General features: G+C 51.4%; 5 protein-coding genes and 1 non-coding gene across 8 annotated transcripts in view; all 6 read right to left on the bottom strand.

The window, feature by feature from the left end:
- Positions 1 to 346: 346 nt before the first annotated feature.
- CELF5 (CUGBP Elav-like family member 5) lies at positions 347 to 42,297 on the bottom strand. Its single transcript, XM_087816634.1, is given in 14 exon segments — positions 347 to 2,757; positions 3,558 to 3,725; positions 5,889 to 6,032; positions 8,688 to 8,800; positions 8,802 to 8,856; positions 9,227 to 9,289; positions 10,767 to 10,913; positions 10,998 to 11,139; positions 11,798 to 11,944; positions 13,857 to 13,936; positions 14,930 to 15,058; positions 16,753 to 16,804; positions 27,323 to 27,405; positions 41,996 to 42,297. Coding segments are annotated over 13 exon segments (1,542 nt in total). The 5' UTR covers positions 42,255 to 42,297; the 3' UTR covers positions 347 to 2,757; positions 3,558 to 3,597.
- Positions 42,298 to 50,808: 8,511 nt separating this feature from the next.
- NCLN (nicalin) lies at positions 50,809 to 69,847 on the bottom strand. 3 transcript variants are annotated; one of them, XM_016197817.2, is made up of 15 exons: positions 69,551 to 69,847; positions 64,729 to 64,919; positions 63,698 to 63,842; positions 61,751 to 61,845; positions 60,048 to 60,128; positions 58,001 to 58,104; positions 56,771 to 56,859; positions 56,545 to 56,684; positions 55,921 to 56,099; positions 54,266 to 54,353; positions 54,144 to 54,182; positions 53,900 to 54,063; positions 52,913 to 52,966; positions 52,708 to 52,786; positions 50,809 to 52,557 (listed from the first exon to the last, which is right to left on the bottom strand). In XM_016197817.2, exons 1-15 carry the CDS (start codon positions 69,732 to 69,734, stop codon positions 52,498 to 52,500), a joined length of 1,692 nt encoding a protein of 563 aa, XP_016053303.1. In that variant the 5' UTR covers positions 69,735 to 69,847; the 3' UTR covers positions 50,809 to 52,497. The 3 variants fall into 3 exon arrangements, with proteins under 3 accessions (XP_016053303.1, XP_016053304.1, XP_016053305.1); XM_016197818.2 differs by having other exon boundaries at positions 53,900 to 54,060; XM_016197819.2 differs by lacking the exon at positions 52,913 to 52,966.
- Positions 69,848 to 75,738: 5,891 nt separating this feature from the next.
- On the bottom strand, positions 75,739 to 76,896 carry S1PR4 (sphingosine-1-phosphate receptor 4). The gene has a single exon (XM_016197962.2). The coding sequence runs from the start codon at positions 76,894 to 76,896 to the stop codon at positions 75,739 to 75,741; it is 1,158 nt and encodes a 385-aa protein (XP_016053448.2).
- A 7,352-nt stretch (positions 76,897 to 84,248) lies between these two features.
- Positions 84,249 to 104,051, bottom strand: GNA15 (G protein subunit alpha 15). Its single transcript, XM_016222181.2, has 7 exons — positions 103,907 to 104,051; positions 96,171 to 96,355; positions 92,299 to 92,453; positions 91,470 to 91,598; positions 89,061 to 89,190; positions 87,788 to 87,941; positions 84,249 to 84,705 (listed from the first exon to the last, which is right to left on the bottom strand). The coding sequence occupies exons 1-7, from the start codon at positions 104,049 to 104,051 to the stop codon at positions 84,479 to 84,481; spliced, it is 1,125 nt and encodes a 374-aa protein (XP_016077667.1). The 3' UTR covers positions 84,249 to 84,478.
- A 3,716-nt stretch (positions 104,052 to 107,767) lies between these two features.
- On the bottom strand, positions 107,768 to 107,892 carry LOC148093320 (small nucleolar RNA SNORA40). Its single transcript, XR_015714484.1, has one exon. It is a non-coding gene; the product is annotated as a small nucleolar RNA SNORA40 (small nucleolar RNA).
- A 6,107-nt stretch (positions 107,893 to 113,999) lies between these two features.
- Positions 114,000 to 121,896, bottom strand: part of GNA11 (G protein subunit alpha 11) — a 23,231-nt gene continuing 15,334 nt past the window's right edge. The window contains exons 4-7 of the mRNA XM_016222187.2: positions 121,684 to 121,812; positions 118,586 to 118,715; positions 118,277 to 118,430; positions 114,000 to 116,784 (exon numbers count right to left, since the gene is read on the bottom strand). Of these exons, the coding sequence (XP_016077673.2) occupies positions 116,594 to 116,784; positions 118,277 to 118,430; positions 118,586 to 118,715; positions 121,684 to 121,812 (604 nt within the window). The 3' untranslated portion in view covers positions 114,000 to 116,593. The remainder of the gene's footprint in view (positions 116,785 to 118,276; positions 118,431 to 118,585; positions 118,716 to 121,683; positions 121,813 to 121,896) is intronic.

Raw genomic sequence — 121,896 nt, 5'->3', positions numbered from 1 at the left:
CTGGGCTGCCTCCGTGAGGTCAGAGACCAAAGCCATCTGTCAGTGCTGCATCTGTGGTGGCCAGCAGAGAGACAGATGTAGGTGTTTAAGAAACATCTGTGGACTGACTGACTGAGGGAATCAACAAAGGCACCTGCTCTTCCTGAGAATGAACACTCCATTTCTGCAAATTCTGGAGTGGATTTGGTGAAATCTTGGCTACAGGAACTGCAGATTTGCTTCTCAGTATATCTCCTCCTGCATCTCCCAACTCTAAATCTGAATTTCTCTAGCCCAGGAATTCAATGGGGCCAGATGCACTTGGTCTTTATTGACTCGAAAGGGCAAATAAGGGAGGACTCAGTCCTTTAGCAAGTAAAACTTTTATTAAATAAACTTTCAGTTTTTCCAGACTAGAGAGGCGTTTTGGACATAAAGATGATGCTTGCAGCTTCTCACCTGAAACACGCCACAGTGACAAGGACCTCTCCAGCCACAAAATTCATCAACCCAGAGTTTCTTCTAAGTCCTTCTCTTGTCTTTCTTGTGTGTGTGTGTGTGGTGTGTGGCAGTTTGTTTCCAAAAGTTGGTTTGCAAGTTGAAACTTCATGAAATTACTAGTAGCAGAAATAAAGTACATTGTACAAATCATGTAGGTCTTCGGTGTGGAGTATAAAAATGGTATTTACAGCCAGTAAACATGGACCAGGACACACGCCACTGCACGCCAGGCCTGGGGGGAGCTAGGTGGGCGCCGGAGACACAGACGAGGCCCCCTCTCGGCCCCTGAGCACACGCTTGCACACGCAGACGCACGGGACACAGGCACACTAGAGAATGTCTTGGAACAATTATCAAACTCTGGAATATCGAAACAAGTTGGTCAGATTTTTTTTTTCTTTTTTTTTTACTGTGTTTTTTTTTTTGTTTTTTTTGTTGTTTTTTTTTTTCTGGGTTGGCCAACACATTTTGGTAGAAACAAAAGGGAATGCTGTTTTCCAAAATTATTTTTCTTGAGCTTATTAAGTTCTCTGGCGCCTCGTTTGGCAATAGGCCCTGCTGGACGACCAAGCGAACTTGACTCTGTGCTTCAAGTGGGTTTTCTCGGTTTGGGTAGGTATACAGAGGCACCCCACAGGATCTCCCTCCCAGCCCCAGCTAGGAAACAAAAATCCATTGTTGTTTGATTTTCCCCCCATTTCTTCTTCACTTTTCTTCTTTGTACCTGCTCAGAAAGATCAAAATTAAATTAAAAAAAAAATTCTTTGAAGAGGTATCTTCGGCAAAGGGGTGCTTGGCCAGTGCAGGTTGGGCTTGTCCAACGAGCGTGGCGATCTTGGTTATGAGATCGTGAATTCCAGGCTGGTGATCCGAAGGCAGGGAGGACAGGCTGCCTGCCCTTGGGAGGGGGCAAGAGGAGAGGGGGCTCCCACCCACCCCATTTACCCCCGACGGAAAGCTAAGGGCTATTGGTCACATGAGTAAGGCTATGACTGGGGAGAAAGTGCTGGGGGAGGCTAGGGGGCTCTTTTGTGCTGGGGAAGGCAGGATTCTGAGACGAGGGAGGTTAGGGGGTCCCGGAAGCTGCAGCTAGGACCAGGGACACTCAAGCCGGCTGAGCCCATAGGCCCAAGAGAATCGTCGGTGGCAGCGGCCAAAAGTCCTGGAGGTATATCGGTTGGCTGATGACTCCCAGTGCTTCTCTGGCACCCTGGTCTGACAATACAGCCGGGAGGTGAGGAGACACTGGGCTGCCCGGCCAGCCTCAGCCCTTCTTATGTCCCTGCTGAGTGACCAGCTTAGGGTCACCTTCTCTTGGGTGGAAGGAAGTCAGAAAAGTTTGGTCCCATGATCTATACTCAAAAAATATATATACTGTCTATAGCTCTATATATATATGCATATATATATATAGGAAAAGTTGTGATTTAGTTTGGGGAAGCCACCAAGGTTGTGGGGGGTGGGGAGAGAAGAAATCTCCCAGGAGGAAGTGGTGAACTCCTCAGCCCCCAACTCAGGAGCTCCCCCGCCCCCTGCCCTCTTCGGTAGCGGTTCACATTTTGGGAAGGGGGCTAAGGGGAAACAGGAGAGGAGAGGAAGGGCTGGTGTCCAAACTCGGTTGTAATTTACGGAAAAGTCCTGGATCAGTTGGAAGCGGGGAAACCCTCCTGGGGTGGAAGGCCCCTCACCTGGCGGAGAAGGGAGGGGCGTTAGGGAGCTCTGAGCCAGGGCACAAAGGCAGATGACCTCACCTCCCATCCACCCCCTTGCCCTAGCCAGGTTGGGGTCTGCGACCCCAAGGCTCCTAATCTTCTCAGAAAGAGTCCATTTTGGAGTTTGGAGGCTGACAAACCTGGCTTGGAACAGATTCAGGGTCACCCAGTCTGTGTCCTTATCTGGCAACTGGGGACAGATATTCCTGTTTGTGTCTCCTCTCCTCTGCTGCCTGACACTGAAGCTCTTCCGGGAAGGCAGTTTCTCCCCCCACCCTCCAGCCCACCCCCAAGTTTCTGTTCATTGGCAGCTGTGTCCCCAAATGCTGGAAACAGTGCCTAGCATATAGTAGGTGCTCAGGAAGGCTGTGCTATCCTGGTGTGTTAAAAGTGTATGGATCGCCTGTGAGCTGTTTTTCAAACATGGCAGGTTTCCAAATGTGAGTTCCAAGATGCAGGACTCTGTGACTGCACACCCTTAAATCTGTGGATGCTGACCTAACAGGGCCTGAATACAGTCCCCTAACTGAGCACCTACTTTGTGCCAGACCCCAGGCGAGGCTCTCTGATGACGACGGCAATGGTGATTAAAAAAGAAAAAAAAAAATGAATTATTGAGAACTTTACAGGTAGTGGGTCCTGGGCTCAACAGGGAAAACACCGTGTTCCCTGTGTGAGTCCTCCCCACTGCCTCTGGGGGAGATGATTTTTATGAGCCCGTTTCACAGATGAGGCTCATGGAAACTTGAGGTCAGTAGCTAGTTTCCTCACTAGTCCCTTAGGCTCACTTATTCATTCCCCAAAGAAGGTGATTAGTTGATAAAGTTGTTTGCTCTGATGGCAAAATACACTCTTGGGGATTTGTCTGTTTGGAGGGACATTTTTTTCTCGCGTGCTGGTAGGTGGGGCAAAATCCCACTTTCCCATCAACCCATTGGGTATGAGTTATACCAAATAAGAGGAGCTGAGAGAGGGGCCCAGCTGGAAGAGTCTTAGAACAGGAGAGAAGGCCCTCCCCAGAACATTCCCCACTCTACCCAACCTGGCCCCTCAGACAAATTTCTATTCATCCTCCAAAGCCTTCTCCAGGAAGGACTCCGGAACCACCCTCGGTGAGCACTGGTTTCCCTGCTTCGCCAACACAATCCTACCCTCAGGTCCACAATAGGGATTGGGAGTGTCTTCATCCAGCTCGGTCCCTACCAATCCAACCTGAGGGCTCCCGAAGTCTCCTGCAGCAACCTCACCCCCCACGCCACGCCCCACCCCCACCCCCTGGCCCGGAGAGGGTTTGGAGAAGAGGGAGGGGCACGGCCAACACTGAGCTGGGGGGGTTGGAGTGGGTGGGGCCGCCTGGCGGCTCACCTGGGCCAAGCCCACAGCCTAGGGGCGGCTGTGGGCGTGGTCAGTAGGGGTGTCCCGGATCTTTGGGCCGCTTCAGCTGCACTTTCAGCCTCTTCATGCCGATCTGAAAGCCATTCATGGCTTGGATGGCGGTTTGTGCGCTGGCCGGGTTGTCAAAGCTCACGAAGCCTGCAGAGACCGGGGTGGACCCGCGATGGTGGGCAACGTGGGCGTCTTCCATTCGGCTTCCCGGCTCGCGGGGGTCCTAGGGGCGGGGTGTGCGCTCGCAGGGGCAGACAGCCCGCGGAGGTGCAAGGGCTTGCCAGAGGACACACAGCAGCTCTGGCCTGGTTCTGACACCCCTGGACTTGCATGCCTCTGGGGATGGGGCACTCATTCTCTACCTGGGGTTTGCTTTGCTGAGATTTCCCTTGTGGAGTTGGGGACAGGTGGAACCTCTGGGGGTCTGGGGAGGGGCACGTTCTCCCTCCCACCGGAATGCCTGCCTCCTTCTGGGCCCTGATGCTAACTAATCCTTTGCCTACTCTGAGACCTCTATTCATCTGGGATCTTGTCTGTCCATCTGACTATCTTTGTGTGTGCATGTCTTTGTCTCTTCTGTCTTTTTCCATCTCTCCTTCCTTCTCTCTCTGTCTCTATCTCTATCTCTGTCTTTCTGTCTCTGCCAGACTCTCTGCTCCTAGTCTCCCCCAAGACTCTCAGAAATACTTAAGCCTCCCCCTCCTTAAACTGCCCCCAGCCAAAACTCCCTCCACCTGCCACCTGAAGGCCACCTGGCCCTACTCCTGCCCCTTACCTCTCTGTCCTCACAGACTTCACAGACCATGTCGAGGCCACAGAGGCCAGGGGCCCTCCAGGGAGAAGGGACCACACAAGCATTTGGAGATGGGGCCACCGGAGCTCTATGTGAGAGGCCAAGTGGGAGGTCAGGCAGAGAGACAGTGGAGTCAAGGTTGAAGGGGTCCAGGGGGAGCCACAGGGGAATCTAGAGCTGGGGGGTTAATGTCATATTTATCTCCTCTAATGCCCCCCAATTATATAGATGAGCAAACTGAGGCTCAGAGAATGCATATGACCCCCCTGATTGTTGTAAGATTGAATAGGTTTTCCTCTAGAAATTTCCTCTTCCTCCTGGAAGCAGGTTACATAAGAGGGGGCCTGGGCACTAGTGGGAGTCCCATACTTGCTGGGTGACTTCAAGTGTGTCACCTGACCATTCTGTTCCTCTCTTTCTTCCCTCAGCAAAAAAGGGACAATTCTTCCCCTTTATGGCTGGATATGGAGTACATACAGAAGGCACTTAAACAGTCAAGTTAGCTCTTAGAAGAGGACAGGGTGGGGTTAACAGTCCAGATTTTGTAGTTAAACAGACTGGTTCTAATCTAGGTTCTGCCTCTTTGCAACTGTGTGACTTTGAACAAGTGTCAGTGTCTCTTTGAGCCCTAATTTTCTGTTTCTGGGGACAAAGAAGTCCTCCCGAAAGTTCAAGACCCTTCATGACTTGCCCCTGTCCCCCACCTGCCCTTACCTCCTCCTCTCTCCCCATCACTCACTCTGTTCCATCCACACAGGCCTTCTCACTGTTCCTCCAACACACATAGTCCAGCCCCAGGCCTTTGCACATGTTGTTCCCCCTTCCTAGAACACTCTTCCTACAGATTTCCCCATGCTGGGCTCATCACTAGTCAGTTCTATTTTTCTTCATACCGATTATAATTCCCTGGCCTATATCCTATTTTTCCTTGTTTCCATCTCCTCCCCCTAAACCTGTGCTTTCCAATTCGGTAGCCACTGGCTCCAGTGGTTATTTAAATTTAAATTAATTAAAATTAAATAAAATTTAAAATTTAGTCCTTTGGTCACACTGGCCACATTTCAAGTGCTTGGTAGCCACATGGGGCTGATGGCTCAGAGAGGTCAGATGTAGAACATTGCCATCATCAGAGAAAGTTCTACTGGACAGTACAGGAAGACTGTGAGCTTTCTGAGGGCAGGGGTTTGTAGGCTTCCTTCACCGCTATATGCCCAGTGCCAAGCAGAGCCTGGTACACAACAGGGACATAATATATGTATTTCTTGAATGAATGAATGAATGAATGAATGAATGAGACTTAGAAAGAATGTATAGCAAGTGCCTAGCACATAGTAGGTGCTTATTAAGTGCTCACTCTGATTATGAATGTGATTTTTTTTTTAAAAATGTGATTCTTTTGGACCAGGCCTGTCTCATGACTGACCAACCCCTCCCACCTCATCCCCCATCTTCTGTTCCAGGGTGAAGGGAGTGAGACAGGCTGGCCAGCAGGAAGAGGTGCCCTCCAAGGTACTCACCAAAACATTTGCTCTGGTTGGTGGCCCGATCCATAAACACCTTGGAGGAGATGATATTGCCGAAGGGCAGGAACATCTGTGTCAGCTCCGTGTCTCCAAACTCCTGGGGGAGGTGGTAGATAAACAGGTTACAGCCTTCGGGACCTGCAGGTGGGGGAGAGAAAGACATAAAGCCCCCAAGGAGAGGAGGTGGACCCCCCCCTGGGGGAGGGGCGGGTCTGGACCCACGTCTGGTACCTCTAGTGGTCAGGAAGAAGGGGTCTGGAAATGGGGGGGAAGGGAGGAAAGTCACCCTGAACTCTGGTCTATAATCCCACACTCGGATACTCCAAACCTCTGATAATCCTCAGGCCCCAGATAATTTATAAAATTCAGATGATCCCTACTCCTCCACCTAAACCAAGATAAATCCAAGAAACTCCAAAATCCAGGAAAATCCCTAAACCTCAAACTCCAGATTATTTACAAAAGTCAGGTTAACTAGGTGTAGGTATGTGGAAACTGTAATCTATCTTTGCAACTATTCTGTAAGTCTAAAACTGGTTCTAAAATAAAATGTTTTTTTAAAAAGTCCGATGATTGCCCTGGCCAGTGGGGCTCAGTTGGTTGGAGTGTCATTCTGTGCACCGGAAGGTCTCAGGTTCGATTTCTGGTCAGCGCACATACCTAGGTTGTGGGTTCGATCCCTGGTCAGGGCTCTTATTGGGGTGCATGCGGGAGGCAACCAGTCGATGTATCTCTCTCACATCGATGTCTCTCTCTCTCCCCCTCCTTCTCTCTCTAAAATCAATTTTTAAAAATAGTAATAAAAGTCTGATGATCATAGAATAAAACAAGACAAATATCCTCTGGTCCCCAAACCCAAATATCCAGATATATTTTCCAAAAGCTATGGATAATCCTCTTAACTTTGGATAATTTTCAAAACTCAGGTGATGCAAAAATAAAATCAAGTAAAATAAAAAGAGAATTCTCTAGTCCTGAACCCCAGTTATCCTTAAAACACGAATAATTTTTAAATGGTAGACTATATCAACCCAAACTATTTTTTTTTTTAAGCATGGCTAACCCTCAAAATCATCCCTTCCCCATATAATCCCAGTGCATGGTTTATATACAAACTATAATTAATACCATTTAAAAACCTGATTGTCTTAGATGGTTTGCCTCAGTGGTTAGAGCATTGGCCTGTGGACTGAAGGGCCCCGGGTTCAATTCCAGCCAAGGGCATGTACCTCCGTTGCAGGCTCAATCCCCAGTCCTGGTTGGGGCAAGTGGGGAATGCAACCAATCAATGTCTCTCTCATATTGCCGTTTCTCTCTCTCCCCCAACCTCCACTCTCTCTGAAAAGCAATGGAAAAAATATCCTTGGGTGAGGATTAAAAAAAAAACCTGATTGACTTGGGGTGGTGAAAACACAGTACAATATACAGATGATGTATTATAGAATTGTTCACCCGAAACCTATATAATTTTTTTTAATCCTCACCTGAGGATATCTTCCCATTGCTTTTTCAGAGAGAGTGGAAGAGAGAGAGAGAAACATCGATGTGAGGACATATCAATTGGTTACCTCCTCCATGCGCCCTGAATGGGCTGGGTACATGCCCTTGGCCGGACTCGAACCCAGGACCCTTCAGTCTGCAGGTCAACATTCTAACCACTAAGCCAAACCGGCTAGGGCTGAAACCTATATAATTTTATTAGCCAATGTCACCCCAATAAATTTAATAAAAAGTAAAATAAAATAAATCAAAAAATAAAAACCTGATTATCTGAGGCCATGAACAGTTCCCAAACCTTCTCCCATGCTCCCCAAAACAAAGGTAATGGTCAAATCACCGAGAATTGCTCCCACCTTGCAATGAATATTCCCCACCTCAGAAAATACAAAATCCAAGATCACACAATCACACCCACTCCCTTACCTTTCTGATTAGGACCACAGTTCTGCTATAATGCTTGTTTTTAAAATGCGTGTTCCAACGTGATTGATATGTCACGGAACAATTTTGAGCATAACACAAATCCTGTTTTTGCTTATGGGCTATCTCGTCTCCAGGAAACACTAGGTGAATGCAGAAAACCTGGACCCAGATGAACCAAGCCTCATGAGAAAAAAAAAATTCGTGCTCACACACGAATTTTCCGAGCTTCCCTTGCCGTGGAGGGCGACCTGGGGCTTTTCTGGTTGGTCACTTCTCCCCAGCCCCTCCCCCCACTTCCAATAGCTGGATTAAAGTCCTAAGGGACTCCCCTGTGGTGAGCGCCCACTGCTTACTTCCCGATAACGCCTCTTGGCACAGTCGCCTGTGTTACAGGTGAGGATACTGAGGAATAGGGTAGCCAGGTGCCTTCCTTTTGTCACAAATCAGAAGGGAGTGGATCTGAATTCCAGTTGTCCTACTCCAGAATCTAACTCTTGCATCCCTCGACTTTCCTGGGGAAGCCTCAGTTTACCTGAAATACATCATCACCTCATCCCCAACCTCGAAATGAGTTTCCTCTCCAAAAACTCGAAGGATCATTCCGTTTTGGAGAGGGCACCTCTATGCCTACGGGAGCGAGCGAGCACGGTTCTCACTTTCTGGAGGAGAAAACTGAGGCTCAGAGGGGGGGGTTCAGTTGCCCCCCAAACACCCAGGGATTGCGTCAGGACTTGCACCCAGGCCAGTCCGTCTCCTGGGCAAGTTCTTAGCCGCGCGGTTCCCAGAGGCGTGGCCCGGGGTGGATCCTGTAGGTGACGGGATCGGTCAGAGGGCAGGGCTGGCGCCCACGGGAGGTCGCGGCCCCCTCACCTTCTCGCTGCTGCTGCTGCTGCAGGAGCGGCGGCGGCTGCGGGACGCTGTGCGCGATGGGAGTGATGGCCGCAGTAGGGTACATGGCTGTGGAGACCCGGAGCGGAAGCGGAGTGAGGCCGGTGGGCGCCCGGCGTCGGCGGGGCGGGACTTATTCTAGGGGCGGGGCCTAGGATGAGGGCGGGGCTAGTGCCAGGCCTTGCGGAGGAGAGGCGTGGCCACAACGAAGAGAAGGCCTAAAGGTGGGGCCACGGCAACAGGAAAGAGGGGAGGGGCCAGGACCTGAGAGGCGGGGACAGGAGCTAAGGGAGGGGCTAAGGCGGGCCTTAGGAAGAGTCAGAGGTGGGGTGGGGCCTTGGTAGGGGCCGGGCAGGACTTGAGGGACGAGACCGGACGCGAAAGACCCGGGCAGCGCCGAGAGCTGGGAAGCCAGGTTAAAGACAGACCTTGGGGCCGAGCCCTGGGGGCGGGGTTTCTTGTGGGGCGGGGTTTCTTGTGGGGCGGGGCCAACCGCGGGCCGGGCCGAGCTGCCTCCCTACCTGTGTACTGCTGGACTCCGGAGAAGGCGGGATGAAGGGTCTCGGCCATGGTCGGGCTCTGGGCTGCGGGCAGACAAAGGGACTAAGCGGGGCGGGGGCAGCATAAGACTTCTATCCACCCGCAATTCTTAAGAGCCGGAAAGAGAGCAACAGGCGTCCGCCCTCGCTTCACCTCTGCGTAAATGGTTTACAGGTATGATTCCAATTTTACAGGTGGGAAAACTGAGGCTCAAAGATCTGAAGTAACGGGCACAGATAGGAAATGGCAGAAGCCAAACTGGAATCCAGGTTTCTTGGACTCCAGAGAGTTTGAAACATCCCATCTCTGTATCCCCATCAGGACCCCCTCGTTCCTTTTATTCTCTAGATTCTCCAGGACTCCAGGCCTCTGCTCCAGACCACCGCTCACCCCCGTCCCTTCCCCTCTCTTGCTGCCTACACCTCATTCATCAGTCACTTCATGGACCCCCCTATGTGGCTGTGACCTTTCTACTGCCCTGAGTGAAGGAGGTAAGTGAGGGGAGAGTTTGTCCATGTCACCAAAGCTGGTGAATCAAGAAAATTTAGCCAAAAGATTCTGCTCGAATGGACAGAGAGAGGTTGCTCGAGGACAGAATGGTGTGGAGGGATGTGATTGTAAAAGAGTTGCATGAACGAATTACTTTGTAGAGCTGGAACAGTTCTGTATCTTGAATGTGGTGGTGATTACATGAATCTATACCTGTGATAAAATGGTGTAGAGTCACACACACACAAGTGCATGTAAAAAGCAATGAAATCTGAATATGCTCTCCCACTCCAGTTGAGTTCATTGTACACACCAATGTCAGTTTCCTGGTTTTGACAATGTCCTATAATTATCTATGATGGTAGCATCAGGGGAAGCCGGGCGAGGAGTACACAGGACTTCTCTGTATTATTTTGGCAACTCCTCGTTAGCCTCAACCATTTCAAAATAAAAATAAAAATAAATCCTCCTCATTGGTGGAAGCACAGATGATTTACTTAACCTCAGCAAGGTGTTGGAAGATGTTTGCCTTGAAATCATGGTATAGTAGGGAAAGGTGCAGAGCCCAGCCCAAATCAGCCCATGGTCAATACTGAGTGAATGAATGAATGAATAAGTGAATGAATGAATATGGGTACTGATATCTTCCCAAACAGTAATGTTTAATAATTAAGATTGATGGTGCCATTCTTAGTACTAGGTGATGTGTTAAGCATTTTGCATAATGATTTCATTGTCAATGCAACCTCATGAGATGACTGATATTATCTGCCCTGTTCCATAGATGAGCAAACTGAAACTCAGAGACTTAAAGGAATCACCCAGGGCCTCCAAACCTGAATATGAACCCAGAAATGTCTGGGTACAAAGTTCCTATGTTTAACCTTTTTCTCTGTGCACACAAGCTGAGATTCCCTTTGTTCTGTCCTTCTGTTCCATGGGACACCAAGGCACAAGAAATTATGCTTGTCCTAGAGACACCGTCCCTGACCCCTAATGCTCTCCTAGGCCCTGAGGAATCACTCAAGTTACCTGGGTAGGGCATGAGGCCATTGGCATATACGGTCTCTAGGGCAGGGTGCCCACCAGGGAAGGGCACAACACCTGCAAAGCTGTTGGTGATGGGAGCCATGAGGCCGGGCACGGCGGCAGTGCTGAGCAGTGGGGGTGAGTGCAGTCCTGCAGAGCAGAAAAACATCATGAGGAGCCTGGGTCTAGCCCTGGCCCTGCCCACCCATCCTTGGGCCTCTGGAGGACTCTCACCAGAGGCAGGGGCGATGGGTGTGGCAGGCAGCCCATTAAGGCTGACGGCGCCAATCTGCTGAATGTGGCAAGGTGAGAAGGCCACGCCAGGGCTCAGGTAGCTGCCTGACGTGGACAGGACCGTTGTCTGCTGCTGCATGAGCTGGTGGTAGAGAGGGAGTCAATATGCACAATCAGGGTGTCACCTGCCCTGAGATCATAGCTCCCAGGGAGAGGCCTGGTCCTCCAGTAACTAGGGGGGTCAGGCTGGATATCTTGACTCAGGCCAGGGTCAGAGATCAGTCAGGAACTGGGGGTCAGCCTGGGATCAAAGCTTACTCTAGGATCAGGGCTCAGCATAGGGTTAGGGCTCAGTCTAGGTGCAGAGCTCATAGGAATCAGGGCTCGTCCAGGGATCTGGGTTCAGTCAAGGGATCAGTCAACATTTAACTCAGCCAGGGTTGGGACTCAGTTTGGAGTTAGCCTGGATTTAGAGGCTCAGCCTGGGTTTGGTCTCAGTTTGGGGTTGAGGCTTGGCCTGAATTATTTGGGGGCTGAGCATGGGGTCATGTTAGTCCAGAGTTGGGGTTCACCTTGGACCCAGGGCTCAGTTTATGGCTGGGGGCTCAGCTAGGGTTGGGGCTCAGGAATCAGCCTGGATTTGTGGGCTCAGCAATGGCCAGGATAGAACCCTAGGTCAGAGAGACTGGGTAGGAGACAGAAAGATAGGCAGAGAGGTCAAACCCCTCTAGACTTAGATCGAGAGAGAGACTGAGTCAGATCCTAGAAGTGGTCCTGAAAGCGCCGCTGAGGTCACTCACAGCCTGGGCGTAGGCACTGTAGGGGCTGAAGGGCAGGGTGAGGGATGGTGTCAGGATGCCCAGCTGGCCCACCATCTGCTGCATGCGCCGTAGTGTTCGCTCCTTGTCTGTGTCGGCAAACTTGACCACCAGGCTGGAGGAGGCACCCTACAGGAGCAGCCGCAAGCAGGAAAAGAAAAAAGGAGGGAGGTAACCAGGAATCTGGGGACCCCAGAACCACACCAGCTCTGGCCCTTGGGTGAGGGGTGTAGATGGCAATAGCTGTTGGCCCTGTCCATAGCCCCAGCTGCAGACTTTGGGCTCCACAGTGAGACTACCTGAAGATCAGAGTCCTGGGTCTCGCACTTGATGGTGCAACCACCCCTGCACACAGGTGGGACATCTGGGCCCAGGGGGCAGTGTCTGAGGTACAGTGAAGGACTCTGACTCTCAGGCACACTCTCAAAAACAGGAGGAGCCTTGGCCTGTGTGGCTCAGTTGGTTGGGCATTGTCTCCTGCACCAAAGGTTGCCGGTTTGATCCTGGTCCAGGCACATACCAGGGTTGCAGGCTCCCTGGTAGAGGATGTGCAGGAGGCAGCCAATGTTTTGCTCTCATATCAATGTTTCTCTCTCTCTAAAAATAAATTTAAAATCTTAAAAAAAAACACACACAAAAAAAAACACCCAGGAGGAGAATCCAACTACTAGAAAGGAACACTGGTGGCTTGGGTGGAGGATCCTATAATTGTCACCCACACCTGAGAACAGGTGAGAATCCAATCACCAAAGAGAAATGGGGCACAGATGGATAACTCTGCAAATGGCATCTTGCACCTGAGAACATGTGAGATTCCAACCACCAGAGAGGTTGACATGCCCCCTTTAATGGAGAGCTCACTCCCTGCTATGCCTGCCAACCTCATCACTGGACAGCTCTGAGTAGGAGGAAGCCTGACCTTTGTGATGAGCTAAATCATTTCTGTCCAGTGAGTAAAACTGATGCCTGCTCTTCTGAGACTGCCCTGCACTTCACACCCATTTTCAAGAACTGAGAGAGTTAGTTCTCCAAGGCTGTCTTTCCCATGCACCTTTAGACATTTGCATACAGTGAAAGTGGTCCCTAGAGCCTCCTTCCTGGGGGGCAGGGCCACTCCCAGTGCCTTGGTGGTCCTTCCCAGCCTCACACCACTGCTGACCCACAAGTTCCCAGCTCCAGTCTTGCCTCTGCCCACCCCCTACTCTGGCCCCAAAGAGACATTTCCAACTAACCTGGCCCCTTCCCTTCCTTGTTGAACCCCTCTGTGGCTCCCCATGGCCATAGGAAGAATCTGTGCCCCTCAGCCTTGAACTGCAGGCCCCTCCAGCCCATCCTCTCCAGCTCCTCTGGGGCTGCCCATTCCGATCCTGCCTTTGATCTTGTCACTCCCCATACCCGCATGTCCCTCTGCGAGCCTCAACAACTCCCAGCAACCTTCAGGTCTCACCCCTCCTATATACTCACACACATACACTCACCATGCAGGTTCACAGTCATGCACAGCACTCATACACACTTACCATGCATGCTCACACATACTTGCACACATGCATTTACATACCCATGCACAAAATCACACAAGTACACACATAAGTATATACAGTCACTCTGCACACATAATCACATGCCCTCACCCACACATACTCACACGCATGCACTCATCCACACACATATTCACACACTTACCCTCACACACACACCTACAGAGGCACATGCATGCACTTGTTCCCCCCACATCACCCAGGCATACTCATGCACTCACACAGACATGCATGAGAGAGTGCATGCTCTCTCAGATTCACATGCTCTCTCAGACACACTCACATGCAGTACATCCTTGCACACACACATACATTCACACATACACATTCACACATTCATGATCACACACACATACACCCACTCACACCCATCAGAGACTGCCCCTTTTTCCACCTGTGCCCTCTGTGAAGAAGAGCCAGGATGGCTGGGATGGTAGAAACAGAACATCCTTGCCCCTTTCCCATGCCCACCACCATGGCCCAGGGCAGCTCCTACTCACCGGCATGGTCTGGCTGCCATGCAGAGCATGGATTGCCGCCTGAGCCTCCGTGTGGGAGGAGAACTTCACGAAGGCACAGCCTGCTCCAAGAGAAGAACAGGTGAGAGGCAACAAGGTCTTTCTAGGAAGGCAGAGGCCACTGGAGAGGGAGCTGAGAGCCCTGGATGGCCAGTCAGCATCAGACACATGCAGCCAGAAAGTCAGACACCTGGACAACAGAGCCAGCCAGCCATTTGCTCAGACAGAAAGCTGGACAATGAAGGATGAGACAGTAAGAGAAGCACATGGCCAGCCACAGACAGTTGGCCACCCATTCAATCAGAAAGCCAGCCAGCCAAATAGCTGTTTGTCAAACTCACAATCAAGTGATGAGGACAGGCTTAGAAAACACCATCAGCCACCAACACTAGGAAATCCAGAGTTGTAATCAGATGAGCAGAATTAAAGTGACAAACCATGAGACACAGATGCAGAGAGATACGGTCCTGTGTGCACTCAGGCAGAGATGTACTCAGACCTAGATGGATAGGCTCACGTGACCAGAGTTGGAGAAATGGGGATAAAGTCACCAACCAAGGGCAGACCCAGCCAGTCAGTCACACGGGCAGAATCAGGTGGACAGACAGACAGAGACCACCAGACACATGAAGACCCAGAAAGAAACAATCATTTGGATACCCAGGCAGAAAGAGTCAGAGACAGATGCAGGAGGAGTGACACTCAGCCCCAGTCACATACAGTCCCGTGGGCAGACAGGAAAACAAGTTTTTGGAGGTCATTAAACAGTCATTTCTAGAAGGTACAGCCCTATAGGAACGGTGGAGTGGGTAGGATCAGGCAGAAATACCGTCCACAGGACGCAGGCAAATCCGGGTGCAAACAGTCCCACGGCAGTCGTGGAGGCGGCGTCTCCGGGGGACTCGGGCGGGTAGGTGGGCACCGTCCCCGCCCAGCCTCGGGCCGGGCGACCAGTCTGGCTCCGCGCGCCGGGCCGGGGGTCCAACCCGGGCCCCGCCCTGCTCCCCACGTTCACAGCCCCGGCCCCAGAGCCTGCCCAGCCCCTGGCCTGTCACCTTTGCTGCTGCCATCAGGCCCCCGGAGCACCGTGCACTCGTCTATGACCCCGAAGGGCTGGAACAGCCGCAGCACGTCCTCCTCCGACTGCTGCTTGTTCAGCATCCCCACAAACAGCTTCCGGTCCCCTGTGGGCGGAGACACCACCTCAGCCGAGTCCCGGCGGGACAGCCTCCGGGAATTCCTCCCCTGGCCGCCGGCCCCGCGCGCGCAGGGTCACAGCCGGCCGCTCTCCCTGCCGCGGGTCCCCAGCCTCCCGCGCTCCCGCGCGGGCTCATCGCCAAGCCTTGGCTCACTCAGCCCCCCCCCCCCAATGCCCTTCAGTCCCCCCAGGCGTCTGCTCAGGGAGCTCACACATAGTACCGGGGTTAGGAACTGCCTGGCCTGGCCCAGGTCCCTGTCGGTCTGTCTGTCTTCTACCATCTAGATTTTCCAGGGAGGGGTGAGCGCTAGTGGCCTCTGCATCCTCCTGGTGCCCAGCAGAGCTCCCTGCCCAACCCTGCCAGGGCTCAGAAGGGGCTAGGCAATCAGTGTTTGTTGAATGAGTGAAGAGGGCATGTCTGTGCACAGGACCAAGTGCCTGGGCAGCCTGGAGTGGGTGCCTGGCTGGATGCCTGGCTGGGGCCTGCCCAAGTCTAAGGCCAGGGGTCAGTGTGGGCCAGCCTCTCCTGTGTGAGGCGCCAGAGCCCTGCCCCCTGGGGTAATAGCGCTGCTCCCCTATGATCAGGAACAACCTGGCAGCGTCCTCTCCCAGAGAAGGTGAGCTGGGTTACTATGGAGACCAGTTTTCTGGCAGCTGTCACTCATGGGGGTGGGAGGCAGGGAGAAACACAGAAGCAGAGAGATTGAGAATCAGGGAGAGAAAGACAGATGAGAGTGAAACAGAGACAGGCAAAGAGGGATACAGAGAGCAGCAGAGAGAGAACCAGAGACAGGAAAGAAAAAGATGAGAGAGAAACAGATATGGAGGGAGAGGGTGGAAAGAGAGCGGATGGAGATGGAGACATGCAGACCCCACCTCTGATCTCTGACCCACACTGGCAGCCAGGTCGGAGAGCATGAAAACAGGCTCCCAGCCCATATGGGCTTGACCAGGCTCTTATCCATATGCAGGGTTCCTACCAGCCTTGTCCCACACACCACCCCGAGGGCTGGCTGTTCTCCCTCAGCCCCCAATCCACCTGAGATGGGGCAGGAGGACAAAAATCTCCAAGATGTTTTGTAACCTATGGGGACAGCCAAGCATCCCCCTCCATGGACATACCCCCACCACACAGTCCCGCCCCATGCAGACACCAGGCCCCAGCCTGCATGCCCACATGCCCAGCCTGTTACAGTCAAGCACACATACTTGAACATACACGCCCGCGCACAGGCTGGGTGTGCAGCCATGCACTCACCGCCACTGCACCAGCGGCAGAAACATGCATGCATATGTGCACATACTTGCACGTGTCTGCACACAAGTGTGCCCGAGTATGCATGCTTACATACACAGACATGCACACTTGTCCAGACATGCAAACGTGCACACACACACACCAGAAATCAATCCATAGCTCTTCAGGGACCCTATCTCCTCTGCGTCAGAAGATCCCCATTACTGCTCCCTGAGAGGAATGGGGTAGGTATTTCAAGTTCCAGAGGAAAGTAGCTGCACCTGGCCTGTGGCTATGTGCTTGGGAAGAGGGGACAGAGGCCCCTGCTATCCTGTCTCTACCCCATTAGGTGTGTAAGCAAGCAGATGACTGCTGCAGCCTTTTGTGAAGGGGTCTCATTCCTCCACCAACCCCCAGCCTGGAGGTCACAGAGAGATGACAACTACCTCCACGACTTTCGCTGTCCGCAGGCTTCACCTGGATTGGCCTCGCCATCTGTGGAAAGAGGGGTATGGGGGAGGTCAAGGTCAGCAGCTGGAGTAGCATGTGTAGGGACTTTGCCTGAGCTCTGCCAGGCAACCCTGCCCACCTCTCCAGCCTCAGCATCCCACCAACCACCAGGCAGCAACTAACACTCCACTCAAACCAAACAACACATGGTCCCACCTACAGGGCCTTGATCATGCTGTCTGAAAAACTTTTACTTAGCCTCTAAAACCCAGTAACAATATCCCTTCTTCCAGGAAGCTTCCTTGCCTCCCCAAGTGCCAGAGACTGTTTACAAAAATGGCCCAACTCCTCCAGTCCCTGTATGTGATGATACTTTGTGGTTCCTCTCATCAAGAACTAAAGTCACCTGGCCGGGTGTGGCTCAGCAGTTGAGCATTGACCTAGGATCCAAGCGATTGGGCTTTGATTCCTGATCAGGGCACATGCCCGGGCTGCGGCCTCGATCCCCAGTTGGGGGCATGCAGGAGGCAGCCGATCAATGAGGACTCTCTCATCATTGATGTTTCTATCTCTCTCTCCCCCTCTCCTTTCCTCTCTCTGAAATCAATAAAGATATAAAAAAATAAAAATAAATAAAATTAGATTTTAAAAAAAGAACTAAAGTCTATTTTCCTTTTGAATCTGGACTTGGCCATGTGACTTGCTCTGACCAATAGAATGAAGTGGAAGTGAAGTTGTGGGGGTTCTAACTTTGGCTTCAAGAGGACTTGCAGCTTCCACTCATGAGACCCTGAGCATACCAGGTCATGCCAGGTCATGCCCAGGAAAACTATTGGAGTATGGTAGACCTTATGCACAGAGAGGCCTCACTAACACACAGCACATAGGAGTGAGGTCGTTCTGGCCTAGCTTGCCCCAGTCAAGCCCCAACTGACTGCAGCTGCATGAATGACCCCTGGAGCAAGGCTGGGATTACCAACTCACAGAATCATGAACAAATAAAATGGTTGGGGTGGTCTGTTACTCAGAAGTAGCTGACTAATACACCAAGGCTGCTGCTTTTAGTCAGCTCCCAGAGCTTCAGGTGGGAGGACTGTCAAACCTGAGTGGACCAGCCTAAAATCTGGACTCATGTTCTGGACACTTCTATCCCACACCCCTGGCACTGAAAATTATGTTCAATAAAAGAAATCCTCCCCTAGCCCTTACCCCCAAACTTACCCAGCCATGAGTATGATATGAGCTAATGTGAACATTTGACAGCAGACTTGAGGGATATAGGATGAGGAGGCATTTGCTTCTCCACTGATCCTAGGACAGAATCTTCCTCCCAACTTGGTATCTCTGGTGAACTCCTACTTGTTCGTCAAATCCCAACTCAAAAGCCCCCAAGTGGGCAATCCTTTCACCCCTCAAGTTCCCTCCTCCCTCTGCCTCAGGGCAGGACATGTCTCTGTATTGCTCTTCTTCCTCCAGACTGAGGACCACAGCATCACCCCACACAGGGCAGGATACATGGGAGATTCAGAGGAGCCTCCTGAACTGAGCTGACCAGAAGAAAGGGGCTGACATCCACCAAACAGAAAGGCACCTCATCTCTCCCCAATAGGCCTGGGGGCAGTGAGTGCTGGTCCTAGGTCAGACAATCTTGGAGTAGATCCCCACCCATCCAGAGAAGGTGCTTGATAAATGTCAGTTTTCTGATCATAGTGCAGCTACCCAGCAAGCTCAAGAGAGAGACATGGTTTTCACCCCATTTTATAGATGTCAAAATCAAGGCCCAGAGAAAAGTTATTTACTATATCCACCAAGGTCATGGTAGATGAGTTGAGGCACTAAGGAGCCCTAGAGGTCAAATGTAGAGGTGTTTCCACCCACTCCCATGAGTAGAGACCCCTCACCAACTTTGAAACCCCCATGTCTCCTCCCCTCTGAATTATTTCCCCTTCTCTCAGACTCTGTCCCAGCTCTGAACCCCCTCTTTGAGCCTCTCCTTTATTCAGCACCCCCTTTCCCTGAGTCCCCTCCCATGGTAGACTCCCCTCCTCCTCTCTAGTTTCCCTCACCTTTCTAAGTCCCTTCCTTCTCTCTGCTCCCCCTCCCCTATCTGAGCCTCTCCCACTTCAGATCCCTTCCCCCTATCTGAGTGTGTTCCCAGGCACATATGGGCGCAGCTGCCTCAATCTGAACTCAACCTTGGGAGCTCCAGAACCAGGGAGGCCTCAGCCTCCCCAATCCAGCATCCCCAATTCCGGTAGTTCAACAGTTCTGCCACCCAGCCACACCCTCAGAGGAAAGGGGGACCCATGTCTCCCTTCCCCCACCACACACACACACACACACACACACACACACACCAACCTGGGTACCACACCCTGCTAGCTGGAGGCAGGAGGGGAGATTATTTCAACCAGATGGGACCAGATTCTGGGCTGGGGGCAGACTGAGGTGATGAAAGGAAGTGGGGGAAAAGGGGGCACCTGAGCATCAGCCTCCTGCTCCCCCACCCCTCCCACCTCACCTCCACTGGCCCTCATCTCTTCCCCCTCCCAGCACCTTGGGCAGATGAGGATGGGGTTGCCAAGGCAACACTGATTCACCACATGGAAGCTGGCAATTGTTGTTACCATGGAAACCGCCTCTTAGGGGCGAGCCTAGCTCCTGCCTTGCACAAAAGAGATATTTAAATATAATCTTCTGGAGATGGATGAGCCAAGAGAGGGAAGTAGGGAGGGGGCCACAGGGAGGGAACCTGCCCCCACCATAGCACCCTCACCACATTCCCGTGGCCTGGGTACCTGCTCACCCTCTGCACCTTTGGATGCTGCAGAGTCTGGGACCTTTCACCTCCTACTGGGAGGCTCCTTCCCCTTCCTGGGTCAGGTTGGCAGGGGGAGGAGGCCCTGGTCTGGTCCCAGAAGCCAGGTGTGCAGCCCCCTCCTCTCCGGCCTCCCACTTGGAAGCTGAGGCTTGGAGGCCCAGCTGTCCACACCCCACAGGCCCGCACCCCGCCTCACCCACCAGCCTAGAGACTCACACCAGGCTGGCACCCAGCAGGCTGTGGCCTGCAGCACCGGCCCTGGGCGCACAGGGGCGCATACACAGCAGGAAGCCGAGGCCCGATGCCCCACTTCCTGAGCCCCACGCCCAGGCAATCCACCAGCCCCTGGCCAGGCCCTGTGTGCCCAGCAGAGCCCGGAGGAGGCGTGCCAGGAGGGAACGGGGTCTCCTCATACCCCCACCTCCCCAGCCCACCCCCTTCCAGCTCCCTCTCTCCATCTGTCCCACCAAGGTCTCTGCTGAGCGCCCTCTCTCCCTCCCCCACCTCTGGCTCCCCAGTGTTGCATCTCTTCCTTCTGCCCTCTCCCTCCCTCTTTTCATTTATTCAACAACATTCCCAGTGTGCTGAGTAATTTTGAATCCCAGGGAGGATCCCACTTGTCTGGTGGAGGGGAAGAGAGGCAGATACAGACACTCCTACACTCATAGGGTCAGGGTTTGAGCAGAGGGCAGAATCAAGGGCTGGGAGAGCCTAGAGCAAAGAACAGCCAAAGAGCCAAAGGCTATGCGGGGGCTGCACTGAAGATGGGAAATCCGCGGTGGGTTTTGAAGTGAATAGGAGTTTGAGGGGAGAAATTTCTCACGTGGGAGCAATATGTACATCCACTGACATTAATCTCCAAACAACTTTATGAGATGGAAACATTTCCATTTTATAAATGGGCAAATCCGAAAGGGAAAGAAGAACATCAGACTCAGAGGCCCACCCTAGCCGGTTGCTCAGTGGTTAGAGCATCAGCCCTCAGCCGGAAGGGTCCGGGTTCCATTCTGACCGAGGCACTTACCTCGGTTGCAGGCTCCAGCCTGGGTTGGGGCTTGTGAGGGAGGCAACCGACGGCTATGTCTCTCTTATCTCTATCTCTCTCTCTCTCCCTCTCTTCCTCCTTCCACTCTCTCTGAAAAGCAATGGAAAAATATCCTCCAGTGAGGATTAAAAAAAAGAATCAGAGGCCCAATCTCCTGCCAATTTCCTCAGTGTCCTCTGAGGACCCAGCTATCCCTCTAGTCAAGGTCCTGTGGGCTGGGGCTCTGGGAGCGTCTGTGTCTTTGGGGTAGGCACACATGAAGTGGCTGGGGTCCAGTCCTTGCTCTGTCCCCCAACCTTTGCTGGGTGACTTCAACCAAGCCATACACCATTGGGAAAACAGGGTCCCTTAAGTATGACCTATGTATATTACAGATGGGGAAACTGAGGCCACTGGGGGCAGGGACTGCAGGAGGAGTCTCTAGTAGTCAGGCTGGGGCCTTAAAGAGTCTCCTGGGTTTGCAAAGTTGTGCCTTTAGAAGACATGGGGACCCCAGGGGAAGCCCCAACTGGGTTGTTTCCGGGGGTGAGGGGTGTGAAGAGGAGGGAAGCAAGGCGGACCCCTGCTGGGCTGCCCAGGTCACCATCCCAGCCTCCTCCTCTCCCACCTGGGCCCAGATCAAGTGCCTCTCCTGGTCTAGATGCTGCCTTGGCTCCCTAATGCCCTTGGGGTAGCTCTTCCACTTGGCATTTGAGCCACCTTTGCTGCTCAGCCCCAGGCTTCCCTCCTATGCCCCTGGGACGCTGCTGTTGCACTAACTTGGCTGGAGTACACCCCTCTGCACACCATCCTCACCTTGAAAAGACCCCTCAAATTCCACTTCCTCTGAAACCTTCCCCTCACTGTCTGTCTGCTTTGGTTGCTTTGCCTAGACCTTGCTTTGATCACAGCACAACTCCTAACACACACACACACACAGTCCCTCTTTTGGGTGAGCTCTTCGGGGCAGGGGTTGAGGGGCTCTGTGTTTTCTAACCCGAGAAGACCCAGCACAGAGTCCACAGAGAACAACTGAAATGGAATGAAGCAAGACCTATGGTTTTCACAGAAAGTGAAACCCAAGTCTTATCCCCATGGGCACAGAGCAAGCTGGAAATGTGCTGGGCACAGTGTTCAGCAGGGAGGTAACCCAAGAGTTTGTGCCAGGCTCTGTCTACACCAGCTCCCTTTCATGGGAAGCAAACAGGCTTGGAAAGACACTACTGACCATGAGTCCTGATGCTTGACTTGCCGGGATGGTCCTCTCATTCAGCATAGATTGACCAAGTTCCCATTGTGTGCTTAGAACCTGGCATGCGTCACCTCACAGAATTCTCAAAACACTCCCATTTCACAGGTAAGTAAACTGAGGCCCAGGAAGGTCAAATCATTAGATGATTCAGCACTTTGGGGCCCCTCGCTCATTTGCAGGTTTGGTTTGACACTGAGCCAAGTCATGGGGTGTGAGCGTGGGTCCTGCAAGGGGGCCACCTCAGAGACCCCTATGTGCACAGAAGGGGTTTTCAGAAAGGGTCTATGGGGGACCCACAGCCGAACAGACAAAGGCATCCCTTTCAGGGGTGCTCAGATAAGCAGTAGGGTGGCTGCCAGATCTGGGTGTCCCTTGCCCCCAAGACTTTCATGATGAAAAAGGTGGTGTTGCCTTAAACAGTCCAAGAGACAGCAGCTGGCTGCACTGGCCTCCACTGCCCCCGCCCCCCATGGGACCCATTCCAACTTCCAGGAACCACCAGCAGAGATCCTCTGCTGGGATCTAAGGCACTTGCCCAGCCTGGATTCAGGGTCCTGGGTCCTTTCAGGCTCTAGTCTGGGATCCTGTTGTATTCAATTTAGGATCCTATGCCAGAACGCTGAGATTTGACTAACCTGTTTCCACCACGGACCCCGCCAGCACACTTGAGGGGGGAACTGGAAAGGAGGGTCATTCTCACTTCAGAAAGAAGTATTAGGGGAGGGGAGCTCGGTTGAGCCATGGTGGAGGCACAGGGAAAGCAAATGACCTGAGCCGTTCCTTTCGTGGTTTATCCAGAGATTAAAAGAAGTCTCCACTCCACACTGCCTTCCCCAACACACACACACACACACACACACACACACACACACACACACACACACACACGGGTTTGGGGGGGAGGGGTGCAGGGGACAGGAGAGATGGTGGCTGTCTTGATCTCTAGAGTGACTCAGCTCTGGTCCCTAACTCCCTGGCTGGTGTGCAAGCATGCACAGGCACAAGAGCTGGCAGGGTTGGTTTTTCCAGCACGAGGTGAGCCTCATGCAGCTCCAGCTTTTGGTGGAGACACCTGGCGGGGGGGCTCAGACTTCAGTGCTCAGATGCAGCTGACAGGTGAGGGGGGCCTTCTGCCCCAGCAATCCCCCTCCACCCGTGTAATCTGCAAATGAGCCCCCAGATCTGGTTCTGAAAGGCTGGTCCCATATCTGTGGGTGTCCTGGGGGAGGGTGGCTTACCCGGAAAGTCAAGCCCTTCACTAATCAGAAGCCAAAGGTACACACACTGAGGGATCAGAACTCCTGGGCATGTGCCCAGTGGGAACGTGGCGCGTGCACACCAGAACCAACACACGGAAATGGATCTGCTCGGAACAGCAAAAACTGGAAACAACCCAAATGCCAGCAACAGGGGGACGGACAAATCGTGCAGTCACGCCGTGGCGCTGCGCGGCGGCAGAAAAGCTCCGGCTACAGACGCGTGCCACCTGCCTCTTCCCAGCATCACACTAAGTGTGGGGGGAAATGCGGATGGGAAGGCCTACATATGATATGATTCCACTGACATTGGGTTAAGAGGAAAACAGGCAAAAGCCACCTACTATTTTAGAAAGGTGTAAGTGCTGAGGCCATGGAGAAAGGCAGGGGTTGGGTACCATAAAAGTCAGAATAGTGACTCCTCTCAGAAGAGAGGCTTGGCTTGGGGACATGGGATGGGGATTTTCAGGGTGCCAACTGTGTAGTAATAATGGGAGTGTTTGCTTTATGATTATTTGTGTTGCGTGCACTTTTCTCTAAGCGTGTGGTATTTTGCAAACTTTAAGAAATAATTTTTTAAAATCAGGCTATACTCCCAGAGGATGCTGCCCAGGCCTGGGGGGGGGGGGTGTCCCCAGGGGTCCCTGCATCCCCAGGGTCCAGATCTGAGCCACCTTCCCCTTATTTATCAAACATCAGCCTTTACCTCCAGGAGGGAAGGGACCAGCTTGCAGGAAACTGAATCAGACAAGCCAGAGGTTCAAGGCCTGTGGAGTGGGACGGATATAGCTGCAGCCCTCACCCTGCTAGGTGACCTTGCATGAGTCCCTTCTCTTACCCACAGTCTCCCCCTCTGTCAAACAGGGCTGGCAGCAGCTCCAGCTCCCCTGGTGGACATGGCATTTAGATGAGGGGCCTCAGCAGTGCTGGGCAATGGTGATAATGCACACCCCAGGCCCAGTGTGGAGGCTGGGGAAACTGAGACCCTGAGAGGAGAGGGTATTGCCTGAGACTCCTCACAACCCAACTATGAGCTGGTATCAAAGAGAGACCTTGAACCTTGCAGTCTAGACATATGATGATACTGTATCATGTTCCTGGGTCTAGAACATTCTAGGTCTGTGCTATCCAATATAATAGCTGACCCCTGGTCTAGAATATTCTAGGACTGCACTATTCAATATGATGGCTGGCTCCTAGTCTAGAATGTTCTAGGTCTGCACTCTCCAATACAGTAGCTGGCTCCAGTCTAGAACACTCTAGATCTGTACTAACACAGTAGCCAACCCCTGATATAGAACATTCTAGATTTGAGCTGTCCAATGTGGTAACCACTAACCACATGTAGCCACTTAAGTTTAAATTTACATTTATTAAAATTAAATAATATTAAAAATATAGTTCCTGAGTCATACTTGCCACATTTTAAAGGCTCAATAGCCATATGGACCTAGTGGCCACCATACCGGACAGCACAAACAGGACACGTCCATCACTGGAGAAAGTTCTATTGGACAGCAATGGTCTACAATGGGGTTTGGCAAATTACAGCCTTATTCTGACCCTTCTATCTGTTTTTGTAAATAAAGTTTTATTAGCACACAGCCACACCTGTTCGTTTACATGTTGTCTGAGGCTTTTATGTGGCCATATGCCAGGCAAAGCAAAAAAAAAGGTCCTCTTTACATAAAAAGTTTGCTGACACTAGGCTTAGAATATTTTATTTATTTATTTTATATATGTTTTCAAAGAGAGGGAGAGAGAGAGAGAAACATCAATGATGACAGAGTCATTGACCGGCTGCCTCCTGCACGCCCCCCACCGGGGATCAAGCCCACAACCCGGGCACGTGCCCTGACCCAGGATTGAACCGGGACCTCCTGGTTCATAGGCCGGTGCTCCACTGCTGAGCCATGCTGCTGGGCTGAGCTTAGAACATTTTAGAACTATACTGGGCTGTATAACAGCCACCAGCCACATGTGGCTACGGAGCCCTTGAAATGTGGCTTGTGTGACCAGAGAATGGGATTTTAAAGTTTGCCTAATTATAATTAATAAACTATATTGAATGCCTGTGGAAATAATAAGATTTTAGAGATATTGGGTAAAAATAAAATACAGCATTAAAATTCATTTCGCTGTTTCTTTGCCCTTTTTCAGTGGTGCTACTAGAAACTGTAAATGGCGTGTGTGCCTCACACCCTTTTCTATCAGCACTGCTCGCCTGCTCCTGTTCCCCTCCCCAGGGTTCACCCGCCTGGGCACCGTCAGTTCTTTGTTGTGGGGGGCCACCCTGTGCCCTGCAGAATCCCTGGCCTCTACCATCTTCCAGTCTTGACAATGACAAATGTCCTCAGACATCGCCCAGCATTCCCTGGGAGCAGAATCACCCTGGGTTGAAAACTCCTCCTAACCTAATGTAAACTTTTCCATTAGACAACAGAGGCTCTCGTGTATTCTCAACAACACACCAGGCACATTCCTGCCTCCGAGTCTTGGTACACTCCGTCCTCACGCCGCCCCCATCTTTATCTCCATCTGCCACAGTCTTCCCCATCTCTCAAGGCTCAGCTCAAAAGCTCCCTCCTCCAAGGAGCCACCCTGTTTGCTCCCTAAGTCTGTCATGCAGGTCAGCTGGTGACGCTGCTCCAGGTCGCCCTTACATCTGGCGATTTATTGTGTGGTAACCCTCTGTAGTGGGTTGAATGGTGGCCCCCCTAAAATATGTCCAAGTCCTAACCTCCAAAACCTGTGAATGAAATGGGACCTTATTTGGAAAAGGGGTCTTTATGAATGGAATTAAGTGACAGATCTGGAGATGAAGTCATCCTGGATTCAGGGTGAGCTCTAAATCTAATGACAGGCATCCTTAAAAGAGAAAGGCAGAGGGATATTGGAGAGATATGGACACAGAGAAGACCATATGACAACAGAGATGGGAATTATTGGGGTGATGAATGTACCAAGCCAAGGAACTTCTGGCAGCCACCAGAAGCTGAGAGAGTCACAGAAAGGATCCTCCCAGAAGGAGTGCAGCCCTGCTGCCACCTTGATTTCTGATTTCTGGCCTACAGAACTGTGAGACAATATATTTCTGTTGCTTTAAGCCCCCTGGTTTGTGGTGCTTTGTAAGCAGCCCCAGGACTCCAGTAGTTGGAAGAAGTGTTTTGAAAATTGAAATCAAACCAGGTCATTCCTCTGCTAGCCACCCTCCCATTGCCACAGCCACCCTTGTAACAAAATCCAAACTCCTCATGTGGTCCTGCCCCTTTCCTCTTCTCCATCTGCCTCCCCCCTCACACTCCCATGCTTTCACTGCTGACCTTCTCGCTGCTCCTCAGATGCATCAGGTTTGGTCCAGCCTCAGGGCCTTTGTACTGGCTGTGTCCTCTACCAGGGATGCCCTTCCTGCAGAGAGTGCATGGCTCCCTCCCTCACCTTCATCAGGCCATCAGCTTGTCTCCTCAGAGAAACCTTCCCTAGCCATCTGGTTTATCTATAACCTGCTGGGCAGGAACACCTCAGACTTCCTGTTCCCAGCCTTGATGGCTACAGATGTCCCAAGCAGCCCCCAAATTCTTTTGATGCTGAGGGTCCCTGAGAATTCCAGAGGGAAGGGCAAGGCCCACCCCCAGAGCCATGAATCTCACTGTGGTTCCTTCACTTTCCATCAGGAGGTGCTGCCTGGAGACCAGGGGTCACTTGACTCAGAGGACCCCTCTCCTTCACTGGGGAAAGGGACCTTCTGCCACCTAAAGAGGACAGGGTTGACAAGAGAGACCTGGCAGGAACAGAGCCTGGGCTGGCCTCCCCTAGGGATGGAAATACCTCCCAAGCAACACCTGCATCAAGGGCTGTAAATCTATTTGCTTTGATGTTCCTCTAACACACCAGGCACAGGCCTGCCTCAGGGCCTTTTCACATGCTGCTCGTCTTCTGGTCTCAGGACAATGACACTCACATCCTTGACCAGGTGCCACCTGCATAACTATGCACAACCACTCTGGTGTGACACTTAGGGCCCAATATGCAGTAGGCACTCAATAAACGCTCACTCTGGTCATCATTTCTGTCCCTCTGAGCCTTATACCTCTTTCTGAGTCCAGAGACACACGGGCTTCACAGCTGATCCCAAGAAGGGCTTCGGCCTTCCCTGGGCTGAGAGCAGCCCTGCCATCCTCCCCCCTCCCCAGATAGCATCCCGACTCACCCCGGGCAAGGTCTTCTGTTCGTGCAGAGCAGTCTGAGCTTTGATGGCAGAGTCCCTGGCACAGTAAGTGAGAAAGGCACAGCCTGGAGGGGAGAGAATGGGGGTGTTAAGAGAAAAGGATGCTGTACAGCCATGTTCATAGCATCATTCGCAACAGCCAACAGGTGGAAACAACCCAAGTGTCCATGGACAGATGAATGGACAAAGAGTGTGTTCCATCCACACAGTGGAATATTATTCAGTCTTTAAAAAAAGGAAATTCTAACACCTGCTATGGCATGGATGAACCTTGAGGATGTTTTGCTCAGCGAAATAAGCCAGACACAAAAGGACAAATGTATAATTCCACCCAGAGAAGTCAGATCCACAGGGACAGACAGTAGAATGGTGGGTGTCAGGAGCTGTTTAATGGGGACAGAGTTTCGGTTTGGGAAGATGAGAAAGTCCTGGAGATGGATGGTGGTGATAGTTGTACAACAATGTGAATGCCACTGACCTATACACACTTAAAAATGATTAAGATGGTAAATTTAACACTATGTGTGTTTTACTACTGTAAAAAAAAATTGGGAGAAAGGAGGAAAAATGGTTAAAATGGTAGATTTTTATATTATGTGTGTTTTACAACAGTTAAAATAATAAAATAATAAAAGAGAGGGCCCTGAAGCCACCTTTGGCTGGGGGGAGGGCAGCAGCAGCGGTTCAGCCTCCAGCCCCCTTCGCCCCTCACGCCCGTCGCTTCCCAGAGGGGACCGGAAGGGAAGACGCAGCGCCCGCTGTTGGTTCAGTCCGCGGCCGACCGAGGTGAAGAGACTCTCAGAACTGCGGGCCGGCAACGGGGGGGCGGGGCCGGGGCGGGGCCGCTCGCGGGGGGGGGCAGCTCCAGGAGCCGGAAGAGGTCCCAGCACAAGCACGAGGCGCGGTGGGCTCTGCCACTGACTCGCTGTGTGGCCTTGGCTGGGGCACTGCCGGGCTTTGCCTCAGTTTCCCGCATCAGAAATAAGGGTCCGAGAGCGCCGAAAGACGGACCAACCGAGAGGCGTCCCGGAGCCGGGCGTGCGGCTCGGGGCCAATCAGGAGAGGCAGGGGGCGGGGCTGGCCCGACAGGGGTCCAAAGCCGCGGTGCGATTGGGCCGCGTCCGGGGGTTGGGGCGGGGGGTGCGTGAGAGTTGAAAGTCACAGAGGCAAGAACCATTGAGACAGGGACGCGAGGAGTAAGAAACTCCCAGAGACAGACCGATGAGATCAAAGGGATTTTGAAAAATGTTTGCAGGAGGCGGCGTGGGAGTTGCAGGCAGGTGTCAGGACCCCCGGGATGGACACGGAGGTCTGAGCCCCGCACTGGGCTTTGCCTCTCTTACTTCTGTGGTCCTTATTTTCACTGCCTGTGAAATGGGACCATCACTGGCTTCTCTGACACTGTTGGGCCCTGGGTCCACCATCCCCAGCTCCTCCCACTCATGGCCCCTGTCTCTGCCTCCCCCTTCACTCCTGACCTCCTGTGCAGAGCTCTTGGGAACAGCTCTGCGGTGCCCACTTCTGCCCCAGGCAGGAGCTAACGACAGCTGCGTCCCCACAGTGGCTACTCCCACCAGCTGGGACGGGTAATGGGGAGGGGTGTCTGCGCCGGGCCTGGGAGGTCTCCTGGTACCCTGGGAAGGGGGGGCACCAGAAAGAGCTGAAGACGGTTTCTAGCATTTTAAAATAACATTTGTAAAATGTGAAATGGTGCAGCCACTGTGGGGAACAGTTTGGCAGTTCCTCAGAAAAGTTAAACTTAGAATTACCATATGATCCAGCAACTCCACTTCTGGGTAGATACCCAAAAGAAACGAAAGCAGGGACTCTAAGAGATATTTGCACACCCGTGCTCACAGCAGCATGATTCACAACAGCCAAATATCCACCAACAAATGAACGGGTAAACGAAATGTGGAATATATGTACAATGAAATATTATTCAGCCTTAGAAAAGAAAGAAATTCTGACCCATTGCTACAACATGATGAACCTGGGGACATTATGGTCAGTGAAATAAGCCAGACACAAAAGGACTGTCTGATTTCACTTTATGAGGTTCCTAAAGGAGTCAGACCCATAGAGACAGAAAGTAGACGGTGGGCGCCAGGGGCTGGGGGAGGAAGATGAAAAGTTAGTGCTTAGTAGGGATAGAGTTTCAGTTTTGCAAGATGAAAAAGAGTTCTGCAGATGGTGGGGGTGGGTGCACAACAACGCGAATGTGCTTAATGTCACTGAACTGTATACTGAAAATGGTAAATTTTGCCGCAATAAAAAATTGTAACTGACATATATTACAAAACTCCTCCCCTCAAAAAGTGCAGTGCATGTAAGTGTACAACGTAAGAAATGATTATAAAGTCATGTGACCATTGCACAGATCCAGGAACAGAACACGGCAGCCACCAGAACATGGCAGTCCCATGTTCCTCCCACTTTACGACAGCCTTCCATCCCCCAGAAGTGACCTCTACCCTGGCACCTGCGATAACCAGGTCATTGCTGTCATTAAGGTTTCCCACACTGCGTGCATCACTAACCAACGTAGTTGAGTGTTTCCCTGTGTTGAACTTATGTAAATGGAATCCTAGCGTATGTCCACTTTTGTGTCTGGTTTCTTCCACTCAACAGTGGGTGTTGTGTGTCTCAGGGATTCATTCCTTTTTGTTTCTGTGCAATATTTTATCCTAAGAATATACTACAAATGGGGTATATTTGGGGCTATCATGAATAAGGCTGCTATGAAACATTCTCGCATATGTATTTTGATGCACAAAGGCATATCCAGGAATGGGATTGCTGGTTATAAGGTTGGTATATGTTTAGCTTTAATTGGTTCTTTCAAGCAGTTTTCCAAAGTGGGTTGCACTGGTTTCTACTCCCACCAATGGGGTCTGAGAATCTTAGTGCTTCTTTCCCACCAACTCGGTTTTTCCAGCCTTTTCAATGTTAGTCATTATGGTGGGTTTGCCATTATATTTCATTAGATTTTAATGCACATTCCTGGAGTTATTAATGAAGCCGGACACCTTGTTGTTTTGTAGAAGTTCTTTACATATTATGTGTTTATCCGTTTTTGTTTATGTATGATGCAAACATCTTCTCCCAATCCATGATCTATCTTTCTACTCTTTTTTCTTTGTGTGTGTTTCTATTTTCTGAATTTAATCCCCAAAGGTCTTCAGGGAGATGAGAGGTGTTAAAATAAATTTCTCCCTAAGACCTGAGAGAAATTAGGCATGGCTGGCAAGAAATCGGGCTGCAGGAAGATGTAAACTAGGGGCAGAACCCTTCCTCCTTGGATCCTTTCTTGCCTGTGGAGCCCTGCCTGCAGGACATGGAGTCTTCTGGCCCCGGGAGGGTAAGGAGGGACCCGGGAGCAACCTTCGACACCATCAGCCTCCGCGTCTGTAAGTTTTGCTGTGCGAGGAACAACCAAATCGCGAGCCGCTGTCCCTGGTGCTGAAACGATTCCCAGTTCTCTGCCGGTCTCTTCTGAGACTCATAGTTTTTCCTAGTTGGTGAAAATGTATGATGTTTACCCGGTTCAGGATAAATAGAGCCTTGGATTTCAATTCATGGATAGGGTTGGATTGTTTTCCCCTCCCCCCAATTCATATGTTGCTGTCCTAAATTCCAGGACCTCAGAATGTGACCTTATTCGGAAATAGAGTCATTGCAGATGTAATTAGTTAAGATGAGGTCATAGGAATTAGGATGAGCCCTAATACAATAGAACTGGTGCCCTCATAAGAGGGAGGAAATCTGGACACAGAGACATGCACACAGGGAGAAGGCCATGTGAACACAAAGGCAGAAATTTGGGTGATGTATCATCAAGCCAAGGAACAGTAAGGACTGCCACCAGCACCAAAAGCTGGGAGAGGGGCCTGGATTGGATTCTCCCCCAAGTCTCAGAAGGAACCAACTCAACCAACACCTTGATCTCAGACTTCCAACCTCCAGAACTGGACCCTCTGAGGGAAACCTCAGCCCATCCAATGCCCACACTGGGTGAGCTTCTCACCCTGATTCCAGCTCTGGCAACCCCCACCCCACACACCAGCCCCCTTGATGACATGGAAGCTTGGGCTGGGTGTCAAGCAGCCTCTACCCCAACTGGTTGAACCCTGAGGGATTAACTGATGGGTGGGGCAGGTAGAGAGGGCAATCCCACCTGAAGAACTGGCAGACAGAATGCTTAGCACTTGACAATCCGATGGTTCCCTTTACACCCACCTCAATTTTCAAAACTAGGACTAGGGCTGATTTTGTGGGGGTCAGTGTACACAGATCTCTCAAGACCCAAGGGCAGAGTGATACCAATGGGGGAATCCTTGGGGAGCAATATATTTCCTCCATGTATGAAAGTTTCCTAATAACTAGATCTGCCTCATCACAGCTCTCTTTTTAAGGAGAGGACTCCCCATCCCTGAAGGTAAGCAAGCAGTAGCTCCACAAGGAGAAAACTTCTTTTGCAAGGAATCCTTAGGGTCCCTCTTCATGCCAAGATCCTCTGCTCTCTTCTCTGAGATCTGGTATTTTGGGATTTCACGTTGCAATTGTAATAATAACAATAATCAATGTCCACTGAGCACCAGACATCTTATGGGGGCATGTCACTCATATCAACCCTTTGAATCCTCATACTAGCCAAAGATAATGGTACTACTGTTTCTATTATTATCTCCATTTTACAGATGGGGAAACTGAGATACCAGCCACTGAGTCATCTGCCCAATGTCACAGAGTGACAGGGGCCAGAGGCTTCCGAGTTTCAGAAAATCCCAGCACACTGGGGACTACTTAAGTGGCGGAAGCTTGTTACACTGATCAAATGGCCTAAAAGTGTTTTAAAATGAAAAGAAAAAGATGTTTTATTTTTCTTACTATTTAGAACCCTTATTCTCATGCATAAGTCTGGGATTTCTGTCACTTCCTAGGCAGCTTGGTAGGTCTGGAGACGGACCCTGGTTGGCCATGTCCCTGGCTGCACCCTGACCCCAGCCACACCCATGCTCAGCCTCTCACTGACCATCTTTGAACACCACATTTCCTTGGTCCACACACCCAAACCCTCATCTTTGGCTCATTTCTCCTCAACCTTGGGTCCCAACTGAGTCGTCCTCTCCTCTGGGAAGCCTCCCCACCCCCAACCCATGTTGGGTGAGGGACTTCATGGGCTTCCTCTGTGCCTGTGTGTCCCCCATCACATCTCTGCTCACCCTGCTGTAACTGCCTAGTACTGTTATTCACCCCCAAAGGACTGTGGGCACCCTGAGGGTGGGGACAGGGTATGTCCCAGTCACTGACATGTCCCCAGTGTCCAGAGTTGGGCCCAGCACACAGTGTGTGCCTCATAAGAAATTGGCCACTGATAGATAACAGCTTCCACTCCATGCCAGCCCCTTCATCTTCCACCGGGGCCAGGGCAGTTTCTGCACTGGGCTCCCAGCTTCTATCCTGGACCCCAGCAGAGGGTGACTGAGCACCTGAGTCAGGTTCTTTCCCTTCCCTGCCCACAGTCCTCCAGGGCTCCCATCTCCTTCAGGGTAAAAACCCAAGTCCTCCCTGAAGCCCACGTGAACCTGCACAACCTCCCCCCGTCCGCCCTCCACCCTCACCTCCTCCCTCGCTCCCTCACTTACTCCGCTCCAGCTACACGGGCCTCCTCATGCTTATTGGCTGAATAAATTAATTTGGTTTCCAAACTGATCTGCTAATATCAAGACCACTTTCCTGAGGGCAGTGACATTTGATCCATTTTTATTTCTCACTTTCTGTCCACCAGTCAATATTTTCTGAGCACCTACTATGTGCCAGCTCTGCTGGGGAAACAGAAGCAGGAAAGACAACCTTGTTCATCTTCTCTTTGGTCCCCAACATGTCCTTCTCTCCCCAGCCAGGACCCCAACCATAACTGATTGTGTGAACGCCCATTCCAAATCCCTTTGATCCCAAACCCCATGCACACTGGTACCCTTCATTCCTGGTCAACTTCAGCTCTGTGAGCTAGTGGCTAATCTCGGCTCAATACCTTTCTGCTGTGTGATCTTGGGCCAGCTACTTAAGCTCTCTGAGCCCCTACTTTCTCACCCATAAAATAGGAGTCGTAATACTATCTATTAAGGATCTTGGAGACCCTTCCTTCTGCTGTGGGATCACTCCCCACGGCCCACCTGCCCCTGGCCACCCTCTCCACCTCCTCCTCCCTCCTCTCAGCCTGAGACTGTCACCCACTTCACTGAGGACAATGGGGCTGATGGTCCCCCTCTCCACACTTATAAACTTATCAGTTCTTGGGCTCAGGGGTCATTCTCCTGGATCCCTCCACTGGGCGCACCATTTCCTAGCTGACCTTTTTCCTCCCTGGCTGCTATTCCCCAGCCTCCTCTGCCGCCTTCTCCTCTGCTCCAGCCTTCCCTGTCGGGGTTTCTCAGGTCTCTTCTGGACCCTCCTCCCCTGATATCCTGCCCACAGCATCTTGACTCCTGAGGGTGGGGACAGGGCATGTCCCAGTCACTGACATGTCCCCAGTTCCCAGCATTGGGCCCAGCACACAGTGTGCGCTCAGTAAGAATTTGGCCACTGCTAACAGCCTCCATCCTGTTCCAGCCCCAGGGTTTTAGTCACCATTGCTGCACCAGTGATTCACCCATCATTGCATCCACCCATCCACCTGTCCATCCACCTATCCATCCATCCTCTATCCATTCATTCACCTGTCCATCCATCCATCCATCCATCCATCCATCCATCCATCCATCCATCCATCCATCCACTCTCCACTTATCCATTCCCCCTAGAGCAGGGTCCCTCCCCGTGGCACTGCTGACAGAGGCTGGATCACTCTGTGGGGCCGTCCTGGGCACTGTGGAGTGTCGAGCAGCATCCCTGGCCCCACCCACTCATTGCCAGGAGCACCCTCAGTTGTAACAATCACAGATGTCTCCAGACATCACTCAGTGAGCCCTGGGAGAGTGATCACCCCGGGTGACACCCACTTCACAAGAACCTCCCCTCTTCCTCATCTCCCACCCTTCCCCACCAGGAGCTGATAATTTAACATCTTAAATATGTCTCCAGCAATCCCTTCCTTTCCAAGCCCACAGCCCAGGCCCAGCTCAGGCCTCACCCTCTCCGACCTGGACCATGGCTTGGCCACCTCTCTGACCTTTGGCTCTCATTCTGCCCCATCCTTCCTCCCCACAGCCACCAAAGGAGTATCCCCGCACTCAGCTGTGAACCATGTCCCTCCCTAGCTCCAAACCCTATCATAGCCCCCCAGTGCCCGCAGGTCAAAGCCAAGATTGTCAGCTTTTACAGCTCTTCCCAACCTAATCACTGCTGTCTTCCTTCTGACCTCTTCTTTCAACATTTCCCTCCACTGCCCTTAAATTCAATACTCTTAAATTTCCCAGACACCTGTGTAGCCCCCTTCATGCCTCCACGTGCCTGACTCTGAAATTCTAACCCCTCCTAAATATCCAGCCATGTTCTAGGACTCTCTGTGCCTCAATTTTCCCATCTAGTAAATGGAAGACCCAGAGTCCACATTCTCTAGATTCTGAAGAATGATCTCCCTGAGGGACCCTGTCCTTTCCCTGTCACCTCCTCAGAGAGGCCATCTTTGGCCACCCAAAGTAAGCTGTCACCCCCTAACACATATCTGGTTTTATTTTCTTCATAGCAATTAATTCTTATCTAAATCTTATTTATGTGTTTATTAGTTTATTGTCAATCCCTCCTCCCCGCTGGATTTCTTGGTGTCCCCAGAGCCTAGCTCAGTACCTGGCACTCACAGAGACTGGATAAACGCTTGTTGTCTATCTGATTGCCTAACTATGTATTGACGGCAACAATATGCAAGACATTACTCAGAATAATTACATTAATCACATTATATAAGTGAATTCTAACTTTTACAACTACTCTGTAAGACAGATACCAATATTCTTTCTCTTTTACAAATGAAGATGCTAAGAAAAGATAAGTTGGCTTGTCCAAGATCACACAGAAATAAAAAGCAGAGCCAGGAATGGAAATCAAGTCTGTCAGCCTGCAAAGCTTATGGCCATTCCCATCCCCAGGTGAGGAGGAAGGCGGTAAATGTTGGGGAGGCTTTCATCTTCCATCCTTCAATCCACCCGTCCATCTGTCCATCCAGCCACCCACTCTCCTGCCCATTAATCCATCCACCATGCACCTCTTTCCACCCATCTATCCATCCTCTGTCCACCCATCCACTCACCATTCCCCCACCCATCACCCACCCATCACCCACCCAGCTTTCCATCCACCCTTCCATCCTTCATCCATCCATCCATCCATCCATCCATCCATCCATCCATCCATCCTTCCATCCTTCATCCATCCATCCATCCATCCATCCATCCATCCATCCATCCATCCATCCATCATTCCTCCATCTTTCCCCCACCCAGCCATCTGTAAGTTCACCCACCCATCCACCCTCTCAGCATTCTACCCATCTGCCCGCTCTTTACCCCCCAGTCCGCTCACACACGCACGGTCACTGTCACCCACTCGTGCCCACCTTCCCCTGCCCGCTTACCCATCCGTTAGCCAGTCCGCCTTCCACGGAGCGCATTTCCCCCGTTCCCCGCTCCTCTCATTCCCTCACGTCCTCACTCATGCACACGCTCCACTTCAAACCGGCAACCAGACGCAGTCCCTGTCCTCAGAGAGCTTACACCTCAGTGACGATCACTCCAGGCCAGCAAGACTATTGCTTGGTCAGTGTCTCCCAAATCTAGCAGCCCCTCCCTCTGGCTTTGGTCACCGTCAAGGACATACAGCCTCCCTGGATGGCTTTCACCATGAGTCTACATCTCACAATCATGTGTCTTTCTCTGCCTCCTCTATTATTCTTCCAAAGTGGGTCAGGCTCAGGCTGGGAGGTGTGACGCCTAGTTGTATTGCTGTGTGACTTGGGGCTGGGTGTTGGCCCTCTCTGAGCCCCAATTCCTCACCTAATCCATGTGGCAGAGGGGAACGTGGTTCTCTAAGAACCACTGCCACCTAAACACATGTCTGCTCCTTTACATTGCTTTCTTCCCACACTGTGGACCTCACCCCAAGGGGAAGCTTCCATCTTATCCACGCAGGTGTATAGGAAGTGGGCATATTCTGAATAAGGCTGAGAGGCTGGAAAGAGGCTGGTGGTGGCAATGGCAGGTAAAAGATATAAGGCTCCCTTTCCATGCAGGTCTAACCGAGATACCCCTCTGCTCTAAATTCTTCCATGGCTCCCAAGGGAAAGAGTCCCAGCTCAGTTTAACATCAGAGGCCCTTCAGGGTCCAGCTTATGCTGACTCTCTGGCCTCATTTCCCATGTCTCACCTAATTCCTCCTCAACTCCAGCTGTGCCTCTTCATACCTCTAGGAGTTTACAAACCCAGTTCCTTCTGCCCACATCCATAAGAACAGAGACATCCATCTAGTTGACTCACTGCTGAGTTTCACACCCGTCATAGGGCCCAGGACACAGTAAGTACTTCTGTTAATAAATAAATGAAATGCTTTCTCCACCTGACAAACTCCTATTCACCCTTCAAAGCCCCAGTTCTAATATCTCTCTTCTATGCAGCAGGACTCCCTGTTTCCCTATCTAGTTCCCTCAACCCTGCATCCCTCCCTCAGACCCAACACTGACCACTATGGCTGTAGGTGCCAACGTCTGCCCATGTCTATCCATCAGAGGACCCTTGGACATCTCTTGCCCTGGATAAAGCAAGTCCCCAAAAGGCTTGCAAGAAGTGGGGGCTGAATGAATAAATAAATGAGTGTGGTCCTACTGAGTGTTCCTTATGACCAGGTTTTCATCTGCCAACATCAGGGGTGAAAGAGAAACACAAGCCTATTTCAGAGATAACTCCAGGGTCCAACTCCAAAGCCAGAGCTTCTCAGAAGAGACCTGCTAAATAAGCCCCACATATCAGAAGGGGACTCTGGGCTCCCAAGGCCCTTTGTTCATTTCCCACAAGGGCAAAAGCTCCATTCTCCCCCCACCTGAAGGTACCAGAGTTAGCGCTCCTCTGGGCCTTTGCACATGCTGTTCCCTCCACCAGGAATGCCTTTCTCCATCAACAGGTCCTTCTCACACTTCAGGTCTCGGCTTAGTCACATAATACGCCCAACTGCCGCTGACCAAGCATAAACTCTGTGCCAAAAACTTTAACTGCCATGCCCATCCTCACCTTCCCCAGCTGCCTCTAAGGTGGGAGGCTCCTCTGGCCTCTCGATTCCACAGATGACAACACTGGGGCTTGGACAGACAAAGATGCCTGCCCAATCCACATAGCTGGTAAGATGCAGAGAAACCAGACTCGTCTTAATGCTAAGCTCTGACTGCTCTCCCACACTGACTGCCTCCTCCAGGAAGCATTCTTGCCCTGCATGCATGCAAGGGCAGAGCCTCCTCCAGGTTGTCCTTGCCAGCGTGTGTTTCCGCCATTGCAGCCTTGACATCAACGCCTTATTCCTCCTGGTTTCTCACTGTGTTCCCCCACCAGACTGGTTCCGAACTTAGGAGGGGGGTGGTATCTATCTGCTTTGTCCAACATTATATCCTGGATCTAGGCCAGGGCCTGGCACACAGCAAGTGCTCAATAAATGTTGGTCATATGGGTAGATGGATTCATGCATTGCTTATGTTCATAGAGATTCCTGTGTGCGTGAAATTCCAGCTCTGCTCAAATATGGGCACACAGTAGGTGCTCAATCAATGTCCTCTGCCTGAAGGAGGGCAGAAAAGATATCATAGTCACTTGTAAGGCCCCAGGGGCCTCATAAAAGCCTGTTAAATCAGTGAAGAATGGGAAGCTGGGGAAACTGAGGCACAGAGCAGTGTGCCTGCCTCAAAGCCACACAGCCAGTCCTGGTGACGTCTGCTCAGCCCCCTGCTCTCAGCCGCTGTCCCCTCCAATGCCACAGGGAGAGGACTCCTCCCTCAGTCCCCCACCCCAGGCAGTGCCTGCCAGCCGCCTAGCCCGTTGTCTCCCTGGGGCTGGCACGTCACACTCGGAATCTCACGCCTCTGAGCTCAGCGTGCTCCAGCCTCCCCTCCTGCCACTAAGCGGAGCAGCTGGTGCTCCCATGGAAACCAAGGCCCCCCCATATCCCCTCACCGCACCACCCCCTTGCAACCTCCACTTTAAGATAAATATTGTCATTAACATGCAAATGCATATGCGATTACCATAAATGGGGGGCCACATGATAGCGGCCAGCGAACCCTATCGCCAGGATGGGCATTAATATTCAGCTTTGATCAGGGAAAAGGGGCACCTCGGGGCCCCTACATGCACCCAACCCCCCCCCCCACAGGCCTCCCAGAGCGAGGGTCCTGGGGGGGGTCTTGTCCTCCAGCAGGGGGCTGGAGGGGGCTGATGACTGGACACTGGACAGTGGGAGCCCCAACCCAGCCTTCAGTTCCTGGCCTGAGCTCCTGGCTGAGCTGGGAGTGGGGGGTGGGGGGTGGGGGGGGAGGGGAGAGGTCTCCTTCTTCTGGATGAGGCACAGATCTGGGGATGGGGTAGGAAGCATCCTTGTGACCTCCTGCTCCCCCTTCTCCATCTCTCTTCCTGATTCCCACCCTTTCTCTGCCTCTCCCTGTGTGTGGGGGGAAGGATTCCCTCTGTCTCTCCCTCTCTTTCTCTCCCCCTCTCTCTGTTTCTGTCTCAACCTCTCTTAAAAAAAAAAAAAAAAAAAAAAAAAGCCAGCACCCATGGGCCTTCCTTCTTTCTGAGGACCCCTCACTTCTTGCTCTCACCCCCGATCCCTGTCCAATCCCCAGAGCCCAGCGATCCCTGAACCCCCTGCCTTTCTCTTGGTCCCAGCAAGACCCCACCTGCACAGGCCCTTAGGAGTTGGAGAGCCCTGCCTACCATTGGCTGTGGCTGTCAGATGTCACAACCACTTCCCCTATACCATCTTTTGGGAGCCCCTTTTCATCTTGGAAGAATCTGTCACCCCTTCATCACACACATATACTTCTGCTTCCCCTGGCTTGGGAGGGAGACAGGTGGGTGACAGTGGGGAGGGAAGTTCTGGTTGGTCCTTGGGACCCAGTAGTTGGCCCTGTGAGTCTCAATTTCCCTTTCATATGAAATTCAGTGATGCCCAGGAGCCCCCCTCGGTGGTGATCCCTTTGGTGAGAGATCAAACAAGCCCCTGAATGTGAAAATTAAGAATGAGATGGTCATGAGGACAATGACAATGCTGGGGGGGTGGGGTACAATGGATGTTTTTATTTCACTTCATTCTGGCCCTTTCAGCTGTCTTGGTGCCCAGCCTCATGGGATTCTCCCAGCATCCAAGGGCCTAGAAGGCTCTCGGGGAGGAGGTTTCTCTCCACCCCTGGGGCCCAGAACCCCTACCCTTGCCACTCTTCTCCAGCACCAACAGCAGGCACCCTGTTTAGTTGGCTCCCCAGAAATTGCACCAGATAAGTGTTGTCCAGGAGGTACCTAGACTGCCCTCTCCCCCACCCCCTACATCCCAGTCATCACTTCACTTCCCTTTGCTTGAGGCCCAGAGAGGGGAAGCCGCTGGTCAGAGGTCACACAGGTCTCCATCCCAGCTGCTGGCACTCGAGACACCCCCATCTCCAGCTTGCCTCCCATAGGTGACGTCCCTCCAGGCCCAGGACAGGCAGGACCAGGAGGGGGATCTATTCTTGACCTGAGGGTATTGGGTGAGGGCAGACATGAGGGAAAGCCCCTGACCCTCTTGTTACCCTTGGCCCCTGCTTTGCTGATAGTGGGGAGACTGAGGCTCTGGCTCAGAACATCAGCTGCAGCCCCCCATCTCTTTTCATTTGGGGGAGGATTTCCAGGAGAGATTTAAAAATGAGAAAGGGGGCACCTCTGCAACCCATTTGTTTCCCTGTCCCAGAGCTCACTAGCAGCCTTCTAATCCAACATTTGGGGGGCCATGTGGATGCCCCTAATTCTAGAAATGGGCTGTTCAGGCATACTAGGGGGTGGGGGAGTGTGGACAGAATCTTCCATACAGCTGTGGATCCCTGAGCTAGATTCATGGGCAAGAGTGAGCCCTCTGCCCTCCTAGGCCACATGGAGGAGTTAGATTTTCCAGGCCCTTTTGTGTGTGTGTGTGTGTGTGTGTGTGTGTGTGTGTGTGTGTGATGGATAGAATTTGAAAAAATGTTAAGAGTGGGAGGGGTTTTTTCCTTCCTAGGGTACCAGCTGAGGTCTAGCTGAAGTGACAGGCCTGGGCTCCATGCTACCAGACTCTCATTCATTCATTCATTCATTCATTCATTCATTCATTCATTCAACAAGCATGCATTAATGATTACCATGCCTGAAACACTGAGGGAAGGATGGGGATAGATAGGTCTGAAATAGGTCACGGGCCCCAGTCCACCCTTAAGGCCCCTCCAGGGTCTTGCCATGGTGTTTAGCACAAAGCCTTTGCCATCTCCACCCCCAGTCCCCAAAAGCCAGCAGAAAAGCTGTCAAAGCAACACCAGTCCAGACTGTGCTTAGCTCAGAGCCCAGGGCTGGGGCCACAGTCCCTGGGCACCTGCTCCCAGCATGCCATCATAGAGAGAATCAGGTGGGAGGCAGGGAGGCAGGCCTCCCCACCCAACCTGCCTCTCCACTGGGTTTGCAGGCCGCCCACGCCTCCCCTGTCCACCCCAGGATCTGGGTTCTGCCAGATGGACAGCCCAGGCTCATCGTTGGCCTCAGACCTCAACACATTGCTAACAGGATCGGCCAGTTTTAACTTGAGCCAAAGGTGGAGGCAGGGAGGGGGGAGGGCAGAAAAATGAAGGGGGGACGCTGATCCAAACAGAGGGTGGGCAGGGGGGAGGGTGAATGGCAGCATTTGAGCCACCCCAGATTGGTGCTCCCCCCACAACCTGGCTGAGCTCCCTGTGCCCCCCAACCCCCCTCCTGCTTTCTTTGTAGTTACCGATTAGCCCGGGGTCCTGGGCATCCGTGTGTCCCCGGAGGCCAGCTGAACCTGCCCCACCGGCCTGGCTTTGTGAAAATGACCAAAGCAATGGAGTCCAGAGGTGCAAAGTTCCCCGACGGGGCCTGGGGAGGCCGAATGAATGGGGGGAGCAGGGAGGGGTGGTGGTGTTCTGGAAGCTCCCCCAGCAAAGGGGCAGGAAAGAGTGGCTGAGGGAGGGAGGGAGGAAGGGGTGGGGGTCTGGGGAAATGGGAGGGAAGAGAGAGAGAGAGAGAGAGAGAGAGAGAGAGAGAGAGAGAGAGAGAGAGAGAGAGATGCTGAGGGGGGTGGAGAATGGGAGGTAAAGGGAGATGGGAGAGTAGAGAAAGGGAGAGAGGGGGAGAGAGAGAGGAAGAGAGGGAGAGAGGGAGAGAGGGAGAGAGGGAGAGAGAGGGAGAGAGAGGGAGAGAGAGGGAGAGAGAGGATGCCGGAAGGTGGAGAAGGAGGGAGAGGGGGCGGAGGAGGGGAGGGGGCCAGATCTGTCAGCTGCACCCCCAGAGGGAGGAGGAGAGGGTGGGTGGAAGGGGGGAGAATGATGCCGTGGCAGAGGCAAGTAGAGGGAGGTGGTTAGGAGAGGAAGGTTGGGGGAGAGAAGATGCCGGAAGGTGGGGTGGAGGGGAGAGGGGAGGGGAGGGAGGGGGCCGGGGCGCCCACCTTTGTGCATGCCCGTGTAAGGGTCTTTGAGCACCGTGAGCTCATAGATGCGGCCGAACTGCTCGAATAGCGGCTTGAGGTCCTTCTCGTCCAGGTTGCGCGGGATCTGGCCCACGAAGAGCTTGATGGCGTCCAGGTCCTTCATGCCGTCGGGCTGCCCCCCGGGGGGCTCGGGCCCGCTGCTGCCCACCGGCGAGGGCCGCGGCTGCAGGAGCTGCTGCTGCTGCCGGCGCGCCTCGCTCTCCGTGAGGCGGGCCATGACGGGCGAAGGCGGGCGGCGGGCGCGGGACCGAGACGGCGGCGGGCGGCGGGTGGACTCGCAGCTAGAACGACGGACGCCGCCTCCCGCCTCCCTCCCGCCGGGTCCCCGCGCCCTCCTCCCTCCTCCGCGCCCGCTCGCTCAAGCATCAGGACCACAAAAGGGCGGCTCCGCAGCGGCCCCTGGCGGCCGGCGCGCGCATAGCCATCCCGCCTCCCGCCTCCCGCCTCCCGCCTCCAGCCGCCCGCCGCCCGCCTCCCGCCTCCCGCCTCCCTCCTCCCGCCTCCCGCCTCCCGCGCGCGTCCTGCACTCATTCCTCATTCCACGTCCGTGTCCCCGCGCCCAGTCCAGGCGGGATAACTGAGGCCGACGGGCGCGCACACCCCGCCTTCTGGGCGGGTGATGGCGGAGCTTAGAGCAGGACAGACCTGACTTCCAGGTGTCAGTGGCTCCTTCAGCTGACAACAGGAAAAATCACTAAAAGGAGAGCCCAGCATTTACTGGACTGCTCCTGGCACTTTTAAGAATACAACTCATCAATAACAATAATAATAAAAAGAAAGAACACTTTTGATAATACTATGTGCCAGGCACTGTGCTCAGAGCTTTTAAGTTTATAATTTACTGAATAGAAATAGGAATCGTGTTACATCAACAACAACCAGAAGTAACATTTTTGTCACACTTGTAATGTGCAGTCAGTGTTCAAAATATTTCAAAATATATTGATGCATATGGGCCAAAAACTCTATGGACTTCGTGTTGTTCTGCTTAAAACTCCAAAAATTTCCTAAAATTAAAGCTGAGTCCTCTGTGCAGCCCCCAAGGTCCTACACCACCCGCCCCTGTCCCCTCCCTGCCCTCCCCTCCTTCCTCTCTCCCCCTCGCTCACTCTGCTCCAGCCACACGGGCTTCCTGGCCTTTCCTCCTGCCCCAGAGACTTTGCACAGGCTGTGCCCTCTGCCTGGAATGCCCTTCCCCTAGATGGTGCAAGGCTTACCCCTTCAACCCCCCAACACTTTCTCTGTCCATCCTATCTAAAATTGTTCAGCCGCGATTACCTCCTTTCTCAGGCTTCCTTTCCCCTCCATAATATTTATAACCATTTAATGTAGTTTAATTCTAATATGCTGTATATTTACATGTTACTGCTAAAGCACTTAGTTCTTTCCAGGCACCAGGCTCTGTGCTAAGTTCTTGACATGCACAAACTCATTCAATCCACACAACAAACCCCTGGGGTGGTTACAAATAAATAAACAAGATACTTTTAGACCATGATAAATACAATGAAAGAAGCAGATAGATGAGTGGAGGGAAGACTTTAGCAGGCAAATTCAGGCAAGGCTGATAACAGAGCGTGACCTTTGAGCTGAGATAAGACTGGGTAGCAAGTGCAAAGGCCCTGAGGCAGGAAGCGTCCTGACAGGCTTGGAGGAAAGCAAGGAGACTGTAGCAGGGAAAGTGCCGCACTGAGAGACTGAGTGGGGGAAGTGTACCAACTCTGAATTTAATTTTAATATTTTTCTTTATTTTAAAACAAAGACAGGATCAGTAACAATGCCCTGCTGGGTCAACGGAAAACTCAGTAATACTGATTCTGCCTATTTAAAATGTTGACATTTTATTCATCATAAATTTGGGGATATTAATTTTCATTTTTAAAAAATATTGCATTAAAATATTCTTTATCTTGATGATGATGTTTTTTGGTGCCTCCTTAAAATTTGTTCCGTGGATGAGTTCACCCTGCCCATTCCTCATAGCAACCATTAAGAGGTAAGTACTGTTCTTATATGCATGTTATGGAGAGGCAAACTGAGGCCCGAGTCACTTTTGCAATGTCACACAGCGAGAGTGCTAGGATTTGAACCCAGCCAGCCCGACCCTGGAGCCCATACACTTCCCACCATCCCGCACCGTCTTTCCTGCACTTTAGGCAGCCAAGCCTTGGTTTCCTTATTTGCCACGTGAGACTGAAGTGTGAACTGAGTGAAGCCCTTGGCTTGGGTTTGGTGAACTAATAGGTGAGGCTTAGTGTAGCACCTGGGACATCCTTAGTGCTCAATAAATGGCCCTTGTAATGACTGTTACAGGCAGCCAGCTGCCCACCTCCGGACAGGAGCAGGGTGTCAGGGTTAGGTGAGGAGCAAAGCCACCCCTGCCCTTGGCTTTCAGCTTGCGTCCCAGGCTGGGCTGGTGGAGCTGGGCAGAGACAGGTTCTGCCTCTATGGAGATCCAACCAGGATACTAGAGCCCTGTGAGCCTCTGATGTGCTGGAGAGTTGTTAAAAGAATAAAAATAAAAACCCACAAGCCCTCCTGTGAGCCAAAGATGAATTTTCTTAGACTTACCTAACATCCAAAACAAAGGGGGTAAGGGGCGGGGCGGATCCCCGTCTAACTCAAATGACTTCAGGAATGTAAATTCGGCATTCCGCCTCCGCCTCCGGGATGGTGCTCGTCTCTGGAGTTTGCTCCCTGACCCGGCTCGCACAACTCAGTCCTACCAGGGAGTAAGTCAAGGCAGAGAAAACTGTCAGGGCTGTGTGCCTGAAAGCACTTAACCCGGGAGGCCAATTTTCTGACTTATGATTAGCCAGAGAAAACCTGGTCACATGGGCATCATTACAGGAGGCCCGCGGGGTGGGCCGCTGCTACTGACCGAGCAGCGAGGCTGGGAGCGGAGCCTGTGGCGGGAGCCAGGGGTCCGGAGTCTTCCCAAAAGTCGCTCGGCTCTTTGGACCTGTTTCCTCATTAACCTGCCCCAGAGCCTTTGCACTTGCTCCGAGTTCATCTCCCAGAGGCTTCTCAAAATACACAAACTTGAATAAATTTATCTTAAAGGGAAACTGTGGGCATTTAGGGGTCATATTGTCCTCTGTGGGGGACCAACGTGGGAGGGGGTAAGCAGCATCCCTGGCTCCACCCACTTGGGCCAGGAGCACCCCCCAGTCCTGATGCCGACAGATGTCCGCAGATATCTCCCAGAATCCTTTGTGGGGCAGGACCCCCCGGGTAGCTGCTGATGTGGACAGGTCAGGCTCTTGCCTTGGCAGGGGGGTTGGGGTGGGATCGTGTGGAGAAGCGTGTGCAGGCCCTCGGAACCACATTTCTTCTAGTGCCCCACTCAACGCTCCTGTTCATGTGCTCTGGACCTTTCGTAGGTCAAAAGGGTGGTTAAAATCATTAGAAACTCTCAGAATGGAGATTGAAATGTCAAAAGAAGCCAAGAATGTGTGTCCATTACAAAGTGGATCCATTTTGCTATCTAGTAATGGCTAAAGCTTACCCACTACGAAAGAGAAGGAAAACCAGAATGTGGAATTTTCCTGTGAAGAACTGGGTCGTAAGCATTTGGAGTTTGGCCATCCCCCCAGTCTCTGCTGCAACTGTTCAGCTTTGCCCCCGAGGTGTGAAAGCAGCAACAAAAGATACACAATGATTGGGCGTGGCTGTGTGCCAATAAAACTTTATTTACAACAGGCAGAGGGCTGGACTAGGCCATGGGTGGCAGTTTGCTAACCTTTGGTTAAACACAATCCCTCCCAGTGCTCCAAGAGATACCTATAAAGGTTTATGGTGGTGGAAAGTTGGGCACAAGCAGCATGCGGGTTGGGTGGATAGTTCAAGGTAACTTCAGAGGATGGAGTGCTATACAGCAGTGAAAAGGTTTATATATGTGTAAGTGAAACATAAAAGCAAGAGTTAGGCCCACTCGGAGGACGTGCTGTGTGGCCCTGGGCGGTGGAGCCAATGCTGCCAGGCAGAAGTCCGGCACGCCACACATATGACTTATGATGGTCTACAGGCATTGGTATGAAAGGTGCTATTTCCTCCCCTTAGGTTGGCCTCTCTCCCCAGCTGAGAGCATGAATTGGAAGACTCAGTATTGGTGTGGTAGGCTTTTCCTGGGAAACAGAACCAATAAGATGTGTATAAGATGTGTATTTACAGAGAAAGGTTGTGGGGACTGGAAGGCCTGAAATCCACAGCAGAAGCCCACAGGCTGAAAGTTCAAACAAGAGTCCATGTTGCAGTCAGAAGGCAATCTAAGGCAGAATTCCTTCTTCCTCATGGAACCTCAGTCTTTTCTCTTCAACTGATTGGATGAGGCCCACCGACATCCATGAGGCCCACCGGTGATCTGTTTATTCAGTCATTTTAAATGTTAATCACATCTAAAAATGTCTTCGCAGCCCGACTAGTGTGGCTAAGTAGTTGAGCATCAACCTATGATCCAGGAAATCGCAGTTCGATTCCCAGTCAGGGCATATGCCCAGGTTGTGGGCTTGATTCCCAGTAGGGGGCGTGCAGGAGGCAGCCGATCAATGACTCTCTCATCATTGGTGCTTCTCTCTCTCTCTCTCCCTCTCCCTTTTTCTCTCTGAAATCAATAAAGACATATTTTTTTTAAGTAAATAAATAATGCCTTCACAGCCCTAGCCAGTTTTGCTCAGTGGTTAGTGTCAGACTGTGGACTAAAGACCGGGTCCCAGGTTCTATTCCAACCAAGGGCACATACCTCGGTTGCAGGCTTCCGCTCCTGAGCCACTTATGGGAGGCAATCAATCGATGTCTCTCTCTCTCTCACACTGATGTTTCTCTTTCTCACTCTCTCCCTTTCACTCTCTGAAAAGCAATGGAAAAAATATATCCTCAGGTGAGGATTTAAAATAATTGACAAACAAACAAATGCCTTCACAGCAACATCTAGATTGATGTTTGAACCAAACAGCTGGGCACTATAGCCTAGTCAAGTTGACGGAAAATTAACCATCGCAATTGGTAACTTGTCAGTTCATTTCCAACTGATCTATAGATTCATTGTAACCCCAATTAAAATCCAAGGTTTTTTTTTCTTAAACACAATTGACAAGCTGATTCCAAAATTCACATGGAAGCGTGAAGGACCTAGAATAGTCAAAACAACTTTGAAAAAGATCAAAGTTGAATGCCCAGTTGGCGTGCCTCAGTGGTTGAGCGTTGGCTCATGAACCAGGAGCTTACAATTTGATTCCTAGTCAGGGCACAAGCCCAGGTTACAGGCTTGATCCCCAGTAGGGGGTGTGCAGGAGGCAGCTGATCAATACTCTCTCATCACTGACATTTCTCTCTCTCTCCCCCTCTCCCTTTCTCTGTCTGAAATCAATAGACACATATTGTAAAAAACTAAAAATCTAAAAAATTAAATAAAAAAAGATCAAAGTTGAAGGAGTCTCACTACCTAATTTCAAGACTTATTCAGAAAGCCATGGTGATCAAAACACTGTGGTATTGCCCTGGCCAGTGTGGCTGTTTGGGCATCATTCCATGCACCAAGAGGTTGGCACATGCCCGGGTTGCTGGTTTGATCCCCAGTAGGGTGCATGTAGGAGGCAGCTGATTGATGTTGAGCTCTCACATCGATGTTTCTCTCTCTCTCTCCCTTTCTCTCTAAAAATGATTAACTTTTTTTTAAAAAACAACAACAGTGTGGTATTAGTGAAAGGACAGACACATAGATCAGTGGAATAGAATGTAGTCCAGAAATTGATTCACACACACTGCTTAATTAATTTTCAAAAAAAGGTGCAAAGGCAATTCAGTGGAGAAAGGATAGTATTTTCAACAAATGGTGCTGGAACAATTGGATATCCGTATGTAAAAATCTAAACATGTTCCATATTCTGCAACATATTTTTTGTTCTTTATTTTTAATCCTCACCCGAGGATATTTTTTCCATTGCTTTTCAGAGAGAGTGGAAGAGAGAAAGATAGAAACATTGATGTGAGAGACACACCGACTGGTTGCCTCCTGCACACAGCCCAGGGGCCAGGGCCTACAAATGAGGTATGAGCCCTTGGCCGAAATAGAACCCAAGACCCCTCAGTCCACAGGCCAACGCTCTACCCACCGAGCCAAACCGGCTAGGGCACAACATATATTTTTTAAATAGCACAAAATGAATCATAGATTGAAATGTAAAGCCTAAAACTATTACACTTTTAGGAAAAAAACAGAAATAAATCTTTGTGAACTTGAGTTAGGGAAAAAGTTCTTAAGTATGATACCGGCAGCATAATTCATAAAAGAACAAACTGATACAATGGACTTGATAAAAATTAAGAACTTTTATTCTTGCCTGGCTGGTGTGGCTCAGCGGTTGAGCATCGACCTAGGATCCAGGAGATTGAGGTTTGATTCCTGGTCAGGGCACATGCCCCGGTTGCGGGCTCGATCCCCAGTAGGGGGCATGCAGGAGCAGCCGATCAATGACTCATCACTGATGTTTCTCTCTCTCCCCCTCCTCCTTTCCTTCTCTTTAAAATCAATAAAGATATATATATTTTTAAAAAAGAACTTCTGCTCTTTGAAAGATACTTAAGTGAATGAAAAGACAAGCCACAGACTGGGAGGGAATATTTACAAAGATATAGCTGAAAAAGGGCTTGTATCCAGCATATATAAAGAATTCTCAAAACTCAATAAAAGAAAACTCATAAAAAATGGGTAAAAGCTTCCAACAGGCATGTCACCAAAGACACACCAAAGATGTGGATGACAAATACAAACATGGAAACATTAGTCAATAGGAAGATGCAAATTAAAACTATAAGATATCACTACACACCTATACGTGACTAAAATTTAAAAGTCTGACCACACCAAACGTTGGCAAGGATGTGGAAGAATTGGTAGGTGGGAACACAAAATGACACAATTATCTTCGAAAAAATTAGACACCCATGATGTGACACAACCATTCCACTCTAGGTATTTATCCAAGAGAAATGAAAGCATATGTCCATACATTTAATTGTATATGAATGTTTATAACAGCTGATTGGTAATAGCCAAAATTTGGAAACAACCTAAATGTCTCAACTTGTGAATTGATAACAAATTGTGGTACAATAAGTCCTCACTTAATGTCAATAAGTTCTGTGATTTTAAGCGAGATGACATATAAGGAAACCAGTTTATCACAGGCTGATATAAACAAGAGTAAAATCCCTATGGCATCTCAGTTATAAGAAAATGACGTTGAATGGAATGACATTACTTGAGTGCCTGCTGTATATCTGCACACTACTACTCAGAAAAAGAAGGAATGTACTGATACACGCTACATGAATCAACCTCCTGAGTGAAAGGAGCCAGATAAAAAGGACACATATGGGAATGATTCCATTTATATAAAAATCTAGGAAATGCCAACTAATGTGTAATCAGTGGTTGCCTCCCCACTGTTCCTCCAACATACCAGGCACCATCCTGCCCCAGTGCCTTTGCAGGGGCTGTGCCCTCTGCCTGGACCACCAACTCGGATTTCCACACAGCTTAATCCTTCTTGCCATTCTGATTTCACTCAAAAGCCCCCTCCTCAGGGAGCCATCACTGTCCACCCCCGCTATTTTTGTTACCTGTCTTCCCCAGTGGACCATAGGCCCAAGGGTGGCTAGGACAGGGTCTCTTGTTCTCGACATGCAGCAGGGGGGCAAATATTGGTTGACTTGAGACTAATCTGTAGTGACATCAGTGGTCACCTGGGGAAGAGGGTGTGGAGAGGTTGCAAAGGGGAGCAAGGAAACATTCACCAGCTCAGTGTGGTGATGGCTTTTCACATTGTGAATGTGACACCGTGCACCTTACATGTGTGCTTCTCACTGTATTCCTGCTGTCTGCAAAGAACTATTTAAAAAGAGAAATACTTAAATATATATATATATATATATATATATATATATATATATATATATATGTCCTATTTTCAAAATGAGACTGCATATATTTATATTCACGTCCAAAGAACATGTTGACGGCAGCCATATTTGCCAGCTGGGGCTATTGATGGCTTTCGTTTCCTCTTGGTTACAATCAGTGGAACTTTTTGTGTAAAAAAAGAAAAGGAAACATCAGCATGTTAATATGAGGAGGTGATGGGCTGGCCTTTCCTCTGAAATGTGGGGAGTTTTAGCCAAGTCCATGCTGAGGCCAAAGCCACCTTCCAGCCTTAGCGGAACAGCAGAGGAGGAGACATGGCCGTGACCTGCTTCCCTCATGCCAGGAGCAACCACACCCCATAAACGCAGAGCACCCCACCCCATAAACCCAGAGTGAGCTACACCGGGTATCCCAGAGGCTGTATCTAAGCCAGGACGCCCCCAGAGCCTGGTTTGGGGCTAGGGGTGGGCCTGGTCAGTGGGAGAGGCCTCCACACAGCCTGTTGCCCCACCCTCACATTGGGTTGACTGGTGTCTCCTCAAATTCATGACCTCTGGGAACCTCAGAATGAAACCTTATTAGGAAAGAGGGTCTTTGCAGACATAATTAGTTGAGACGAGGTTGTACTAGAGTAGGGTGGGCCCTGAACCCAATGATCAGTACCCTTATTAGAGATACACACACATATACAGAGAAGACTCCATATGAAGGTGGAGGCAGACCAGAGCCATACTACCACAAGCCAACGAACATCAGCTGGGAGAGCACTGGACAGATCCCCTCAGTCTCAGAAGGAATCAGCCTGCCAACACCCCCAGGAGCCCCCAGACAGGACACTCAAGGCTGATTGTTCGATATGGCTTTATTTTCTGATCCAACTGCATCCCACAACCAGCCTGAGCTCTGCGGTCCTGATGAGCCACTCTGGGGAGGAAGGACACTAACTGGGCAACCCCAGATGATACACCCATCACTGTCACATTTGGGGAAGGATCAGTCTCCCTGCAACCCATCCACCTCGTGGTGTGAACCCCAAACCCCAAGAGGTGGCCAGGTGTTTAATGAAGTCTCTGGGGAAGTCAGTCCACTAGGCAGGATGGAGAAGGAATGAGGCAGAAGAACCTGCGGCCCCCACACTGACCTCTCCCTAGGTCTGGCTTAGCCAACATCCGGGGCCTGGAAGGCTGGAAGACAGGACAATCAGATGTGCCCAGGGAGGGAAGGACTGGTTTGGCAAAGGTGGGAGGCTGGAGGTGGAGGCAGAGACAAGAGCCCCCAGAGCAGCCCAGTTTCTCCTGTTGGTGGGCTTTGGGAAGGGGCAACAGCAGGCTGGGTAGGAGAGTCAGTCCTCCTGCCCCTTTATAGCACTTCAGACCTCCATGGTGGGCCTGGAGCCCCTTCTTCCCTGTCCTGACCCTCCCCCTTAACACTTGCTTGATTATATTGCTCATGAACTGGTACACCTGCATCTCCCTGAGGTCCATTCAGTGCTGGAGGCCTTCTCCCCACCAGGAGAGAAGCTCACACCCCATGAGGCACCTGGTTTGTGGGGTGCGGGCTCAGTCGAGGCTCCCACAGAGCCCACACCTTCCCCCTCTGGATCCTACAGTCACATCTTCTCCAGCAAACACTCTGCCCTGACTCCCCTCACCAGGTCCCAACATGGACTTCACTCCCCCAGGACGCATCCTCCTTTTCATAGGTGAGGAGGCAGGCCCAGTGGGCTAAGGAGTGAGTTTGCAGGGGGACCAGTAGGTCTCCAGCCCAGGGCCTCTCCTCCAGCGCCTCCTCTAGGTCTCTCTCTGGCCCTGGAGCCTCCAAAGGGCACCCAGCTCCCCCTTGAGAGCTGGGAGTTGGAAGCCCAGGAGCCTACAGAGAAGACAGCCTAGGGGAGATGCCGGCACTCTCTAGGGTGCAGTGAGAGCAGAGGCTAGAGAAGCTCCAGAGACGGGGAACGACATAGGGGCCCTGCATGAAGGTGACAGAATGGGGGAGGCCTCCGGGTCTTCAGGCACCAGCAGTCCAACAGGGGTTCTGAGAGACATGTGCCTCAGCGCTGGCCCAGGGAGGAGACAACCTTTTGAGGGACGAGCTACCACCTGGGGCCCAGACGGTGGTGCTTCCCTCTTCAGACAAACACAAGGAGAGGATCCGAGTCACGGAGGGAGATGGAGACAGCACAGAGGACAGGTGCAGAGCCATTGCCAGGCATGGTTGGCATCACGAGCAGGAGTGACCCCAAGGCTGTGCTGGACAAATCTTTCATAGCACAGGTTAGCGCCTGTGGGCCGCAGGGCCATCTCCCGGGCCAGAGGCTCAGCCACGGCTTCTTCCCAAGTCCATGGCCTGGCCCCAGAACTCCACCGAATGCTCCTCCAAGGGAGTTCAAAGGACAAAAAAGAGAAAGAATCCCCCAAATCCTCGAGAGCAACACAGAAAAGCTCTGTAATTCGGGGTTTTGGTGAGCCCCTGCAGGCTGAGGGTGGTGAGGGTGGCAGGCGGGGGGGCCCGCGGTGCTGGCACGGCGACATCCACGTCACTGTGTCTTGGCCTTCAGGAGGAGTCTCTGAACTGTTTTGTACAGAAGGTCGAAGTGCTGGGGGCAGCAGGAGGGTGAGAGTGAGGTCGGGGACAAACCCCACCAAGAAAGAACCAGGGACCTGTGGAGTCACATGCTTCTAGGCAGGACGGGGGCAAGAACTTGCCCAGCCTGGCCAATCCTCCCACCTGAACCCCATGAGCTCACCTGGACCGCCGTGTAGGCCATGCCGAGGTAGGCGCCGATGCAGACTGCCAGGAGCAGGTCGAAAATGGCTGGTTTGACCCTGGAGGGAGATGAGTCAGGGGTCAAGGGAGGGTGTGGGACTCACTGCTCCCTGGCTGTCCTGTGGACCACAGTCCCCTGGATGGTAACCCAGAGGGACAAGGGCTCCTGGTCCGGAGCAGCTCACCTGTAGGCATTCATCACCTGCTTCAGCTGGTCGTAGAAGACAAACTCGGGGTCCCTGGGAGAGAGTGCATTCTCAGTGGACTCGTCCCGATCGCCGGGGCAGGTCCTGTGGCCCCCAGACACCAGACCACCCAGAGGCCCCACTAGCCCAGAGACATGGCAGGGAGCACTCCATATGTCTCCTCGAGGCTGCCACTGTCTCTCCTAAAAAAGGACTATCCTTTATTCTTAAGTACCATCTTTCCTATTGTTTTTTGGGGTGTTAAAACATACTCTTTCAAAATGAAATATGGTGACTATAGAAACTTTACTGGTCTAGACCATTTCTATAGAAGGAGGGTGACCATGGCCCGAAAATCAGACCCTGACTCCATGGCTGTGGATCCCCTTTGAGCCTGTTTCTTCTGTCTAAGCCTCTGTCTCCGGGAGTGCCATGACTCGGGAGGAAGGTGGAGGCCAGCAAGGGCAATGAGCAGGAGGAGGGAAATCTCCTGCCCATGGACACCCATAGGTGCTCCTCCTACCACAGGCCCTGAGGTGCCTGCTCAGCCCAACTGAGGAGCTTGGGAGCCTTGAGCAGAAAAAAGACAAAACCCAGAGGGCCCACAGTGGGGAGGAGCACCCTAAGAGCAGACAGGGACCCAGGTACAAGCCACCTGATGTCTAGAGCACAAAAGAACGAGAGGGTGGGCGGGGGTATAGGGCTGCCAGATAATACACAAGACATCAGTCCTCTGTGGATTCAGATAAACGAGAACAGGCTTTTAGTGTAAGTACATCCCGAACATTGTATGGGATATATTTATACTAAAAAACAATTTGGTGTTTATCTGGAACTCAAATTTAACTGGAACCCTGTACTTTCTTATTTATCATTTTACTGTTCATCCACTATTTTATTTATTTGCTCAACCTGGCCCTGGGGGAGGTGTGGAAGACGCTAGAAGAGCACACTCCCTGGGACGGGATAGGGTGGTCTGCGCCTCACCGTTTGTCAGCCTTGATGTGGTGCTGCTTCACCTCCTTCAGGTAGCGGCTCAGATAGTGCTCCAGTGTGTTGAGGAACGTGCCATCTTTGTCCACCAACTGGGCAGCCCGGGGCTGGTTGGTGAGCCAGTCCATCACCGAGTCCAGCTGTTCCTGTTGGATCTGCTGCGAGGGATATGGCCATGGTCATGGAACTCCTGCCCACCACTGCCCCAGGACCCCTGCCCATCCAGCCCAGCGGTTACCATCTGCTCTGTGAAGACAGGCATGTCCGGGGGTGTCCCCTGCAAAAAGAGGGAGGGACAGGCTCTCAGTCTCCACCCACCTGGTGCACATGGAGGGCTTGCAGCCATGGTGGGGGTCTCACCTTCTCAGTAAGGTTGTAGATGACTCGAGTCAGGGCCTCTGCGATGAGCCTTGTGTTGCGGGTCAGGGTTTTAGAGTCAACCCGGGACCTTCAAGAGCAGATTTGAAAAAATTCTCTATATATTTGGAATCAGTAACATTTATAATGACCAAAGAGCAAGAGCAATCACATATCTAATGATAATACAAATAAGAAAAAAAACAGCCTCCTTGGGCACGGCAGACACCTCTCTGTACCTCAGATTCTGCTTTTAAATTTAGGGAGACCCTGCCCTCCTCAAAAGGTTGCCCAGTGCCCTTGCGGGTTATTTGCAGGTGCAGACAAGCAGGCCTGGCTCCTTGTGTCTGCCTGAAATGACCTGACCCCTCTGAGCTTCAGTTTCCTCATCTGGAACATGGGTGGTCAGGGCACCTGCCTGCATGGGTTGTTGAGGGCAGTCAATTAGCACCCAGCAATAGGGTCAAATGTCCTCCCAAATTCACACCCATCCGAACCTGGGAATGTGACCTGATCTGGAAGTAGAATCTTTGCAGATGTGGTTAGGATGAGGTCACACTAAAGTAGGGTGGCCCTATATCCAATGGGGGATGTCCTTATAAGAGAAATTTGTGACAACAGAGGCAGGGATTGGGATAATGCATCCACAAGCCAAGGGACACCGAGAATTGCCGGCAACACAGACCTGAAAAGAGGAACTTTGGAGGCACAACGTCACTGATCCAAGTGGGTGTAAGATGCTGGGACCACCCTGGGAGGGGCAAGTGGCAGGGGGAGGTGGCTAGACTCACTCTCCAGGCTCTGTTCCTCTTTCCCTCCAATTCTCCTTTGCTCTCAGCTCCCTCTCCTCTGGAACACCCTTCTCCTGACTCATGTCCCTTGGTTTCAGTGCCAACTCCTCCAAGAAGCCCTCCAGCCCCAGGACCAGCTGATGCTCCTGTGTGCCTGGTCTCACTCTCTGGGTCTTGCCTGTTACCAGGCTGGGATGGGCCCCATCGAGGACCACCTTCTCATCCCCCCAACTGACTTGTGTCCAGTAGCTAGGCTGTTGCCCAGGGTTGGCCAATGAGAGGGCATAGGCAGACTGTCCCAGGCTCGGGGTTTGGCAGCCAACACCAACATAAAACCCTAAACCCACTGGGGGCTGCCATGCTAGCAGGGGGAACTAATGGGGATGTGAGATCATAAAACAATGGAAGCCAGAGGTACCAGCATCACAGAGAGAGAGAGAAAGTGAGAAAGAAGTTGGTGGGGGGGCTCCCAAGGAAGTATAAGGAGACAGGGCACAGCTCTCCAAGCCACAGCACAGCTATGCAAAGGCCTGGGGGCAGAAGCCACAGGGTGAACTGAGGTGCTCAGGGTCTGAAAGTCATGCATAGGGGCTGGGAGTGTGTGTGTGTGTGGGGGGGACTTGCTGTGTCCTCCCTGTCCCTAGCACCCCTTGCTGAATTAGCACAGGTGAGCCACACTCCTGTTTCTTGAGCTGCCAGGCTAGTCCTAGCTCCTCCCCCACCACTCACCTGGCATGTTCCCTCACTCAAGGAACCCACGTCTACTGTGACCCCACCCCCACCCCAGGAGAAAAGTTTTGTTCATAGGACCCAGACTACAGGGAGATAGCTATGAGATAAAGCAGGAGGCCTCGGGACTGCACTCACCGTACATCCATAATGCTGCTGCGCTGGCCATCACGGTGGCTCTCCAGGTGGGACAGAGTGAAGGCAGGCAGCCGGCGGATGGCGAAGCGCTCATGCTCCCAGGCCAGGATGTCCTCCGCCAGGTTGATCTTCTTGTGCACCATTGAGAAGCGCACCTCTGGGAACTGGTGAGCAGCCACCTGCATGGGGTGTTGTAGTCAGGAAGTCTACCCACTACCCTGGAGTCCTGGCCACAAGCCAACAAGTCTGCAGAGGGACACCTTGCCCCGAGTCCATTCCACAAATGTTCACACAGGGTCCTGAGAGCCAGGAGGGTCCCATGTCCCTTCCCAAACCTCCCACATTTGGAAATGCGGGAAAAACCCACTTGCCTCCCAGAAACCCAACTGAAACTCACTCAAGGTCCCAGGGTTTGCAAAATGACTGGTCTAATGCCTGGCTGATGCCACGTGAACACTAGCTAACAAGGGACAGTTAGGGCAGATATCCCAGCCTGGCCCCCAAGACCCTTGTGATATACTGCCACCCTTGTTAGGGCCTCAGGGGGCCTGTCTGTGAAATGGGCACATGCCTGGCTTTCCAAGCTGCTGCCTGGAAAGCTCCCTTGCCCCCAGTGGCACCTACCATCTCCAGCTCCCGCAGGAAGGCGTGCTGCAGTGTCCCCTCCCTGGGCGGCTTAGACACATGTAGATAGAGGCTGTCCCCCCGGCCCACGGTGTCCAGGCAGAGGACAAAAGCCACATTGTCCTGAAGCAGGCTGGAATCTGTAGGAGCAGCAGGAGCTGATGGGGATCGGGGGGAAACCAGAGGCCCCTGACCCCATGCCCTGGGCAAGCTGGGGGCCACTAACCTGTGTGGTCCAGGTTGTCTTCTAACCAGCGCTTGGTCCCCTGATAGTTAAATTTGCCCCCTCCAGAGGCAAAGAACAGGAGATTATACCTGGTGGGGGGAGTGGAGGTGTCAACTTTGGCAGATGAGTGTCTAGGTCCTCAACAAGGAGGTGGTCTCCCCTAGTGCAAAATCCTGACCAGTCCTCAGGGCAGAGCTTCCCCAGTGTCCACTGCTGGTATCAGGACCAGGGGACCAGGTCATCCCTGTCGGGGGCATCCTTGGCACTCTGGTGTATTGAGCGGCATCCCTGGTCCCCACTCACTCGATGCCAAGAGCATGCCCAGTTGTGACATCCACAGATGTCCCCAGACATGGTCCAGTATCCTCTAGGGCAGAGTCACCCCTGGGGTGAGAACCACTGCTCCAGAGGCTTCTCTGAGCTCTCAAAACCAGGAGACAGCCTGGTTTCAATAGACCAAGAAATACGCCCAGAAAGAAAAGGTGAAAGGAATTCAGCACTGCTTTTTCCTGAAGCTGTTACAAAGGACCACATCCTTGGGCCTTCCTCATCCTCCACCTCACCCATCCTACCACTGCCACAGCAGTCCTTACAGGAGAGAGAAGACAGAGAGAGAGAGAGGGCCATGTGAGGAGGGAGAGAGAGGCTGGAGTTATGTGGCCACAGCCAAGAATTCTGAGGACTGAAGGCAGCTCCCAGAAGCTGTGGAAGGTAGGAAGGACCCTAACCTGGAGATTTAGTGGGGAACACGGCCCTCTGACAACTTGATCTTGGTCTCCAGAACTGGGAACATAAATGTCTGCTATTTCAGCTACTCTGTGTGTGGTGCTTGGTGACAACAGCTCTAGGAAACTCTCACTGAGCCCCTTTCTGCCCCAGGGCAGCACCACGTGTGGATGAATAAACCCAGAATGACCCGGCCCAGTGTCCATAGTGCCAAGAAGGAAACTAGTTTACATGACTATTTTTTGAGTGTTCCTATTACTACTTGCAGCTAAAAGCACCCCCACTGCTGGGACTAACAGCAGCTGGACACCCTGAGGAGTGTTCCAGGGGGTGAATGTGGGAGGGGCCTGGCCCATGGTAGCCCTAAATATAGACACCGTTACTCTCAGGGTTAGAAGTGCATCCAAACCAAGGCTCAGATGTAACCAGTGTGGCCTAATCAGCATGTGGCCTCACCTTGGCCTTCAGCCCCTCCCACCTGGCCATCACTTGGCCATCACTTACGCGGCATGGGTGCGCTTGTAGGTGTACAGCCTGGAGAAGAGGCGGGCGAGCTCCAGCAGCACGGAGATGCCGCTCCCGTTGGAGTCCGCACCATGTGACAGCCACTGTGGCAAGCAAGAAAAGGCTGGCAGCCACGCCCAACTGGCCATGCACAGCGCCTCATTACCCTCCTCCCTCAGCAGTTGCAGTCCACTCTGCCTGTGACAATCTTGACCCCAGTCCACACTTAGAGCACAAATGGGATGGCTGCCCTCCTCTGCTTAGAACCCCAGACTGACAGCACCTCAATGTCCTCAGGGATGAGCGTCTCAACACCTGAGGCCCTTCTGAGTCTCCTTGCTCACTGCAACTCTGCCCTGTGCCTGAGCTGTGCCACCAGGGCTGCCTCTGTCCAGCCTCAGCATGTGCACTTAGACCCTCACACCCTTTACTATTGGGGGGAGTTGGTGCAGGTTCCCTCCAACTGGACCATCAGCCTTCTGTGCTCTTAAAGCCTCCCCCCTCCACTCATCTAGGATCTATGATTGAAAAGCAGTACTTCCAGATGGGGCAATGACTATTTCTTGGGAAAGAAAAAAATCTTGGATTCCACAATGGCTTAGGACCCTCCCAAGGTCACAGTCCATAAACCAACATATAATGTATCGAGAGTATTAAAATTCATGGGGAAGGGGCAACGTGATGCTCAGCAACAGGAGCCAGACACCATGTGTGGCTACACTGTGTGTTTCCATTTATGTGAAATGTCCAGACTGCTAACAGGGATGGGGTTTCTTTTGGGATAACGGAATGTTCTGGAATTAGATAGTGGTGATGGTTATACAACCTTGTTACTATATTAAAAACCACACCAAACTGTATGCTTTAAAAGGATAAATTTTACATTATAGAAATTATATTTCAAAAAACTTTTTTAAAGTTTCACAGACAGTGAGAAATTAGGACAAAAATGTCTAAAAAGGAATAATGAACAAGTTGAGAGCATTGTTCTCAGATGACTGGTCAGGGCCTGTCTCTGGGTCCTGGTGGGTCTCAAGAATGGCCCTGGCCTTCCGAGGGTATGGCCCCTGGAACAGCTGTTACTGGTCTATAGCACAGTCAAGAGCTCACATGAGACTGCAGGTCCACCCACCATTAGCACCCTATTTGGTTCATCTGGTTTTTCTTTCAAAGCAAGACTTTCTTGACAAAGGAAGCAGATTTACACTTTGGCATGAGCCTCAATCTCGCTGTGCTGGGGGCTCTGAGGGCGTGGCCCCAGGGATGCCTGTAGCCTGCTGGCAGGGCTAAGTGCACCTCAGACTTCTATCCTCAGAGAGGCCGGCCTGCAAGGCTGGCCCTGGGCGACATCTGAAACTGGCCTCCAGGGGCTCCCTGGCCCTAACCTGTCTATGCAAACATGATTCATGCTGTGCACATGCTCTCCTCCTGGAGCCTGGGATCTCATATGTGGCAGGCAGAGGGGCCCAGATGATCAGCTCCTAGTGAGAACCCTGGGCACCAGATCTCTATGAGCCCCCTGGGGACTGCATCTCACATGTTATCATCACATCTCATTTTGCAGGAATTAAGTGCATCCCATTGACTCCACCAGGAGAGGACTCTGGAAGCTTGTGCCTGGTCACCACCCCGATCTTCCCTATACACCTTTTCCCTTGGTTCATTCTGCTCTGTTCTATCTCTGTACAAACCATGGCCATGAAGATAACCATCTTCTGAGTCCTGGGGTCCTCTCAGTGAATTATCAACTGAGTGTCTTGGAGACCCAGACAGACATGTAGGGCTCTATTCCAGGCCCAGTCACCTATCTGCAATGGGACCATCCATGAGATACACCCTGGTTTAGCCTGTCTCAGCTTGACAATGATAGCCACCCTGCAGGGTCCTCAAGAGGAGCTAGGGTAATGTCTAAAGGGCTCTCAGAGTGGGTGCTGCTCCTCTAACCACATTTGCTGTCCACAGACAGCTATTTCTGCCTCTGAACTGGGCTGAAGCAGTGTGGAAGGAAAGGCGCGCACCTCCCCTCCTGAGGCAAGCGTATACGTACAGGGGCCACTCCAAAGGCATCGTAGTGAGCCACAATGACAATGGTGGGAAGGTCCTCTCCACCCAGCCCCGTCAGTCGCCCCTGTGGAGAGAGAGTCTGTGAAGTGCCAGTCAGCTGAGGTCCTAACCACCAGAACAGTACAGGCTGCCTCACCCAGCAGGAGTGGGGTGAGAGAATATTTTTAGCTTTGCTGGCTCTATGGTCTGTCATGACTAGTCAATTGTGGGTGCTATGTGAACTAATGGGAGTGACCAGGTGCCAATAAAACTTTATTTATAGAAATAGACCAAGGGCCAGGCTTGGCCGAGGGCTGCAGTTTGCTGACCATGGCTCTAGCTACAGGAATCTGCTCCATCTTCTTGCAGTGTGCTTCTCCCCCTGGAAACCAAACCCACCCTTCAAAGGCTGAGCTCCAAGCCACTGTTTTGGAGGGCAGAGCACTGCTGACAAGCAGAAACAGTGCAGTTGGGAATGGAGCCCCAAGAGCCCCATGGGGTCTGTGTCTCAGCACTGGCTAGGGAGAGTGGGAGAGAGGCCAACACCTCCCTTCCTCCTTGCCCCCTGCTTCCCATGTGAATAACAGGAATGGCAGAGGACTCATGGTCAGCAGACATTTTCAGAACCAACAGCCATGCAATAAGGCTGAAACAGAGCCCCAAATTTGAGAAGGGCTCACCAGACTCTCAGTGGTTGCATCTGCTGTGACCCCTTTGGGAAACTGGACCAACTGCAGCTGAACCCAACCTCTGGACTCTGGCCAGTGCAGGTTTTCTCTGCCCAAATCACCACCATCTCTTATACAATTTTAAAAAGCGTATTCATATGATTATTCTATCGATTGCTCACAGGCCACAGCGGCTTCCCCTCATCCCGAATTGGCCTGACAGCTCTGTTAGCTGCCTTGCCTCTTCCACCCTGGTCTCTGCAGGGCAGCCCGCTCCACCCAGAATCTCAGTCCTCTCCTCACTGCCACTTCACTTGGCTCCAAGCCTCTCAGCTGGGACATCCCTGAGTGCCCCTCTGAAAATGCAGGAGAAATTCAAGGGAGGAATGACATCTTGCTCACCACTGCCCCCTGCAAACAGCAGGGGCTCAAAAAATTACTCACAGAAAGGCATGGGATTCTCAACTGACTTTGTTTGTTTTGTTAATCCTCATTTGAGGATATTTTTCCCATTGATTTTTAGAGAGTGGAAGAGAGAAAGAGGAAGAGAAACATCAATGTGAGAGAGACACATTGACTAGCTGCCTCCCACAGGAGCCCCAACTGGGGCCGAGAACCTGCTACCCAGGTTGACAGGGAATCGAACCTGTGAACCTTCAGCGTGAAGGCCAATGCTCTACCACTGACTTCATATGTTCAACGGCCCTGAGGAAGAATCACTTACTCCTAAAGGAGAGTAACTGACAATATGGCTGCACCCCAACTTCTACCAGAGTGTACATGCTGACATGGGGGGCGATGCCAAGCAGCCTTGACCATCTGGTGTAAGTCCCTGGAGATTTGGGCCTACAGAAGCCCCATTAATACAGGAGGCAGTGCCTGGCCCAGGCAGAGGCCTGAGGAGACCAGTATGCCCAGCTACAAGTGGTTACTGATGGCCTACTGGGTACTGGGCACCAGGGTACACTCTGAGGATGACGCAGTGGTCTCAGCACCCCCCATCCTGGAGTCACAGCACAGCAACAGGGCTGGCACTCACCTCCACACTGGTGATGAGCCAGTCACTCACGGCCTTGCTCTGAACCCCACTGGTGACCATCTGGAAGCCATTGGCGGTGGCAGTGTGGAGCAGCACTGGGGACAGGAGCAGGGAGGGGTCAGTCAGAGGGTTCCTCAACCAGAGCCAGCATCCTCATCATCCCAACACCCTGGACCCTAGGTGATCAGTCTATGCAAAGCTGTATGCAGAACTGATTATACAAGCCAGAACCAAGATGATGAACAGATGTGGAAAAGAGCCTGGATGTCCAGGATAAGAGCTGGTGAAACAGTCACCCTGACCCCAAGCAGGCAGGGAGTGCCCTCATTCTGCAAGACCCTTAGGCCTCCATTCCAAATTTACAGAGGTGCGCACACGCCCCCTGACCCAGCCTCCCAAGGACTGACTCAGCATCTACGAAGACAGTCACGCTAGAGGTGATCCAGAAATAGGAGTCTCTCTTCGGAAGGCCCACAATCCATCAGCCCAGCCCCAAAAGCGAAACAGCCTGGGCTCCCAAAGATTTGTAACTCACTTGCTCATGACACCAGACATGAGGCAGTGCCCACCTTGCTCAGTGAGAGCAAATGAATCACTGTGGATGCTACTTTTTCATTTCGGGTCAGGAACTAAAAACACCCATGAGTTCACCGTCTCAAGTATGCTTCTGTTCTTTACGCATTTAAAAATACAGTTTTAATGGGTAAGGAACTATCACTAGAGGAAGCGGGGAGAAAGGAACTGTGGTATTTTTGCACCTTCTCATAAGTCTTCACGTATTCGAAAATACGTAAGTTATTTCTAAGAAAGTCAATTGTGATGAACATTCATGATATTATATCCTGTTTTTTCCACTTACTAATGTAAAATAAGCATTTTTCCATCCTGCGAAAATTCTGCCCTGATGTCATTTTTAATGGCTGCACAATATTCCACTAAGTAGAAGATTCCTCTCTTCTGCAATACCTGGAAATTTAGGTCTTTCCAAAAATTCACTCTTCTGCTGCCACAATGCAGACGGGTACTCTCAAGACTTTGATCTAGACCAGGGGCTGACAAACTTTTTCTATAAAGGGCCAGAGAGGCAATATGTTCTGCTCCACTCTGTCACAGCCATTCAACTCTGCTGCTGTAGCATGAAAGCCACCATAGACAATACATAAAGGATTGGAAACAGCCAAATGACAACAAAACTCTATTTACACAAATAGGCTGTAGCTTGCCAACCCCCGATCATGCATCCCATGCAGACAATCATCTGGCTGGGAGGATTGAACCTTTGTCTACGGCTTAAATATCTGTCGCCAAACTGTTTCCCCAAGGAGCTGGGCCAGGTCTCCCAGTGTGGACAAGCCCTCCTGCCTTGTCCCACTCCTGTCAGCTCTAAATATTTTTTTCTATTACACCTGCCATTTTAATAGATGAGAACAGAGCATCAGGTGGCTCCTTTCAGCTGCATTTATGACTAATTTTGCTCTCATTCCCAACAGTAAACCATTCCTGCTCTGAGCTCACCACAGCATCCCCAGTCCACAGGGTAGGAGGAAATGGGTTTGAGGAAATAGGTTTTCTCCTCTCCCCAAGAATGCTACTGACCCACTGACGTATTCAGCAAGAAGGACAGAAAAAAATAAATCAATGACATGTTTTTCATAAACATCCAGAGACTGAAGGAAGGTAATACCTCCCTCCAAATAATCAGTGATTCTCAAGCTTTTGTTTGTGTGAAAATCAGAAGTGGGGTGAGGTGGGGGCTATAAAATGCAGTCCTGGCCCTCTGCCCTGAAACTGTGACACAGGTCTGGGGCAGGGCCTGGTAACTTGCACCGTTAAGTACGAGTGATGTGTTAAGGGTCTCAGAACTGGCACAGTGTGACCCTAGTCCTCAACAGGGAAGGCTCCCCATGACCCCATGAACCCGCTCTTCTCCTACAGCCCCCAGCACACCTTCAGCAGCAGAAGCAGAGCCCTGGGAGGCAGAGGCGGCCTGAGTCTGCTCGTAGATGGAGAGCAGGGCCTCATCTTCCACAGCAAAGTACACAGGAACAATGGTCTCCATGGCCAGCATCTCAGGCTCAATCTCCATGAATTGCTGTGGAAGAGACACACGTTTAGGTGACTTAAGCCTGGGGGTACCCAATGGCTGTCCCTGGAGGGCAGGTAGGTCAGGGCCTGAAAGAATGCCTCCTCCGAGGTAGCTAACGAGGCTAGGATTGTGCTAGAGGAAGGGGCAGGAAGGGGACAGGGAAGTTCGACAAAGACAGAGGGACGGGTGAGGTGTGGTGATGCCCAGGAGCCCCCTGGGTGGTACCCAGCAGGGAGGAAACGGGCTGGGAGAACAGGTGTTGGAGCCAGCCAGGCTGGGGTCAGATGTGGGGTTACTTTGGGCCAGTCCTACTCTCACTGGCTGTAAGTGGGCAATGGGTGCTGGCTTCCCAAGCTGATGGCAGGGACCCACATGGACAGTGGGCATAAACTGTATGGCTGGCACTAAGCTGGCTTTTGGAAAGCATGGGCTCTGCGACCCCACTCAACCCCCACCGCCCCACACCCCCTTCTCATCTGCAAAGCATCTTTATCACAGTAACTTGGGGGATCCTATCCGATCCTGTTCATTCAAAGCAAACCTCTGCCCCTCAGCACTGCTGACATCGAGGCTGGGTCACTCTGTGGGGGTCTGTCCTGGGCACTTACGGGGTATTGAACAGTACCCCTGGTCCCACCCACTTGATGCCAAAAGCACCCCCAGTTGTGAAAACCACAGATGTCCCCAGACATCACCCAGTGTCCTCTGCAGTGTCACTCCAGGGGGATAGGAACCAATGATGAAGGGGAACAGGTGCCATCCGCTTCTTAAAGGACAAGGGCTCAGGGAGGTAAAATGACTTGCCACACAGCTGCCTCCAAACCCAGTGATCCTTTTCCCAAAGAAGCTTCTGGACCCTGGCCTGTAAAGAAGGTGGGGAATGGGGACTCACCCGAATGACATCCTGGGGCACGGCAGCCATGGCCCGTGGAAGGATGATGACCACGGCACCAGCCAACTGCCGCAGGGCCTTCTGGTACTGCTCATAGGAGAAATCTAGCAGCCGCATGAGCACGCAGCGACGGCTCAGCACGTCTGCATCAATTGTTCGTGCCTCCGTGTTGAGCACTGCGTTCCGCGTGCCTATGGGGGAGCGGGGGTGGTTGGGTTGCTCCCTCAGCAGAGTCCAAGACCCTTGCCCAGAAAACACCAACTCAGGAACACCCAGAGTCCCACCAGCCCTCTGCCTACAAACCCCAGTACGTGTTTGCCACAGCCAGCATCCTACTTCCCATGAATGCAGTGTCCACTTGAAACCTCGAGAGTTGCAGAACCTTTTGAGAACTGAATGAAAGCTGAGACCCTTCCCCCTGGAAAAAGCCACAGGTGCACCCTCCCCAGGCTCCCAGAATCCTGGGGCAAACTAAACTCTGGGCCTTGCTGACCTGAGCCGGGTGGCTGTCCTGCCCTCTCTGGCCCTCTCCTGCTAAGCACCTCCTCCCCTCCAGGGCTCTAAAGTTACCTTGGTCGTTTCCCTGGAGCCTCAGCACCACCTAGAATGTTTATGGCTATCTATTCCTCTAATTAAACTGGTGTTCTGGGGGCAGGGACCCTGTTCACTGCAGTGTAAAAGTAGTACAGCTACTCCTGTTCTGACAGATTCTTGATGAGCACCAACCAGGAGAACAAATGAACAAACACTAAGCCCCCAAAGTGAGCCTCAGAAAGCTCCAGACATGCTAAGGTCTCTTCCCCTCAGCACAATGGATGTTAGGGTTGGGTCATTCTCTGTGGAGTGCTGTCCTGGGCACTGTTGGGTGTTGAGCAGCATCCCTGGCCCCCACCTGCTCAATGCCAGGATCATCCCCAGTTGTGACAACCATGGACGTCCCCAGGTATCAACAAGCGTCCTCTGGGAGCAGTCACCCAAGGTAGAAACTTCTCACTGCTCTACAACCAATCGCCATATTACACCTCTCTTCTAAGAGCTCGAGAAAGATCCAGAGATTTAGGGAAGGGAAAGGCTGAGTCCCAGTCTGGACCCTGGCCACTCACAAGTTTTCCACAGGCAGCTGAATCCCCACCCCTATCTGACCAAAAGTGGTGGGTCAGAACTAGGATGTCGAAAAGAGCTTTTCTAAGGCCAGCAGGCTCTCCTCAGGCACACAGCATGTGAACCCTGCTGCCCTGAGAGAGTTCTGCTGAAGAAAGGCATCCCAAAGAAGCCCTTTTGATGTTAAAATGCAGGATTGTAAAGGGAGTGATAAGGTCTACATAGCTCCCCACAGGTGCGTGGAACACAGTGGCAGGCCCTTAGGGGCCATCTTTTTTTTTTAAATCCTCACCTGAAGACATGCTGAGAGAGAGAGACAGACAGACAGACAGACACAGACACAGACACACACACACACACACACACACACACTCTCTCTCTCTCTCTCTCTCTCTCTCTCTCTCTCTCTCTCTCTCTCGGGGAGAGAAACATCAATTGGCTGCCCTCCGTACACGCCCAACCAGGGATCAAATCTGCAACCAAGGAATGTGCCCCAACCGGGAATTGAACGGGCAACCCTTCAGTGCACAGGACGATGCTCAACCAACTGAGCCACACCAGCTGGGCAAAGGGGGCATCTTTTCCAATGGACTGGTGAGTATGGGGACTCAGTCAATCCCCCATGTCAGGGCCACCTACATGCTGCTTGAAAGCTGCCAGAAATCTCAATTCTTATGTCAAATCACCCCAATGGTAAAGGCAAAGAGTCCAAAATATTTCACTCACTGCAGGCTGACTCAGGCTGAAGCAAGCAAGTAAACCCTAACCACATGAAAGCTGGATGGAGTGCCCAGGGCCTCCAGTTTGAGACCCACACAGTGAGCACGGAGGACACAGAAGGGATCTGGCTTCCCCAGGGGAGCCAGCCCTCAAACTGTCCTGGAGGTGGAAGCAGCTCATGGGAGGTGCGATCCATGTACTCACAGAAGCGGACCTATGCTAGGCTACACTAAGCTTCAGGCTCAAGGCCAGAAGCCTAGATCCCTGCCTCTGCTTTCCAGGAATCAGCTCTTTAGGAGACTGAGAAGAAAGGAGGTGTGCTTCCAATGGAGTGCCCTAAGGGGAGGGTGGGGAGAGGAGGCCAGAGGACACAGAAGGGACATCCCAGGTGGGAATATCAAGGGCCATCTCTGCAGCAGGGGGCCAGTGACCAAGGAGTAAAGGTGGGTCATATGCTCTGGGCCAGGGGTACACTGCTTCCACCCCTAATCCTCTGGGGAACTTTTCTCTGCTTTAGGCAAGGGGAGGGCAGCAAAGACCTTCAGGACGCCCTTGAAGGTTGTGGAATGCCCAGAAGGCGCCTCCTCCACACCCCACCTGTTTCTGGCCCCTAGCCTCCCAGAGCTGGCTCAAATGTCACCTCAGGGGTGGGTACATAAAGGGTAGCCTGTGGAGCCTACTGTGCACATAATCTCACTGGGCTTGGTGCTCCTGCAGGGCAGGAATCAGGACCCCAATTTCCAGAGGAAGGAAGCAAGGCCAGAGAAGGAAGGAGGGGAATAAGAGCAAAGCCAGGGACTGTGCCCTAGACTCTGAGCGCCCCAAGGGCAGAGACCACCTTTATTGATGTGAAGTTAAAGCCAGCACAGCCTCCCACATCCCTGCTCTAGACCAGCAGAGATTCAGGCTTGTTGGACAGCAACAGACACCGGGACAGAGATCACTGGTTCCCACAATAAGACCAGACCCAAGGAGCCTACAAACTTTTCTATCAAGGACCAAAGGATCAATCCTCTTGTCTGGCTGGGTCACAGGGGCTCTGTCATGACTACTCAGTTCAGCTATCAGAAACACATCAACTAGTGGGTGTGGATGTGCGCCCATAAAACTTTATTTATAACAACGGTTGAAGGGCCAATCCTAGGTAAAGAAGCCCTGGCAAGTCTGCCCAGCATGGTGCTGAGGTGCTAACACCCCCACCTCCTAGGGCCTTGTTGAGCCTAGGGTATCAAGTGAGATGGGCATGAGTGGGCTGCTAACCACAGTGCCCCAGCACACAGCAAGCTCTGTTAAAGCAGCAGTCACCTTGGAACGGCCAGAGTCCACCTAGTAGGGGGGCAAGGCCACACCTGTGGCCCTGCACCTGGTATATTTCCCTCAGCACTATTCACAGCACAGCACAGCACAAAGAGCACACGCCTTTCCTTCCTGGGCAGCTGCCCAGCCCTATTTCTCAACAGGCGTGAACAGGAAGTTGAGAGACCCAGAACCAGGATTGCACCAGAGGTGAGGAGCCCCGGCTGGGGGGGGGGGGGGGGGCATGCGCTCTAGGGGAGGGTGTGAAAGACACTGGGGAGACTGCCATCAGCAGTTACCCAGCAGACCTAGCAGCTCTCAAAGGCACCACTGGCAAGGAAAGACCCAGGGCTTCTGGCCACACCAGGTCTTTCTGCTGCTGAAGAACAAGCAGCAATGCCTCGGACCCTTGAGGAGCCTCCCCTCCAGCAACAAACTCCTCCTCCACAGCACCAACTATCCCACCAGCTTCTCCCCAGGCAGCAATGGTCCATCCACATCTGAACCAGGGACACTGCAGGATGTGTTGGGGGTGTGGACATGCAAGCCCCACTAGCAGGGCCTCATACAAGTTTCTCAAGCCATGCCTCTGTCTCCCTGCTCTGTAGACAAGAAGCACTTAGCTAAGCTCAGTGGGGACCCCACTAGGCCCCCTCTGATCACCCCCAGACCCCAGTCTCTACAAATGCCCTATGTTGGGTAGAAGGTGTCTGGGTTTCTCACTAGGAGCAACAAAGATGGGGGGCGGAGATGGAGGGCATGAGAGGAGACATACCAAGTCAAAAAAAATAATGGGAGAAAATCCCAGAATCAGGGATGTACGCACCAAAGGAGAGGTCAAAACATGGGGTCCCAGGGATCCTCAGGAACCTAAGGCATGGGGACTAAACTGCGGGGGGGGGGGGGGGGAGTCTGGCTAAGGAATTCTGAAGGATCTGGCTCATGTGCTGGGACCAGCGAGAGATGAGAGCCTGGAGAGAAATGGGCCCTGATGTGGGGTCAGGCCTTGGTTGTCGATCTGTGCTCTGGAGTCCTGAAGGGAGCAGAATGCGAACATGCTGCACAAAGAGCACAGAGGCACCCAGGGACTGTGAACAGCGGGGACTGGCTGGCACACCACGTTGAGCAGTTACCTGGCAGACCGCGAGCAGGGTGGCTTACCTCCAAATCAACCAGGCCAGAGGTTGAAGCTCTGGGAGCAGAGCATGACCCAGTGAGGATGGGCACAAGGGTGGTGTACCAGGGAGTGGGCCTGGGCAAGAGACTCTGGCCCAGCTGAGAATTGGAGAGGGGACCAAGGAGCTGGGGGAGCCTGGCCTTAGAATGGGAGGGTTCTGGGACAGGTAGTCCGTGTCAGGGACAGGAAGATGTAGGGGCCAGCGCGGGAGGGGGGGGAAGGGGCCGAAGAACTGGGGGCCTAGCGGAGGTCCAGGCATCCAGACTCTGACTTACCTGGGCCTAGATATGGGTCTGACAGCTGGACTCCAGCTGGACAGGCCGGAGAAGAGGGTCCTAGGGCCCCGGGGAGCAGAGACTCGGCTGAGGGAAAGGGACATCTCGGCTCGGGGAGGCTGGGCTCCGGAAAGGCCGAGACGATGCCGGCTGGGCCAGGGGCCAAGCGTGGGGAGTGGGGGGTGGGGTGGGGGCAGGTCGAGGGAGGCGGGGACCCGGGGGAGGCCCAGGAGGGAGGCAAGGGTCCACGCACCGTAGGGCTGCCCCTGCAGATCGTACTGCTGCATGCGGTAGACAGTGAACTCGTGCGCCGCATCGGCGGCGGGCAGTGGCGGCGCCACCAGCAGCAACACGGCGGGCAGAAAGACGATGAAGCCAAGTGGCAAGCACGACGCCTTCAGCATGTTCTCCAGCACCTCGCCCGCTTCCTCCAGCATCCTGGCCGGCAGGGGAGCCGCGCAGAGCGGCGGCGGGAATGAGACGACGGCGACGGCGGCGGCTCCCGCAGACTCACCTCAACATGGGTAGATGCCGGGGTCCTGCGGACGCTGCGCCGGGCAGGCCGCGTCCACCCCGGGGTCCTGCGGGCACTGCTGCGGACCGCCCGGCTCCGCCGCGCTGCCTCCTGGGAGGTGTCGTTCTCACGGCGCGCCAAGCCACCTGGGAGTTGTAGGCCCACTCATTTACTCCAGAGTGGAAGATGTGGTGGGCTGTTTGTCTAAAACTGCTAAAGTTTCACATAAACTCCAAATCAGAAAATACAGAGACTTAAAATAGATCTATTTGAAGTGGAACTTATTTAAACCCTGTCTTTGCTGTGGGAGGAGGGAGAGGTGACTGCAGATGTAGGACTTGACCTTGGACTGTGCAAAAAGTTGGGAATGAAGGGAGGGGCCTACTTGGTGGCTGGGTCTCCTGGGAATTGTAGTCCCATTGAGCAAGCACAAGGGATCATGGGAGCTGTAGTCTTCCTGTCGGAAGTCTGAGAAAATCGCTTAAAACTTTCAAGGAATATAGACGTAGATGCCCTCCATGAGGTCAAAGACTTTGGTCAGCTTTGTGCATTGATGTATCCCTGGAACCTAACACAAGGCATGGCACACAGTGGGTGAGCTATATAATTTTGGGATGAATGAAGAAATTATAGGTTTCTAAAGGGATGACGTGATGGATTGTGGGACTTGTAGTTTGGAGCCTGGAGTTGTGCAGGAGTTGGTAACATACTTATGCTTATTCATTTTGGAGTCATAGTCATAGTAAAAAATTATTTCTTATTCATCAGAAATTGAAATTTAACTGGGTATCCCAAATTTGTATTTTCTAATATGACCATCCTAAGACACCCCCCCCCCCCCCCCCCCCCCCCCCCCCCCCCCCCCGTCTCGGGGCCAGGGAACTTGAGAAGCATGAGTAACTCACACCCCTTTGTACAGATGGAAAGACTGAGGTCGCAGGGTGAAGAATACAACAGCCCTGGCCCGCAGCGAGTTGACATCCCAAGCTCCAACATGGTGGCATTTGTGCTGATTAACAGCACTGGGTTAAAGTCCCACCTCCTCCACTTCCCAGCTGTGCAACCTTGGACAAGTCACCACCTCTCTGAGCCTCAGTTCCCTCAGCTGCCAAATATAATAAATAATCACTCCTGCTTCCCCCAGGGGTGCGTAAGAATTTAATCAAATAATTCACATGAACCGACTGGGAAAGAGGAAGGCAAACATGAAGCTCTCAATAAGTGTTGCTATTATGAGAATGCACCCACTTGTGCAGCCCCAGGACTGTTGCATCTGTTTTGCCTGCAGAACACTCCCCCACTTTTCTGCATGGCTAGCTCCTTACAGAAATGTTGTTGGGCATTTCTTAGCTCGGTATTTGCCACACCCACCAGAGTGGGACTTTTATGAGGACAGAAACCAGATTGTTTATATCTGGAATCTCAGTGCCCAGAGTAGAGCCTAACACACAGTGGTTAAGCGAATGAATAAGTGAGTAAATGAATGAGTAGGGAAAGCTCCAACACACCAGCCAATCCTTCCTAGCCATTCTTCTTTACCCCATCTTGCACCCATTCCCCAGGCCTCTCCAGGGAAGTCCTACGCCTGAGGAGTCAGGAGTGCCCTGGAAGGGCAGGGAAAGAGACAAGAAGTCATTCTGGCCCACATACTCTTCATCACCAAATGTTTATTACCTGTTTCTTCCACCTGCCCCCCATTCTCTCAGACCAGGCTATGAACACACAAGATACACACACACACTCACCCCAAAACAAGTCAAGATAGGAGTCTGGGCCCTGGTTGGAGTGGCTCAGTTGGTTTAGCATCATCCCACGCACCAAAAGGCTGCGGGTTCCATTCCCAGTTAGGGCACATGCCCACTCCCCAGTAGGGGGCGTGCAGGAGGCAGCCAATAGACGGTTCTCTCTCATGGATGTTTCTCTCTGTCCCTCTACCTTCCTCTCTCTCTAAAATCAATAAAAACATATTAAAATATATACATATAGGGGCCTGGACCTGGCCCTGGCCCTTGTGGCTCAGTGGTTTGAGTGTTGGCCCATGCACCAAAGGGTCGCAGGTTCAATTCCTGGTCAAGGGCACATACCTGGGTTGGAGGTTTGATCCCCAGCCCTGGTCCGGGCACATGTGGGAGACAATCAATTGATGTGTCTCTCTCACATCGATGTTTCTCCTCCCACCTCTCTCTCTCTCTCCTCCTTCATCCCTCCCTTCCACTCTTTCTTAAAGAAATAAAAAATAAATCAATGGAAAAATATCCTCGGGTTAGAATTAACCAAAAAAAAACCAAAACAAAAAACAAGATAGGGGCCTGAACATGACTCAAACAATGAGGCTTGTGCCCTAGAGCTGCCCATGCTGCCTCCTCTCCTGAGCCTTGGTTATTCTGTCTCAAATGTGGAGGTTCAACTAATCCTACTCTGTGGAGATGAAACCACAGGCAGCCCAAAGAATGAAATGGAACATTTGTTCTGAATTTTCCAAGGAGGAAAGGAATTTATATTCATTCATTCATTCATTCATTCATTCATTCATTCATTCAAGAGGCATTAACATGCAGGAATTAAGAAGCCACCTGCTTGGGTCTGAATCCCAGCTCTGCTGCTTCCCAGCTGTGTGACCTTGAATAAATTACCCAACCTCTCTGGGCCTCAGTTTCTCATCTCTAAAGTGGAGTTGATGGAGAGGTTTTGTGAGGGTTAAATGAGTTAATATAAAGGTGATTACACAACACCAGGCACCGAGTGATATATAAGGCGCTGTTGTTATTATTCATTTAAAAGCATACACAAAATAGCCCAGCCGGGCGTGGCTCAGCGCTTAAGCATCGACCTAGGATCCAGGCGATCAGGGTTCGATTCCCGGTCAGGGTACATGCCCGGGTTGCGGGCTGCAGCCGATCAATGACTCTCTCATCATTGATGTTTCTATCTCTCTCTCTCTCCCTCTCCTTTCCTCTCTCTAAAATCAATAAAGATATTTTTAAAAATAAAATAAATTAAAAAAATAAAAGCATACACAAAATAGTCTGAGTGCCTTTTTATGCCTAGAGTTATCAACATCCCAGGAGGACAGGAGCTATCAATGTCCTCCTTTGACAGATGAAGAAGCTGAGGCCCATGGTGTTCAGCAGAGCTGGGGAATGATAATGGGTTACGGACACCTGAGCCATCAAACGAGCAGAAAACAAGGATTCTTTGGGACGGTTCTGCCACTGTCAGAGAGGAGGGCTGGCATAGGAAAGGAGGAGGGGAAGAGTTTCCTGAGGCTCAGCAGAAGGCATGCTGCCGAGTCCAGTGCTCCCGAGTCCAGTGCTCCCGAAGCTCCGGGTCACTGAGTACCTGCCGTATGCTGGGCCTGTGCCGGGTCCCAGGGACTCAGTGGTGACCTGGACACTACCATGATCTTCACTGTCACAGAGCTTGTAGCCTAGGGGAGGAGATGGATGCGTGACCAGAGGTGATTGGAGCTGCAATGGGACTCACAAGCAGCTGTGGGAGTCCAGAGGAGGCAGGCCTAAGGAGGGGGAAAAATCAGAAGAGACTTCCTGGAGGAGGCCATGTTAAAGCTGAGACCCGAAGGGTAGGCAGGGCAGATGGGGCAACTAAGCCAGCTCAACACAGGCCCAGAACACAGGCTGAGAGTTTTGGGGGTGACCCAAGCTCCACTCACCCCAAATTTCACCAAGCCCCCACACTGCCTACTGCCGTCCCAGATAGACACACCTGGAACAGGCATCAGGAAAACGTAAGAATTATTCCAGCTTATTGTGCACCTAGATACATGCCAGGAACCCTTTCCGGCCGTGTCCAACAGAACTTCCCATGATGATGAAAACATTCTGCCTCTACAGTGTCCAAAACAGTTGCCACAAATCATATGTCACTGTTGAGTACTTAAAATGTGCTGGCATGACTGGTATGGGTTGAATTTATGTGTTGAAGTCATAACCCCCAGGACATCTGAATGTGACCTTATTTGGAAAATAGGGTCGTTGTAGATGTAATGAGTTAAGGTGAGGGCATACGGGAGTGGGGTGGCCCTAATCCAATATGATTGGCGTCCTTATGAAAAAGGGGAAATTAGGGCACACACACAGGGGGAATGCCATGTGAACATGAAGGTAGAGATGAGGGTGATGCATCTGCAAGCCTAGGGACACCAAAGATTGCCAGCCACCACCAAAATCTAGGAATAGGTTCTCCCTCATGACCTCAGAAGGAGCAAACCCTGCTGGTATCTTGATCCCAGACTTTAGCCTGAAGAGCTGGGACAGAATAAATGTCTGTGGTTTAAGCCCTTTCATCTATGGTACTTTGATATGGCAGCTCCAGGCAACCAACACAACCAACTGAATTTTTAAATTTTATTTTATTTTAGTTAGTGATAAACAGCCATATGTGGCTAGTGGCTGCTATATTGGACAGTGCAATAAACGGTTTCCAGTCACCACACCCGCATCATGCAGAGGAAAAACAGAAGTAGGGGGCTGCCCTGAGAACTTGGCAAGACAGAGACAGAAAGACCCTAGCTCGGTCCTGGGAGGATGGGGAAAAGAACTTTCTAGCAGCCAAAGGTGGCCATGTATTGAGGGTGTGCACCTGTGCTGTCCATTACGGCTGCCAGAGTCCCATAAGCTATTTAAATACAAACGAATCCAAAGTTCAGTTCTTCAGTTTCACTGGCCACTTATTGAGTGCTCAATAGCCACGTGGGGTTCTGTACTGGCCAGCGCAGATGTAGAACCTTTCACCATCGCCACACATTTTGTGGGACACAGGGATGCGACTGACCATGGCAAGCACTGAGCATGTAACAACAATCTCATGCTGTGGGTTCTGCTTGTTACCAGCCCATTTTACAGGTGGGGAAGGGTGACGCTGTTAGTGCTAAAAAGAACTCTAGAGAGTAGGCGAGGTTCCGAGGCCAGGAGAACCAGACCGCTGCCCTTCTGTTGGCCCCCAGACTGGGGTCATAAGAGATGCAAGGCCCAGAGGTGGAGGAAGGAGGCTGCCGGGGGACCGAGATGACAGATGGGGCAGGAAAGGGGAAGTGAGCGAGAAGGGGTGGGTGTCAACTGTCACTGCTCCTCCTCCCAACCCTGGTAGCCCTGTAATGCTCAAATACTTTCAGCAGAGCGGTCGGGTTACACACAGGTGTGCGCACAAACACACCCTCAGACAAGACAAGAGGCCTGCCGCACACGGAGTTGTTTGTGCACACGCAGAGGCGCAGCATATGCTCACGGGCACAACCAATCTGTCCCCCACCTCTCTCTTTCTCTCTCTCTCCCCCCCACACGCTTACACTCACACACATGCACACACACACACCCCGCCTGCCCTCACAACCACACGCCCCCACCAAGCACAGACTCAAGGCCTCCCCCGGCCACAGACATGCCTCCTGCAGGCTCCCAGCCGCCCCACAGCTCTCCTGCCATCGTCCCTCTGCAAAAAAAAAAACATGAATAAGAGGGAGGCTGAGACATCTCGTACCATCATTGAACTTCCATGTTGCCAAGGCATCAATCCCACAGTCTGCCCCTCGTCGCCTGGGAGCCCCACTGAGGCCCAGAAAGGAGCCAGGATTTCCCCAGAGTCACAAAGGACCTGGCGCATACATAGTAACCCTACTTGTCCCCATTCCAGGGCGCTCTCTGTTTCAGTGAGCACTTCCCTTCCTCTCCGAGGAGGCCAAGAAACAAACACCTGCTTGGCGTCAGCAGCCCCGGGGCTGCGGGGAGGAGCACAGGGCCTTGGGACACCTGGCTGGTAGCCTGTCCTCTCCAGCTGGGCCTGCCTGGTGCCTCTCTGCACGCTCCCAGGCTCCGGGCCCCCCTCCGGGGCCTTGTCCAGGCCGGGAGGAGGGCCTGCATGGGCCTGCGTGGGCCTGCACCCGGTGGCTGCACCATCTTCCCCAGCGTGGCTCAGACGCTCCTCACGCTGGAGATGCTAGTCAGGGGCTCCCGCATCCGAAAGCTGAGCGACCGAGAGCCCCTAAAGCTGTCCCTGGGCCTCAGCGAGCTGTCAGTGGTGGAGGCTCCCGAGTGCGCCTCGACAGCCTGGGCCAGGCAGTCCCCAGGCCCGCGAAGGCCCAGCCGGAGGCACCCGCCGCAGAGGAAGCCCAGCACGGCCCGGCACACCTCCCGGCTGCGGAAGGAGTAGATGAGCGGGTTCACGGCCGAGTTCAGCACAGCCAGCGCCAGGATCCAGTCCATGCCCCTCAGGTACTCCTGGGCCCAGATGTTGGAGCCAAAGATGTCGGCCAGCAGCAGACCGAAGAGGGGACCCCAGCAGACCACGAAAGCCACCAGGATCATGAGCACCGTGTTGAGCAGCCGGCGGGCCTTGCGGCGGAACGGGGGGCGCGAGGCTTTCTGCCCGTTGGCCCGCACCACCCGGAAGATGGCCCCGTAGAGCACCATGATGGTGGCCAGGATGCAGGCAAAGATGACCACGCAGAAGAGGATGTAGGCCTTGGAGTAGAGCGGGAGCAGGCTGGAGCAGCTGTGGAAGGAGCACACGCAGTTCCAGCCGAGCAGGGGCAGCAGGCCCAGCAGGGCGGCCAGCAGCCAGCACAGCCCAATGAAGCCCAAGACGCGGCCCCTCTTGGTGGTCCCGCTCTCGGCCACCGGCCGCACCATGGTCGCAAAGCGTTCGCCGGCTGTGAAAAGCAGACTGAAGGTGGAGGCAGCCAGGGCCATGAAGAGTATGCCCTCCCGCAGGAACCAGGTGGCCGGCGCCAGGTGGAAGGTCCGGGCCCCAGACAGCAGGACGTTGACCAGGTAGGCCAAGCCGGTGAGCAGATCGCTCAGGGTGATGTTCACCAGGCAGTAGTAGACCCAGCGCCGGGAGCGCATGCGGGTCACGATGGCCATCAGCACCAGAAGGTTCTCCAGCACCACCAGACAGCTCATGGCCACGAAGAGCCCCTGCAGGACACTCAGGCCCCCGTCCTCCTGCTTGGTCCGCCACATCAGCCGGCCCGAGTGGTTGTAGTGCAGGGTAATGAGCTGGCTGTGCCCACTGGCCGCCAGCTGCTGGCAGGTGTCAGGGGCCTTCACTGCGGACCCCGTGGCATTCATGGCAGTCTCTAGGGACAGACTGAGGCTCAGGGTGGCTGCCCCAGGCAGGGTGGAGCTGCCGCCTTGACGGGCTTGGCTTCCTGTTATTCGAAATTTCCTGTTATGTTCGAGGTACCCCCAGGGTGAGGGTGAGGCCTGGGCGGGGAGGGGCATCCCAACGGTCTGTTCCCACCTCAGGCCTTCAGAGGGCACTGCAGCTGCTCCAGCTTCGAGACCCCCACCGTTGCCCCCTTCTGTTCCTCAAAAGCCCAGGGGGAGGGAAATGTGTCCCCCAAAAGCATTTGCCATCCTTCCTGGCTAGGTGACTTCCTCCAAGACCCAGGTATTCCATTACTGTCTTCCCAACTGCTCCAATTGTGCCTGGCACACAGTAGGTGCTTAATAAGTATGTGTCAAGTGACTGCACACACATGAACATGAGCACTGCCAGCTGGCCACCTTGTTGAAGGTGTGGATGCACCCCATTTTATCCCCACGATAGGGCGAGGTGGACCTGTAGTACACCCGTCCACAGAAGAGGAAACTGAGGCCTAAAGAGGTGGCACCCGCTACTGAGGGTCACACAGTGGGAGGTGACCACCTACAGACACTGGGTCCTCCGGGGCCAGGACCCTCCTTACCAGAGTTTTCGATTGTCTCTTCTGCCTCCTGAGCTGGCCCTACTGGGAGCAGAGCTAGGGACCCTCACCCGGGGCAGCCCCTCACCTTTGGGGGGAGGGACTCACAGGGAAAATGGGGACTTGCCCCACTCCCATCCATGTCCACCTGACCTGGCTCAGGCTGACTCAGTCTGAGATGGCTGAAGACTGAGGCGTGGGCACCAAGCGGGAGTGAGAAGTGGGAGAAGTCAAGCCAGTCCTGGAGGACCTAGGGGGGTGAGGCACAGCCCTGCCCTGTGGTCTCAGTGGGGAAGCAGGCTGCCTTGCCAGTCCCACAAAGGGCACAAGTGTGCCCATAAGAGGCAGGGTGGGCAGGAGATCCGGGCAGGCAGTCCAGGTGACTGTGGCTCCTGACCAGCACTTCTCCCTTTGTTCACTACCCAGCTGTGGGAACAGGACCATTACAGGGAAGCTCAGATCGAGGTTCTGCCTAAGGAGGCGGTAGCATCTTGTCACTGGAAATGACCAAGCAATAACGGATCTGAAGGGGAGGTTATGGGAGGAGGGGCCACTCAGGCAGCTGTGTAGGAGCTGGGGTTTGAGGCCTGGGGTGGGGTGGGAAAGGCAGCCAAATCTTTCCCAGGTACCACTCTGTGCAGTAGGACAGTTGGCCCTCAGTGCTGGCCTCACAAGGAACCACCTGACTTGGGCACATTAACAGAGAGATACACTGAATGTTTTGAGGCTAAGCCTATACCCTGGATTGAATCCTGATTTGAGGCTGAGTCTGGCCCTTGGACAAGGCTCTAATCCCAGGCTGAGCCCTGATCCCAGGCTGAGCCCTGGTCCCAGCCTGAACCCAGACCTTGGATGAGCCTTAAGCTGACTATAATCCTGGGTGAGACCCAGCCCTGGACTGAGCCCTGATCCCAAGCTAAGCCCCAACTCTAGTTGAGCCCCAACCTCAACTAAACCCCAACCCCAGCTGAGCCCCTGACCCAGAAAGCAAATTCAGGACTAAAGCACAACGCTATGAGAGAGCAGTTTGACTAACAAGGCAGAGCTGTCCAACAAGGACCTCTCCCATGAATTACTTGCTGCCTGGGAGAAAGGCCATACATATATCATGCCTTATTTAATCTTACAATTTATCTCTGTGCTGTAAGAAGGACAAGCCCCCTCTAGAATCTTCCCTGAAGCCACAGCTCTAACAATATGCAAGTTAACACACAGAAGGTTATTTTTGTTGTTTGTAAATGAGAAATATTAGTACCCCAAATGTCTGTACACAGGAGGTAGGTTGATAAATTATGCTGCACCCAAAATGGAGCACTATGCAGCCATGAAAAAGGACAAGGACAAGGATGACCTTTGTGAATGAATGGAATGGTTTCAAGGTCATATTAAGTGGGGGGGGGGAGTACAAAAGAGCTTAGGTCAAATGGTACCTTTTGTGTAATAAAGAAGGGGAGATAATATATTAAAAAAAAAAAAAGAAGGGGAGATAAAATATACATATATCTGCTTGCTTTTGCAAAACAAACACAGAAGAGAAACCAGGAACCACTGAGAGTGGTTATCTACAGGAGGGGAGAGAAGGTGGGGGCTGGAGGGGACTGAAATTGAAAAGAGGGAATGACACTGTCTGAGTGTCCCTCTGCATAGTTTTTGAACTCAGTTAATGCTTCCTATAGTCAACAATGGAATTAAATTGACAAGGATAGACAAAAAGAGATTTAAGATTGAACAGAAATAGAAAAGAAATGAACATAATTGTATCTCAGATGAAAAACATAACTATGCAGAAATACAAAAGAACCAGTCCATGCAACCTTTGGACACAGTACTTGCTCCAAAGACAAGAAAACTGTAGAGATTTTGACCTGAAACTACCATATGCATTATGGGACTGGGCACGGTAGCAAGCGTATTGATATTAAGAGCCAGGTGTTCATTGGGGGAGATGTAAATATGGAATGGGAGAGAGCAGAAGCCCACAGGAATAGAGCAGGGTTCAGTGGCAGGGTGGACTAGTGACTTAAACAAAAATCTGTTGCCTGACTCTGTCCACTGGAGCTCCACAATAGCAATGAGAGCATCAGACACCCAGATCTTGGCTTCTGAATATCATCCCCTTCAAAAAAAACAAAATAAAATATAAAAGCAGTAAGGCAGGGAGAGTGCAAGATGAGCCTGGAACATGTTAGTGTGTCCGAGAGTAAGAAAGAGCTCCGAGAAGGATGGGGACCTGTCACAGAGATACAGGAGCCAGCCTGAGGGGCTGCTGCTGGCCAAACCTTGAGCTATGGGAGCACCAGCAATGAATAACCTTAAAATTAGAGAGAAAGGAAGTAGGTGGGGGGGGGGCAGGGCCTAGCGGAGGGGGAGGGGCAGTTAGTGTTTAATGGGAACAGTTTCAGCTTTAAAGGTGAAAAGTCCTGGAGACAGATGGTGGGGATGACTGCACGGCAATGTGAATGTACTCAATGCCACTGAACGGTACACTTAAAATGGCTAAAATGGTCAATTTTAGGTTATGTGTACTTTACCACAATAAAAAAAATTAGAAAAAACAACAGCCTTTCCATATGACCCAGCAATTCCACTCTTAGGCATCTACCCAATAGCAGTTAGAAAAATCACTCTTTTATAATCATCATAGTATTAATTGACCCAGGCAGTAATCAAAAGTAAATGTTAAAATTATTGGGTGGAATTTTGTTGGAGAGCAGGATATCTACATAATCTCAAAGTATCTTCCTACAAAGAAATATGAATTACAAGGAGAAAAATATCTTACTCAAGAAACCTGATGAATGTCGCCTTGAGACAGGCCAGCAAGCCAGGACAAGGGAATAGGGAAATTGAGGGAGCTGAACAAACGGGCAGAGCAATTTTCAGCAGATACGGAAGGTCATCTCTGAAGAGATAACATCTGGACCTCAGCTGTATTTCAGCTCCAGACCCAGGAAAGCAGCAAAACCAGGTGGGCAACACCAGGACCAGCTGCAATGACTAACGACCCGACTCCCTGGCCCCCCCACCCGACCCTGACACTGACCAATCAGTGGACACCACAACCCTGAAGGGACGCACCTCGAAAACTGATGACTATTCTGCTGAAACCCTCCCCGGAGGCCTCCCCTAAGATTACCATCTGCAAGAGAAAGGTAAAAGTCTCAAGACCAAGGACCCAGCGCACGCTCTCCCTCTGGGGACAGCTCTTCCCAGGCTAACCCCTGAACCTGTTCCCCAGGCCCCCTTTTCTCTGACTTCCCAGAGCACTAGGGCAGCCTGCCCTGGGCTCTCCTGTTGTTTCTTCTGTGCTAAGCCCTTTCTTGCTTCACTGTCCCCAGCTTTAATAAACATTCCGTCATAGTCACTGGGACTCATGTTGTGAAATTTTTCCTGCATGAAGTCAAGAACCCACACACTCCCGGCCAGCCCTAGGCAGACCCGCCGAGGGCTAGGTCCCCTTTCCAGTGGCAGCCTTAACCAAGAGATCCAAGTAAACATCACCGGAAATGCAGCATACAAACATGGCTGGCATCCTGATATCACTCACTGAGGACACATCACTTCTGTGCTACCCCTGACAAAATATACAACCTGCATCAGATCATGAGGAGGCACCACACAAACCCACACTGAGGACAGCCCAGAATAATTGGCCTATACTCTGCAAAAGAGTCAAGGTCATGAAAGACAAAAAAGGCTAAGGCTGTCTTGGATGAAAAGAGACACAAGATGCATGAAATAAAATGCAATGAGTGGTTCCCAACTGGATACTGGAATGGAGGGGAAAGCTGCTGTAAAAGACAATATTGAGGAAATTTTCATCTGGGCTGTATATTAGATAATACTACTGTATCAATGCTACATTTCCTGAATTTGACTATCACCCTTTGCTATTTAACAGAAGATTTTTTTCATAGAAAATACACGGTGTTTTGAAGTAAAGGTGCATGATATCTCCAACTTATTCTAAATTTATTTAGAAAATTAAGAAAAAGAATGTGCATATTCTCTACAGAATATATAATATGCTTTTAGATTTTGTTCAGATAAATATAAAAGGTTAACCACGGGCAGATCTAGCTCAGAGTCAGCAAATTTTTTCTGCAAAGAGCCAAAGAGTAAATAATTTCAGCTTTGAGGGCCTGGCAGTGTCTGTTGAAACACTGCCCCCCATAGAAAAAGCTGCCAGAGACCAAATGTAAATGAAATGGGTGTGGCTCTGTGCTAATAAAACTTTATTTATAAAAACAGGTATAGAGCAGATGGTTTGCTGAAACCTGACCTAGATGAAAGGTAGATGGGACTTCATTGCAATAGTTTGGCAAGTTCTGTAGGCTGAAAGTATTTTCAAAATAAAAAGGTGAGTGAAGAAAATATGGATTTCCTAACTTTGTGATCAGAGTGTGGTCTCTAAATATCTCCCGTGAAAAGAAATCAGGGCTCCTTGGAGAACTGGCCAAATGCATAGCTGGGGCTGTGAAAGTATAGGACAAGACAAAGCATCTCGCTGTACCAGAAGTATGAGCTCTTAAGACCACGGGGGTCATGTCAATGGGACTGAGGAACCCACTCAAAGAGGTTCCACTGTCCACAAGCCAAGGGATGCCTGGGCCTATCGGAAGCTGGAAGAGGCAGGAAGAATCCTGCTTTAGAGCTCTCAGAGGGAGTATGGCCCTGCTGCTGCCTTGATCTCAAACTTCTGGCCTCAAGAATTGGAAGAATACATTTTACTGTTTTAAAGCTTTTTTTTTTTTTTAAATACATTTTTATTGATCTCAGAGAGGAAGGGAGAGGGAGACTGAAACATCAATGATGAGAGAGTCACTGATCAGCTGCCTCCTGTAGGCCCCCAACATGCACAACCTGGGCATGTGCTCTGACTGGGAATGAACCGTGACTCCTGGATCATAGGTTGACGCTCACCCACTGAGCCATGCCAGCTGGGCCTTTTCTGTTGTTTTAAGCCACTCAGTCTGTGGTACTTTGTTATAGCAACCCCAGGAAAAATATCTGACCATCACTCCCCAAAACTGTCAAGGTAATAAAAAACAGGGAAAGTCAGAGAAACTATCACAGCCAAAAGGAACTTAAGGAGATATGACGACTAAATATTATGTGGGGTCCTGGATGGGGTACTGGGACTAAAAAAGGATATTAGGGGAAAACTGAGGAAATCCGAATATAAATTTTAGTTAGTAATGTATCAATATTGGTTCATTGGTTGTAAAAAAAAGTACCATATTAATGTAAGATGCTAATAGTAGGGGAAATTGGGTGTGGTTTTACAAGGCAACTCTCTGTACTAACCTCACAATTTTTCTGTAAATCTAAGACTATTCTAAAACACAAAGGTTTAAGTAAAAAAGAAAAGAAAAGTGTTACCTGGCTGGCGTGGCTCAGCGGTTGAGCATCAACCTAGGATCCAGGAGATCGGGGTTCTATTTCTGGTCAGGGCACATGCCTGGGTTGTGGGCTTCATCCCCAGCAGGGGGCATGCAGGAGGCAGACAATCAATGACTCTCATCATTGATGTTTCTCTCTCTCTTCCAGCCTCTGAAATCAATAAAGATATATTTAATAAATAAATAAAAAGTGTTGAATGAATAGAATCTTGGCTCTGTGACCTCTCAGGTGTATGACCTTAGTCAAATTATTCGGTTTCTTTGTGCCTTATTTTTCTCATCTGTAAAATGGGAATGATAGGGCTTGTGCTACATGGGGCATCCCTGAGGATGGTGGGACACCACGATCTGGTGTACATAGAGCCATTATCTTCATCTTCATCAGAGGTGGGTGGGAGCTGCTGCTGGAATTTTGGGTGAATAGCAACACAGGGTGGGCTTAAATGTACCCCCCTTCAGGGAGAGAGGTTGGACTCTACCTCCTAGTTAAAAGTGTACACCTTCCCCGACAGCTCTAGGTCGCATGACTAGCACAAGTGGGTAAACAAGTAGAACTTTTTTCCTTCCTTCTCCATGTTTCTACCCAGCATGGGACAGGAGACCTGAGAAGGAACCACAGGGGATAAACAGGACACCCCTAAGAAATCACAGGTCTGCCCTAGCCAGTTTGACTCTGGTTAGAGCGCCGGCCTGCAGATTGAAGGGTCCCCAGAACGTATCCCCACGCGCTGCAGGAGCAGCCAATCGATGTGTCTCTCACATCGATGATTCTCTCTTTCTCTCTCTCCCTTTCACTCTCTCTGAAAAGCAATGGAGAAAATATCCTCGGGTGAGGATTGAAAAAAAAAAAAGAAATCACAGGTGTCCAGAATGTCATTTCTTTAATGTCCAACTCACAAGGGGGCCCTGCAGGTAGGGGAATAAATACAGGTTTTAAGATGCAGTGCACCGGGCCCCCAGCCTGGGAAGGAGGGGGATGCCTGTGAGCCTCATTTTCCCGTCTGCAAACCGTAATAGGACACACTTTGAGTCATGAGGCCCTTAGGGGTTCACCGTTTTCCAGGAGTCTCTTCCTCCACAGAAAAGGGAGGTCTCTGAGCTACCCAGACCTCAAACTGGGGGGTATTGTCTCCTGTCCACTAGGGGGCGCCAGAGTCCTGTCCCTGGGCCTGAAGGACCACTGCCCCACCCCTGGGGGTATCATCCCCAGGGAGTTCCAGACTCCCACCAAGGAGGGGATAAACCCGGAGGTGGGGATCCTGCGAGAGCCCCACCCATCCAAGTCCTCCATCCCCTGCTCTCTTCATCTTTTCCTCCACCCTGCTGTCCCAGATGACCACTGTGCTCCTTTTCCTAGGAGTCAAGAGAGGAGCCCCCAGGGGCTGTCCTGGCCAGGGGCAGGGCAGGGGCGGGGACTGTCCTTCCATCCCCGGCGCACCCCGGGCCCTCCCGCCCGCGGGCCTGGAGCGACCGCGGGGCTCTCTGGGCTCTCAGAGCGCGGGCCACGCCCTCAAGGTCCTGCCCGCCACCGCTCTGCGGACACCAGAGGAGGGGGTGCCTGGGTCACAGCAGGTTGATCTCGTCGAGGTAACGGGCCAGGACCGAGTCCCGCACGTCCTTGAAGACTTTACGGATGTTCTGCGTGTCCGTGGCGCACGTGTAGTGGCTGAAGAGGCGCCGGGAGCGCGAGCCCTTCCTGCCCCCGTCGGCGGCGTCCACGCAGCTGGCGTACATGCGGGTGTACATGTCCAGGATGAACCTCTTGGCTGCCTCCGCGTCCTGCTTCGGGCCTAGGGAGCAGGGGTGAGGGCAGTCAGGACACAAGGCTCTGAGGCAGGCAGGGACCCTCCCTCCTAGGACCAACAGGGGGGCCTGGAAACTCTCTGCCCGATGTGGACAACTTAGGGCTGCAGGGACCTCAGCAAGTATCCACTACAGCTGCAACAGGTGGATGCCAGCTTTTGAGTTTCTAGCAGGTCACCTGACTCCAGCCCAACCATTGGAAGCATTAGGCTGGATGACCTGGAGCAAACCAATGAGCCTCAGCTCTGGGGCTCTGGTCAGAACTCGTGTTGAAGAGACTCTCTTGGCTGGGCTTGGAGCTGGAGGGATGGGAACCCGAGCTGCAGATAGATGCTGGTGCAGATGGGAAACTGAGGCCGGGAAAGGGGAAGGGATGGCTGCCCTGGTGAGGCACATGGGCTGCTGTGTTGAAAGCACAAGGTGAGTTATGGGCCCTCCGCCTGGCTCTGCTACTTACTAATTTGGGTATATGTTAATTCACGTAACCTATGTGAGCCTCAGTTTCATGGTTTGTAAAACTGGAATCGGAATAGCCCCAGGCCTCCCAGAGTTGTGAGGATTCAATGTAATCATGTCCAGGGCTCCATGCTCAATAATCAAAGCTCCATGAGGTGTGCTATCACTCTTTCAGAAAGGCAGGCTAACATAGTGGGTAAGACCTGCCATCTCTGAATCCAGATGGCCTGGGTTGGAATCCTGCCTCTGTCACTCACTGGCTGTATGACTTCTGGCAAGTGACTGTACTTCTCTGTGCCTCAGTTTCCCCATCTCTAGAGAGGTGAGAAAAATGAGTCCTACTGCACAGGGGTTTTTAATGAGGCTTAAACAAGTCAATACATAAAGGTGCTTCCATCAGTGTTAGATGTGTTAGTTGTTATTGGTTTATTGTTTATTGTTTATTGGTCATGTGTATTATTTAGTATACAGGAAAGAAAGGCCTGGAGCTGGAAGTTTAGTATACTGGGTGCTCCAGCCTCTTTGGCTGGGAGAAAAGAATGAGTCATAGGGGTTCCCTTTGACCTTAAGGAAAGTAAACAATCCTCAAAACTATCTACTTTATCCCTGTTCCCAAACTCTCCAAGTGCTGCCAGCTAAGAAGGGTGATAAGAGGTGTCCAGACCACCACCTTGGAATAAGTTGACATTTGTCACCCAGTCTCTGAGTCTTGTGGGTATGACTGGCTGAGACTGGCCATATGGGCTCTGACAAGGCCACAGGGTCACACCCATGGTGATGCTTAGTACATGCAAACTAAGGGTTTCATCTACTATGGTTGATTGTGTATTGGGGTGAATAGTATCCCCCCAAAATTCACGTCCACTGAGAACCTCAGAATATGAGCTGATTTGGAAATAAGGTCTTTGCAGAGTTGAGTTGAAATGAGATCATATCGAATTAGGTTGGACTCTAAATCCAATGACTTGTGTCCTTATAAAAAGAGGAGAGACAACCAGAGACGGAGAAGGCCATGTGACAATGGAAGAAGAGATTGGAGTGATGCATGTGATGCATCATAAATCAAGAAATGCTAAGGGTTGCAGGCAACCACCAGAAACCAGGAGAGAGGCCTGGAACAGATTCTCCCTCAGAGCCTCCTGAAGGACTCTGCTCTGCCACTCACTGACTGACATCCTGCTTCCAGACTTCTAGCCTCCTGGACTGTCAGGGAAAAAATGTCTGCTGTTTTCAGTCCCCTAGTCTGTGGCCACCTGTCACAGCAGCCCAATTAAACAAAGATAGCTCGTCTCTGAGGTGGCTGCCCTTGCTTCCTTCCCTCCCTGCAGGCACAGGCCGTTTGGCCATCGTAAGGTAGACTCTTTGCCTCCATTTGGGTTTGGGCTGACCTGGGTGATTTTCCTGACCAATAGAATGAGGCCTTTGTAACCATCTGCGACCTCTGAGGCTAGGTCATGAGCAGAGGCTTCCACCCGGGCTGAAGTCTGGCCATCCAGGGACAGCCGTGCTGTGACCTAGCCCTGGGTTAGGAGACACCAGATGGGGGGAAGGAGAGGGAGAGAAAGAGAAAAAAGAGAGGGAGAGGGATAGAAGAAGAGAGTAAAAGGAGGAGGAGAGGAGGAGGAAGGGAGAGGTGGAGGAGAACAGTCACCATACACACGGTGCAAGGAGCCATCTGGGAAGCACACCTCCAATCCCAGCTGCCCCAGTCGATGCACATGGACCCCAGGTGAACAACTGCCTCAACCTTTCCCAAATTCCTGACCCCCACAATCGTGAGCAAAGTGAAGTGGCTGGGTTAAGCCTCTGACTTTGGGGGGGGGGGCATTTGTTACTCAGCTGGGATACTTCTAGCAGCTCCCTTAGCCTCACAGTGGCACTCTGGGGAAAGTGCTCTCTAATACATCCCTTCCCTGGATTCACCAAAACCTTACATCTCCTTTGGAAGATACATTACACGGCGCCCACCATGTCCTGTACTCTGCTCTAGTTGGCCGGGGCCCTTTGCGCCTTGGGCTGCACCAAAGGTTTGTTCCCAAACCTGTTGTATTCCTTCTGGTTAATATGCACTTAATGAGACACTAATACAGATCTATTAGCCACTAGCACAGCATAAAAGAGGGTTCTTGTATCTATGAAAACTAAGCCGTGCCCTTTGGAAAGACTTGTTCAGAGGTCAGTCACAGATTTAAAAATAAAAATGCTATCCAATTAGGTATAGATGAGATGACTAGGAAAGTTAGAAAAAGAAAAGTGTCAAAAATCTAAGCAGATTCTGGAAATAGTGTTGTGCCTTCTGGGTATGCTTCATGACAATGAACTCTGTCCAGCAGACCCACCCTCACAAGACCTGTAATATATGTCTTTTGGGAATCTTCCACTTTAAGCAATTATATCGAGTGTGAGGGTATCTGTTATTTTACCTCATTCTACAGATGGGAAAACTGAGACCAGAGAGAGGTTGGGCAGTGGAAGGATGTGGGTCTGGAACTCCGGTCTGTCTAACTGTATTTGAAACTCCACTGACTCCAGGCTGGTGTAGGACCTGGATGAGCATCTATCTTGGGAGCTGCTTTTTGGGAGGTAGGGTATAGAAAGTTCTCGGACACTCACCCTGGAAACTGGGGAAGTAGGTAGCCAGGTGGGAGGTGGGTATCTTCTCCTCCAGGATGTCGGTTTTGTTGAGGAAAAGGATGACGGATGTGCTTTTGAACCAGGGCAGTTCCAGGATTGTGCCAAACAGAGCCAGGCTCTCCTTCATTCTGTTCTGGGTTGGAGGACACAGGAGTTCATCACTCAAGTCAGCCAGCTTGGCTCAAACAGGAGCCCTCCCTCTACGCGGAGACGGGTCTGAGAGGGTGTGGCCAGCTGCTGTGTAAGCCCAACATGGTTCTGTGCCTCAACTGGTCTGACTAGTGTCCTCCCCAAATTCATGTCCACCTAGAACTTCAGAATGTGACCTTATTTGGAAATAAGGTCTTTAAAATGTAACTCATTAAGCGGTCATACTGGAATTGGGTGGCCTTAAGTCCAATGATTGATGTCCTTATAAAAAGAAGAAATTAGGACACGGCCACGCATATGAGGAGGATGCCATGTGGTGATGGAGGCAGAGATGGGTGGATGCATCTACAAGCCAAGGAACACAAAGGATTGCCAGTCACCAGGAGCTGGGAGAGCATGGAACGGATTCTCCTTCATGGCCTCAACGACACCTGGATCTCAGACTTCAGCCTCCAGAACCAGGAGAGAAACCTTTCCTGTCGTCTCAGCCTCCCAGTCTGTGGTCATTTGTTACAGCTGCCTCAGCAAACTAGGACATGTCACTTGGCGAGAGGTATGTCAGAACAACCTCAGACTCATTCTGTCTGATTCATTCTGAAAGTCAAAATTATAGCATCTCCCTCTCAAATGCCCAAACTGTCTTTGTGACACTTTAACCACTAAAACTGCACATGTCACAGATGACAGTGTCCCTGGCCTTCATGCTGGATGTTAGTTAGGAGAAGAGGTCACAAAAGAAGATTGATCCTCACTAGCATTTCTGAATAAAAGTGTGGCATTGTCTCTGCAGTGTGATAGTATTTCCAGGACAGTTTGTGTTGTGTTTCTGGGGGGCCGTATCTCAGGACATGAGTGTCCCGCTGTGTGTGTGTGTGTGTGTGTGCGTGCGTGCACGCATGTCACATGTGAGTGTCGCTGGCAACACAAACACTTGTGGGTCTGAGTTTTGGGGCTCAATGGTCTGATCGCGAAAGAGTGGGAGGTGAGGCTTAAAGCCACACCAGACACACGCAGGCCCGCTCAAGAGTGGTCCTGGGGCTCCCTGCCCAGCTGTGGGTCCCTGGGCCAGCGGGAGGAGACGAGCGCCCCCTGTGGCCCTCACCTCCTGGTTATTCTCCTCCAGGCACTGGTCGTACTCGCTCAGCGAGGCCAGGTAGATGAGGGCGATCACGTTCTCAAAGCAGTGGATCCACTTCTTGCGTTCTGACCTCTGGCCCCCGACGTCGACAATCCTACCAGAATTGCCGCCTTTCAGAGCTCAGGTTTAATCAGGCCCCACGACGTGGTACCCCAGACCCCAGTCATGTCTGAGACATGCCAAGATCAATGTGATGAGCAGCAAGAACAGAGGCCAGCCACTGGGCCCACCTTCTTGTGGGTTATTATATTTCACTCCCACAGTATCACTGTTACACCCATTATACTGATGAGGAAACTGAGGTGCAGGGAGGAGAAGGGACTTTCCCAACTTCTACTGCACTGTGTTGTCTGATTTCTACCCTCATGGTGGAGGACAGCGGTCAGATGCATCCGGAGACTGCCCTTGTTCTGGCTGGCTGACCCAGGGGAAACTGCAGCCAGTCTCCACAACTCAAGTTTTCCCATCAGTGAAGCAGAAATGCTGTGTTCTGGTTGGCCAGGGGACTGTTCAGTGGCAAACACTATTCCCCCTGTGTGTGACCAAGGCGAGGGCCAGGCCTCCACCCCCACACACCACAACAGAAGCTTGAGCCCTCCTGCCTTCCTGTGCCCTCTTCTAAGAAATGTGGGTCACTGATAAGCCCTGCGTCATTTCCCCGGGGATAGGACTGTTACTCAGGAAGCCAACAGGAAATGCTAGAAGCCTCTGAGCAAGAAGGGACTTGCCCCACTGTACAGGAGGGGAAAGAGGCTAGTGCCTGTGGCTCCTGATTCCAGAGACCAATCCCTCTCATACGTCAGACTCCCTCAAACCCCCATGTTGAGAATGGGGCTCTGGAGACTAAGACAGGGGTGGGGTACACTACTTGCCAGCCTCCCATCTCAGAGTCTTAGTTTCCTCTGTGCCCTCACTCCACTGATTAACCTCTCTCCTTAGCCTAAGAACAAACTCAGTCTCTCACCTAAAAATCCCCTCTCCAGCACAGCCTTCCCTGTGAACATCCCCACCCTCTACCTTCACTCCTAAACTTTTACCCATCCATACATCTATCCACCCACCCATCTATCCACCCACCCATCTATCCACCCACCCATCTATCCATCCTCTGCCCACACACCCGTACATTCACTGGTCTATCCATTTATCCATCCATCCATCCATCCATCCATCCATCCATCCATCCATCCATCCATCCATCTATCCATCCTCCCACAATTACCAACTTCCACTCTGATCTTGATCTGATCATCACTGTGAAGCAGGAGGCTGACACTCAGTCCCTAACCTTGTGGGACGCTCCGTCCAGTGGAGGAGGCTCATGGCAAACAGCTAAATTATGAACCTTCCTGGAAAGGACTATTGCAGAGGCCAGAATAGTGTGGTTGGGGTGGGGGAGGGTGTCCATGGAAGTGAGAGACTCAATATGGGTGGGTTGATCACAACCACTATCTCCAGGCATCACCCTGTGCTCTCCACAGCTCGCTGTCATCAGCCCACAGGCACAGAGCTTGCTAAGGTCACTGATGACCCGCTAACTGCCAACCCCAGAAGTTGTTCCTCCTGCTGTATTCTTCCTGACCTCTCCTTAGCTTTTGACACTGGCCATCACCCTACCTGGACGCTACCTTGCTGCCCTGGCCACCACAACTCTGTCTTCCAGCTCAGGCCTGTGTTTGCCCAGTCACCTCCTAGACCCCTCAGCCTCTATGTACCCCAAGGACTTCATCATCTTATATAATACTCCCCCCCATCCTGCTGCTGCCATGGTGGCTCCACCTTCTACCCTGTCACCTTGATGGGAAAACTGGGAGGCATTTTCAACTCCTTGCTCTAAGTTCCACACTCATCTAGCCCTGTCCATTCTACATTAGAAACATTTCTTGCACCATCTGCTCATTTCCATCCCCATGGCCACTGTCCCGGCCCTTACTATCCCTTCCTGCCTGGACCATGGTTCCTGCCTCCTCCTGACTCTCCAGACCTCTAGTCTCACCCCCTTTATAGACCACTAGAGGGATCAGCCTCTGAGCTTCCCCAGCCCAAATCCATCCCTCTGGCATAGCTCCAACCATACAGTCTCTGTCTTCTCCTGCACAATAGCCCCTCAAGGAGCGGCACTAGTGATCTCATCCTTCAATGCCCTAATACCAATGTCCCCTCTTCCAGGAGCTCTGGTGCTTCACTCTGGGCTCTTCCAGGTCCTGGTCCTGACTGTATGGGGGCTGGAGGTGTCTATGTACAATTCTGCCTCCTTCAGCCTGGAACCCCCTTGACAGCTGGGTCTAGGAAACTCCTACTCATCCCTCAGGGCCCCAACTGCTTTGCCCCTCCTCCAGGAAGCACTCCCCACCAAGCAGGCTGCACACTCACCGCAGGTTGGTTTTCTGCACAGAGAAGCAGTACTCGTTGATGCCGGTGGTGGGCATACGGCTGCGAAGCACATCTTGGGCTGTGGGGATGTAGCCCTCCTCGGTGATGCGCTCCAGGTGAGACAGGTAGCTGGGGATCAAGGAGCCCTGAGCTTGGCCCTGCAGCCTCCCTTACCTTCTCAGGCCCACCACCCAGGGCCCAGTGAGGATCCTGGTAGGGGAGAGAGCCCCCCCCACGAGGAGCCAGGATCTCTGGGGTCTGTAGATGGCCCAGGAGCACCACCCTGAGGCCATGGGAGCGTTGGGAGAAGCAGCTTCACCTGTGGAGCAGCGTTATCCCAAGGACGGTGTGACCTCAAGAACAGCAACACTGTAGAAGGGTGTCACCTTGGGGGCTGTCACCAGGAGTGGCATTGCCCCAAAAATAGTGATGGCCCGGGAGCAAATCACCCTGGGCGCCCAGCATCATGCCCAGGACAGCATCACCATGTGATAATGAGCAATGTCACCCCAGAAATGACATCACCCCCAAAACAGGGTCACCCCAGGAACAACCTCACCCCAGGAACAATGTCACCCCAGATACAATGTCACCCAAATACAACCTCACCCCAGGAACAATGTCCACCATCCCAAAGGCAGCTCACACCCAATAGCATGTCCCCAACAGCATGTCTCCAGGGTAGGAGCTGGCCACTCGGGACCCCCTCTGTCCAGCTGTAATCCTGGGACTGGGTCTCTGCTGGCTGCATCTCAATCTGTAGTTGTGCCCACCTCACCCCCAACCCTGCACCCCGCACCCCGCCTCCACCGCCGCGACCCAGACTCACTACACTGCCGAGTCAAGCAGGTGGAACTCGCGCCGGCGCTCATAGCAGGCCCGGACGCCGGCGTCGCTCCACAGCCACTGCATGGCCACCGCATAGCGCTTCTCAAAAGTGGTCACTTTGTAGGGGTCCTGGCTCATGACCAGGCTGGCGTGGTGCTGGAGGGACGGACGAGGCAGGTCAGAGCAGCCTCCGACATCCCAGCAAGCCCCCTTCCCCTCCTTTCTCAGCTGCCCCGCCTTCCCAGCCCAGGTGCAGGCCCGCACAGCCCCCCCACCTCTGTCCCCTCTGATGCGCTCCCTCAGTCACTCCTGCGTCCACCCACAGAGGGCGTGCTGAGGGAAAGTGACTGTCCCAGTACCAGGGGCAGCAGAGAAACGCGGTCCAGAGGACAACAGGGGATAAAGGCCATGGCCCGTGTGCACTGAGGGCCTCCTAAGTGCAGGGCACCCCTCCTGTCTCTGCAAGCACTGGTTCCTTGACTCCTAGGAGACAAGTCCCTACAGGTGTCCCCCATTTCATAGATTAGGCTACTGAGGCACCAGAAGCAACTTGCCCAGGTCTCACATCGAGGTAAGGGACATGAAAGCCCCAGGAGTGGGGACTGGTGTCCTCATACAAAAGGAGTAGGGACGACCATGTGAGGACACAGAGAGAAGACAGCCATCTGCATGCCAAGGAGACAAGCCCCTCCGACACCTTGATCTCAGACGTCCAGCCTCCAGAATTGTGAAAAAATTAATTTCTGTCGTATAAGTTCCCCAGACTGTGGCACTTTGTTATGGCAGCCTGAGCAAACTAATACACAGCCTGAAAACACATATTCCAAAGTTTTAAAAAACACAACAAAACTGATTAATAATTTTTTTTAATCACCACTCAAAGATATGTTTTTCATTGATTCTTGAGAGAGAGGAAGGGAGTGGGAGAGAAACTCTGATGTGAGAGAGCAACATTGATTGGTTGCCTCCTGTAGGCACCCCAACCCGGGATCAAACCGGCAACCTGGGTATGTGCCCTGACCAGGAAACAAACCTGAGACCCTTCAGTGCAAAGGACGGCACCCCGACCACTGAGCCACACCGGCCAGGGCAATTAATAATTTTAAAAGCAAATATTAGGAGAAACATTCTTCTAAAAATTCATAGTAAAACTATATTCAGTGAAGCCCCTGAATAGACCTTAATGGGCTTTGAACAAAGTGCTTTGCTGTTAAAAGACAGAAGACTGAAAATGAGACAATGATGCCCACTCATGCCATTTTAATGAACACTGTACCGAGGTCCCTGCCAGGGAAAAGAAATGAAAGGTCGGGTTTGGAAAGGAAGAAATTACATTGTGGTTATGCACAGATTACGTGACTATATGTAGGAAATCCAAAATAGTCTATAGATAAACTATTAGAATAAACAAGAGAACTTAACAGGGTCCCCAAATGCAAGATCAATAAACAAAAATCAAATGTGTGCCTATACGCTAACCACTAACTAGTGGAAACTTTTAAAAATGTAAATCGCACTTATAGTAGCATCAAAAGATAGTGAATTCCTAGGAATAAATCTAACAATAGATGTGAAAGTAACAAAGTGCTTCTGTGTATATTCAGAATATACACAGAATTTTCTGCAAATCAGTAAAGAAAAAACTGAGCAACTGTACTTTTTTAAGTGGGGAAAAAACAAAATCAAAGTAATGGGCAAAAGGTTTGAATAGTTGCTTCACGAAAAAGGATATCCAAGTGTCCAACAAACATAAGAAAACATAAGAACATAAGAAAACATAAGAAAAGGTACACAAGTTCTTATTAATCAGAGCAATGGAAATCAAAACCATATCAAGTGTTGATTAGGACAGGGAGCAACTGGAACTCTGCATGTACTTCTGCTGGGAGTGTGAATTGCTACAATTACTTGGAAAATAGTTTGGTGTCTACTACATGTCCCTTATAAGTAAATACCCAACAGAAATATGCAGATGACCCAAATGTCAACAACATCAGAATGGACAAATAAATAAACCAAGACATACTCTTATGGTGGAAATAAATGATGCCCCCAAAAGATAAGTGAATCACAGACATATTGTACAGCACCAGAAGCCAGACATAAAAAAATCATTACAGAAACTTTGAGAATTAAAAAAATAGGCAACCCACGTATGGTGATGGAAGATGGGATAGTGGTTATCCTTAGGGGGAGCCCCCTTCTCATCTATAAAATGGGGTAATAGTTGAAAGGGGTTACTGTGAGGATTAAATAATTGTTTCACCCACTAACACTTACTGAGCCCATAGTACATTCCAGGCATTGTTTTGAGAGCTTTGGGCACTTTTAATTTATCACATTCTTATATCAGCCCTGTGAGGTAGGAACCATAGGCCCCCAGTCCCTCTTCCAAGGTCCTTGGACCATCTCAGATTCACAAACTAGATGCTTTCAGATTTTAGAAAAGTAATGTGACCTCACACTTGTTAGGATGGCCATTATAAAAAACAAGCAAACCCTGCTCAGCCCGGTGTGGCTCAGTGGTTGAGTATTGACCTGGGATCCAGGAGATCGCGATTCGATTCCCGGTCAGGGCACATGCCCGGGTTGTGGGCTCGATCCCCAGTGGGGGGTGTGCAGGAGGCAGAGGATCAATGACTCTCTCATCATTGATGTTTCAACTCTCTCTCTCTCCTTCTCCCTTCCTCTCTCTGAAATCAATAAAGATATATTTTTAAAAAAGATTACTTTCTATTAAAAAAACAAAACAAAAATAAAAAACAAGCAAACCCAAAACATCAAGTGTTAGTGAGGATGTGGAGAAATTAGAACCCTGTGCACTGTTGGTAGGAATGCAAAATGGTGCGGCCACACAGAAGACAGTATGGAGGTTCCTCAAAAAATTAAAAATAGAATCACCATATGATCCACAAATTCTACTTCTGGGTGTTTATAAAAAAAATTGAAAGCATATCTCGAAAAGATATGAGCACTCCCATACCCATTGCAGCACTGTTCTCAATACCCAAGATGTAGAAAAAAACCCAAATATCCATCAACAGATGAATGGATAAGAAAGTGTGGCCCATAAGTGGAATAGTATTCAGTCTTTAAAAAGAAGGAAATTCTTGTCAAGTATGTGGTGGTCTAACCACTATGCTGTATATCTAAAACTAATACAAAAGAATATTGAATGTAAACTGTAATTAAAAAATAAAATTTTAAAATAAAATAAAAATAAATACAAAGAAGGAAATTCTACAACAGGCAACGATGTGGATAAACCTTGAGGATACGATGTTAAGTGAGACAGGCCAGGCACGCAAGGGAAAACACCGCACAACCCCACTTACAGGAGGCAACCAGAACAGGCAGACTCAGGGGGACAGAGAAGAAGGGGCTTGGGGAGGGGACACTCAGAGTTGCTGTGCAGTGGGCAGAGTTTCTGTCAGGCAGGATGGATGGTTGTAGAGCTCTGCGGCACAATATACTTCCTCCAGTTAATACCGTACTGAGCACTTACAATTTGAGAGGATAGATCTAATGTTGAGTGTTCTTACCTCAATAAAATGTGTTTGTTTTTTTTAAAAAAAAGGTAATATGATGCATGAACTGCATAGTAGCCTCTCCCCGCAGTAATCAGCCCATTGTATTAGTATTTCCACAGGGGAGCAGGTGTTGCTTCAGGATCCCCATGCCCACGGGGTCCAAGGATGGAGCCCTGGGGACGCACGGGGGACATGCGAGGGGAAAGCATGCTGGGCAGAGCTGCCTAGAATGCAGGGCAGGGTCTCAAGAAAGCTCTGGAGGGGGTGTTCTTAGCAAGGCCTGGTGGTCCTAAGGGCCCCCCCCCCCCGTGCGAGGCCCACAGGGCAACCCCAGGACGGTCACCTTGCTCTCTGGCCTGCTGAAGGGGATCTGCAGCTGGTCCATGGCCTCGATCATGGCCCGCATGGACGCGAAGATGTTCTGGTAGACGAGCGGCCGGAAGGCCCTGCGCTCTTCCTCGGAGTAGCCGGCGCCGTGGATGATGCGCATCTGCTTGATGAACGTGCTCTTCCCACTCTCGCCCGGGCCTGTGGGGACACACCAGCGCTCGGTCTCAGGCGGGCCTCCTGGGCTCAGGTTCCCCTCAGCCAGGGCCGCGCGCTCTGGGACCACCCTTGGCCTCGTCTCCCCACTCCTGCCCCGGGCATCAGCCCCAGGCCCTGCCCAAGCAATGACCTTGAAGGCAAATGAGTTCATTGGAAGGGCTCCTAGGAGGGGGCTGCAAACCATGGCCCTCGGGCCAAATTCAGCCTGTTTAGGCAGAGCCAGGGAGCTTTTACAGTTTGTATGCTTTTTGTTTCTGAGACTTTTAATGGTTCCAGTTTTCACACTGAAAGAAATCAAAAGAAACTTGTTTCATATCATGTGAAAATTATGTGAAATTCAGGTTTCAGTGTCTATCAATAAAGTTTTATTGGCACATGACCACACCCACCTGTGTTCTGATAGTCTAGGCTGTTTTCTCCCTATAATTACAGAGTTCAGTAGTCGGACAGAAACCCTCTGGCCACACAGCTGAAAATATTTGCTATCTGTCTCTCTACAGAAAAAGTTTGTGGACCATGGCTTAGAGCATGCTTAGATATAGCAAGAGCTACATTAGTGCTCACTATTATTAGTACTATCAGTGTTTATTAATTGTAATTAATACTATTTGCTATAATAATCTCAGGTAGAAAAACTTTTATGAAGGAACTAAAATAGGGTAGATAAAGAATGTTTAGGTGACTACTATAGCTGAGTGTCAAAGAAGGCCTCTTGGTGGAGGTGACTTGTAGGGTTGAGAGCCGAAGGCTGGGAAGGGTGCTCTTGTGCCAAGATTTGGAGGGAGGATATACCATGCAGAGGGCAAAGCCTGTGCAAAGGTCCTGGGACAGGCCCACACCTGGCATGTTGGAGAAACAATGAAGGGTCCCCATGTGTCTGGAGGGGAAGAGAGGGAGGAGGTGATGGCAGGGAGGGGACAGGGCAGGTCATACAGGGTCTTGTGGGAGAACTTGGGCTTTTACCCCAGGGCGGTGGGAGCCCAGGAGGGAGGACTGTGGATAGAGGAGAGACAGGACCCCATTTGGATGCTCACATGCACCCTCTGGTGGCTGCTGCTGCGGGGGTGGACAGGCTGTGGGGTATCAGGGCAGAGGCACTGCACTGGTAGAGGTAGGACATGATGGGGTGGACCCAGGAGCTGGTGAGAAGGGGACACATATGCGAGATATTTAGGAAACAGAATCGGGAGGGCCCTGCTGATGAACCAACGTGGGGAAAGGGGCTCTTGCAAGCCCAGCTGCAGAACTGACAGGGCCAAGTGCAAGATGAAAAAAACAGAGCCCTTCTGAGAGAGGGCACTGGGGGACTGCCCAGATTGCTCACACACAAAACCGACCCTGGGTTTGTGATATTAATTCTGGATTTTTCAAGAGCCCAGAACCAGAAACTCAAAGACCAAGGCTCAGCTCCCTGCTGCCTGAGCTCCAGAACCTCCTTCCCCCTCTGTGCCTCTGTTTTCTGTCTGTAAAATGGGTGTGATAGCCAGGCAGGAGGTGCAAGGCTGGGAGGCTCCTCCAACATCTTGGTCACCCTACCTGGCTCCTGGGAGACACAGGTATGGGGGTTTCCCAGGGACCAGACTGGGGACTGCTGCAGGAGGAACTGGAAAAGCAGCAAAAAGGGAAGGAGCGGCCTGGTTGGTGCCCAGAAAGAGGAAATAGGAGCAGAGGAAGAGGGGCAGGGAGGAGGGTGGAGAGTGTGGGAGACAAAGAAAAGGAGGGTGCTACCGTATATCACCCCCCAGGGGCATCTTGCCCCCTGACAATCCCCAGCACATCTGAGGGTGACAAGGGCAGGTCTGAGGTGGCACCGAGTGTTATAAGTCCACTGGAATCGAGGTCTAAGAAAATGAGACACTGTTGTGTTGCCATAAAGGACATTAGTGGGGAAAGTGGGAGAGCTGGCAGGCGTGAGTAAGGTATGTCTGGCCCACAGCACTGCGCCATGCTCACCGCCAGCTTTTGGTCGTGGTCCTGGGGGGCCTTTGCTTTGTAGTGAGATTCAAACCCACTGAAGTATTTAGGGGTAAATAAGCATCAGGTCAAACAGTTCAGAAAAAATAGGTATGTATGTATTAAATATATAAATGTATAGTAAATAAATTATAGCTATAATTATGGATTCAATAAATTATAAGTATATATACATACACTTACAGGTGGCATATATATGTGTGTATATATTCGGGGAAGAAGAATAAAGGAAATGTGGTAAAATGTTCACAGTTGCAGCCCTGACCTGCCAGCTCAGTTGGTTAGAGCATCATCCTGATACATCAAGGTTGCAGGTTCGATTCCTAGTCAGGGCACATACAAGAGGCAACCAATGAATGCATAACTAAGTAGAACAACAGGTCTATGTTTTTCTCTCCCTTCCTCTCTCTCTCTAAAATCAATAAATTAAAAAGGAAAAAAAAAATGCAGAAGAATCCAGGCACAACTTTTCTATAAGTCTGCACACATTTCAAAATAAGTCAAGAAAGAAAAAAACAACTCTAAATGCAACATGAAATGCTGGATTGCACCCTGGAATAAGAAAAGGGCCTTCATGGAAAGGACAGTCAAATCACCCAATCCACTGTCTGGAGCTTAGTTAACAGTGATACGACAGGAAGGGTCCCATGTTCATTCCTCAGCTATGACAATGGCACTGCAGTTCTATAAGATGTGAATGTGACCCAGCCAGGTGTGGCTCAGCGGTTGAGTGTTGACCCACGAACTAAGAGGTCAGCAGTTCAATTCCTGGTCAGGGCACATGCCCTGGTTGCAGGCTTGATTCCCAGTAGGGGGCATGCAGGAGGCATCCAGTCATGCTTCTCTCTCTCCCTTCCTCTCTCTCTAAAATCAATAAAAACATCTTTAAAAAAAAAAAGACATGGATGTGAAGGGAAGCTGCTTAGGACTAGAGGGCAACTCTGTGCTGTGTATCCAAAATTATTCCCAAACAAAATGTTTTCTTAAAAAAATAAAAATGCCCTAGGGTTTGGTTCAGTAGTTAAAATGTCAACCCACAGGCTGAAGGGTCCTGAGTTCAGTTCCAGCCAAGGGCACATACCTCAGTTGCAGGCTCTGCCCCTGGATGGGGCACATGTGGGAGGCAACGAATCGATGTGTCTCTCTCACATTGATGTTTCTCCCTCTCTCTCTTTACCCTCCACTCTCTCTGAAAAGCAATGGGAAAAATATCCTCAGGTGAGGATTAAAAAAAACAAAAAGAAAACAAAGCACCCCACAGGGTCCCTAGGTCCATAATCTAAAGCTCTCCAATGTGGGGCCACGTGTCTCAGATTCTGGAATTTCTTGGATTTTAGGAAGAGCAAATGCCAAGCTCACTAAATATGCTGCAAGTGAAACATTTGAATGTCACAGTCAGTGACATAAACCCACAGCCTTGCTTCCCACTTAGAAACCTGGGGAGACTGCCAGTCTTCAGAAGCTTGGCATTAGGGGATGGCAGAAGCGGCCGAGCCCACGTGCCCTTGAGAGCTGAGAGCATGAAGCACCATCTCACCTGAGCCTCATGGCGAGAGAGAGACCCCTCTTGGCCCCACTTTTCGGGTAGGGAAACTGAGTCCCAGATCTGTTGAGGGGACTGCCTTGGGTCAAACCCAGTTCTGTCTAAGTCCAGAGCCCATGAGCTTTTTAATTATCGTGCTGAAAATTCCCCATGTGCTACCTAAACAGTAAGGACAATTATAATAGTAACAACCGGCCTCATCATCATCGCAGCGAGCATGGCTTAACTCTTGGCATCTGCCAGGACAGGCGCCAAGGCACTCTGCATGTCCTCGGTCCATCCTCATAAGATCCCTGCTGTTTTCCCATTTGCAGAGGAGACATGGCGCTCAGAGAGGTGAAGTGCCTTTCCCAGGGTTACACAGCTACTGGAGAAGCAGGGGACTAAAGTCAACCCTTATGGGTCCTCCATCCACAGAATGGGACATGGTCAGTCTGGTGGGTCAGGCGTCATCAACATATCAGTTAATGTGACATTTCTACAGACGCTTAGAAACTGGACGGCTCCTCTGGGGGCTGCCGGAGATGGCCCTGAGGCCTGGGGCAGGGGACTGCACCCCCTGACCTCTCTCCATGTCGCCTTCCAGACCTGAGGTCTCCACCAAAAATATAGAGAACAAAGGTCTCAGGAGGCGACAGTTAACAATGTTGCGGTGTACTGATTCCCCCCCCCCCCCCTTGTCTCTTCTGTTTTATTAAAGAAAAAAAAAATTCTGGTCTCCACCCACAACATGGTTTTTGTGACTCATGGATGGATCACAACCTGAATTCTGAAGAACTCCATGGTTGGAAACCCCTCTTTGCAGCCCAAGCCTGTCCTGAAGCCACTAAGGGACCTGGAATCCCTCCAGCCCCTGGCTCCTGGTCTGCCTCAGGAAACCCCCACATGGGGCTGGGGGCTGCGGGGACAGCTGCAGCCACCTGGCGGCCCGAAGCCCAGAGGGGAAGTGATACTTCCTCCCGGGATGGTGAGGAAGCGGAAACCAGCAGGCGCCAGGAGGAGCGGGCCAAGCCCTGGGCATCACGAGACAGCGGGACAGCGAGACAGCGACAGCGTGCAGCCTCTGCCACTGGGACGGTGGCCCCGCCTCCCCGCCTCCGCCCCGGGAAACGGGGCTCCTGGGGTACAGGAGCCAGTCTGGGCAGCAGGGGGGCAGGTGGCTCAGCTTCTAAGTCCAGCTGTGGCTCCCAGTGGCCACTGACCCAGACCAATGCTGCCACATCCCTGGGCCTCAGTGTCCTGGTCTGTCATTGGCGTTCTGTGGCTTTTCTCTTCTGAGGCACGTGCACAGGGCAGTCAGACACACAGACCTGGAACTGGAATTCTAGGTTCCAATACTGGCTGTGTGACCTTGGGCAAGTCACTTTGCCTCTCTGGGCCTTGGTTTCCTCATCTGGGATTGTGGACAGAGCTGGCTTCATTCTGAATTTTCCCCCTCCCCAACATGGTGATCGCTTCCTGTCATAGACAGACACTCCCCCCTCCCACCCTCTGGGCCCTGGGCCTTCATCCTCAAAAGGATCAGTGAATCTTTAGGAAAAAATAACTTTTTTAAAATTCCTGTTTTCAAGAAGGTAGAGAGGTGTGGAGGTGGCCCTCAGGAAAGGGATGGGGGTGGTCGAAACCAGTCCACAGGGCTGTCTACAGGGTGACCATCAGTGCTCAGGGACACAGACAACCTCCTCTCCCCCCTCCCTTCCCCACAACAGCAGAAGGGGCTTCCCGATTTGGGGCTGGCTGTGCAGCAGTTAGAGTGGTGTGGGGCAAGGGACCTGCCCATCTCCAGGAAGATATGGTACAGCTCTGGGGAAAATTGCCCCTAAATCAGGATTGAATGAGTCATTCATTCATTCATTCACTCATTTATAAAGCATGCATTAGACAGTTACTATATATCAGGTTCATTGTCCTTCTGGGCTAGATGCTGGGGGCACAGGAGTGGATAAGACAGACATGGTCCCCACTCTTACACTGTTTGCTGTATAACTGGAGAGGCAGACAATAAACAAGTAAACACCTGAGTGTCAGTGAGTGGGTGCTATGGGAAAAAGTCAAGAGAGGATAGAGAAGGATGAGGCTGTCTGTGTAGCCATGGTATTTAGGGAAAACTTCTCTGAGCAGATAACAGTTGAGCTGAGACCTTCCTTGAGTGAGAGTGCCAGTCATACAAAGGTTTAGGTGACACTGAGAGCTCTTTACGGGGATAACAGCAAGTGCAAGGGCCCTGAGGTTGGGGTAAATAAACTTGAAATGTACAAGGAAAGATCACTAACATTTATAAACTCCTAGTCTGACTGATGAAGAAAAGGGACTGAAGACAAAGAATTAAAGAAGGAACATCAACCCGGCTGGCGTGGCTCAGCGGTTGAGCATTGACCTACGATCCAGGAGATTGAGGGTTGATTCCCGGTGAGGGCACATGCCCAGGTTGTGGGCTCAATCCCCAGTGGGGGGCATGCAGGAGGCAGCCAATCAATGACTCTCTCATCATTGACGTTTCTATCTCTTTCCCTCTCCCTTCCTCTCTCTGAAATCAATAAAGACATATTAAAAAAAAAAAAGGACATCACTACAGATTCTACACACACAAAAAAGATAAGGGAATGTTATAAACAACGCTATGCCCATAAATTTAATAATTTTGAAGAAATGGACAAATTCTTTGAAAGACACCAATAACCAAAGCTTACTCAAAGCTTAAATAGTCCTATGTATTAATAAATGATATATAAATATATCACATATATTATTTAATATAACAATACCCTGTTAAAGAAATGAAATAGAGATAGCTATTAAAGCAATTAAATTCTTAATCAAAAACTTTCCAGGCTCAAACAGCTCATTGATGATTTTACCAAATGTTTAAGGAAAATATGAAATATTCAATGAAGAGCAAAGAAGCCAGGTGGCTGCAGCTGAAATATTATGGTCAATAGATGAAGCTAGGGTCTGAGAGGTCAAGGGCGCCAGGGTTTGAATTTTATGCCATGCCAGATCTTCTTGGAGAAATAAATGGGAGGGGGGATTATTTTACCTAGTTCAATAAGAGAAAGCAATGTTAGAAGTTAGAAGGTCACTCAATTAAGGTGCCATTCCTGGGGGCCCAGTGCTCCCACTCTCTTTCCTCTCTCCAATCCTCAGGGCTTCCCACTGAGCAAGGGAAGAGAGAGGTGACTATACAGCTTCTCTGACCTGGGCCAGGCAGATGTGACTTCAGGACACCTAGAACCTTCCCCAGCCCACACCCAGGGCTCAGAGAGTCCTGGAAGACCCTCCAAGGCCTGCATCCCTGGGGCCATACACAGGGCGAAGTGGTTGGGGAAGTGGACACATGTGGACAACAAGATTTGAGGTTTCTGAGGTCACAGTCTGCTGCCCTTCAAGTCATCCCTACTGCCTCATTGGTTTAATTTTCCTCCTCAGTCTTCTAGGTTCTGGAAATTCTTTTATCTTAATGTCTACCTCCCTCACCAGAAGATGAGGTCCATGGAGGCAGGGACAACTTCCATCTCCTTTGCTGCTCTGTCCCCAGGAGTTAACACTTCTTGAATGTATGAATGAATGAATGAATCAATCAATCAATCAATCAGAACCAGTTGGCAATGCTTTGCCTGCAAAACTCATGCTAATAAACCTCCAGAATCTGGGTCAAGCCCTCCCGACTGCTTGGTGCGACAGGGAGAGAGGAACTGGAGGGCAGTCAGGAACGGAGCTGGAGGGAGAGTCCCAGGCAGAGACTTGAGCTCATGGTTCCCTTTCCATGACACAGAGCCGGTAGGGCGTGCTGGGCCTGCCAGGCTGGGGCCGGCCCCATGAGGCCATCCCGCGGGGCCACCTCTGTTCTTGCAGATGCTCTGCAAGGTGGCTGGGCCCATGTTTGGACGAGGAACTAGGCTTCTCTGGGCCTCAGTCTTCATATCCAGCAAGTGGGTTCCCAGGTTCTCCCACCCTGGTGCGGGAGGACCTTCTTCAGCCCCTCTTCCCTCTGCCCGCTCGCCAGGCCCTGGACTCACCCAACAGCAGCAGCTTCAGCTCCCCTCGGTCCCGCTTCTTCTGTTCCAGGAGGATCTTGTTGATCTCCTGGTCAATCCGCGCGGCTGTCTTCTCATCCTCTGTCAGGCACCAGGGGCAGCAGTGCCAGGTCAGCGACCGGGCCATGGTGCGGGACCTCAGAAGGCACAAGGCAGCATGGCCCTGGCCCCCTGGGGAGGGTACCCCCACTCTGCTGGCTCTGGGGAGGGCTCCTGGCAGCCAAGCGTGAATGGGCTGCCCTCTTCTTGGGGGTCACCCCTCCCACTGGAACCCCGGACTTCCTGTCCTCGGGCTCCCAGGCAGCCCAGCTCCGAGAAGCCTGAGTGCTGGGCACAGGGCGGTGGGGGAGGAGGAGGAGCAGGAGCTGGGGTGCAGAGGCTCAGGGCTCCCCGCCCATCTCCAGACCTGCCTGGCCCGGCCTAACAGGTTGACTGTGGCGGCGAGGAGGAGAGGTGGGTGCCCCTGGGGAGGGCGGAGCGGCTCTTGGAAGGGCCCCAGCAGCCCGGGTCCCAGCAATTGGCTGGGCCCTCCTTCCTCATTCTGCAGGAGGGCGGACTCCCTGGTCCCGGGGCCCCTGACCCCGCCCTGGCCTGTCCCCTGGCCCAGCCCCGAGCCCGCTCTGAGCCAATCAGGAGCAAGCCTCAGAGTCCCGGCGGCGCGGGCGGGGCGGCTCCTGCTGTTGGAAGTGCTTGCGTGTGTGGGCTTGTTGCACCTGCACGTCGCCCCGGAGTTACTGCCATTTCCTCCCATATACAGATGGGTAAACTGAGGCACAGATCATGATGGGACCAGACAGGGCCCGGAGCCGGCTTTACCCGTGGGGCTCCAGGGTCTAAACACTAACCAGGAGGCTTTGAGGAGGGCCATTGATTCTCCCAGAAAACATTGATTGAGCACCTACTGTGTGCCAGGCATTCTAGGTGCTGCAGAAAACAAAATGACAAAATCCCTGACCCCTCTGCTTAACATTCTAGTTAGACAAGTAAGAAAATACCTTTTTTTTTTTTTTTTTTTTGAGAAAAAGGAAGGGAGAGAGACAAAGAAATGTCATCAATCTGTTGTCTCCGCACAAGCCTGCACCAGGGATTGAGCCTGCAACCTAGGTACGTGCCCTACCAGGCCGGGCGTGGCTCAGTGGTTGAGCATCGACCTGGGATCCAGGCGATCGGGGTTCGATTCCCTGTCGAGTCACATGCCCGGGGTTGCGGGCTCGATCAGTGACTCTCTCATCATTGATGTTTCTATCTCTCTCTCCCTCTCCTTTCCTCTCTCTGAAATTCATAAAGATATATTAAAAAAAAAAAAAGGTATGTGCCCTGACTGGAAATTGAGCCAACAGCCTTTTGGTGTACAGGAAGACACTCCAACCAGCTGAGCCACCCGGCCAGGGCAGGAAAGACATTTAAAAAATATATTTGAGCCTGTTGGATGGCAATACATTCTGAGCAAAAAATAAAGTAGAGAACAGGGCTGGGAGATGTTGGGGGGTGTGGGCTGTGGCTTTACACAGGGAGTCAAGGGAGGCCATGCTGAGCAGATGGCATTTGACAGCCGGGAGACGTTGAACAGGCAGCCTGGGCATAGGGAGATCTTGTGAATCCAACCTGTGGGTCAAGATCTTTAGGACCCTGACTCCCTTACTCTTTAGGACCCTCGAAGGAGGACTACGATGCAAGGGTGAGCACATGGCTGCTTCCTGGCACTCGCAGCAAAGGGGGATTGCAATTTGTCTCCAATCCAGCAGATCTTGGCCGTTTCTGTGTGCAGAATCCCTGTTGAGAAGTTCTTAAAAGTTCTAGAAAGTTCTGGAACACCGCTCCCTGGAGATACACATAATTCAGAGGCCTCTGGAACCCCCACAGATGGCACTATCAAGGCTCAGAGAAGGTGAGTGCCTGGCGCCACACAGCAGCACTGTCGCCCCTCCCCCAATCCCCAACTATGAAGAAAGTGCGGTTTTCTTCGCTGTTGCGTCATAATGAATAGCAGATGGGAAGTCTGATAAGGTCCCCCAACCCCACCCCTGTCTGGCCACTGAGGCACGGAGGCCCGGGACTATCCACTCACCCCCAGTGGTTGGCCCTGAGGAGGTCAGGGTGACTTCCCACTGCCAGGCAGGTGAAAAAAAGCATAAATCAGTCTGAGCGGGGCAGGGCTGGGAGGACAGCACAGAACAGAAATAACCAGCTAGGCAAAAGGAGAAGGCCAGGCTGAGTCACAGAGCAGACAGCGGACGGAAGTGCAGAGACACGCAGGAGCACGAGGGCCACCTTCTCTGGGCATCTGCCTGCTGCCCATTGCCAGCGTGTCACAACAGGACCAGGTGTCAGCCCCTGGTCTAACACCTTCCGTGGCTCTCACTGACCTCAGAAAAACCACCTGCTCCCTGGATGCCCACTAGGGCCGGGCCTCTGAATTTCTCCAGCTTCAAAACAAATCTCCCTTCCAGTTCCCCAAAAAGGCAGATGGGTTCTTTCCACATACCAGGTGCCAGTGGGGACATTTGTCACATTTTAGTTCATTAGGTGAGCTTGTGTGCATGTTTGAAACACACACACACACACAGAAAACATGAATATCTAACCTAATCAGTTCTTGTGAACCCTATGGCCATATGACCCCCAGCCAGGCCAAGACTAAGGACATCATCAACCCCATCAGGGTCCCCAGGTACCCTTTCCAACAGAAACTGCCTCCTTTCACCTGGCAGTCACCACTGCTCTTCTACAGTGTTTTTATGTTTGAGGGGTACTTTTTGGCAATAAGATTTATTTAATTTTTTGTTTTTAAAAGTACATGGCACTGTCTTCACTTTCTTTGATATTTGACTATGAGTTTTGACACGTGTACAGAGTCATGTAAATAATCAGTGAGAGTTGACAGAAGATAATTCCCTCCCCCTGAAAAACTCCCTCCTTTGTAGAGCCAGACTCTCGCCACACCCCTAGCCCCTGGAAACCATAGATCCACTCTTTGTTGCTACAACTTTTAAAATCCTTTTGCTCCCGGCCAGGTGCGGCTCAGCGGTTGAGCGTCAACCTAGGATCCAAGCGATCAGGGTTCAATTCCTGGTCAGGGCACATGCCCGGGTTGTGGGCTAGATCAATGACTCTCTCATCATTGATGTTTCTATCTCTCTCCCTCTTCTTTCCTCTCTCTGAAATCAATAAAGATATATTTTACAAAAATAAAATAAAATAAAATAAAATAAAATCCTTTTGCAAATGTGATATAAATGGAATCACACATAATGTGGCTTTTGAGACCGGCTTCTTTCATTTAGCATTTGGAACGTGTCTGTGCAGTTGGGTGTATGAGGAGCCCATCCCTTTTGACTGCTGAGCAGTTTTCCGTTGTGTACGTGCGTCACTATTCATTCACAAAAGGACATTTGGGTTGGCTCCAGTTTGGGAACATCATTACTAGTGCTGCTATAAACATACATATTCGGGTGTCATATGAACACCCGGTGTTCATTTTACTTGAGTAAATCCTTACAAGTGGGATTGCTGGGTCCTAGGATAACTGTATGTTTAACTTGGTAAGAAACTGCTGACCAGTTTCCCACTCCCTGCCAGCACTTGGTTGTCTATATATATATAATTATTATTTTTCATCATGTTCCTTATTATATGTATCAAAACTCATATTGGCCTGGCCAGTGTGGCTCAGTGGTTGAGCATCGACCCATGAACCAGGAGGTCACAGTTCAGTTCCCGGTCAGGGCACATGCCCCGGTTTTAGGCTCGGTCCCCAGCAGGAGGCATTGGGTCAATGACTCTCTCATCACTGATGTTTCTCTCTCTCTCCCCCTCTCCCTGCCTCTCTTTGAAATAAAAAAACAAAACACAAAACACAAAAAAACACCTCATACTGAACAATGAGTTCTAGGTTGCAAAAGAGGCTTTATTTTTCACACCTGTATGCAGTCTTTGTCTGCAAATTAAACAAAACAAACACAAGTGCTACATATTTTTTCTTTTAGCCGATGGCGTCTCATTGTGGATTTAACCTGCAAATCCCCAATTGATTAATGATGTTGAATATCTTTTCACGTGTTCATATGTTATCTGTATCTTCTTTGGTGAACTGTCTATTCAAATTTTACCATTTCTTTTAGTAGGTTGTCTTCCTATTACTATGTTTTGAAAATTCTTTATATATTCTGCATACAAGTCCTTTACTGGGCAAGTGGTTTGCAAATATTCTCTCCCAGTCTGTGGTTTGGTTTTCCATCCTTTTCATCTTTTTGTGTCCTTTGCGGAGCAAAAGTTTTTAATTTTTATAATGTTCAATTTATCTTTTTTTTTCTTCTTTATAGATTATGCTTGTGGTACTTTCTATAAGAACTCTTTGCCAAACCCAAGGCCACAAAGATGTTTTGTTTTCTTCTAGGAATTTTATTGTTTTATATTTACATTTACATTTAGATCTGTGATCCATTTTGAGTTAATTTTTGTATAGGTCAAGGTTCTTTCTTTCTTTCTTTTTTAACAATTGGAACTTTTTATTTATTTATTTACTTTTTAACCCTCACCCGAGGATATTTTTTCTGTTGCTTTTCAGAGACAGTAGAAGGGAGGGAGAGAGAGAGAAACAGCAACATGAGAGAGACACATCGATTGGTTGCCTTCCCCACTCACCCCAACCAGGGCTGGGGATCGAGCCTGCAACCAAGTTACATGCCCTTGGCTGGAATTGAACCCAGGACCCTTCAGTCTGCAGCCTGACGCTCTAACTGCTGAGCCAAACCAGTTAGTGCTAAGGTTCTTTCTTTATATGCGTGTCGATATTCACCCTTTATTATTTTTTTTTATTGTTGTGGCCCTAGCTGGTTTGCTCAGTGGTTAGAGCGTCGGCCCTCGGACTGAAGGGTCGCAGGTTTGATCCTGGCCAAGGGCACGTACCTCAGTTGCAGACTTGTTCCCCGGCCCTGGTCAGAGCGCGTGTGGGAGGCAACCAATCAGTGTGTCTCTCTCACACTGATGTTCTCTCTCTCCCACTCCCTCTGAAAAGCAGTGGAAAAAATATCCTCAAGTGAGGATTAAAAAAAAATCTTAGAAATTTTTTTTTTATTGCTGACACTTGCAGATGTCCCTGTCCCCCCCACTTTGCCCACCCCACTCAGCAGCGCCCCCTGGCCCTCACCACACTGTTGTCCCTGGGCTATGCATATATGTTCCTTGGCTAATCTCTTCACCTTCCTTTATCCAGCCCCCCACCCGCTCCCCTCTGACATGTGTCAGTCTGATCCATGCATCCCTGCCTCTGGTTTTATTTTATTCATCAGTTTATTTTGTTCATTAGATTCCACATATGAGTGAGATTACGTGGTACTTGTCTCTCTCTGCCTGGCTTACTTCGCTTAGAGTAATACTCTCCAGGTCCATCCATACTGTCCCAAAGGGTCCGAGGGCCTTCTTCTTTACAGCTGCGTAGTATTCCATGGTGTGAATGCCCCACAGCTTTTCTATCCACTCAGCTACTGATGGGCGCCTGGGCTGTTTCCAGATCTTAGCTATTGTAAACTGTGCTGCTATGAACATAGGGGTGCATAAGTTCTTTCTGATTAGTGCTTCAGGATTCTTAGGATATATTCCTAGAAGTGGAATCACTGGGTCAAACGGCAGCTCCATTTTTAATTTTTTGAGGACCCTCCATGCTGTTTTCCACAGTGGCGGCCCCAGTCTGCGTTCCCACCGGCAGTGCACCAGGGCTCCCCTCTCTCCACACCCTCCCAGCACTTGTTGTTGATTTATTGATAGTAGCTGTTCTGACAGGTGTGAGGTGATACCTCATTGTAGTTTTTTTTTTTAATTGTTGACTCTATTACAGATGTCTCCCATTTTCATTTGCATCTCCCTCGTGCTTAGTGACCTTGAGCACTTTTTCATGCCTCTTGGCCATCTGCATGTCCTCTTGGGAGAAGTGTCTATTCAGGTCCTTTGCCGTTTTTAATTTGGGTTATTTGTCTTCCTGGTGCTGAGTTGTATAAGTTCTTTATATATCTCGGAGACTAACCCTTATCAGGCGAATCATTGGTGAATGTTCTCCCATACAGCGGGCTCCCTTTTCGTTTTGTTGATGGTTTCTCTTGCTGTGCAGCCAGCACCCTTCATTGAAAAGACTGTCCTTTCTCCATTGAATTTTGCCAAAGATCATTTCATCCTATTTGTGTATTTGCTTGATGGTTTTGCTTAGATCTTCTATATTCTTGCTAATATTCTGTCACTCATCCTATTGACTGCTGAGGGGAGCGTTGAAGACTAATCGTAGATTTGTCTATTTCTCCTTTCAGTTCTATCATATTTTGGGTGTGCATATTTAGAATCATATGTCCTCTTGGTGAATTCTTTTATATAATGTCCTTCTTTACCTCCTTGCTTTTCTTTATAAATTTACAACCAAATTAAGTAACCCTAAAAATTGTATTTATTTTCTGCCATTTTAGAACTTGATATAAATGGAACTGCACAAGGATGCTGGTGTGTCCGGTTTCTGTCTATCACCTGTTATGATTGTGTAATAAATCCACACTGGTGTGGGTGGCTGTAGTTCATTAATTCTCATTGCCTTATCAGTATTTTCTATTTATTTTAAAAAATTAGATGTAACTCACCTATTCACCTACTCATCCATTTTCTTTTTCTTATCAATATCCCTATTTTTAAAAATTAGATATAATTGACATATATTAGTTTCAGGTGTACAACACAATGATTCAGTATTTGTATATACTGTGAAATGATCACCACAATAAGTCTAGTTAACACCCATAACCACACAGTTACAATTTTCTTCTTGTGATGGGAAGTTTTGAGATCTACTCTCTCTGAACTTTTAAATGTGCAATGCAGTATTATTACCTGCAGTCGCCATGCTGTACTAGTGATCCAATCTGCTACTGAGGGGCACTTAGTTAAATTTCACTTTGGGGCTGACATGAGCAGAGCAGCTATGCACAATTGATCCATGCCTTTTGGCGACCACATGTGACTTTCTGTGGATAAATACCCAATTGTGGAACTGCTGGGTTATAAGGTATTTCCCAGATATTAGGTATCTTTTGCCAAAGTGCACACACTAATTTACACCCCTGCTACCTCTGGGGAGTTCTTATAGAACTAAACTTATTCCAATCCAAAGATTCTCCTTTATTCAGAAAAGATGCACTCCTTGCAGCTTCTCTGTTATTAAAAATGTTCCTTCCGTTTAATGAAGAATTGGCTATTTACATTTTTTCAAAGTATTTCCCACTCCTCGGGTGATAGGATTATTTGCCACGGAGGGCCACAAGTTGTGTCTCTCCCTGGACCCTACCCTTGGCCACACCCAAGGCTTTGCCCCACCCCCACCCCAAGAGTGGCCCAAGGCTGGAATACAAAGGTCCACCACCCTCCTTCTATTAACTGATGAGCTATTTATTTGGATTTGGATAAGACAAAAAGTCTCCATCCAGCAATCCCACCTCTGGGTATATATCCAAAAGAGTAGAAAGCAGGGACTCAAACGTACTTGCATACCCATGTCCAAAGCAGCACTATTCACAGTAGCCAAAAGGTGGAAACAGACTAAGTGTCCACTGCTGGCCAGCAGGTCCAGCTTCCTGAACATAGGAACCTGGCTCAGAATGGTTCTGGTCTTGAAATTCTCCTAATTTTGAAACAAGAGCCATACATCTTCTTTTTGCCCCGACCCTACCTGACTGGACTGGTGCCAAGACCCGGGAAGCCCTGGCCTACCATCAGGGAAAAGGGCTGGCTTCTCCCTGCCTCATTTCCCATGTGGAACCGGGGTGATGACAGGACCTCCCCTTGGAGGGTGCCTGATAGAGCCAGCAGGTGGGTGGGACAGCAAGAGAGCGGCCCCAGCTGGACAGAGAGGGCATAAATCTAGGTGACATCCAGGTGCACGGGCGGCCTCAACCAGGCTCCCTTCCCAAACCAACCCCCCAAACCCTGAGCCTTCACTTCGCCCAGCCCCCTCTAACCTGGCCCGGAGTTCCCATCCTCACCTGTCACAGTATGTCCTCCCCGCGTCAGCCACCAGAGGGCACCTGTGAGCACTCGAGTCAGGTCCTGCATCCACCTTCCCCAGTCTGTCCCCACAGCAGGCACCCCCTGGTGCCTGCAGGGACCGAGTCAGGTCCCGTCCTTCCTCTGCCCACAGCCCTCCAGCGTACCTACTTCACTCAGAATAAAATCCTAAATCCTCTCTGTGACCCACAAGGCGCTGCACAACCTGCCCCTGTCCCCTCCCTGTCCTCACCTCCTCCCTCTCTCCCCTTCGCTCACTTTGTGCCAGCCACACAGGCCTCCTCGCTGTTCCTTCAACATGCCAGGTACAGTCCTGCCCCATGGCCTTTGCACAGGCGGTTTCCTCTGCTTGGAAAGCCCTTCCCTCAGGCCACAGCATGGCTCCTTCTTTTCAGGTCTTCTCAGAAAGGCCTTTCCTGAAAAGCCTGTCTGAAGTGGCCACTTGCTCATCCCACTTCCCGGCTCTGCTTTTTCTTCATAGGTTAAGTCAGGGTGACAAGTACTGCCCCCCCCCCCCCCCCCCGTATCTGCAATGCCTAGGACAGTGCCTGGCACGCAGGGAGTCTTCAAAGCACGTTCCGCTGACGAAGGAGGAGTAAATGAAACTGGAGGAGGGTGGGGGAAGTTGGAATTCCTGAGCACGGCTGGAGGGGATGCGAAATGGGGCAGCCGCTCTGAAAACCAGGATAGCGGTTCCTAAAAAAGCTAAACATAGTTTCCATATGACCCATAAATTCCACTTCTGAGTATTTACCTGACAGAATTGAAATCTGGAATGCAGAGGTTTGTACTCATAGTCAGCCTTATCTACAGCGGCCCAAAGATGGAAACGATCCGAGTGCCCATAGACGGGTGAGTGGACAGTGGGGTCCATGTAGACGGGGGCACACTATTCAGCCTTAAAAAGGAAGGGCGTTCCACCCATGCTCAGTGAAATAAGCCAGACTCAGAAGGCCAAATACTGTGTGATTCCACTCATAGGAGGTCCCTAGAGGAGTCAGCTTCGTAGAGACAGACAGTAGATGGTGGGAGCCAGAGGATTAGTTTAATGGGGACAGTTTCAGTTGGGAAGGTGAGAAAGTTCTGAAGATAGTGGGGATGGTACCACCATAGTGTGAATATACGGAATGCTGGTCTGTGCACTTATAAATGGTTAAGATGGTTAATTTTATGTTATGTCTCATTACCACCATTAAAATTTTTAGAAAAGCAAAAAACTGAAAAAAGATTGCTGTCCAACATCTTCAGTTTACAGAAAGGTGGGGGCTTTGCCTTCGCAACATCTCCCACTGTGAGTGGCATGTTGGTTCTTGCCCCCACAAAGGAGGTGCTTCTCTTTCTTTTACTTACTGACTTTAGAGAGAGGAAGGGGGAGAGTTGTTCTGCTTATTTATGCGTTCATCGATTCCTTCTGTGCTCTCACCAGAACCTTGGGGTATAGATGAGACACTCTAACAAACCCGGCCAGGGAAGGTCCTTTTTTTCTTTTTACCCTCACCAAGGATATTTTTTCCATTGCTTTTTCAGAGAGAGTGGAAGGGGGAGAGAGAAAGGGAGTGAAAGAGAGGGGGAGAGAGGGAGAGGAAGAGAAACACTAATGTAAGAGACACATCAATTCATTGCCTTCCATACTCAGCCAGGGCCAGGGATCAAGCCTGCAATTGAGGTATGTGCCCTTGAGGGTGGAATCAAACCTGGGACCCTTCAATCTGCTGCCTGACGCTCCAGCCGGCTAGGGTAGAAGGTACTTCTCTTGAAGGATGCTCCAGTACTCTAAGACAAACGAGCTTCAAGTCAAGAGCCAAGCAGGAGGACCTCAGAGTAGGGGCTCTAGTGCCCCAGTCCCAGCCAAGGATGGAAGGCCTCCCTGAGGAAGCCATGGCAATGGTTCCCATGAGCTCAGACCCCAGTCTGAAGGTGCCAGGACCCAGGCTAACCACTGGGGACCAGGCAACACCCCAGGGGCCTACAGGGCCCCTCCAATGCCCCCCCCCCCCCCGTACCCAGCAACAAGAAATAAGCCAGAAGGGCCACAGCATTTAGGAATGAGATTTATTCCAATTTAAAACAATTCATTTCAGGAGAAAGATATGAAAAGTCAACTTCCATCAGGTATCTCTGGATTAAGGGGTCAGGGCCCCAACACACTGAGCAGAGCCTCCGTCCCACCTGCCTGGACAGGACAGCCTCTGCCACAGGTTGGCATCAAGCTAATCGTGCCCATCCCCCAGCACGCAAAACAATACATGCATTTCAAATGACAAAAGGTTTAAAAACAGCATTTTATATAATATTCTTTTTTAAATAGGTTAAGGTTTAAATCGTCTGAAATCAGGACTGTGTAATATACAAGTATAACCGGACAGTGTTCTCCCCGCCAGCTGGAACAGTTCCTGCACTGCTGCTAGGGGGCATTGGCACTAAGATGTCCCTCTCAGGTCTCTCTCAAGGAGTTGGATGCCGGGAATTGGCTATACTGCAGGGTGATCTGGCACAGTGGGAGGAGCTGAAAGGTTGGCACGTGAGAGAAAGCATTAGGAGGAGTCCATCAGGGTGAAAATCAAGGACACTGACCAACCTCATGGGACCTCCTGGCCCAACTGGCACTGGCACAGAACTGGTCTTGGACACCCCACCCCACCCCACCCCGACATGGGGTGGCCCTGCCTTCAGCTCCTGGTGTGGGGCCAGGTTCGTGGGGTTCCAGAAGGCCCACGTGGGGGTGGTTTGGGGCTTTGGCCAGCCTTAGGCTGTGGTATGCTTGGCACACTGCCCCCCTCTCTAAGAGGAGTTATTTCGTCAGGTGCCTCCCCACATGCTCTTGCTGTCCCTCGAGAGCCCAATCCAGTTCCCTGTTTGTGATCTGGACCCTTGAGAGGTGCTAGGACATGCCCACCCTGTGAGAACCTCAAGTCCTTGCACGGGCCCACTGCCAGCACCACCACCTGCTCCCCCAACTGACGGTGAGAATGGAGTTGTGTTCAACCCTCTCAAATAGACACATGGCACAAAAAGAACCCTTTTTGGAAAATTGGCTCAGAAGCTGGGGATCCCCAGCCCATTCTGCCCCCAAATGGAGCTGATCACCAGGAATGTAACCACGCCCAACTTTTGCCTGTCTTCCACTCCCCATTGCCCTGAGGCCTTCCTGGCTTTGCCCTGCTGGTGGAATGGGGAGAGGAGGAAGTAGGGGTCAGCTGCCCAGGACTGGCTGTTTGGGTGGGTTGGATTTTGGTATTTGTTAGTGGCCCCCAAATGAAACAGCCACACAGACTGCTACTGTAGGGTCCAGGTGTAGTAGGCAGGGCCACAATGTTACTGGCGGTCAGTTCCCCTTCCATTTGTGCAAAACAAAACAAACACTGTAGTGTTCAGTTTACATCAGATGAAAAGCCACCTCCCTCCCTCAAAAGATCAGCCCCCTGCTTATGCCCTCCCTCAGAGTCCCTCTGGGATGGGAACCCAGGCCAGGCAGCTCATGTCTCTGGCTCGATATATGGTCATGGCCTGGAAGCTGCGCAGGGCTAAGGTGCTAGCTGCTGACTCCCACACGACCCTCAACAGCTCTGGGCAAAATGCCCCTGCTGCCTGCTCGATTCCCAGCAGCTCAGCATAGGGGTCAACAAGTGCGTGTGATGGCGGCCACTACGCCTGGGAGCCATCGCAGGACTCTCCCTCAACCTCTCTCTGCTTCATGGGAACAGACCTGAGAATATTCTGAAAAAGTCCCCAGCCCACCATCATCACTGTTTGCAAACTGGTTACAAAAATGGAATGAAAGCAAAAGTGACTCCCATTCAAGTGGGCCCTCTCCTGGCTCCCAGGCCATGTGGGCTCTCCGGGCACTGTCCGGCCTGGGTGATGAGCACGCGACCCTTGGGTACACAGGGACCAGGCCAGGGAGAGCTCCAAGCAGGCCAGATGGCTCTGGAGACACTGTCCAGAGTACCCCCTAAGCCCCAGGGCTCTCAGAGGGCAGTGGGGACAAGGCAATCACCAGAGGCTGAGACAAGGTCCAGAGACATCTCCTTCACTGCAGAGGAGCCCATATACTTTTTGTTTCTTCTTTAAAAAAAAAAAAAAAAATGGTTAGGCACTTCCCAGGGTGGGCAACAGGGGAAGCCACCCACCCCCACTTCTTGGAGTCCAGTGAGCAAAAACACAGCAAAGTCGTGAGGATGGCAATAACTTAAAAAAAGGAAGAAAGAACAGTCACAGTCTCCACATCTCCATACCAAGGGACCAGGGCCAGCTGGGCGGTTCTGTTCCACGGTGGCTGAAGGTGCAGCCCTGGGGGGCTGGGGTGTGGGGCTAAGGGAGGCCTGGAGGCGCTGGGGGCAGGGCACTCACTTGTCTCATCTTCGCTTGTCTCATTTTTCTTTTTTTTTCTTTTTCCTTTTTTTTTTCTAGAAAAAGGCGAGCCACAGTCAAGGCCAGAAAAAGGCAGCCTGTGCCGCTGACAATAGGTGAGAAGGTGCACGAAGTATATAGAAAGAAAGATGTACATCCCCTGATAACTGTGAAATAAAAACCATTTGTTAAAAATATGGAAAAAAAAATCAGCTCCTCTGCAGGCAGAGCCGCTGTCACATCATCACACAGGAGGGTCTGTCCCGTGGGTTTTCCACAGGGTCACACCAGGTTGTACTCCTTCAGGTTGAGCTGCAGGATGGTGTCCTTGACAGCCGCGAAGACAAAGCGGATGTTCTCCGTGTCAGTGGCGCAAGTGAAGTGAGAGTAGATGATCTTGTCACTGTCAGGGTTCAGGTCCACAAACATCTTCAGGATGAACTCCCGGGCAGCCTGAGCATCCCGCTGCGGCCCTGGGGGAGGTGAGGTGGATAAGTCAGGCCAGCTCAGACCTGCAGTGCAAGGGACGGGGACCAGGGTGCCAGCCATGTGGGGCAGCTTATGCCACAGGCTCCTAGGCTGAGATGTGCCTGCAAGAAGGCAGCTTTCTTTGTGTGGATGTGCGTGGGGGTCTGCAAAGCCCCTCACCCATCTCCACCCACTTGCCCTTGGCTCCACCCAGCCAGGACCACTGCTGCTGTGCATATTCCCGGGATGCTCCCCTCACCTTCAAACTCGGGCCATGCCTCCCTTCCAGCCTCACTTCACCTGATTCCATTTACGCTGCGCCACAAACACCCACATCCAAACACAGGCATGCATCCACACACATACACACGTGCCCAGACCTACGCACATACCTGCACACACATGAACAGCTGCCGCCCCAGCCTGTCCATCCAACTGTTCAAACCCTTGCCCAAAGGCTCCTGCCCACAATGTCTGTCCTTCCCTGTCCATGGTCTGCACTCACCCTGAAGTCTTGGTTCCCATCATCTCACTGTTCCCTCCCAGCAAACCTCCTGCTCTCCTCCCATCAGAAGCAGTCCCTGTCTGCCACACCCAACACCCACCCACCCCCAGCCCAAGAGGCCCAGGCGACTGAGCTCAGAGTCCAGCACCCTAATCCCTGCCAGGCCTCAATCAGGTCTTTAGGGCAGGAGCCAATGGCCCAGACCACAAGGCCCCACCCATGACTGGTGGGGCCGAGCCTATCACCACCAACTCGAAGGCTGGGCATTGTGTTTCACAGGCAGCAGCCCTTAGGGAGATGTCCCATCCATGATCCCTGCTCTCTTGACAAGCCTGGATAGCATGAACACCCAGCATTGGCACCACCACCTGCCTTATATCAGGAGAGAGTGACTGAGGGCCCTGGGGCAGACAGCTACAGCTCACGCACAACAGAATGGGGGTGCCGAAAGGATAGGTGAGATGGTCCACATGAGCTGTCTGCGCTCCATTAGGAACTCAGCTGATCCAGGGAGGGGTTGGGATGGTGGTCCTGGATCACCCTTTATTCCCAGCACCAAGCTCCTCCTTATGGCTGGGCCATTGAGCCCACATGAACTTCTCACTCAATGTGAGTGTTCCAGCTCGTCCCTCCTATTGCTGTATACCAACTGCAAGGTGCCCCCTCCTGCAGATGATGCTCCCTCTGGGGACACAAGGCCTTTCTGCCCATTAAATGCTTGGGAGGATCCTGGAAGAAGCAAACAGAATATAGTGCTGGGGCCCCAGGAAATCCTGGCCTGCACTAATCATGCTCAGGCCTGAGGGAACCACCATCCTGGCTGTCAGATGAAAACATCAAGGCCCAAAGAGGGTAAGGGACACAGTGGAGGCACCCAGCTCGCCTCCTCAATAGATCAGGTGAGGCTCAGGGGCTCTGGAACGTCTCCTGGTTCTTTGGGGGCCATGCAGGGAGGATGAGGCACAGAGAGGCAAGGATCCCATAGAGCTCACCATCAAATTCGGGGAAGTAGTCCACCAGGTGGGAGTACAGGATCTTGTCCTCCAGCAGGTCCTTCTTGTTGAGGAAGAGGATGACCGACGAGTTCTGGAACCAGGGGTAGGTGATGATGGTCCGGAACAGGGCTTTGCTCTCCTCCATGCGGTTCTGCAGAGGGAAGGCTCCAGGATCAACGAGGCTCCAGGAGCTGTCCTTGTCCAGAGTCCTCAGAAGGGCCCTGGGCTGGTGGGTGGGGGAGCCCCTCACCTCCACCCAGGACCTCCCTCCCCTTGGCAGGCCGAGCATTGGGAGGGGTGCCTCACCTCATTGTCTGACTCCACCAGGACTTGGTCGTATTCACTAAGGGCCACGAGGAACATGATGGATGTCACGTTCTCAAAGCAGTGGATCCACTTCCTCCGCTCGGACCTCTGTCCTCCCACATCCACCATCCTGCAGGGGACAGGAATGCCACAGGGGCTCAGTGCTGGGCTCTACAGATAGCACTACTTCTCCCAGAAAGCCCCTCCCCACGAGCATGGCTGCATCTGCTAGAGTCTTGTGGGCCCCTAATACCTGCTAGAGTCACAGATGCCCCAAAATACCCATTAGAGCCCTGAGGGTCTCCCAATACATATCAGAGCCAGAAAAGCCCCCACTATCCACTAGAGCTACAAGGGCCCCTCAATACCCGTTAGATCTCCAACAGCCCCCTACTACCCATTAGAGCCCCAAGAGTTCCCCCAATACATGTCATAGCCATGAGGACCCATCATATCTGTGGGAGCCAGAAAACCCCCCATATCTACAGTAACCAGCAGAGCCTCCCATATCTGTGGGAGCCATCAGAGCCCCCCAGATCTGTGGAAACCAGAATACTGCAGAGGCTTCACATCTGATTCCTGTCCTGACAGGAGCCCTTGGTCTAAAGTGCCCAGTGGACAGGCACACGTGGTGGGTGTGAGGTGCAAACCCAGTGGGACCTGCAATGTGGGCCCATCCTTGGACCCCACATCCTGCATCTGGAAACACCCTCCCTTCATTGGTCATCATGCAGCATTGTCTGTAACACACCAGCACCAGTCTCAGCCTCCCCCACAAAGAGACCCAGATAGACCAAGGATGTTCAGTCCACAAACATGCGTTAGCCACTGCGTGGGAATGAAGGGACAGCCTCAGAGTGAAGCTGCGTGTCCTGGCACTGGGTGAACACAGTGGGCTACGAAGTCTTCTATCCAGCGTGAGAAGCAGGTAAGAAACAACAGGCCCAGAAACAAAAGGGTGAAACTAGGGACAATGTTTGAGAGACAGGATTAGTTACAGGGGCTTTCTCCTTTCTGCTGTGAATTCCCTAGGCTTTTTTTTTTGCTTTTTGTTTATCCTCATTTGAGGGTATTTTTTTCCATTGATTTTTAGAGAGTGGAAGGAAGGGAGCGAGAGGGAGACAGAGAGCGAGAGAAACACAGACGTGAGAGGGACATCAATTGGTTGCCTCCAACACCACGTGCCCCCACCGGAACCGGAGACTGAACTTGCAACCCAGGTACATGTTCTTGACCAGGAATCAAACCTGCGAACCTCCGGTTCATGGGCCAATGCTCTAACCACTGAATCACACCACCCAGGGCTAAATTCCCCAGGTTTTTAAAGATTTTTTAAAATTGATTTTTAGAGAGGAGAGGAAGGGAAAGAGGGAGAGAGAGAGAAACATCAATGTGAGAGTGAAACATTGATCGCCTGCCTTCTGCACGCCCCCACACTGGGGATTGAGCCTGCAACTGGGGCATGTGCCCTGACTGAACTGGCCGCTTTTTGGTACATGGACGATGCCTAACCAACTGAGCTACACTGGCCAGGGTCCCTAGTTTTGTTTTAAATATCTTTTTTACTGATTTGAGAGAGAAAGGGAGAGGGATAGAGAACTAGAAACATCGATGAGAGAGAAACATCAATCGGCTGCCTTCTGCACACCCCCTACTGGGATTAACCCCTCAACCTGGGCCATGTGCTCTGACTGGGAATCCAACAGATGACCTCTTGGTTCATGGGTTGACGCTAAACCACTGAGCCACGCTGGCTGGGCAGTCCCTAAGTTTTTGTTTTTATTTCAAATATATCTTTGTTGATTTCAGAGAGAGAAAGGGAGAGGGGGAGAGATAGAAACATCAATGATGAGAGAGTCATCATTGAATGGCTGCCTCCTACACACCCCCAACTGGGGATAGAGCCTGCAACCCAGGCATGTGCCCTGACCAGGAATCAAACCACAATCTCCTGGATCATAGGTTGATGCTCAACCACTGAGCCATGCCTGGCTGGGCATAGGTTTTTGATAATGAGGAAAAACACTCTGTTTTTAAAAAGGAAGGTAAAGGCTATAAGGGAAAGCAGCCCTCAAGCCCCCCAACCTGAACTGGAGAAGACTAGAGTCCCCACAGCTACCCCCCCCGCCCCCCGCTACACACACACTGCTGTGTGGAAGGCAGGGCTCAGACAGAAACGGCCCCAAGGAGGGGTTGAGCCACAGACTACCCACCCTGCTCCCATGGCCAGCAGAGGCAAATTCACCTGGCAGAGATTTCACAGAGGAGACACCAGCAAGCACAGGTGGATGGCGGATGTGCCAGGGAGGCTATAAAGGGACAGGAGGGTGGTGACAGGCCAAGAGCCCTGTGCTCGATGCCAGGCACATGATGGCAGCTGCAGCCAGTCTGGGAAATGCCATCAGGGACAACAGTGTTTGGGGCAACAGCCTTTCTAAAGCATGAGCCTTCCTGGTACGGCTGGGCTAAAACCCACACATGAGGTCCCCACTTTGGGACCAGGCACATCTCACACATCAGGCCAATCAGGCCATCATTCGATGACATCTGAGCTCCGACTGGCGCCAGGCCATGAGCTCGGTGCCAAGGCCACTGGCCTGCCTTCTGTGATCGTACAACCAGACAAGTGCATAGCTGGATGAAGGCACGCTGGACAAGAGGAGTACAGATGGACAAGAGCACAATTGGAAGAGGGGGACACAGCTGGACAAGGGGCCTTCATACCCCTCAACTGCCCCACAGTACCCTTGCTCTGACAGAAACTACAGACCACCCACCACTCCTGGACAAGTTAGTATCCTCTCTCATACACAGCCCCACTGTGAAGGCTCCACCAAAAAGCCATCTCCCCGAGGCCGCCTCTGGCCAGCCCCCAACAGTCACTGGTGCCTGGCTCACTCTGAAACTTGGGGATAGTTACTTATTCATAAATCTTATCTCCTGTCCTGGATCAGAAGCTCTCTGAGGGCAAAGGCTAGTATTTTTGCTGCCCCCACAATGGGGGCTCCAGGTCTGAGGACAAACAGCCCTCACAGCAGCCAACAGAGCCCCGACTTCCCCAAAATGCCACCACTCTCGGGAAGCCAGGACACAGGCACCTGAAGATGATGTTCTCCAGGTCAAAAGGGTACTCGATGATGCCAGTGGTGGGCACACGGACCCGAAGCACATCCTGCTGGGTGGGCAGGTAGCCCGAGGTGGCGATGCGGTCCACGTCTGTCAGGTAGCTGCAACAGAGCAGGGACAAGCCAGGCTGAGAGGGGAGGGGACAACCCACCCACCAACAGTCCCCTAAGCAGCCTGAAGGGGCT

Source organism: Miniopterus natalensis, chromosome 4 (genome assembly GCF_054644295.1).
Source record: "Miniopterus natalensis isolate mMinNat1 chromosome 4, mMinNat1.hap1, whole genome shotgun sequence".
Classification (NCBI taxonomy): domain Eukaryota; kingdom Metazoa; phylum Chordata; class Mammalia; order Chiroptera; family Miniopteridae; genus Miniopterus; species Miniopterus natalensis.
The sequence above is the reverse complement of the archived record's forward strand: the minus strand, read 5'-3'. Positions and strand labels throughout refer to the sequence as shown.

Bases quoted from the DNA above. Each gene is read 5' to 3' on its own strand.
- GNA15 (XM_016222181.2), bottom strand. From the start codon at position 104,051: ATGGCCCGGTCGCTGACCTGGCACTGCTGCCCCTGGTGCCTGACAGAG. The intron at 92,454-96,170 runs GTGACCGTCCTG...CCGTCCCTCCAG, and splicing joins TCAGCAGGCCAGAGAGCAAG to CACCACGCCAGCCTGGTCAT. The intron at 87,942-89,060 runs GTGAGGGCCACA...CCTCCAACCCAG, and splicing joins TGGAGGAGAATAACCAGGAG to AACAGAATGAAGGAGAGCCT.
- S1PR4 (XM_016197962.2), bottom strand. From the start codon at position 76,896: ATGAATGCCACGGGGTCCGCAGTGAAGGCCCCTGACACCTGCCAGCAG.
- NCLN (XM_016197817.2), bottom strand. From the start codon at position 69,734: ATGCTGGAGGAAGCGGGCGAGGTGCTGGAGAACATGCTGAAGGCGTCG. The intron at 63,843-64,728 runs GTGAGTCCCCAT...TCTCTTCCACAG, and splicing joins TGCCCCAGGATGTCATTCGG to CAATTCATGGAGATTGAGCC. The intron at 54,354-55,920 runs GTGAGTGCAGTC...CTGCTCTTGAAG, and splicing joins AGCAGCATTATGGATGTACG to GTCCCGGGTTGACTCTAAAA.